The 127,096-nt window shown below is 37.5% G+C and overlaps 12 protein-coding genes and 2 pseudogenes across 16 annotated transcripts; 8 read left to right on the forward strand and 6 right to left on the reverse strand.

The window, feature by feature from the left end:
• Nucleotides 1-30,755: 30,755 nt before the first annotated feature.
• Nucleotides 30,756-34,027, forward strand: LOC137747234 (putative LRR receptor-like serine/threonine-protein kinase At4g37250). Its single transcript, XM_068487304.2, has 2 exons — nt 30,756-32,678; nt 33,199-34,027. Exons 1-2 carry the CDS (start codon nt 31,016-31,018, stop codon nt 33,882-33,884), a joined length of 2,349 nt encoding a protein of 782 aa, XP_068343405.2. The 5' UTR covers nt 30,756-31,015; the 3' UTR covers nt 33,885-34,027.
• A 3,617-nt stretch (nt 34,028-37,644) lies between these two features.
• Nucleotides 37,645-39,901, forward strand: LOC137748826 (microtubule-associated protein RP/EB family member 1C). The gene is made up of 6 exons (XM_068489016.2): nt 37,645-37,834; nt 37,921-38,076; nt 38,218-38,324; nt 38,835-39,087; nt 39,161-39,274; nt 39,394-39,901. The coding sequence occupies exons 1-6, from the start codon at nt 37,727-37,729 to the stop codon at nt 39,670-39,672; spliced, it is 1,017 nt and encodes a 338-aa protein (XP_068345117.2). The 5' UTR covers nt 37,645-37,726; the 3' UTR covers nt 39,673-39,901.
• A 1,355-nt stretch (nt 39,902-41,256) lies between these two features.
• Nucleotides 41,257-41,902, forward strand: LOC137746633 (uncharacterized). Its single transcript, XM_068486638.2, has 2 exons — nt 41,257-41,412; nt 41,497-41,902. Exons 1-2 carry the CDS (start codon nt 41,392-41,394, stop codon nt 41,719-41,721), a joined length of 246 nt encoding a protein of 81 aa, XP_068342739.1. The 5' UTR covers nt 41,257-41,391; the 3' UTR covers nt 41,722-41,902.
• A 552-nt stretch (nt 41,903-42,454) lies between these two features.
• On the forward strand, nt 42,455-44,226 carry LOC137748704 (ADP-ribosylation factor 2). Of its 2 annotated transcripts, none has more exons than XM_068488882.2 (6): nt 42,455-42,568; nt 42,686-42,845; nt 42,978-43,048; nt 43,326-43,445; nt 43,543-43,661; nt 43,858-44,226. In XM_068488882.2, the coding sequence occupies exons 2-6, from the start codon at nt 42,698-42,700 to the stop codon at nt 43,943-43,945; spliced, it is 546 nt and encodes a 181-aa protein (XP_068344983.2). In that variant the 5' UTR covers nt 42,455-42,568; nt 42,686-42,697; the 3' UTR covers nt 43,946-44,226. The 2 variants fall into 2 exon arrangements, with proteins under 2 accessions (XP_068344983.2, XP_088541319.1); XM_088685193.1 differs by having other exon boundaries at nt 42,458-42,568; nt 42,689-42,845.
• Nucleotides 44,227-47,726: 3,500 nt separating this feature from the next.
• Nucleotides 47,727-49,492, reverse strand: LOC137747231 (cyclin-D3-2). The gene is made up of 4 exons (XM_068487301.2): nt 48,774-49,492; nt 48,486-48,687; nt 48,223-48,353; nt 47,727-48,106 (listed from the first exon to the last, which is right to left on the reverse strand). Exons 1-4 carry the CDS (start codon nt 49,272-49,274, stop codon nt 47,846-47,848), a joined length of 1,095 nt encoding a protein of 364 aa, XP_068343402.2. The 5' UTR covers nt 49,275-49,492; the 3' UTR covers nt 47,727-47,845.
• A 12,497-nt stretch (nt 49,493-61,989) lies between these two features.
• Nucleotides 61,990-64,145, forward strand: SKIP2 (SKP1/ASK1-interacting protein 2). Its single transcript, XM_068487198.2, has one exon. It carries the CDS (start codon nt 62,311-62,313, stop codon nt 63,913-63,915), a length of 1,605 nt encoding a protein of 534 aa, XP_068343299.2. The 5' UTR covers nt 61,990-62,310; the 3' UTR covers nt 63,916-64,145.
• Nucleotides 64,146-66,967: 2,822 nt separating this feature from the next.
• LOC137748189 (small RNA degrading nuclease 1) lies at nt 66,968-71,371 on the forward strand. Its single transcript, XM_068488293.2, has 12 exons — nt 66,968-67,213; nt 67,486-67,668; nt 67,756-67,845; nt 67,991-68,059; nt 68,558-68,698; nt 68,800-68,916; nt 69,017-69,086; nt 69,262-69,362; nt 69,704-69,838; nt 69,927-70,034; nt 70,278-70,385; nt 70,623-71,371. Exons 1-12 carry the CDS (start codon nt 67,172-67,174, stop codon nt 71,022-71,024), a joined length of 1,566 nt encoding a protein of 521 aa, XP_068344394.2. The 5' UTR covers nt 66,968-67,171; the 3' UTR covers nt 71,025-71,371.
• On the reverse strand, nt 71,359-76,846 carry LOC137748188 (phosphatidylinositol 3,4,5-trisphosphate 3-phosphatase and protein-tyrosine-phosphatase PTEN2A). 3 transcript variants are annotated; one of them, XM_068488292.2, is made up of 13 exons: nt 76,547-76,846; nt 75,838-76,128; nt 75,036-75,137; nt 74,892-74,948; nt 74,605-74,670; nt 74,050-74,226; nt 73,835-73,921; nt 73,674-73,738; nt 73,322-73,398; nt 72,805-72,851; nt 72,567-72,697; nt 72,132-72,198; nt 71,359-71,998 (listed from the first exon to the last, which is right to left on the reverse strand). In XM_068488292.2, exons 2-13 carry the CDS (start codon nt 76,072-76,074, stop codon nt 71,522-71,524), a joined length of 1,590 nt encoding a protein of 529 aa, XP_068344393.2. In that variant the 5' UTR covers nt 76,075-76,128; nt 76,547-76,846; the 3' UTR covers nt 71,359-71,521. The 3 variants fall into 3 exon arrangements, with proteins under 3 accessions (XP_068344393.2, XP_088541322.1, XP_088541324.1); XM_088685196.1 differs by having other exon boundaries at nt 76,395-76,622; XM_088685198.1 differs by lacking the exon at nt 74,605-74,670 and having other exon boundaries at nt 76,547-76,686.
• A 457-nt stretch (nt 76,847-77,303) lies between these two features.
• LOC137748980 (transmembrane protein, putative (DUF247)) lies at nt 77,304-79,228 on the reverse strand. The gene has a single exon (XM_068489161.2). It carries the CDS (start codon nt 79,104-79,106, stop codon nt 77,508-77,510), a length of 1,599 nt encoding a protein of 532 aa, XP_068345262.2. The 5' UTR covers nt 79,107-79,228; the 3' UTR covers nt 77,304-77,507.
• A 3,483-nt stretch (nt 79,229-82,711) lies between these two features.
• LOC137748759 (cysteine proteinase COT44 pseudogene) lies at nt 82,712-86,856 on the reverse strand (annotated as a pseudogene).
• Nucleotides 86,857-90,295: 3,439 nt separating this feature from the next.
• LOC137748296 (F-box protein SKIP2 pseudogene) lies at nt 90,296-91,992 on the forward strand (annotated as a pseudogene). The gene has a single exon (XR_015956313.1). The product of XR_015956313.1 is annotated as an F-box protein SKIP2 pseudogene (transcript).
• Nucleotides 91,993-93,173: 1,181 nt separating this feature from the next.
• On the reverse strand, nt 93,174-95,955 carry LOC137748297 (cysteine proteinase mucunain). Its single transcript, XM_068488429.2, has 3 exons — nt 95,385-95,955; nt 93,923-94,158; nt 93,174-93,822 (listed from the first exon to the last, which is right to left on the reverse strand). Exons 1-3 carry the CDS (start codon nt 95,827-95,829, stop codon nt 93,403-93,405), a joined length of 1,101 nt encoding a protein of 366 aa, XP_068344530.2. The 5' UTR covers nt 95,830-95,955; the 3' UTR covers nt 93,174-93,402.
• A 4,303-nt stretch (nt 95,956-100,258) lies between these two features.
• LOC137746817 (putative beta-1,4-xylosyltransferase IRX14H) lies at nt 100,259-107,223 on the reverse strand. The gene is made up of 3 exons (XM_068486829.2): nt 104,040-107,223; nt 103,229-103,789; nt 100,259-100,955 (listed from the first exon to the last, which is right to left on the reverse strand). The coding sequence occupies exons 1-3, from the start codon at nt 104,771-104,773 to the stop codon at nt 100,718-100,720; spliced, it is 1,533 nt and encodes a 510-aa protein (XP_068342930.2). The 5' UTR covers nt 104,774-107,223; the 3' UTR covers nt 100,259-100,717.
• A 7,551-nt stretch (nt 107,224-114,774) lies between these two features.
• On the forward strand, nt 114,775-116,457 carry LOC137746816 (putative WRKY transcription factor 15). Its single transcript, XM_068486828.2, has 3 exons — nt 114,775-115,659; nt 115,780-115,905; nt 116,023-116,457. Exons 1-3 carry the CDS (start codon nt 114,947-114,949, stop codon nt 116,180-116,182), a joined length of 999 nt encoding a protein of 332 aa, XP_068342929.2. The 5' UTR covers nt 114,775-114,946; the 3' UTR covers nt 116,183-116,457.
• Nucleotides 116,458-127,096: the final 10,639 nt, after the last annotated feature.

The raw sequence follows: 127,096 nt of genomic DNA on the forward strand, positions 1-127,096 counted from the left end.
TTTCCTTTTTCATTTTCCTTTCTAGATTCTCAAGCCATGCCTTCGTGGATGGCTTGTTTCCTCGGCATTCTATCCCGCCACAAAGGGCTATCTAAATTGATTATTTTCTACCGATAAGCTCCAATTGCATCATAGGAATTACAAAAAAAAAAAAGGGTTATTTCGTATACTTGTAGTTATTATCATCAATTCTTTTATTTTGATAATTTATGCAATTACATGGATTATACCTATTTGCACAAATACCTCGACGATTTCCACCCGTTAATACATAGAGCCCAATAAGCATATCTTGAGTTGGTACGGAAATAGGATCCCCAATAGATGAAGACAAGACGTTCATATGAGAAAACATAAGTAAACAGGCATCCGCTTGAGCCTCCAAAGATAAAGGTACATGAACATCCATTTGATCACCTTCAAAGTCTGTGCATAAAGGAACAAGAGTTGTTGAGAGGTTCTATATTGTCGAGCCGAACGGCACCCTGGCCGTGCAGTCCTCGCATGCGCAAGCAAGTAGATTAGCTCCCTCATTCTCTTATTATTTTTCACGTTTATCACCGTATTTTGTCTTCAGCAAACCTAATTCCTATCCTGCAATTGTCCTTTTTCAACCCCCAGCACCCATCATTTTCCATCTCCTTCATAAGCTCCCTATTCTCATACACCACTTCCCCACGACCTTTCCTCATAGCTACGAGTAGCAACCTGATTTGGCCGCCAAATCTAAATCCTCCCCTCACTACCCCTCGCCTGACCAACATGTCGGAATATCGGGGCCAAGCGTGTTGTGGCTTAGCTTGAAGCGAGGGTGTTTTAGATGCCACTTAGCCCCATCTACTTAACTGTTTGTGCTTTTTATTCTTCTTGCAGGGGTATGTGAAGGTGGTTTTGATTTGGTGGTTCTCTTCCGGTGCAGCAATTTTGGTGAAGAAATCTAGTTAGGGTTGTTTTCTTGTTGCGAGTTGAAATTTTTTGGGCTACAATGCCTTTGTTGAAGTATTTGACGAACTGTATATTAAGCTTTCTCTCGTTCAATAAAATTTGAATAGTATTATTCACACATTTATTTTTACTTTTCGTACACTATTAATTTTATTATTGATCTTGTTCAATTCATTAAATCTGATAACCGAAAATTAAGAACTGTATGTAAAAGATAAAAATAAGTATTTAAATAGCATCATCCTAAAATTTATGTTGTTTTCGGGAAAATAAAGGCAATTTTCTTTTATGTATTTTTTTTTTTGTCGACTCTTTTATGTTCTAATAATTTGTTCAGTCAATTAAAAAATTCAAGTGGTGTTTGGTCAAATTTACTTCCAAGTATTTCTAAGAACTGGTTTACAAAGGCTACGCGTGGCAAAGACAAAGGCAAATCCAGTGCTAGCTGCCCCACCATGCATCTGAGAGTATCGTAGCGCCATACTTTATGGGTTCTGGTTTCCAATAGCTCTATATTAATTATTGTCATTGGACTGTTGTGCTGTCCAATCTTGTGATTTATCTGTCTGTCCCTCTCAATCAGTTGCCACATGCATCGTCTCATGTTTTACTGTTTTTTTTCTTTCAACCAAGTGGTAAAGTAAATTTTTAACTCTTTTGATGATTTGCAGATCATTTTTGGTGAAACAGTGGTAAGTGATAGAACTAGCATCGTAGTCTCTCTATGGAAGGTGATGTCAAAAAATATTTAACCTTTTATTTTTCTCAAAGTTTGAGAACAATTTAAAATTCTTAGCTGGTAAAATATGGACTCGGTTTCTCTCTCCTTTCAGTTTTCATATATTTTTATCCTCTTTTATTTTATGCGATCACGGTTAAATCACGTTAACATTTTATATTTATTTTTTTTATAAAAAATAATAAGACAAAAAATAATAGTGATATAAAATGTTGATGTAGCTTAACCGTAACCGCACAAATAGAAGAAGATGAGAATGTATGGGAATTGGAAGGGCAGAGAAGCCAGGTCTGTAAAATATATGACTTACATGTAGCGTTGTGTTATTCATCCTCAACATCAAAGATGTCAAGAACTCTGTAAAAACAAGTCACATGCTTCTGAGAAGACATTGTGTTGGGGAGATCTGCATCTCAAATCCACCTCTTTCTACAGTACTATTGTGCAAAGGCGAAGTTTGAGATTAGACTTTAATTAAGGATGATTTAAGGAATATTTTTGTCTATCACCCTCAAGTGATAGTGATGTTTATCATCCTATTTATCATCGTTAGATGAGTTTAAATGTCAAGATCTACGTAAAGGTAGTCACAAATCTCAAAATTTAAATTCATCTAGTCATGATAAAATAGAGTGGTGAGAAAATGCACTAATGATTTATGGGTTCTAATCCACTTGATGAAGGCTAGCTCTAATAACAATAGAACTCAATTGATACCATAGAAAGCAAGTGGCCCTTTACCATAGTAATGGTGATGAGTGTTACACTTGCACCACAACATGAGTTCGAACCCCATCGACTTTCTAATCTAACATTTTATCTAGCAAATCAATCGTTTGAAAAAAAAAAAAAAATATTTTGATACCATACAAAGACTCTTTATTGACTTGAGCACCAAAAAGCCTTTTATGGACGCTTCTATAATTATGATTATCTTTCTTTGTCTTGCAGAGTTTTGTGGCATTATGATTGCTTAACGCTCTTAACAACCTTTGATATTGATAATTAAGAATATTTATATATTGTCTTGATTATCAATATCAAAGGGTTTGAGAATGAGAAATACTTATCTGTGCTCGGGTGATGACAATTATTGTTACGTATTGAGGTTTGTAAGAATAATTTTCTCATCACTTGATTGCATGTAAATTTTTTTTCCCGAAAAACGCTCAATTATACTAAGTTTAGCATCTATTGCCTTTATCAGTGTATTATGATCATGGTTGGATGCAGATTTTCCTTTTGAAAAGGTACTTGTTTGGTATCTTTCTGAACATGCATGACCATATCTCCATCTTCAACAGTTTTTTCTACTGTCGTATAAGTTACTTGCTTTTTATCATAAAGAAAAAGATCAATACTTTGGAGCTTTTCGAATCATTTTATTCTTTGTATATACAAAGAGGTATGGATCTTAAAGTTCAAGGAGCAAAAGGAGCCTTTCCTTTTTTTTTAATACAACTGAGAGATGTAAGAAAATGGGACCATATATATAACCCTAACATGAAAGCAGGTACTTTAAGGCTGGTTTCAGATTGTGGTGTTTAAAAAAAAAAAAAAAAAAAAAAAAAAGCTTGTTAAAAAAAATGGGAAAATTTGAAATAGGTCGAATTTTTAGTGATTTTTAACTTTTGAAAAATGTCTAATTTTTAGTTACTTTGGACCCATATCAAAAGATCCCTTAAAAAATATGGAATATTAAGGGCTGGTTTGGTATTACTGTGCTTTGAAAAAAAACTGTTTTGCTGTGCTGTGAGAATAAGCTCATTTTTGCTGCTTCACGTTTTCAGCTTTTTTTCCACCCAAAACTATGAAAATAATCTGTTTTTAAGTGTTTACCAAACACCTTTTTGAACTCTATTTTTTTTTTTATACCCATTTTTTATAAAAGCATCTTAGTACCAAACCAATACTAAATGTGTTTGGTAAAATAAAATAAAAAAGTTTTTTTTTTTAATTTTTAAAATGTTGTCAATGACAGTAAAAAAATATAGAAAAGCAGAAGTATGGTCTACCATACTTCTAAAAGAAGTGTTTTTTTTTCCTCAAAGCATTGTAATTAGTGCTCATATGTTATTCATACCATGTTTTTGTACCACATTTTCATACCACCTTAGGTGGCATTTGATGTGGACAACCACATCATTTGAATTAATTAGATTTTTAAATTTAGTTTATTATTTAATAAACTAATAATTAAGAAAAACTAGTTAATTAAATGTTGATTGTGGTATACGAGAAGTCTTTCTCCTTCATTTCCTTGGGTTTTGCAAATTTTTCAAATAATATGGTTGTCCACATCAGATGTCACCTAAGGTGGTATAGAAATGTGGTATAAAAACATAGTATGAATATCATTACTCTTTAATGAAATATGATATGGATCACCTACTCTACTTTGTTGATTAATTTTTTCCATATATAAAAAGCCAAAATAGTCAGTAAATGAAGCTATCCTCGCAGTTAACAATTTTAGAAAAGAGAAAACAGGTAATAAAAATTGAATAATGCTTGGCTCCTCCACGATGAGGAGGAACTTTCTTCAAAATATATTGTCGTCGATTTATAGAATTTAGTGTTTATGATTAAAATTGTTTATGTTAAAAATCACCATCTAAAAATAATTTCGGTAAAAAATCAATTAGACCCAATGTCGTTTAATCAATCATCTGTAGCAAATAGATAGAGGGTTTATAATGCTTTTACTAATTCCAACCATCTGCTTTTATACAATTCGAAAACTAAATCATCTCATATTTTATTTATTTTTGGCAGAAATGATCTTTACATCTTATTTATATTATAAACTGTTCTGATCTATATGCATGAAGTTCTAAGAAACAACCACGAAATATTTTAAGAAGAAATTTCCCCTCATTATTTGAGGAACCAAGATAATTCTAAAAAAGATTGGATGATGATGACTGAGATTACTTAATGCATCTGCGTGGTAAAGATTAATTAGCTTTTGGATTAATACTCGATTGAAGTAGCTTCCTTAGTGCAGTGGAGGACCAAAACGCAGACCCAAGTATAGCCTGGTGCCAATATAGTTATAAATTCCATGCCAAGTTCACAGCCTTAGTTTGATATTTCAGAAAAGTAGTCCCAAAATGAGATGTGGTGGTCCGGCTGAGCCTGTTCATCATCAAAATGTGGACAACTTGGAGCTACCAGAAATGATAGCAGACTTCTTTTGCAATATTGTCATCAATTGTTCATTTTAAAGTTTGTGCCTCCAATAGCTGAATTATATGGAATCGATTTAATGTTATTATGGTGTTTTGATCTAATAATACAATATTATGTGTAAGTTTCTCTTAACTTGACTTTGCATATTGAACGTAAAATGCAGCCTGATGGATATCCCTTTTATTGCAATTCATTCTCCTCAAAGTGCCTCAATGCTTGACCATCATCAGAAAAAAAATATTATATACAACTGGGAAGAAAATTTTATCATGTGATGGAAGTTGTAGCTATAAGGTGAGATATTCTCACTGTTTTAAAAATTCCAGACTAGGGCCATCATCCCAATTAATGCCTAGGTGTTTGAAAATTAAGAAAGGGCATCTAGACCTACTGACTAGTCCATCCAGACGTGCCTAGACACCAGCCTAGGTTGCGACTCATTTAGACAGAAAATAAATAACTTTCATTTTGCATTTTATATTTTCAATAAATTGTAAGAGACTTGTTGAATACTTAAGGGAACATACATTATATGCTTGTTCCATGTTTTCATTATGGTCCAATATCTAATATATATATCATTCTATTTTATAGTTTATAATGAAATTATTTATATTTTAAGTATATACAGATACTTATTTACACAAAATATAATATATTTAATTAAATCCGTCTAAACCCCACCTAGCTACCTAAACGCTAGATTCTAACCCGTCGTTCGACTAACACTTAACGTCTTTTAGAACCTTGGATATTCTCTAAGTTAAACAACAAAATCTCCCCAGAATAACCTATATATTGTAACCATGTTAATAAATGTGGATGGTACCCTCGATAATGTTGAATTGTGAGAAAGTAAAACCTATTCACCTTGGTACCCTCCAACCGTATAGACTTGGCTACCAGTCAAAATTGGACCGGAACTTCTCAAAACCAATAATTAATGATTTTTGTGAAAGGATGTCAGTAGATATTAGAATCATTGTTCATGATGAATTTAGTACCTATATTTCAGAGCCCGACTCAATACTTTGAGGTTTTATATTAGTGAGTATGAGAATCGTTACAATGAATTTTGACATTATATTTCACAGTTCGGCTTAATACGTCAAGGTATCATATTAGTATGTATGAATTGTTACTCAAAATAGATTTTGTATATTATATTTCAGAGTACGGATCATCGAGTTTTCATATTAGTACGTATGAATGAATCTACTCAAAATGAATTGTGTGCTTTATATTTTAGATGCATTGTGATTTCATACTAGTATGTATGAGAATCGTTACTCACAATAAATTGCGTAAAATTATATTTCAGGACATGACTCAATACATAGAGTTTTCATATTAGTACATATGAGATCATCATTACTCAAGGTAAATTTTGTACTTTATATTTTAGAATTTAGCTTAATATGTCGAATTTCTATGTTTGTATGTATGAGAATCGTTACCCATAATCCCTACCTTATATCTTACAATCCAACTCAATGCAAGACAAAGTGTAGAGTAGTACTAGAAATGATGTACATATGAGATCAAAGGATGGATACACGCACGGGGGGAACCAGAACCGAAATAAGCTGCCCTTATTGGGCGTGGTAGAAGCTTACTCTATAGTTGGTCTGAAAGAGGTGTTCCACATCTCACCATATCGATTATGATTCGTATTGTCGAAAGTGTGGGCCCCTGCCATGTAACGTTGAATGAAATAGGTGGTCGGATTCCCTCTCTACAATCCTTTTAATATGAGAGGCCCGGCCACCCCATCGCTCTCTTGAGGAAAGCTAGAAAAGACCTCTAATCCTCCCTAATTTAAGCTACATGGGCCAATCACCTAACTTGAGCCGGGAAGTCGAACTGACCCAACCCTCCAAAAAAGGCCTTATCGTGAGGTAAGAAAGATCAAACTTAAGATTCTTAGCGCAATGCACAGCCGCTGAGTTCATCTTACATCTTCGCTTAGGCTATCTCGTGAAGAACGACACTCGAAGGCTTGAAGAGCATCCCATTAAAATGGAAGTCGTGGAGACGATAAACTCGCCAGTCAGGTACACCGTGAAGGTGACTATAGTAGACCGGGAGGTTACAATTCTAGTTGGCTCTATATGGTTTAGTATCAAGGTGGTTTTGTTTTCGTTCCTATATATATGGGTCCGTGCAGCATTTCCACGATATCGTTATGATCAATTAATGGGACTTTGCCGGAAAGTGTTCTTGCCTCTATCATTAGCTCGGGTAGTCTGATTTTAATAGGAACAGTTGACAATTGAATCCAATTGTGATATCCCATCCCTAAAATTATTATTTTATTTTATTTTTGATGTATTTCGAAGATTTGATTGGAATTAGATCTTTATTTCTCCAAATTTAAGAAAAACGAAGTGAGGGATACTTTAGTCATTTCTAATTTTCTCGACCTTTTCGGTCAACTCTTGAATTGGTTAGGTAGAGTTCGATTCCATGAGCGCGTAGGCATAAACGGATCTTATTTCCGAGTCAGAACAGAGAAGTTAGAGTCGTTTGAAGTTGGTGGTATTTTGGTAATTTTACCAAAATGCTATAATTGGAGTGAAACCTCCAGAAAAAGGGGGAGGTTTTCTGAAAATGGGAAGGAGGAGCTGCACTAACCCGTTTTAGAGAGACTTGGACCCATAAACCCACCAAACTTGACCCACTTGTATCTTCTTCATCCGAGCTCTGTTTTGGGTGATCTCGGTGTCTATGGAAAGCTCTTGACGAACCCTACATCTTTGTGATGTTAGATTTCCCAATTTCTTTTCCATCTTTGCAGTTCGAGGTCGCAAAGTCCACGAGTTTTCCAGCGATTCCGGCAACCCTTTCCTTCGAGTGAGGTATGAAACTTCATCTACTCTTCATAATCTTCAAGTTGGTATGCTTAGTTTGTGCTTTCGTATTCATTTTAGAGTTGGGTGTTTAGAACCCTAGAAATCCGGTTTTCTCCGGTGAATTTGAACAGTTTCCGGTTAGAATTTATCGTCGGCCTAGTTGTGAAAAGTGTTTCCCTTGTTGAGCTCTAGCTACCACATAAATTTGAGCTCATCTAGTTAATGTTGAAAATTCGGGGTTTCTAAACCCTCTATCTTGACTACCACCGCGTGGGATCGTTCACGAGTGTTGTCTAGGTTTCAAATACCTTATAGTGACCCTGTGAACCTATGTCTAGCTCGGTTTCCAAAGATTCAATTGTTTGGTGTGGTGATCAATTTGGACCGCCACTTGTTTGTATGATTGACGACAATCCGACCGTGGGATCATAAAGAAATTTTAGCATGTTATTCTAGATGCATAATGTGGACTTTGGAAAGTTATGGTTCATAAATCCGATGTGCGGATCTTCAAGATCGAATTACGTAGAGTGGTGGACCCTATCGTTGACCGAGAGTTGAATGGTGGTCAACATGTCTCGATACGTTCTAAATAATAAAATTAGTACTATGGGAGACCTAAGTGAAGTCTAATGGGCCTACATTGGTTAGAGAGTGACTTGAACATATGTGATATGTTTATTACCTTGATTTCTTATATTGGTTTCATCTGTGAATTTGACTTGGTTTTATAATGTGATTATATTGAAATATGATTATATATATATATATATATAGTCATAGACCTATGCTTATTAAACATGATTTGGCTTGTGTACTAATGATGATCGTGATATGTGATTTGACGTGCATATTCGAAAGGTGGTTGATTTACATAGATGGTATGATATGATGAAATGTGAGTGACTTTAATATATGTGAATATGAAATGGTTTTATAATCATGTTTCCTATAAATTGTTAATTTTTATATTTAGCCGATGATGTAGTTATATGAAGTGGGATTTGACGTGCATATTGGAAATATGGTTTGTTTTGTATGATTGGCTTGATTTGATGAAATGTAAGGGCTAGTGGTGGACCGTTAACCCATTGTCATGGGGTTTGTTGCTTCGAAACGTGTGTCAATGCTCATTTCATTATTTCATTTCTTGTTTCGTTGAGCCTTTATAACTTGAGTAACTTGATTCATGTGTTGTTTCATTGATCGGTGGTTATGCAATGTACTCCGTGATTCCGTTGAGTGATGGTTTGGAATCGTATCCTGGTTTGGATTCCGTTGAGTGATGATCCAGAATCGTATCTTGGTTTGGGTTCCGTTGAGTGATGGTCCGGAATCCCTCTTACTTCGCGATCTCATTGAGTGATGGTCCGGGATTGTATCCACCTTAGTTCGTTGAGTTTAGTTTGAGATAATTGCAAAGGTGTAGGCTTTGGATGAACTGTGTCGCCCTAATTCTACTTTCATTGTGTGTATACGAATATGGGTGTGAGATGTTATGGTTGTTTCAAATGAACTTTTGGATGTCTAGGTGACTCATTCAGAGTTTTCAAAAGTTTGGTATTTCTTATGAAAGATTTATATTCAAGGTTTATAAATTGTGATTGATGGCTGGTTTTATTATTGTATCACATGCTTATTTTATTGTCCCTCACCCGAGCCTCTCAACTTATCTTAGTGCCTGATTTGCCAGTGCACCAATTCCATAATATTGGCATTGACTTTACATATGACAGGTCTGGGTAGATTATGAGAAACCGCTTGATATTTTGGTTCCATTGAGTGGTCCGGAACCCAATGTTGTTGGATTCCGTTGAGTGGTCAGGAATCCTTGCTCTTGTTCATTCCGTTAGGTGATCTTAGAATCCTAAATTCGAGTAGATGAGAATTACCCACAATAGATATTGTAAAATAAATTAGAATTACCATGTTATTATTCATAACCCAAGTAGGGAATTATGTAGAGTTCTTTAATTAAATTCGTTAAATGATATGTTATCTCACTGATTGATTAACGTAATTAAATATTAATATTGTGCTTCGTGATTCCTTGATATGTTACAAGCTATGTATTGAGATATAATGTTGGAAGCATAATGATTGGTATGATGAAGTGAAATGTGATTTGACTTGTGTATTGGAAATGGTTGTGACATGTGATTGAAATGCATATTGAATTGCTTGGGAGATGTGAGGTCTAGTAATTGACCGATAACCCATTGTGATGTGGATTTGTGCTCGATATTGCTTCGTTTCGTTGAGTTTTCGTGAATTGAGTAACTTGAATCATGTCTTGTTCCTTCGAGCCGTTGTTATGCTTCTTGGACTTCCGTTCAATTCTGTTGAGTGGTCTGGAACTGAGTTCTGCTTGGATTCTGTTGAGTGATAGTCCAGAATCCTTTCTACTATGCGATTTCGTTGAGTGATGGTCCAGAATTCCCTTTGGTGCCTTGGTCCGTTGGGTGGTCCAAAATCCCTTTTTCCAAAGATGTAGTCTTCAGCCGAATTGTGTCGCTCTAGCCTTGCATTCTGACGTGTTGTATGTGTTATTGATGATGTGATGGTTGACATTATTGATTGATGTGATTATGGAATGACGTTGGATATGAGTGTGGTTATTATGAGTATTTTAGTTGATTAATATTTCTAGAGAATAATATGTACTTTGTTAATTCTTAAATATGTTACACGTTATGAAATGCGATTTTAAGTGGAAATGTAAATCGTCATGTGTGATTGTTATGTTGGATATCATTGTTATTGTTATGATTAGACTTGTTGATAAATGTGGCTAGAGAATGGTATTGTACATCGTTGGTTCTTTGAAATGATATATGTTGTGAATTGCGATATCATGTTGCGACATAATGACCTATATATTGATGGAGGGGAAACCATGATTTTCAGGTGGGTTTGTTATGTAACCCTAAGTCTAGTAATTTCGTGCTTGTCAAGTTCTATTGATTGATTGAGAAATGTTATGCCTTTGGACTTAATCGGACTGTGATCTATGTCAATTATTATGCATGACGAACTACGAATGGCTTGATCCCTGTTTAGGGTACGTAGGCAGTCTAACGGGGAGGTTAGATGCAGCCATAAAGCATACGAAAAATTACTATACGATTCGATTATTGGGTTGTGCTTTGCCCATATCCCGAAGGCGGGGTATGATAGATACGGATTTTTTGGTGACGTCACGTGTCAATTCTGGACGTATGTCGGGATTGGGGCATGACACCAATTTTTCTCATTATTTTTGTGTCCGTAATAATGCAAAAAAAAGGCTCGCCTCCAAGTTGTTCAAGAATCTTGGCGTTGAGTTTCTCGACCCTTTGCCTTAGGATTAGTGCCATTGGACACCTGTCATTTGGGAGATTTAGGTCTCTAGCTTATTTTACTCGAGCTTTAAACTGGCAGCAACAATATAATAATCCAAAAACCCTTAAAATAAATACAAATGGTTTTGCAAAGTCAATCTAAAAGGGGAAAAGCTTCGGCAACTCCCAAACCCCACCTACATTTCATGCAACAAAAGATGATATTCACTTCACCTCCATTATTATTATTTTTTTTATTATTTTGTTTGTTTGTTTCTTAAATGTTGAGCATGGCAGAGAGGTGAGGCAACCATCAAAACGGTGAAGACATTTAATCAATTTCTAGAAAATCACCGTTTTATATATCTGCAGCTGCAGAAGCAGAAGCAGATTATCATCCTGTTGAGACAAACACAGAGCATATTAGTACCAATCTTGTGAGCTGTTCATCCCAACACCGACTTTTCCTCCAAAATATTTAACAATTCCTCCATCTCACATGGCATCACTTTTCCTATAAATCTCACTCCTCTCACTCTCTCCCTCTCTTTCTAGATTTCTATCTATCTATGTTTTTCTAGAGAGAGAAATGTGGGATTCTGGTGCATAAACATCATGAGCTCCCAAAGCCTCCATTTTTTTTACATGCTTTCTTCTTCTTCTTCTTCTTCTCTCTGTCCAATCTTTTGGTGTCGACACAGATGGACTTCTGTTACTTTCTTTCAAGTTTTCTATCCTCTGTGACCCTCAATCTATTCTAAAAACAATGTAAAACCTTAAGAGCTAAGAAAAACAACAGAGAGAAAGTAAAGAGGGAAAGGTTGTTACAAATTAGAATGATTTCTTTTTATTCAACTTGTATAGAATAATTACAACTCTTGGTATTTATACACCTCTCTGCTAACTAATTAAGACCACTACCAATAATATGTAGACATTTGTCATAATCCTATGCACTCATAATATCATTAACTCTAGCATCCCCCCTCAAGCATGAGATTGGAGCAATTTCGAGTGAACTGAGGTGAACACAAGCCTTTAGTGAACATGTCTGCATATTGATCTGCAGAAGCAACAAACTGCAAAAGAATTGTCCCTTGTTGAACTCTTTCACGAACAAAGTGACAATCATTGTCCTTTGTTGAACTCTTTCACGAACAAAGTGAGAATCAATCTCAATGTGTTTGGCTTTAGAGTGCAAAACAGGATTAATGGCAAGAGCCATTGTTGAAATATTGTCACAATGAAGAACTAGAACAAAAGAACAAGCAAAATGCAAATATCTAAGAAGTTATTGCATTCAAATAACATCAACAATGGTTGTTGCCATTGCTCTATATTTAGCTTTAATGGAAGACCTACTCACTATATGTTGTTTCTTAAAACTCTAAAAGATGAGAGTATCACCCAGAAAAATAACAAAACCTGTGGTTGATCGTCGATCATTGGGATCCCCTGCCCAATCAGCATCTGTGTATGCTTTCAACTGAGATGAACCTGACTGAAAACACAATCCCAAGGTCATAGTACCTTTGTAGCAAAATGAGTAGCTAATGGTGAGTGCATAAACTGACACACTTGATTGACAGACAAAGAGATGTCTGGTTTTGTAAATATGAGGTACTGTAATGCCCCAACAATACTTCTGTAAGTGCTAGGATCAGAGAAAGGTTCACTACCACGATTCAGAAGCTTTTGATTAGGATGACAAGGTATGGAACAAGGTTTACAATCCATCATATGCATCTTTTGGAGCAATTCTTTAACATATTTAGACTGATGAATAATGAGACCCTAAGCCTGATACTCAATCTGTAAACCAAGAAAAAAATGCAAGAGACCCATGTCCTTCATTTCAAACTCACTGGTTAACTGAGTAATAACACTCTGGACTTTCACATCATCAATGCTAGTGAGAATGATATCATCAATATAGAGCAGAAGAACAATAATTGAAGAACATCACACTTGACAAATAGAGAAGGGTCTGCATATGAGGATTTGAACCCAAGCTTAAGTAAGTAACCTGAGAACCTGTCATTCCAGGCTCTGGGAGCCTGCTTAAGACCATGTAAATATTTCTCCAACTTGCACACATAATATGGACAGCTAGAATCCACAAACCCTTGTGGCTGAGACTTATATACTTCTTCCTCAAGAAAACCATGCAGAAAAGTATTCTTGACATCTAACTGTTTAAGTTTCCAATTATGAAATGTAGCCAATGATAGAACTAATCTAACTGTAGTTGGTTTAACCACAAGACTAAAAGTCTCATAGTAATCAAAACCAGTCTCTTGAGAATACCCCTTAGCTACAAGTCTAGCTTTGTACTTGGCCATTGAACCATCTGGATTTTTCTTAATCTTGTAAATCCATTTGCAACCTACAAGATTCTTTCCAGGTGGTAAAGGCACAAGCTTCCAAGTTTGTTGTTGAATTAGAGCATCCATCTCTTCTTTCATGGCAGCTTGCCACTAAACAGACTTAACTGTACTAGAAAAAGACTGAGGTTCCTTGGCTTCAGAGTCCTTATCAATTTAAGCAGAAAACACTTTCTTTTGAATAAATTCCAGACTTAAACCTAGTTTGCATAAGATGACAATTCTAGGAAGTAATACACACTGGTTGTAGATCATCAACTTGAGACACATTAGTATTTAGATGCTCTTTTGAATTCACAGAAGGAAGAACCTCCGAAGAAGACTCAACATTAGTGGATGAAGGAACAAGATCATCAAAATTAGTGTTGAGAATATGTGGACGGAGTAACATGCTGTGGTTTAGAATGAAGAGAAGTGGAATGTGGTGAACCAATAAAGGGAAATGTGGTTGGAATTGTAAGTAGATATATGAATGTATTTGCATGCGTAATAGACACTGGTAATGAAGTATGACCAGAAGCAACTTTGGGAGGAAAAGAGACATTATTAGAGAATGAATGAAACCTGGATTCATCAAATACAACATGCCTAGATACCAACAATTTTTGATTTGTGAGAGACAAACAAATTTACCCTTTGTATTGTGTAGCATACCCCAAAAAAATACACTCAGTAGTTTTAGGTCAAGTTTATTAACTCTGTAGGGTTTCAAGGAAAGATAACACAAGCACCCAAAAATTCTCAAATGATCAGTAGTTCAAAGAGAGACTTCATATGGAGGATAAGTGTAGGCATTCTGTTTATGAGAAATGAAGCAGTAGCACATGCATGAAACTAGAATTTTGAAGGTAAGGAGGCTTGTTGTAAATGTGTAATAGTTGTCTCTACAGTATGTTGATTTTTTTTCTCAACCAACCTATTTTGTTTTGGGGTATAAGGACATGATTTTTTATGAACAATGCCTTTGGTAAGAAGAAAACTTTGAAACTAAGTACTAATATACTCCCCACCCCCATCGCTTTGTAAATTTTTCACATAAGCAACAAAATGATTGGAAACAAATGCTAGAAAGGTAACAAACGCATAGAACACTGTAGCTTTATTATTCAATGGAAAAATCCATGTATATCTTGTACATTCATTAATGAAGGAAACATAATACTTGTAACCTTATATAGACATACTAGGTGAGGGACCCCACACATCAGTGTGAATTACTTCAAATGGAGTAATAGATTTTGAAGCAATTACAAGAAAATGTAGTTTGGTAAACTTGCCTTGCAAGCAAGCTTTACAATTATGAGATTGAGAATTACAAGAAAAATGTATACAAGATTTACTAAGTGCTGCAGTGACTATAGAGTGTGCAGGATGGCCTAATCGACAATGCCACAATATAGAAGAGACTTTTTGCAACTGGAGTAGAAACATAAGAAGTAGACCTTTGTGGTTTAAATATAGGAAGTGGATAGACAACATTATTACTCAGCCTTTGGAGTAGCATTCTCTCAGTGACCTTGTCCTGTATACAAAGAGAAACATCATCAACTATACATCGACACTTATTATCTTTGCACAACTGATTCATAGATAATAAATGTTGAGACAATTTTGGAACATGCAACATAGAGTTCAACTTGAAATTATGTGACATAGTGGAAAGAGAAGATGAACCAATATGTTTGATAGCTAGACCTTCACCACTAGCACTTAACACAGTGTCATTGCATGGATAAGGTGTTGCCATGTGCAACTTTGATAAATCTGAGGTCATATGGTTGGTTGTTCTAGAGTCAAGAAGCCAGAAATCCTGTTAAGGAACTGATGATGATGTACCAGTACATGCCTGCATAATAAGTGAAGTATTGGACTAAGACATAGCAGAGGGATAAATCTGAGGCATGGCAGAAGATTGAAACTGTGAACTATGAGACTATGAAATCATGTTTTGTGGAGGACAAAATGGATTCCACATAAAAGCTTGACCATATTGCCCATTATTCATTGAAGCATACATAGGTGAAGAAACACCCTGAGAAAAATGCCCTGTTAATCATGGAGAGGTCTTGTTCCGATCAAAACATGTAGCAGCAACATGACCAACTCTGTGACATATCTAATACCCATGTTGAAAACAGTTCAAGGCAGAATGACCTTTGCGATCACAAAATTGACAGATTTGATTCGGATTATAAACTTGGGACATAGACTGTTGTGTGCCATTTTGCTGAAAGAAATTGGATACATCATAAAACTAAGGCTTAGCATAACCTCCAGGACTGTTATACTGTCCTCCAGAGTTGTTACCATAAAATTTCTTCCCTTTTTCCTTTGTCTTTGCCTTTGTAATTACTGCCTCGAAAGTTGTTGTATGAGCCAAAACTCTGTTGAGTGACAAACGTCATGGGAACATTAGTCATATATGGCATAGGTAATTGTTGAAATCCTTGAGGCACTTGCTGAAAACCTTGAAGAGACATAGGTGACAATGACATAAACGTCAGTGAGGAAATAGGAGTGCCAGTAAAACCTTGATTCATTTGTGATACAAACTTTGTCCCTGATAAACCCTCATGATCAGAACTAGATCCAGAGGCTTGAGTATACATAACAGACATTAAAGGAATATGTTTAGCAACTTCATCCAGAGTTATTTCCTTTGCCTTCAATTGGGATCTCAATTCTTTTAGTGAAACAAGGTTCTCCCTTCCACGAATGATTGCCTTGATAGTATTATACTCACTTGGTAGACTTCTCAGTGCCACAATGACAATGTCTTCATCAGAAATGGTTACACCAGCAATAGCTAGTTGATCTCTAGACTCCTTGATCTTTTGAAGATATACATCAATAGATTCAGGTTCTTTCTTGATATTCTGCAAGTCAATCTTCAGTTGAGCAATACTAGTTCTAGTGACACTGGAAAAACGTTCTTGAAGATTCATCTACATCTCTTTGGAACTCTGACAACCAATAATACATGACAAAGTAGAAGGGGACAATGTAGCAGAAATCAAAGTCATTAAAGCTTTGTCATGAATTTTCCATACTTTGTATGCATCAAAGACATGGTGATTGTCATCAATTATCAATAGTTTCTTTGTTAGAATCAAAATCAACAAACTTATCAGGACAGGGGATAAAACCATTTACCAAACCAACAATTCCATTTCCTTCCAATAGTAAGGTAACATAGTTGGAATCATCAAGTTTCATAGTGACAATATTCCCAACACTCGGAATTAAAGACAAAATAGGTGATTTTGTAAAAGCTAATTGCACAAAAGTCACCATAGCTCTCAGTAAGGTGAATGTAAAGCTTCAACAATCTTGAGACAATTGTAATACTCAAGGACAACACACAACCACAATTAAATCCACTAGCAGCAACAACGACAAACCAGTAATTGCAAAAATCAACAATCTTGAGAAGACGAAACATGAAACCTCCAAATCTTAGGGTTACAGATTCTAAAAAAAACGGAGCTAATGCCCAGAGCAAATACAATGAGCAAAAAAAGGCAAAATAATCAACAACACTTGATGCACGAAGGCGATCACGAATCCAGCAAGTCAACCGACAGAAAACCAATCAAGAAGGCACAGACAACTGAAAGCGAACAACAAGCAAAAACCAAATACGCAACCAGAGAAGATGAAAAACAGATGACCGGAGGCGTCACAAAACACCGATCACTAGCAGAGAAAAGAAGCGGAAGCACGAAGGATCATCAACCAGAGGTGTGAGCCACTTCCAGCGAGGATACCATGACAACAATGTAAAACCTCAATAGAGAGAAAGTAGAGAGGGAAAGGTTGTTACAAACTGAATGATTTCTTTTGGGTAAATTACACAGAACTACCTCAACTATTGGGTTATTAACAGCTTCATACCTCGTCTTTAAAAAGTTTCAATGTCATATCTCAGTTACGAATTTGTTACAATTCCATACCTTCCGTTACTTGTCTGTCAATTCCTCTGTTAAATGCTGACGTGGCTTGAGGCGTGATCCATTTTTTATTAAAAAAATTAATTGAATATTAAAAAAAAATTAATTAAAAAATATTTTAAAAAATAAAAATAAAACCTCAACCTAAAAATAAAACCTCAACCTTCTTCTTCCCTGCTCCCATCTTCCCTTAACCAAAACCCCAGCTCACCCAAAACCAGAACACCCCCCCCCCACCCCCACCAGATCCCCAAAACCAAAAACAAATCACAAATCCCCCAAATTTTCAAATTCAAATCTCTATTCTCCTAGAAGAAGAAATTTTGTCCCTCATTTGTCGTCGCTGCCGCGCCCCATCCAGCTTTCACCCCCACGCACTCGCGATCCCCCTCCTTCCAATCGCACGCCCAGATCGTCGAGCTCGACTAGGCTATCATGAGCAGTCTGGGGTAGCCGACCTCAGCCTTCGGATCCGATTCTTCTGGACCGCATCATCAGGGTTCGGTGCTCGCCGCTTCTAGCTCGTTTTCACGACACTCTCCCTTTTCTCCCTTTGCTGCATGATTTGGGATTTGTTTTTGGGGAAGAAAATGTGTGAGAAAATTTATGAGGAAAGGGAGAGAGAAAAAGAGAGAGAGAGAGAGAGAGAGAGAGAGGTTGCGGGGGAGGTGGGGGTGGGGTTCTGGGTTTGGAAGGAAGGTTTTGGGGGGCGTGGAGGGGAGAGGGGACAAGTCGAAGGGGAATATGGGAAGGGGATGGGGATTTTTTTGGAGGGGGTAGAAGGGTGAGGAAGGGGATCTGGGTGTGGGTGTGGGTGTGGGTTTGGATTTTTTTTTATTTTATTTTTATTTTTTAATATTTAATTTTTTTAAATAAAAAATGGGTCTCGCCTCATGCCATGTTAGCATTTAACGAAGGAATTGACAGACAACTGATGGAAGGTATGAAATTGTATCAAATTCGTAGATAAGGTATGACATTGAAACTTTTTAAAGACGAGGTATGAAACTGTTAATGACCCAATAGTTGAGACAGTTTTGTGTAATTTACCCATTTCTTTTTATTCAACTTGTATAGAATAATTACAAATCTTGGTATTTATACACCTTTCTACTAACTAACTAAGACCACTACCAATAATACATAGACACTTGTCATAATCCTATGCACTCATAATATCATGAACTCTAACACATTCTTGCCACCTGGAATTCGTATGACGAGATGTCATGCTCATGGAGAGGCGTCGTTTGCGCCTCGCAGCTGACGAACTCATCAAAAAACTACCCACGAGTGGTAGGTTTGAATCTTCCCAACTCTCAGCTTCTGGGTTCGATCCCTGCCAACCTTGGAATGATCGAACACCTTCAAAGTCTCGATCTTTCCAACAATTCCCTCAACGGTCGCTCCCACAATCGCTCTTCAACGCCACAAAAGTTCGGGTTCTTGATTTTTCGTACAATTTGATCTCCGAGGAGCTGCCGAACGTGGTGTCGCAGCTAACCAACCTCCAGAGTTTCAATCTCTCCGTCAATGCCTTGGTGGGAAAATTGCCCACCAATCTGTCTTCTCTACACTCTCTAATGATAATTTATTTGAAGGATAATTACTTCTAAGGCGGTTTTCCGAGCAGGAATCCATTCACGTGTTGGATCTGTCTTCGAATCTAATCAACGGTTTTCTGCCGTATGATTTTGGCGCCAACGGTCTGAGTTAATTCAACATCTCCCACAGCAGACTTTTTGGGAAAGTCCCACCTGAATTTTTGGACAAAACTCCGCTCTTCGTGAACCTCTCTCATACTTTTGCAAAACCACTAACTTCCCTAACTTTATCAACGCACCTTCAGTTTGGATTAATAACATTGCGTTGACAATCGACGACATCTTCTGTTTGGAGTAGCAACACTGCCTCGAATTCAATTGATTACCTATCTAAGTCTCTCTCAAGGACGAGTCCTTGATTCTCTCATTGCAAAAGGTCATCTCCTTAGCCTATCGGCAAAGTGGGGTGTTACTAGGCTACTCAGTGTTCGGCATATTAAAAGTCGAAACTTTATTGAACTTGGAAGAAACCAACAACCTTATCTTCTAGGACCTAAGGCCAATACGTGCTCCTTTCTTGCCTGTAATCGTATGTATACAGAAGTTAGCAGCGCGTTTGACACCACCACCTCATTCATTTAGTTTCCAACCAAGCTCAGTGGTGAGTAATTGGCACGTCCACATTCACTAGAAGAACGTAGTTAACTCATTAGTTACTCAATTTATGCACCAAACAGAGTAAGTAGTTTTTAAGTTCAATAATTACCGAGGCCAATATTCTGGCTTAATAATTTGAGGGAAAGGAATGAAATAAAAACCGTAAGAAGTCGTTGCATGTTGACAAGCTTGACACAGTACACTAACAGATTCAATACTTTATATATGCAATCTGACTCCCAAACATATTTACCGCAAAGAGAATTTAATTAATTATATGAAAAACAAAACTGATGGTAAAATTCACATGAGATGACCAGACTCTCCCAGAGGATGACCTTATTCCCTAACAGATATGAATTTTGATTCCCAATAACAAATGACATAAGCTGCATTAACTGCGTGACATAATCCAAAACCCCATATACCAAATTTGTTAATCCCTAATATGCAAGACATGGGTTAAGACAAGAAGCAAGCAAAACCATGTTGCTTTTCATCAAAAGTCACAAAGCTGATTTATCAAGTTAAATAACATGTCGACTGCTATAATTAGAACATCTTTAACGGAGAGATGGAAATTTAAGATGTTGAGTTATAAGTATGTCGCACTTCCATCTGTATTAAAAATGCTTTTAGAATATTAAAGCAATTAATTAAATTAAGAGGTGGAGATGTTCCGAGGGGGATGAGTTGTGGTGACTTTGTGCTCACGGGGTCGACTACAATTAACGAAGCTTGACCACTTCATTTCCTCCCTCATTCACTCCGATGCTTTGATGTTCAATCTTTATTCGAAAATCTATGCGTAACTCATAAGGTACAAAGCACGTGCTGTTACAGCTTAGATTAATATTTCGATTGGATTCACATTCAACTGGGTTGGTTGTTAAACTGCCAGGTGCATGCTTGCATCTTATCCTTATCATGTAATTTGGTTTGATGATCGAAACTGCTTTCTTTGAGTCGAACTCAATGTTTTGAAACTAACTCAAGTCATTCTATGTTGAGAGAGTGAATATCACGTTAAGAGATCATGCGTGTATTTATATCGAGTTAGATTACTTTTTTTTTATTATCAATTGATTTTATGGTAAAACCTCAATTTTCTTTATAAGAGTGCTGAGAGTAGGTTACCTCACATGTCACCACGTCATTAGATATATTTGCTCACGTGCTAGGTTTAAATGATCTCACATATGAGGAGGTACATTGAGAATGTAAATCCTAGCTTAGAGAATTAAGATATTTTTCATGTAGTTGTAAGGACTTAAATTATTTCTCATATCGTTTATTAATTTTATGACAACACCTCAATTTCCTTCATTGTATTTTGAATAAATGGCTATAAACCACTTGTGATTTCGTTTTTTTGTTTGTAAAATAATCTTTGAGGAATTACACCAAAAATGAATGATTACCAAACAATGTTGTAGAATGGAAAAGAAAATGGAGAAGGCATATATATATGAGCAACCTTTTTTCTTTTTTTCTTTAAAACTTACAAACTTAAAAACCCTAGCAGCGTCGATCCCTCTCTTTCTCTCTCGAGCAAAGAACCAAAAAACAATCTCGCCCAGAAGTCCATCCTTAGGTGGGGTCGTTTGGCAACCCTTTCTTCTTTTGCAAATTTCCTTTTCCTTTTCCTATTTAGAATTTTCCATTTACTTTTCTTTTCTAGAATCTCAGGCCATGCCCTTCATGGATGGCTTGTTTTCTCGGCGTGCTTCACCATTATCCCGATGTTCTTCGTTAATTTTTCCGTGTTTATCATCGTATTTTGTCTTCGGCAAACCTAATGCCTCCCTTTTCAAATCCCAACACCCATCATCTTCCGTCTCCTTCATAAGCTCCTTCTTCTCACAGTCCTCCCCCCACCCCAACAACCTTTGCTCAAAGTTACGAGCAGCAAACCTAATTTGGCCGCCAGAACTAAATCACCCCTATCACTACCCCTCGCCTGACCGATGTCCCAAAATATCAAGGCCAACCGTGCTGCGGCTTAACCCAAAGCAATGGTGTTTTAGATGTCCCCCTTAGCCCCATCTCTTTCTCAATTATTTTTGTTTGGTTCTTCTTGCAGGGTTGTGTGAAGGTGATTTCAATCTGGTAATTCTATTTCGGTGCGGCGGTTTTGATGATGAAATTTGATTCTAGTTGGTTTTTTGTTGCGGGTTAGAAATTTTGTGCTACAATGCCTTGGTCGAATTCAACACGGAGTTGATTTTGGATTGAAGGATTAGGCTTTTCTATTTCGTTTTTTTTATTTTTTTGGTCAATCGATTGAATATGGGCTTTCTGGCTGCCCGAAAGCAATTCTGTTTTATGATTTAATAATGTGCAAAGCATCCGTCAATAGAATAATTTAAAAGAAAATTAATGAAAATAGTTTGAAAACTTTAAGTTTTAATCAAAAGGACAAAAATGTATTGTAAGTAAATAGCACGAGGAGTGACTTTTTAGAGTAAAAATATCATTTTCGTTAAAAATGAACAGTACTAGAAGTGTTTCGTTAAAACTCTCATAATTCAATGGTGTTTGGTCAAATTTACTTTTTAAGTAATGACTAAGGACAGGTTTTTAAAGGGGATCAAGATCCTCTCCTGAGCTAAGGTTGAGGATCTTCTTGAGCAAGCCCATCGGGCCGTTCAAATTTTATCAAATGGCTACAAACAGGATATCCCTCTAAAAATTATAATAATTATAACCGCTGAATAAAATTTGAACTGCCCGATGGGCTTGCTCAGGATGATCCTCACCCTTAGCTTAGGAGAGGATCCTAATCCTTATAAAGGCTATGCAAAGACGCAAGACAGAGGGAAATCCGGTGATTGCCGCCCCACCAAGCATCTGAGAGTATCGTAGCGCCATACTTTATGGGCTATGGTTTCCAAATGAGGCAGATTGTCTGCCCTCCTGTTTGGGTGCCTTTCTCATTCCCTCCTATTTTGTGCGGTCACGGTTAAGCCACGTCAACATTTTATATTGATTTTTTTTATAGAGATAATAAGACAAAAAGCAATAGGAATATAAAATGTTGACATAACTTAATCATGACCACACAAATAAAAGGAGATTAAAAGAGCACCCAAACAAGAGGACAAACAATCTGCCTCTGTTTCCAAAAGCTCTCTGCTAATTATTGTCATGGAACTGTTGTGCTATCCAATCTTATGATTTATTTGTCTGACCCTCTCAATCAGTTTCCACATGCATCATCTGAAGTTTAACTATTTTTCTTATGGAAAAGGATCATCACCGCATCATTTTCTTGAGGATTTTAGGGGTTATGTGATCGGGATCGTCTATTATATATGGTACGATCATAAATTATTTTAAAATTTTAAATTTAAATTAAATATAAATAATACCTAACGAAAACTGACCAAACAATATACGATAAATAATCGCGATCATAAAATCTATAGGATCCCAAAAAAAGACCGGCGAGGAACCTTTTCCTTTTCTTACCAAGTGGTAAAGTAAATTTTTGACTCTTTTGATAATTTGCATGTCCTGTTTGGTGAAACAGAGGTATCCGATTGAACAAGCATCGTTCTCTCTCTATGGAAGGTGATGTCAAAAAATATTTAACCTTTAATTTTTCCCAAAGTTTGAGAACAATTTAAAAGTTAAAATATATATAACTTCCATGTAGCGGTGTGTTGTATTGTTCATCCTCTTTCTACCAACCTATCGTTTGTTGTATTGTTCATCCTCTTTCTATCAACCTATCGTCTCCCATGACCTATTTACACTATTCTCCTTTATATTTTTCTCTCGTGATATCACAATTTCTTCTTTTGTAATTTTATTTATTTTGTGATATAGTTTATTACATTGCTCCTTTTTTGAAAGAGGCTGAGAGACTGGGGCAATGACACTGGTAATATGTAAGTAATTTTCTCTCTTGAGCAAGAGTGAATAGGCTTGGTAGAGAATGATTAAGGTTGACTTATTAATTAAACAAAAAAATATACATAGATAATTATAAAACACTTGAGCTAATTAAGTCTCAAGGAAATTAGACAGAGAAAATGATTCTAGGATACTCTTCTTTATTATAAACCCCGGTTTAATTAAGACTTTCGAACCAACATCCTATTAGTTTATTACAAGTGCATGCATGTGTTCAACGTACGACGTACAACTCCATAACCCTAATTGATCAGGTCGTCTTTCCAGTGGTTGTTGTACTAGACGACCAAGAACTCAACCACTTCCAACATTTCGTTGTCTTGAAAGTCTATAAACTCGGACTTTTCTTTGTTTTGCTCTTACCCACCGACTACACGTACAAGGTTAAAAACACACAAACCTTTGCTATTTCTGGGTTAAATTATAAAAACAAACATTTATATATATATATATATATAGGGATGTGATATCCACACATCCTTTTTTACTTCTCCCACACCTTTTTAGTTTTCAGCCGTCAGATCGAATGAATTGAAGAAGATCAACGGACATAAATTAACAAGGGGTGTGTGAGAAGTAAAATGGGGTATATGGATAGCACACCCCTATATATATATATATATATATTTTTTTTTTTTTTTTTTTATAGGATGTCACAATTGCGTGCATGAAGAGAAGGGACAAACATGTTCCGTTCATTGGGGCAGGAAAAGTAAACTGCTGCTGCGTTCGCTTTAAGTGTAATAAGTTCAGCTTTATATATATGGGATCCAAGGTCTAATTTATGTTTTTCTTTACCTTATAGGTAAGGTAGAAATTACTCCATTTGTGGAAGATTAATTTTGCTCACCGACTTCAAAATGGCAAGACCTTTTTCTTCTAATCAGCCACAAAATGACATAACATGATAGATCTAGAATGAGAGCGCACTTGAGGACTCAAACCCGCCTGTAGTGAAAACCCAAACACATCTAAAACGAGAATACATTACACAGACAACTCAATTGAATTTATGGAATCATTATAAGACCAACAACAAAGTAATCCTAGATCAAGAACACCTTGCTACCATGCAGCGTCAATTACCAAAACTAAGCATGAATGACCATAACCATACAACTTTACCTAGAATAGGTAGGCCTGCCTAAAATCACCTAAACATGAGACAACAAATGTCAAATATGAAGAGAAACATCAACACATCAAGCCAAAAAAATCGATTGATGTCTTGCTGACCCACTAGAAGATGAAAGTAAAAACCATAGAAAAATAAGTAAAAGTACCTGAATTTGACCCCAACACATGAAAAGCATGGTGCAAACCACAAGAGAGAATAGACAGAGAAGGTAAGGAAGTGGAGGGATCGCCACCGATTTCAGAACAAATATAGGGGTTGGCGGCTAAAGAATGACTCTTTGAGTTTCTCTTGGTTAGTTATTCACTAATTATAATAACAATTACTTGAAATATAGTTGAGATTTTTTTAGAGATAGAGGAATATTTGAGTTTATTCACTAATTATAATAACAATTGTAAGCACAATTGTGCCATCAAATATAGGACTTTACGGAGTCCATGGACTCACTTATTTTTTTACCTTATAGGTAGAAATTAATTACTTTGTGGCATGAGTATGTTTCCCCAACGACAAAGATGACGAGAACTTTGTAAAAACATGTCACATGCTTCTGAGAAGACATTGTGTTGGGGAGATTTGCATCTCAAACCCACCTACTATTGTGCAAAGTTGAAGTTTGAGATTAGACTTTAATTAAGGATTATTTAGGGAATAATTTTTTGTCTACCACGCTCAAGTGATTTTGCTCATCACCCTATTTATCATCATTAGATAAGTTTAAATTTCAAAATCTGTATAGATAATAGACATAAATCTCAAAATTTAAATTTATCAAACGATGATAAATAAAGTAGTAAGAAAAAAATGCACCGGGTGATTTATGGGCTCTAGTCCACTTGATGAAGGCTAGCTCTAATACCAACAGAACTCAATTGATACCAACAGAACTCAATTGATACCATCAAAAACACTCTTTATTGACTTGAGCACCAAAAAGCCTTTTATGGACGCTCCTATAATTATGATTATCTCTCTTTGTCTTGCAGAGTTTTGTGGCTTTATGATTGCTTAACGCTCTTAACAACCTTTGATATTGACAAGTAACTTTTATTTGTAGTCTTTATCTAAAGCGATCCTTATTTTTTTAGTAAAAAAGAGAACTAATTGTGGAGCCTAATATTTTTCGAATTTAAATGATCTGAATTGTCTATTTGTTAAGTTTTCATTCATAGATCATTCTTGCAAAAAATTAATTCAATCCAAAACTATTTACTCATCTGATTGTCATGATGAAATTTTAGTGTTTTTAGAACATATTGTTCGTCATTTTTTTTTAACTCGATTAGACGCTTCAAACATTTCTGATTTGGCTAATATTTTGCAAGCATTATCTATAAAGTGCAACTTAAAAAATAGACCGTTCAGGTCATTGAAGCTCGATGTGAAGTGGACCCACAACTAGTCTTCATTTTTACCTAAAAATGAGGATCCCTTTGAATAAAAGTCCTGCCTTTATTTATACACAGACCCTTTGTGCAAGGGGATTCCCATTTTTTTTCAAAAATGGGGATTAGTTGTGGAGCTCACTCCACATCGAATTTCAATTATCCGAACCGTCTATTTTTTAAGTCTCATTTCATAGATCATCCTTGCAAAAATTCAATTCAATCTGAAACCTGCCTATTTAATTATCAAGACAAAAATTTCATTGTTTCTTATATAACAAAGTATTCATTAATTTCTTTAAACCCAATTAGATGTCTTAAACATTTCTGATTTGGGTAATATTTTACAATGATGATCTATGAGGTGCAACTTGAAAAATAGACAGTTCAGATTGTTAAAATTTGATGTAGTGTCGACCTCACAACTAATCCCCATTTTTATAAAAAAAATGAGAATCCTTTCCCTTAAAGATTTTCTATTTATACATATGTATAGAGTATAAATGTAAAAGAGTCCATTCAACAAGAGTGAATACTAATGAAATTCCGTTTGAGAAGAATATTTATAACTAACTGTCTTGATCAATGAAACATTTCATTTTATTTAAGTGATACAACATTTGTCTTCAAAAGGGTTTGAGAAAGATAAATAGTTCTCTGTGCTCGAGCGATGACAATTATTGTTACGTATTGAGCTTTGTAAGAATAATTTTCTCTTCACTTGATTGCATGCAATTTTTTTATTTTTTATTTTTTTTTTCGAAAGACGCTTAATTGTACGAAGTTTTAGAATTTATTGTCCGTATCAGTGTATTATTATGATCATGGTTGGATCCAGATTGTCCTTTTGAAAAGATACTTGTTTGGTAGCTTTCTAAACATGCATGACCAGATCTCCACCTTCAACAGTTTTTCTACTGTAGTATAAGTTGCTTGCATTTTAACATAAAGAAAAAGCTCAATGCTTTGGAGCTTTTCTGACACATTTTATTTCGAAAAATTAATGAAGAAAGTTTGAAAATTTTGAGTTTTAACGATAAAAACAAAATAAAGGGTAAAGTGAATAGTACCAGGATTAAATTTTTAGTGTAAAAAAGTGATTTTTCGTTAAAGTAAACAGTATCAGAAGTTTTTCGTTAAAATTCCCTTTATTCTTTGTATATATAAAGAGATATGGATCTTAAAGTTTAAGGAGCAAAATGAGCTTTTCTTAATACAACAGAGATATGTAAGAAAATGGGACCATATATATAACCCTAATCTGAAAGCAGGCACTTTAGACTTTTGCATCTGGGGATAATTAATTAAATATGATACGGATCACCTACTCTAATTTGTTGAATAATTTTTTCCATAAAAAGCCAAAGTAGTCAGTGAATGAAGCTGTCCTCGCACTTAGCAATTTTAGAAAGAAGAAAACAGGTAATAAAAAATTAATAATGCTTGGCTCCTCCACGGTGAGGAGGAACTTTCTTCAAAACATTTTTTTAGCTGATTTATAGAATTTTGTTCTTATAATTAATTACAATCATTTATATTGTAAATTATTTTCTAAAGATAATTTCATTAAAAATTTAATTAGAACTAATATGATTTAATTAATCAACTGTAGCAAATAGATAGAGGGTTTATAAAAATTTTATCAATTCCTACCATCTATTTGTATATACATTTCGAAAACCAAATGATCTCATATTTTATCTACATTTTGTAGAGATGAGCTTTACATCTGATTTATATTATGAACTGTTCTAATCATAAGTATGAAGTTCTATAAAACAACTACGAATACTTTAAGAAGGAATTTCACGTCAAATGAGGAGCCAAGTTAATTCTAAAAAAAAATTAGATGGAGATGGCTGAGATTACTTAATGCATCTGCGTGGTAAAGATTAGTTAGCTTTTGGATTAATACTCGATTGAAGTAGCTTCCTTAGTGCAGTGGAGGACTAAAACGCAGACCCAAGTATAGCTTGGTGCCAATATAGTTATAAATTCCATGCCAAGTTTACAGCCTTGGTTTGGTATTTCAGAAAAGTAGTCCCACAAAGAGATGTGGGGGTCCGGTTGAGCCTGTTCATCATTAAAATGTGGACAACTTGGAGCTACCAGAAATGATAGCAAAGACTTCTTTTGCATTATCGTCATCAATTGTTCGTTGTTTGTGCCTCGAATAGCTGAATTATCTGAAATGAATTTAATGTTATTGTGGTGTTTTGAACTAATAATACAATTGTCACATCTTGATCCGGGCTTGACTCCGTCGCATCACGATATTGTCCGTTTTGGGCCCCCGACTACGCTCTCACGGTTTTGTTTTTGGAAACTCACACGAGAACTTCCCAGAAGGTAGCACGATATTGTCCGCTTTGAGTCCCGACCACGCCCTCAATGTTTTGTTTATGGGAACTCACACGAGAACTTCCCAGTAGGTCACCCATCCTGGGATTATTCTCGCGCGAACTCACTTAACTTTGGAGTTCCGATGAAATCCGAAGCTAGTGAGCTCCCAAAAGGCCTCGTGCTATATGGAGGAGGGCATGTACATATAAGGCATAGAGGATCCTTTATCCTAGACGATGTGGGATCTAACAACAGTGTTATATGTAAGTTTCTCTTCACGTGACTTTGCATATTGAACTCAGAATGCCGCTTGACGGAAAACCTTCTATTGCAATTCGCTCTCCTCATAGAGCCTCGACGCTTGAGTATCATCAGAAAAATTATTATTTATAACTGGAAAAAAAAATTTATCATGTGATGAGAGTTATAGCTATAAGGCGAGATATTCTCCGAGTTAAACAACCGAATCTCTCCCCCAGAATAACCTATATTATTGTAAGTTGTAACTACGTTAATAAATGTGGATGGTTTACTGCCCTTGATAATGTTGAATTGTGAGAAAGTAAAACCTTTTCACCCTGGCACCCTCCATCCGTATATACTTGGCTACTAGTCAAAATTGTACCAGAACTTCTCAAAACCAATAATTAATGATGTTTGTGAAGGGATGTCGGTAGATATTTGAATCAATGTTCATGCTGAATTTAGCGCCTGTATTTCAGAGGCCGACTCAATACTTTGAGGTATTATACTAGTAAGTATGAGAATTGTTATTTACAGTGAATTTCGTACATTATATTTTATAGTTCAACTTTATACGTCAAGTTTTCACATTAGTATGTATGAATCGTTACTCACAATGAATTTCTTATATTATATCTCAGAGTTCAACTCAACATGTTGACTTTTTACATTAGTACGATTGAATGAGAATCATTACTCAAAATGAATTGTGTGCTTTATATTTTAGATGCGTCGTGGTTTCATATTAGTATGTATGATAAATTGAGAATCGTTACTCACAATAAATTTCGTACATTATATTTCAGAGTAGGACACAATACACGGAGTTTTCATCTCAGTACGTATGAGATCATCGTTACTCAAAATAAATTTCATAGTTTATTAGAATTTAGCTTAAAAAATCAAGTTTTTATGTTAGTACATGTGAGAATCGTTACCCAAAATCCCTACCTTATATCTTGCAGTCCGGCTCAATGCAAGATAGAATGTAGAGTGAGAAGTGCAAAAGTTTATGAGAAGTGCAAAAGTTTATGTGCCATATTGACACCTATCATTTGGGAGATTTAGGTCCAGCGATGAGCCAGCATGGGCTTATTAGTTATCCTTGATCCCAACAACTCCAAAAACCCCACGTATATTTGTTCGTATCTTATATCCAACTCTTATAAACAGCTAAGGCAAACTAAATTACAACTTCCTCCTTCTACTTTCTTCTATCATATTTGTCTTCCTTTCTCTATTCTTGTATAAAATTCTTTAGTTGAACAAATCAAATTGGACCAAAGCCTTGGTAGCCTTTAACATTACTCCACATTGTTATGCATCCACCCTCGCCAAACCTCTACAAATAATAGTAGTTGTCAACATATGTTGACAATATTTGACATGTGCCTACTAGGTGCTAAATGAAATAACTCAATAAAACTTTTTTGGTTGATATTATGACTCTATTATTTGAAAATCATGGGAACCCCACTGTTTAGGTCACTAGCCTATTTTACTGGCAGCAGCAGTATAATAAGGAGGTGGATTGTCTGCCCTCTTATTTTCATATTTTTTTCATGCCCTCCTGTGATGTATGGTCACGGTTAAGCCACGTCAATATTTTATATTAATTTTTATAGAAATAATAAAACAAAAAATAATAGAAATATAAAATGTTAACGTGACTTAATCATAATCACACAAACAAAAGAACATGAGATGAGTATGAAAATAGAAGGGCAGACAATCCACCTTGTATAATAATCCAAAAACCTAATTAAAATAAGAACAAATAGTTCTGTAAAATCAATCTAAAAGGAGAAAAGCTTCTGCAACTGGCAAACTCCACCTATATGTCATGTAGCAAAAGATCCTATTCACTTCACCTCCATAATTTTGTTTCTCTGTTTTTTTTACTCTAAGATTTTCTTTTATTTATTTATTTCTTAAATATTGAGCATGGCAGAGAGATGAGGCAATATGTGAAGGCATTTAATCAACTTCAGAGAAGCGCTTAAATTTTAGCGAATTTTAACGAAAAGCTCACGATACTGTTTATTTTAACAAAAAATTATATTTTTATATTAAAAAATCAATCATGATACTATTCATTTTACCCTTTATTTTATCATTATTATTAAAACTCAAAATTTTCAAATCATTCTCATTAGTTTTTCTAAATTTTATATATCTGCAGATCATCAGCTGTTGCGAAAAACACAGAGCATATTGGTACCCATCTTGTGAGCTGTTCATCCCACAACACCAACTTTTCCCCATAATATTTAACAATTCCTCCCCCTCATGGGCCTCACTTTTCCCATAAATCTCACTCCTCTCTCTCTCTCTCTCTCTCTCGAGACTTCTATCTGTTGTGTTTTTCTAGATAGAGAAATGTGGGATTCCAGTGCAAAAACATCATGAGCTCCCAAAGCCTCCATTTTTTTATATGCTTTCTTCTTCTCCTCTCCGTCCAATCTTTTGGTCTCGACACAGATGGACTTCTGTTACTTTCTTTCAAGTTCTCTATCCTCCGTGACCCTCAGTCCGTTCTTGCCACCTGGAATTCGTACGACGAGACGCCATGTTCATGGAGAGGCGTCGTTTGCGCCCCGCAGCCGAGGAACTCGTCGGAAAACTACCAACGAGTGGTAAGCTTGAATCTTCCCAACTCTCAGCTTCTGGGTTCGATCCCTGCCAACCTTGGCATGATCGAACACCTTCAAAGTCTCGATCTTTCCAACAATTCCCTCAACGGTTCGCTCCCACTGTCGCTCTTCAACGCCACGGAGCTTCGGGTTCTTGATTTGTCGTACAATTTGATCTCCGGGGAGCTGTCGGACATGGTGTCTCAGCTGACCAACCTCCAGAGTCTCAACCTCTCCGACAATGCCTTGGCGGGAAAATTGCCCACCAATCTGTCTTCTCTGCACTCTCTAACGATCATTTCTTTGAAGGATAATTACTTCTCAGGCGGTCTTCCGAGCGGGTTCGAATCCGTTCAGGTTTTGGATCTGTCTTCGAATCTGATCAACGGCTCTCTGCCGTCTGATTTTGGCGGCAACAGTCTGAGTTACTTCAACGTCTCCCACAACGGACTTTCCGGGAAAATCCCGCCTGAATTTTCCGAGAAAATTCCAGGTAACGCCAAAACCGACCTATCTTTCAACAATCTTACCGGCGAAGTCCCGGAAACTCAGGTGTTCTTGAACCAAGAAACTGGGTCTTTTACCGGCAATCCTGATCTGTGTGGCCCACCGACCAAGAACCCATGCCCGATTCCTTCTTCTCCTTCCTCTTCACCCAACGCTTCGTCTCCGAAATCTCCTCCGGCATTTGCTGCAATTCCCAGGAACCCAGAGACCAGTTCGCGGAGATCGAAAAATGGGCATTCGCAACAAAGCCAGACCGGGCTCAGACCAGCCGCCATTGTCGGAATAGTCGCCGGCGACATAGCCGGAATCGGAATCCTCGCTCTCGTTTTCCTGTATATATACAGATTGAAGAAGAAGAAGAGCACCAAGGCCGAGATCACAGCAAAGCTCAAGAAAGAAGCTAATACAAATTCAACGCCGGTAGTCAACGACTGGTCGTCTTCCTCGTCGGAATCGAAAGGGTTCACCAGATGGTCGTGCCTGAGAAAGAGAGGCGAAGACGAAGACAGCTCCGACACCACAGCCTCCGATTCCGAAGAACATCAGACAGCGCAGAATCCGCAAAAGGGTAACGAAAGCAAACGGCAGCAAGAGCAGGAACAGAGCAAAGGCGGGACCTTGGTGACCGTCGACGGCGCAAAGGAGCTAGAACTCGAGACGCTGCTCAAAGCCTCGGCGTACATTCTGGGCGCCACCGGTTCGAGCATAATGTACAAGGCGGTGCTCGAAGACGGAAGCTCGTTGGCGGTTCGGAGGATCGGGGAGCAGAGTGTGGACCGGTTCAAGGATTTCGAGAACCAAATCAAGCTTGTGGCCAAACTGGTCCACCCGAACCTGGTTCGAATTCGTGGGTTCTATTGGGGAGTCGACGAGAAGCTTATCATCTATGATTTCGTTCCAAATGGCAGCCTCGCAAACGCACGTTACAGTGAGTTCTCTCTGTTTCCCTCTGTTTTTCCTCTGAGTTTTGTGCATGTGGATGTTAGTGAAATAGTATCGGGTTTCGCTAACGTGCACTGAAAACCAAACGCTACAGTGTGACAATCACACTAAAAAAATTTCTCCTCCGACGGTGAAGTAGGTATAACTTAACATTTATTTTTTAATGCATTCAAGTCAATCGTCTGTATTTCTCCTTTTGTTACCATCACTTACCCCAGAAGTCTTCCGATAGTGACGCTTCCACACAGTAATTTAACTCACATGATAATAACAGCCAATGGTTTTTGCTTGTTTAGTATAGTTAAATGTTATTTCTCGTGCTAATATTATAAAATATTGTGCTACAAACATGAGGTGGTAGAGAATCATGTTAGTCTTATTTTTGAAAGAGTCTCCCTCGTTGTCTAATAAATGACTTTGTGAATGAGATTTTTTTTTTTTTCCAAATTTGGTACTATGTATCATGATTGAAATTTGATACTAATTATGTGCCCTAAAAATTTCAGGGAAGGTGGGTTCGTCGCCTTGTCATTTACCGTGGGAAGCGAGGCTCAAGATAGCGAAAGGGGTTGCCCGTGGGCTTGCGTACCTCCACGAAAAGAAGCACGTCCACGGGAACCTCAAGCCGACCAACATTCTCTTGGACACAGACATGGAGCCCCGGATTGGTGATTTTGGACTTGAGAGACTTTTGTCCGGCGACACAAGTTACAAAATTGGAAGCTCGATAAGAAATTTCGGAAGCAAGAGATCAACGGCTTCACGGGATAGCTTTCAGGATTTTGCACTTGGGCCTAGTCCAGGCCCAAGTCCGAGCCCTAGCTCTATGGGTACATCGCCTTATCATTGCCCCGAATCGCTTCGGAGCCTGAAGCCGAACCCAAAGTGGGATGTGTACTCATTTGGGGTGATATTGCTTGAGCTACTAACCGGGAAAGTTGTGGTTGTGGATGAGGCAGTGCAGGGTCTTGGGCTTGTTGGAGTGGATGATAGTGGCAGGGCTTTCCGGATGGCGGATATGGCAATCAGAGGTGAATTGGAGGGCAAAGAGGAGGCCCTGTTGTCCTGCTTCAAGTTGGGGTACAATTGTGCGTCACCTGTCCCACAAAAGAGACCACCAATGAAAGAAGCTCTACAAGTCCTTGAGAAATTCCCATCTTCTGCTTCATCATCATATTATTATGCCCTCTAATGACATGTTTTGTACCCTTAATTTGTAGAGAGAGAGAGAGAGAGAGAGAGAGATGTATGTATGATTTATTTTATTCTCAAGTCTTTGTAGTTGGTTCATCCATCCAATTTTTTTCAGTATGAATCCATCTGTTTTTGGGATTATTAGTCCTTGTAGTAGGTTAAGTGTTGATCAACTAATAATTAATCTTTGTTAGGTCTCATTTGTTACGACAAACTAACTCGAACTAGACTAGCTGCAATGCCAGACTAGTCTTGGACTAAATACCCAAAAACCTTTTTACTATTTTTTAATGGGTTAATTACACTAACACCCCCTCAGGTTCATTGTGTTTTCACAAAACCTCTCATGTTTGAAACATAACACTAACATCATTTGAGGCTCTAATTTACTTTCACGCAACCCTTTTAGGATAAATTTGCCCTCATTATAATTATACTTTAAAAAAAAACAAAAAATCCTTTAAATAAATAGAATAAAAATCTAATTTAAAATCTTACATTAAACAATAAAAAATAAAAAATAAAAAATAAAAAATTAAAGAAATATCGTTATCTTTCTTTCTCTACCATGTACTCGGATCTTCTCCGGAATTTGGCATAAAAACGTTCGAAGTTTTCAACGACAACTTGCATTTCGTGAGGAAGATTCTTGGGAATTCGACGGTTTTCATATTTATTTTTTTTCTGACGAATAGTGAAACCAAGCTTGTGGAGAGGCTAATTGATTGAAAAACCAAGACGAATGAGTAGCTTCTTGTGAGGACGGCTAGGGAGGAGGTGAAGCATCTTAAGAATTCCAATTATGATGTGGTGAATGTGAAGGGGAGGCCCAAAACCCTGTATTGATTTTTAAAAAATTTTCATTTTTAATTTTTTAAAGTAATTAAAAATGAGGGCAACTTTATCTTTAAGAAAATATTTTAAAGTGACGTCAGCCCTAAAGGGGTTAAGTGAAAGTAAACTAGAACCTTAGGGGATATTAGTGTTATGTTTCGAATGTAAAAGGATTTTGTGAGAATACGATAAACTTAAGAGGGTGTTGATGTAATTAATCATTTTTTTAATTCACACTTTTACTTTTTTTTTAAAAAAAATTATTAAAACTAAAAAACAAAATAAACCCTTACATCACCTCCGTTTCACTCTCTCTCTTTCAAAAATGACCATTTTCTTCTGGGCAATTTTGTTAACCTAGATGAAAATTTGACAATTTGTTAGCTGATCATCGTCCTCAATTTTAATATGCGCAGTGATTCTTCACCCCCTCCCGTAGACAGATTTACCCAACCGAAATTGGACAGATTTGTGAAGCTCTTAAGGCAGAGCTTCAACAAGAACTTTGAATTTTCAATCGGAGTTTCTTGACAGCGTCGAATGACAAAAAGGGTTGAGGCATGACTAATCTTGACGGAAATTTTTTGTGGGAATTTACGGTCTTGACATAAACATTTTGATCGGAATTTTTGGTGCGCATCGTCTGTCAGGGGTGGAGCGTGAATTGACGGCGTTGAACTGAAGATACGATGAAGTTGCGGACGAGGGAAGAGGAAAGAATCTGCAGTCAAGCTAATCCCCCACTTCTACGCAGGATTGTGTAAGACCAGTCAATGAGGTCTGAAGGCCATGCGAGTCTCAGCCAAACTCATTTATTCTTAAGTCCTGGTATCGTCAAACACGAAACAACGGTAGTATCTAAGCCAGTCTTGGTTTTTTTAGTACATCGAGTTCTTTATACTTAAGGGAGAGAGAATTCGGTAAAGTCATACAATAAATAGTCCAATTTGGTATCAAATTCATCATTCACGAGATTCGAATCTTAGACCTTCATTTTCAAATAAAAATAAATATCACTAGACGTAGTACTGAATGAGAATCCAATCTTACTTAAAAGAGGTAAAACAAATGTAGCTGAATCATGCACATTAAAGTTATTGAAGTTCTTGGGTCATTGGTTAGGTATGTTGCTTTGTCAAATAATTAGGTATGTTGTTGGAATACCATTAAATATTCCCAGAATCGTGCACGACTTTATTTTTGGACCTCAAAATAATAGGAGGTAGAGGAACATAATAGTGTCCTTGTATGCCAATTGACTAAAGATTTTTATAATTTATATGCCAATTTGTCGATGATGCAGATGTTGGTCATTTCATGTCAAAGATTTAAGCTATGATGGTGACTTTAATGTTGATAAATACTTTTGTGCCATCGTTTATCTTACAAACACAATCAATTGTTACCTAGTATTACAAAAATGTATAAGATTTTGTGAGACCGTGATTTTGTAGAGCAGAGTAAGACGCATCAAAATACGAACACTTAAAAAATTCAATCACGAACTCAATAGCTCTGATTCATAAATAGACCAGCGATGCCATCATCATCTTGTATTCCTTAAAGGTAGCCGAAGTTTGCAGACTTCGCTAAGATTGATCATTTTTGTTTCGCAAAGAACAAAAACCTAATTCGATTGGAGATTAGATAAGTTTCTATATTCTTGAATATTCTTACAATCTAGGAATTGGTGTGATGAGTCACAAGTAATCACACCGCAAGTTTTCTATGTTCTTGAAGATGTCTACAACATATTGCACGTCGTCTTTACAATATTTACAGTTTGATGGACAAGTTTATGCTATCCCTTACTTCCCTATTCGTCTCTCTGCATACCGCCACGTATCCCCAGTATCAATATCATCCCCCAATACATGCATGTATCTCGCGTATCAGACTCGTATTAGTATCTGTTACGCTATATGAACCTAAATTAGAGTATTCTTGCTTCATAAGGTAGTATAATAAAAGTGATTTTTGCACCCCTTTTTTTACTTCTTGCAATGCACGACTCTCTTCTTTTTTTAGATATTGGATCGAACCAAAGTACAAAAAAAAAAAAAAAAAAAAAAAGTGCAAAAATCAATTCCCTCAATACAAAAGTGTAACTTTCCACATCATACTGGGTAGTGGATCATGTAAACCTTATATGTATATTCTCATCTCTACCTAGCACGAAGCTTTTTGGGAGCTCACTGGCTTCGGGTTCCATCGGAACTCCGAAGTTAAGTGAGTTTGCGTGAGAGCAGTCCCATGATAGGTGACACACTGGGAAGTTCTCGTGTAAGTTCTCAGAACAAAACCGTGAGGGATGTGACAAAAGTCCTTGTTAACTATTAGGGGCATGTTTGGATGTGTTTTTAAAATAAGGGATGTGCTATCCACACATCTCATTTTACTTCTCGCACACCCCTTGATAATTTCTGTCCATTGATCTTCTTCAATTCATCCGATCTGACAGCCGAAAATTAAAAAGGTGTCTGAGAAGTAAAATAAGGTGTGTGGATATCACACCCCTAAATAATTGAAAACACTTTTAGAGAAAATATTTTCAGGTTCCAAAAGCACTTAAAGTGTTTTCTACAAGAAACATCAGTTATGTGTTTTTTCATGAAGCACTTTGAAGTGCTTTTTTATAATTTACTAGCATTTTTATTAAAAATTGTTTCCAAAATATTTTCACAAAAAACGTTTGCGATCATTTTAAAGTTACATCTAAACGAACTATATCCCACCATTACGCTTTGCCATCGTTTGACAAAAACAAAAAAAAGCAAATAACACAGACGCATTTTCAAGAAGCAGCCTGAATATTGGGCTCAATGTTTGGGCTTCTGTAAAGCTGTTTAAAAGCCCAGCTGTCCAACTTTCCAGACAAACGGTTCGATCCGAAAGCCACTTTTGAATTTAAATTGAGAAGATCCCGCTCCCCAAAACGCCTCCCATTTTTAAATTCCCCTCTCTCTCTCTCTCTCTCTCGACGCAGAGACCTTACCAGAATCTCCCATGGCGACGAATATTGGTATGATGGACGGTGCTTACTTCGTAGGCAGGACAGAGATCTTGGCATGGATCAACTCCACTCTCCATCTCAATCTCAGCAAAGTCGAAGAGGTATTTTCTCCAAACCCTAACCCTAACATTTTACCTTTCGAATTACTCTTTCGGCTCATCGATTTTCTCCGACTTATGTTTTGCAGGCTTGTTCCGGTGCCGTTCACTGCCAGCTCATGGATGCCGTTCATAATGGTATTGTGCCGATGCACAAGGTCAATTTTGATGCCAAGAGTGAGTACGAGATGATTCAGAACTACAAGGTCCTTCAGGACGTTTTCAACAAACTCAAAATCACCAAGGTTCAATCTTCTTCGCTTTCTTTCTTGTAGTTTAAATCTAACCGGAGTAGATTTGATCTTCATTTTTTTCTTCAATTTCTGCGATGTGTTTACCCTTTTTGTTTTCTCTGTGTGTGTGTGTGTTTTGGGGGGTTTTTTTAGTACATTGAGGTGAGCAAGCTCGTGAAAGGAAGGCCGCTTGATAATTTGGAGTTTATGCAGTGGATGAAACGATACTGCGATTCTGTCAATGGAGGCTGTATGAGCAAGTAAGTTTGACGCCTAATTGCATTTGTTTTCTTGAAATTCCCTTTCATTTAATATCGATTTGGGGGTTTAATGATATCACTCTTATATGCTGTCTGGGTTTGCATTTTGTTGTAAATTGAACTCTTGAGTGTTTGTAAATCTGATAGGCATGCTGAAACACATCACTTCATCCATCTATGAATTTAAAACTCGTATTCTTGTGAATTTTCATTTTGATTCAATTTGTTGCCTTTGTAGGAATCGAATTTAATTTCGACATTTTATAGTTATGCTCTCTCATTTGCATTCCGTTTGGTAGCACCTTTCTGTTAGGTTAGTCATTGGAGAGTTACTGGCTCCATCATGCTCTGCAAATTCGTAACATACCCTTGAATAGGATGCTTACGGAACAGAACCGATGAAATATTTAACTCAAGACAGTTTGCTAGTTTTTTGGCCTTTCAGCTATTTCAAAGAAATTAGGGGGAAATTGTGTGTATAGATGATATACCTTTTGTTGTCTCTGTTAGTTACAATGCTCTGGAAAGAAGAGAAGCTTGCAAAGGAGGGAAAGAAGCGTGCAAGGTTGGGAAAGAAGGAAATAAGAGAGGTGCCCAATTGCAATCATCAGCTAAAGGTGCAGCAGCTACCCAAAGATCTCAGTCCTCCCACACCGCTCGAAGAAATGATGTAGCACCTTCTGTGAACTCCACAAGTCAATCAGGGAAGACCTCGAGGCCTTCTTCTAGTGGAGGCCCTACTCCCCCTGCATATGATGAACAGGTACTTTCAGAAAGTACAGGAGGGAGAATTCAGTCAACAAATTTTAGATGGTCTAATGCTAATTTGAATGCAGATCACGGAGTTGAAGCTGTCGGTGGATAGCCTTGAGAAGGAGCGGGATTTCTACTTTGGAAAGCTCAGGGATATTGAGATACTTTGCCAGAGTCCTGAGATTGAACACCTAACTGTACTGTACTTTCACTCTTCGGTTTTGGTTTTCTTTGGTGTCAGAATTACTTGAAACTTTTTTCTGTGACCACTACAAATAGGCAAACTGCAAGCTGATGGTCTTTATTCTTCATACAGGTTGTTGCTGCTGTACAGAAAATTCTATATGCAACTGATGATAATGCATCGGTGGTGGCAGAAGCTCAAGCCATGCTGTCTGGCCCCACAAAGGAAGCGGAGCCCTTGAGTCCAATCGCTGAAGCTTCAGACGAGAAGGCAAGTTCAGAGACGCAAAAGAGGAAAACTTACCTGAATCTCGACGTTGACGCTGCTGCCATGACGACATTATCTCCAAAACAAAGGATCTCCGACGCTTCTGATGTCCATTGTAGTGGGTCACCCCTTATGACTTACTGATCTCCTCAGTTCCATCTCTGCATAAAACAGTCATCCATTAAACTTCTTAGTCTTACCTTTATATTTTCGGTTCCGTTTGATATAATTGTCGAAATGTAGTTCAACAAAGTAATTGGCATGGGACATGGGATTTTATGCCTTGTTGGATTGAGAGCAGTCTCATGCTTTTCTGTTGTAAGGTAGAAGAAGCAGGTACAATATGAATGAAAATATCTTAATTTCTGCTACAGGATTTATGCCCTTTACGCCGACCCCGTTTAGTGGGAAAAAGCTTTGTTGTTGTTGATGTGTGTTTTTGTTCCTTATTAAAAGAAGCGTTATTATACAAAATGGTCCCTGAGATTTGCATGATCAATAGAAATGGTTCCTGAGATTGAAAATCAATAGAAATGGTCGTTGAGGTTGTTTACCATTCATGATTTTTGTCCTTTCATTAAAAACTCTTTGGGCAATTTTCAAAGCTTTGTAACTCAATCGATTCTTAATCAAATTCGATCCATAATATATCAAAATGGAGATAAGAAAGTGTAGAACAAGATTATACCTATTTGGAAGCCCAATAATTGCCGGAGATGGTCGGAAAATAGCCTGAAAGGTGACTGGTCGACGGGAAAACTCGCCGGAAACTGGGTAAACTTTAAACGTTCATAACTTCTTCAATACTCAACAAAATTGAGTGATTCAAAAACAAAAATCATATTTCGAGATGAGACAAAGAGAATGGTATCTTTTTTAACTACTAACTCGCCGTAGTTTGGCCGGAAAACTGCTCGAAAGTGGCTAACTTAAAAATAGTTAGCCACTTTCAAGCCGTTGTCCTACCAACCCACGGCGAGTTAGCCTTCGAAAAAGGTAACATTCTCTACATCTCGTCAAGAAGTATTATTTTCATTTTTGAATCAATCAATTTGGTTGAGTATTAAAGAAGTTATGAACGTTTAAAGTTTACCCAATTTCCGGCTAGTTTTCCAGTAAGAAGTTATGAACGTTTAAGGTTTACCCAGTTTCCGGCTAGTTTCCCAGTTTTCCCACAGACCAGTCACATTTCAGGCTATTTGCTGGCCATATCCAGCAACCATTGGGCTTCCAAATGGTATAATCTTATTCTACACTTTCCTATCTTCATTTTGATATATTATGGGTCGAATTTAGTTAAGAAACGATTGAGTTACAAAACTTTGACAATTGCCCAAAATCGTTTTTAACGGAATGACCAAAATCATGGATGGTGGACAATCTCAAGGACCATTGCTATTGATTTTCAATCTCAGACACCATTTCTATTGATCATACAAATCTCAGGGATCATTTTGTATAATAACCCTTAAAAGAAAAATATGTTTCGGATATTCGCACAAACACCACCTAGACTATTAGGAATGCGTGTAAATACAACGCCTACAAACTTTTGAAATTTTTTCATCCAAACTCTACGATTGAACAAAATTATTAATGAAAAGTGTGGTACGCGTTCTTGAATATGAGTCTGGTTGATAAATTAACAAGATTTTTGAAGCCAATGTTGTAGGATTTTGTAATAAAAGTAAATGAAAAAGGTCCTAAAATCTAAATGGTTAACTTGTGGATGTTTGGCATTGACCATTCGAGCTCCTCTTCCTTCGGCTGAGAAATCGTCCCATCAAACACTATGCAGTGATAAATACCTCCATTTTTCCCTAAAGAAGCTGACAGAGTTAATTATTTACCATCACTTACAAAATGAATGCACAAGCCATCAAGGTATGATCACTCCCAAATTTTAATCTGTTTACTTTTTACATTTTTCTTGTAGTTTCTTCGTTTTCTGAATCGAATTTCATGCAGGAAATTAAGGAGATAAATGCACAGCATGCCAAGGAGGCGAAGGTGAACACAGTAGACATCCGTTCATCTGCGGGGCAAGGCCAAGAACAAAGGAATGTGCAGGTGGTTCATCAGCCACATCCCTCCGCCAAGACAAATACCAGTGGCGGAGTCCTGACTACTGCTGCTGCTGCGGTGGCAAACACCCTTCAATCCGCCAAGGATGCCATCTCCAAAAATGACTAGCGCACTACATTTCGGATATCAAGACGTATATGATCCCAGATTTTGTCATGAATTGTCTATGAGTATTACTAAAAATTGTAAAAATAGTTCGTCCTTTTTTTAATTGGCAATTTTGATTTGTCATCTGTACAATGAAAATGTTATGATATGCATGTATGATATTGTTTTGGATTAGATTTCATGGTTTCCCACAATACTTTAATCAGTTTCAGGCAATGCTAACAAATTTGTTACTCTCCTTGGAAGCTTTCACATTCCGTCGAGAACACGTTTTCAATAATTTGTTGTCCGGAATTGTGAATCAAATACAATCGGATCCCGCTACTCAAAACACGAGCACTTCGGGGTAGAATATCTTGTCATATGGCAGATACTGTCCGGTAAAAATCTGTCGTATGGACGATATTTGATCAACCCTAAATTCTACTAAGCCATGCATGTAACACCAGCCTGTTATTTTCTTACGACGTTCCCCATGATGGACGATATTCGATCAACAAATCCTATGTACATTCTTTTTCCCGCCAACTTGCGACGTGAATGTATATATATCACAGCCATCCCCATCCCGGCACAGTTGCAGCATGAAATTATTCCCAAACGATTAAAAGCAATCGTTCTTTTAATTATATTATTCTCCTCCAATCTTCATCAGAATCCAGTTCTCTTGCTCCTTTATTCCTTTGCTGCCACTATCATATATACAAAAAAACAAATATAATGTAACAGAATCCTTATTTATTATAATTTATATAACACACGATTGTCTATTTCTTTTACTTCCCTGTGCTTCTGATCAGCCCTTGAACTATCATATCATTTCTCGGCCGCCTGATTTTCCGCTCCGGTAACTCGCTCCTTCAGTTTATTCTTCCTGTAAATGATATAGGAAAAAGGATTTTCTTTTCTTTAGGGTTTTCGTTTTCTTGGTCTCATGTTGTTTTAACTACCTGTTTGGTTAAAGAAGTTGGAAGCAATGGGCATGGCAATCTCAAGGCTGGTGAAGATCCTCTTTGCAAGGAAAGAGATGAGAATACTAATGGTGGGTCTCGACGCTGCCGGAAAAACCACCATCCTCTACAAGCTCAAACTTGGCGAGGTTGTCACTACCATACCCACAATTGGTATATACTACTGATTATTGATTACCCCAACTTTTGCTTGTTATTTTTTCTTCAACTTACTATATGTAAGTATATATACCTATTCGAATTCGGATGAAGGAAATTGTTTTCGATTGATTTTTCTGTGACCAGGGTTTAATGTGGAAACTGTTGAATACAAAAATGTGAGCTTCACTGTTTGGGATGTCGGAGGACAAGACAAGGTACTAGCTAATTCTTGTTTTTTTTTTTCTTTTTTTTTTTTAGACTAATTTTTCTGGCGTAGTGCTATGTCGGTTTCACAAACAATCTGGTAGAGAGTGCAGATGTGTATGTTTTGTGTATCTAATAATATGTCGTAGTACTGATCTTTGTGACTGCAACATAGATTATTTTGAATCCTTTTCTGAGAGAGATTTTGTTATGCTAGAGAAGCTAGAAATTAAAGGAAGGGTTAAGCTAATGGGAATTTGTTCTTGATTAACTATATGTTATATGTAGATTCGACCGCTATGGAGACATTATTTTCAGAACACTCAAGGTCTTATCTTTGTGCTGGATAGCAATGACAGAGACAGAGTTTTGGAAGCAAGAGATGAGCTCCATCGAATGCTCAGTGAGGTCAGTTTCCTTGTTCCTTGTATAAATTGCTATCAAAACAATTTAATTTTTGTACCATACAAATATCAATTAATCCTTTTTTCTTTTGTTGTTGCAGGATGAACTCCGTGACGCAACACTGCTTGTATTTGCCAACAAGCAAGATCTTCCGAATGCCATGAATGTCTCTGAGATCACTGATAAGCTTGGCCTGCATTCACTCCGGCAACGCAGATGGTAACAACTAAAACGTGCTACATACATATATTATAGCATCTACATGATAAGGAATGCTGTCTTAGATAGTCCGACATGTTATATACGTTGTCAAACTTGAAGATTCAAACGTGACTCGGCCTTACCGAAGGGGTCTTGATTTATGATCTGACATGACTTGACTTAGCCTCACCATGGTTTTAACATATCTGTACAGGTACATTCAGGCTGCTAGTGCCACCTCCGGCCAAGGACTCTACGAGGGCCTCGATTGGCTATCCAGCAACTTCTCAAACAAGCCATGATAGATAAGCCTGTCTCCTTTAATGTCTTGTTTCTTATTTACCAGATGTTGGATTGTATTTTTACTGGATGTAGTACTTCATTACTTATATATTTTTACTGCATAATGTATTTTTACTGGATGATGTCTTTGCATAAATACAGACATAACCCATCCAGTCTAGCAAGCTTTGGCTTTCTAATTATGTTTAGAATGACCCAAAGGGGCAAGACTTTATGTTGTAATAATATTATTAAACATATTGGTATATAATATATGTAGTCGTCGGCTTGTTTATAACTATTCACACGAGAGTAAAAACCCGGCATCTTCAGCTATGTCGTATGTCACTTCATTTGGTAAATCAAGAATACTCGAACCAAAAAGGAGAGCAAAGGGTGTAAACTCACATACCTTAAATCTCTATATACTTCCAATTGTGCAATCTTTCTTGAGTAATATTTCTGACTTGATCATGAAGAGTCCTTCACGTACATCACACCGATGTTTCATTCGCTCCCGTTAGATTTAGATAAGTGTCTTTTATCTTTTTAGGGTATAACTTGACCCAGCATTTCCAAGCAGAACACAAACAAAATCAAGACTAAGACAAAGCACCAACCAACATGACATTTCTCTTGAACTCCTATAACTTTGTCTCTTGGGCATACCAAAAGAAAAAGGAAACATGATGTTGAAAGATTAGATAGTTTGATAAATTAAATTTATTTAAGAAAAAACGCAAAGTTACAAAAGGAATAGGTGGAATATGAAGGGCTCTCTGAAATTTTTTTTAGTGAATTAACACTGAGGACTTGCCATTTCAGCAGCTTGATAGGAACAATTGATACACTTTTGACAATATCTCCAAAAAGATACAGAAACAAAACTTTCTAGCTGTTCTCAACAACTCTTCACTTCTGTTCTCTCACATGTCTTGTGTACTATTTCCTCTATATAATTTCTTATTAACCACAATACATATGTTCATATTTTACCTTGTGATTTACTCTTTTTTATATGCTAAACCAGATTAATTATTTGGAAAATGGTTAATGACGCAGCTTCTGCTCCCGCCTTTTGTTTCGCACACATGCAAGGTTTGGAGTTTAACGTTTAGGGTCAATTATGTCTTCGACACTGTCGTTTAGGATTAAGCGAGATTACCTTCCTCTGCAAAGGTGTTTATCCAAACACAATGAATAGAGGAAGGTAAAGCTGCAAGAAATGAGCTGCTCTACGATTTATGTTCATGAGAAGCTCATCAATAAAATGGATGACAGATAACAAACAGGAGCCATTTTCTTCCTGGTGAGTAAATTTGGTGGATGCACATCATTTATGCATGATAATTGCAAACCAGTGAAGCCACTTTTCCTTTAATTTTTGCTCATTCGGAGAGGACCCCACTCTCGTACTCCTAGTCCTAGTCTGAGTTGGATGCAGGAGTAGTTTCTTGTCTCTGCCTCTGCAGTGTTCCCTACTTAATCCACTTTATCTAATATGCTAAACGCCTTTCAACTTTCTTATTAGTTATTGCTACAATTATGCACTGGAAGATTACGAGGAGTGAGAAGATTGCCAGCATTTTTTAATCTCTCTTTCTTTTGTATCAAGGATAAAACCCTCCCTCCGACCCCGCACCCACGGGCAATCTTAGAAGTTGTGTATCCCATAAAAGACATAAAGCATACCCCGGTCACACGAACCACTACCACAACTCGGGTGACGGTCAAATCGAGACTCGCAGAATCAATTGAGAATTGACCGACTAATGTCTAGATTTACAATTCATCCTATTGTCGTCCTACCAACCAATTTCCACTCGATCGCTAAGCGCCAGGTATTAGGTGGTAATCGCCAAACAAAACTAGTACTTCATCTGACCTTAGCATTAATTTTGTCATTTAAAACCCAAATCAATTTCCAACCAACATGACCGTGCCCGTCCATCAGCTTTGAACTGGTCAGCCCTCTTCGTCATCAAAAACATAATAATGTTTGGTGAGACAGACAGATACATCATATGCAATTTTCGTTTTGACAACGTGGTGCTTGACATCTGGCTGGAAGAATAACATGGGAAACAAAACAACATAAGTAGTTGTTTCTTGTTGGTCATACGTTTTAAGTTAAAATTTCTGACCCTTGACTCTTCAAATTTCACAGTACGAACGACTATGGCACGCCTAATGTTAAGGACAGGAGGAAAAAGGAGATGGAGAAAAATAGATGCAAACAAGTTCTGCTTTGTTTGCTCTAATTTTTTGAAGAATCTTATACTGTCATGAATCATCATCTTCTTCTTTCTCTGCATGCGACTTATGATACGAAAGGGATGTAGCTAAAACTTTAACCAACCTAAAGAAAAAAAAGGCAGGGGAGGACCACAGACAACAAGAACAAAGACATCTCCTCACAAATTCCCATATCCTGCAAAAACCCAATTTCAAACCTTTCCTTACAGAAATTTATGGATGATAATTCATGAACACAAAGCGTCGTTACTAAACATAAGACGCTTGTTACTATAAACATTGACTCTACTTGCTGATTGCATTTGCAATCAACAGATGGAGTCTGGCTTACAAATGTAACTGGGCATTCAGATGCATAAATGTACAAACAAGGTGCTTAAACTTGCAGACTACGGACTTCTACAAACATATGAAGACAACGCTACTAAATTGCTCATTGCCTGCTTGCAAAAGTTACATTGCTCACTCTCTTAGCAATTGACTATTTGCAGATTTGAAATTAGGTGTTGGATCAAAATCAAAACAAAGAAGGGAGTAGGTGTTGACAGGGGACCTAAAAAGACCGACAGAGAAACAAATCAATGTGGCTAAATAACCTTACCATAAGTTGTTTAGATGCATTGTTTGAACATGTACTAAGATCAAGCTACACCAATCAGACTAGTTACTCAGCCACAACAATCATTTGTATAAGTGAAAAGAATAGATAAACGTATTAGTCGGATTGTTCTAGTTTGGGACTATGTATATCATTTCAATTAGCATAATACAAATATGAGACTACTTTATGAGACTACTTTATGAGTACTGTACTGGTTTTGGACATGTGCACAGGCACAAACACAAAGTTAAGCGCCTCTAAGGCAGGACAAAATGTTGGCAAGAAAATATTCGGTCGTTTGGAACCTTGCAAATGTCTAATGATGAATTTGATCATGTTGTAAGAGCAACCCAATCAAATCACCTAATCATAGGGCTTTGAACATTTAAACTTCTCTCTAATGTAGTTCAACAAACCAACTAACAAGCACACTGCTCATTTCTCACCTCTCTATAATTAGAAAATTCCAAAGTCATTGTTATGTTCAATCATGCTGAACAATCAAAGACTTTCAGTGCCCAACATTTACTTCTTTTTGTTTGGTATGAAGTACTAGCGTTGCCAGTCTCCATATCTGGCGTTTTTATTGTTCCATTTCCCTTTTGCTTGGAGGAACTGAACTTACACTTCTACATCTACCCTCATCCCACCCATTGCGGTGCTCATGGACGCCTTAGGTTTAGTTTCAAGCTAAGTCAAGGTAGATAAAGGGCATAAAGAGGATTTTCTTGACAACCACTACATATAACAAAATGAATAAGTGATAATATATAATTGTGTCAATTGTGGGTGTATGCATGATATAAGTACTTAAACACTATCATATGGCAGATCAATCATGATGGATTTCTTCAACTCATCCGTAAACCATCACCCCCAAACCACATCTCCAGAAAGAGGTAAGAGAGGTGGAGTTTTAATCTCACAGCGTTTCATTTTCACAGTTTGGCCACAAAAGGAATGATGATAATATTAGAGAATGTTCTCAAAGTAGATACTGCCAATAATATAATATGCAAAAGAGGGATTTTATGTTTAATAGTAGACAAAAGACAATTAGAGACTAACGAGAGCTGCTCAGCACGTCCACAGACGCACGATTTAAAGAGGGCAACCTCATCTGCTGGTCCTCCAGTCTGCTCCTTTTAAATCGAGGATCCGGTGATGCTACAGCCCACGAATCACTTGACGTATCACAGCTGAAAGATGCATCAATAACTCCATTTGGGCTGCTGGGTACCGATAAATGCTTGCGTTTGTGGCCTTGGTTTTCGATGCTGCCTGCTAGTTCCTGGATGAGCTTGTAGCACTCATTTACTCTGTCCTGTAAAGGACATAATAATATTCTACTATTTAAGACATCAAGCTTGAATTGAATTACATTTACAGAAGCAGGAGATGAAATTACACAAGTGAGAAATCGATGTATTAAGTACAAACCTTACTGACTTTAAGTACATTCATAAGCTGATTTTGGTATTCCACAGGATTAAATGCCTCAATCTCATCAATTACATACAGCATTGTCGCAGTGGCTAATACGGAAGGCAAATAACATGTAAATCTCAAATCTGCAATAAAAACACCGTATCAAATGTAAGATTCAGTACCAACTGGTGTCATTATGAATACATTTATGCCTTCTTGATACATGTTTGATACTAATAAACTCATCGAAATGAAGGCTTATTTAGATTGCTCACCCGCTATGACTGATAGAAGTAGGCGCTCACACCTCCACAGAAACTCCCAATGCAGGTGGCTCTTCAAACCAAACCTCCTGATAATGTGATCAAAGTACGAATTTGGGGTCACTGGATTCATCCGCCACCCGAGAGTCGATAGCACCAAAAGCTCCATTCTTTGAATGGTCTTCGCTTCGAAAACATACTTTGTTTCCTCCACCTAATCACAATCATGAGAAATCCAATAAACACAACAGTCCAGCAATTTCACAAACACTCAAATTACAAATGGAAATTTACACGTACTTGCAAATCTAAGAGAAGGGGCACATGGGTCTCCTCCACTTTGGCGGCCAACGAGACGCAGGCGACGGCGGCGAGCTGACTCATCCACGGCTTGTCCCTCTGAAACGGCCGGCTGGCAATGAACCTATCAAAGTAGTTCACAGCCAGAATGGCGGTCAAAGAGGAGAAGCCATAGTGTGCCTTTACACTCAGAATCCACTCAACCACCTCCTTCCGAGCCGCCATCAAAGAGCCATCTGAGATTTCTCCACTGATACACACATGGGTTTGTTCCTCTTTGGAGATTAGAGAGGAAAGTTCATCATTTTCCCAGAACATATCACTTTCTAGGAAAATCAAAGGGAAAGATGATTGCTTTTTTGAAAACCCATCACAGTTCTCGCTCTCCTCCTCACTACCATTGTCTCCCAAATCTTCCTCAAATCCTTCTTCGCAGAATAATGAAGGATCGAACGCCATTGGAGGGTTTTGGAGCTCTTGGGGTTCTTCTTGCAGAGCCATCTTCTTCGGAGAAGAAGAGAAGAAAAGCTTTGGTCATTACACAAAAAAAACAAGGGAGAGAGAAAGGGTTGAGTTCATGCCCATATCCATCTCTGAGTCTGTTCCTTTCTCTCTCTTTACTTTTTTAGGAGAGAGAGCGCCAAACGCAAAGCATGCGAAGGGGTTTTATCTCAGAACCCTTCACGCCTGTCCCTTTTTTCTTTTCTTTTTTTTCCTTCGCATTCAGCCATTACTTTATATTATTAGAGGAAATCAGATTTTATTGAAAAATAAATAAATGTGGCCTAAAGTTGTGAACATTTCTACTTCCAGTGCTTTTAATGGCTTGTTTGACAAGTATTTTAAATAACTAAAAACGATTTTAAGAAATATATTTATAAAATTAATTTTTAATAAAAATGCGAATTGATTCTGAAAAGACATTTAAAATACTTTCGGTAAGTTGATGCTTCTTAAGAAAACATTTCAAATGTTTTTAAAATAAAAAATATTTTATCTAAAAATATCTTCAATTATTAAAAACAATTATCAGACGAGACCTAATTTTATTTGGTCACTGATTTAAGTTAAAAAAGCGAATGATTTTCCTTAGAATCACGTGAAGCACAGTTTAGATCTTGGGAGTTTCAACACCGTCAGATGGGATATTTTGATGGTTGAGATGGAAACGTGACTGGTCACGCGGTCAAAAATTAAGGAAGGTCTTTGTTGTAGTGGGAAAAGCGTTGACTGCGTATAACTGGAACGCCGTTAGAAAATTACCGGGGGATGTAATACAGACCGACACGTGTACCAATAGAAAGTAAAAGATGGTCAACCCGGTAACAGAAACAGTGCAATTTTGGAATAACGAAGAGTCATTTTTCGGATTCATCAGAGATGCTCAACTGACAACTCCTCTTTTTTCTTCTTTTGGTCTTTCGGTTTCTTGCTCTCGAATTCAAACAAGAACTTATTATTTACCTTTTACAGCTTACTTTACTTTACTACTGGATTATAAGCAGCTTTTAGGTCATTTACGCTACTGTCAGTGAAAAATATATTACCAGTTCTTTTTCACGTGGAAGAAAAATTAAAATCGCAAGTACATGTTCTCGGGGAATCGGTGTTGATTTTTTGAGACGATGATGGTAGTTATGCTGGAGGTTTTGCTCGGAAAATCTCGCACGAGATTCTAGCTGCTCGTAAGGGTCTTCGGCTGGCATCTCAAAGAAATTGATTGCAAGTTATACCGGAGTGTAATGCGCTTCAAGTTGTTCAAGCTATTGGCAATGTTGCCAAACCTTCGCTGATGGATCGTTAATTGAGGATATTAAGCCTAGTTTACGGGTTTTGAATCCGTTAGAATTCACTATGTTCGTCGAACCGCTAATTATGCGACGCATAGAATGACCAACTTGACCTTATTTTCTAATTCTTCTAGTTTTTTATTTAAGGAAATCTTCTCCAAGATGTCTTCCTCCAAAATTATATCCTTTCTTAAACTTATGAACAAAATCAACTATCGTTTCCTCTTAAAAAAAAAAAAATAATAACCCAAGTACAAAATCACTTCATCAAAACTAATAAAATTCATCCAAATGACTCAACTTATATTTTATGAAGATTATATTGTTTAGGGCTTAAGAATGAGACAATCAAATTCGAACTACTATCATGTGGCAGTAATTTATTATCATGTTACTGTAGTAGATAAGAACTTAAGTATCACATATTTATAAAATCCGTTTCATGTAAATGTTTCGAGTCATTATAAACAGAAAGTTAAATCCTACCATAAAATTTCCAATAAAAAAGCAAAGGGAAATTTCCTAGTGTATGGAAAGTTCATAATTTTTTTTCTTTAAGCATGTTGTGGGGATTGATTAAGAATATAGGAAGGGGATATTGTCCATGTGCATCAAAACTGAAGCTTCCTAGTTCCTACCGAGACATTGTTAAGTGAGGCCCAACAACACTTTTGGTCCGTTTGAAAGAACGCTACACGGCTTTCATTTCATTTTCTCATTTTTTGGAAAGTAGCTTTCACTTCAAAACTGGATAATTTCGTGCATTTAAAAGAGTGGAGAGGAGAGAGGCCATAGGATACAATTTGATTAATGATTCTTTACATGTAAAATGTTAATTGTGTTCCTACTTTTAGTTGCACTGCTAATATTTTAATCGACACTCACATATAACCAAAACAACCTCGCTAAAGTTGTTCTCAAATGATAAAAACCATATTTTATAACCGGACAAACTCATACGAGTTGATTGACCACATAAGTTCATAACATCTAATGCAATAAGTATACATCAATTGCTAAAATGGTCAACTAATCTCATGATTTTGATTAAGTTGTAAAAATAAGAAATATGAATTCATCGCATAAAGGGGACATCTCATGCCCCATGACAAATAATAACAAGAGAAGACGAAACTTGCTAATGGAAATTAAATGGGAAGGGGAGACAGCGACAGAGTGACACAATTTCCTTAACATTTGTTGCCGTATTGTCTGTCCGAAACGGCATGCCCTACGCCACATTTGATGTCCGCCCATTCTGCGCCGTATAAAATATAGATTTACCATTTACTTTGGCATTTATTTATAAACCATTGCAAACAATACACTCGATTTACCTCACCTGCTCCCTGCATGCTTTCTGCTGCTGCTGCTGCGACCTGTTTCATTACAATTACTCAAAGACCGAATCAGACTCTCTTTTTACTGCTTTCTCACTTGGCATTCATATAGACAAAGAAGGAACAAGATTCTCTTCCATCTTATTACCATTTCTTTTCTTCCTTTCTTTTTAGCAAAAAATAGATCTACCTGTTACTAGAATTGTTGTTTTTTCGACAGACATATAGATGACTAAACAGCCTCCACATTTAATAATTTATTGAAGAGATGGTATTTACATGATGTTAAGAGAATTTGACAATACCAATATATTTATATGCTAGTATAATATCACATTAGGGTACGTAGAAGGAGGACTTTCCTCCCTTTTGAGAGAGGTTTTGCTTTTGCTAGATACGTAGACGGAATTAAATTTGAATTGCAATATGTATTATAATTAATTTCCTTTTGTTTATTAGAAGAAAAAGACTCTTGACAAAGGTTACACGATGATGATATTCTCTTATGCATGCTTTTTCCATCGTTTCCAACATCTTTTAATAAGTTTAAGATATACGTATGCATGCAGCATGCACTGACCAGATCTCTTTTTGCTCAGAGCAGCTACACTGATCCTCTTTTAAGTTTTTCAACTTGGTAATATTAGCTACTTTTGTATATATGGCAGCTTGGCTAGGGCAAATGTCTTTGTGTTTTCACGATAAAGGTATACTGTTGTTGCTATCAACCAAAGTTGTGATAAAAATAATCTGTTATTTGCTCAAAGAGATAAAGTTAAAGAGAAGAGAGTAATTAAACAAGTTGGTTTTTGTTTTTCTTTCTGCATGAGTACTCGCTATCATACAGGATAGCTCTAACATTTTCTTATGACAAAGAGTGACTGTTACAGTCTAAACTACAGCACTACCGACATCAATTTGGTCCATTTTCTGTTGGTATTTAGTACGTGATACTGACATAATACGGATTATCCATTAAGTAATGTGGTTCAACACTTGCATGGTGCTTGAATCAATATATATTTGTATGTATGTTTTTTTTTTATATAAGCGATATTAAAACAGAAGGGAGTTGAATATAAGATTTTGTAAACGCTCTTATCCGAGCTACGAATCTCTTGCCATACTCAACCGTAATTAGATTTACAACAGTAAGTAGAATCTGGCGTGCATGCTAAAGCTTTTCCTTTTTAAATAGTATCCTTTCCCCCTCCATGCTGAAGTTACAAAAATGCTTTTGGGCCGAAGACCCCAAAGCGCCGAAGGAAATTAAAGCCCATAAACAATATCCAGGCAAGTTTTACGAGTTGTTGTTGCTAAAGTATTGAAGATGTTCTACGTACCACAGATTAATGATGCAATGATCCTCTTTTTCATGTAACGTCGTATAACATGAGCCGTCCGTTAACAAACTTTTGGCCTCCAAGTCAAATGGTGCCCAAAACAGAGATAATGGCCCCAAGAAATGCATTTATGGGTGTTTTGAACTTGAGTTGGGAATTTCATATCTTTACTCGCTTTTCACTGACCAATCATTTGAAGTTAGTTCTAGGAGATTTAGAGCTCGTTTTAATGTGTTTTTAAAATGACTGAAAACGATTTTGATAAAAATGTTTTTAGAATTAATCCTTAGTAAAAATGCAAGTAAATCCTAGAAGCGCATAACTAGTGCTTCTTGCAGAAATCACTTCAAGTGCTTTTGGAACCCAAAAATATTTTCTCTAAAAACGCTTTCAGTTATTTTAAAAGCACATTCAAACAAGCTCTTATTCACCAAACAAAGAGTAAAAAAAAAAATTTTGACAATTTTCGATACGATATACAACTCCGAACTTGTAGGACAAAAAATCCTAATTAGGTATCTCATTCGGAGTAGTATTCAACTAGGTATATGACGATAAAATATAAAATAAAAAACTATACAAGTATAAATTATAAATAAATAAGCAAAAAATACTACTATAACTCAAAATGATTACTTAATTACTATTAAATCCTACCACATTTTCCAACCAGCCAGTCAAATTTTGGTCTCAAGGTTGACCGTTGATGTCCAAGAGTGGCTTTAAAAAAAATACATGTCAATAGATGAATTTTCTTATAAATTCTCTAATTTTGTTGTGTATACATATAAAAACAATAAAACCACACAACAAACATAATTTAAGATGATAAATTTGCTAAATTTTAGGTCATCGTTGAACAATAAGGTTGAAAATTTTCGGCACCAATAACGGCGAACGACGACAATTTTCAGCACTTACGCATGTGGCTTGTGGCTTGCGTGATTTTGGGGGGGGAGGGGGGGGGTGGGGGGGGGGGGGGGGGGGGGGTGGTGGGGTGTTTCACAACCAGAATCAACAGAATAGTTAACCTGGGTTGGTATGGCCCGGTTATTCTTTTAGAAGTTTGCATTCTATTTAAGGGATTTAGATCCCATCCGGATCTAAATTGTGAGGATTTTAAGGATTTTCATATCTTAGTCATTCATCGTGTATCGTACGGTCAAAAATTATTTGATTTTTTTATTTAAAATTAAACACAAATAGTACTTGACGAAACTGACCACAAGATATACAATGAATGATTAGGATGTGGAGATCCATAGGATCGCCACAAAGTGGATCCGGAGAGGATCATCTTCCCTATTAAGGGTCTGGCTTCAATACTGCATATTTTTAGAAAAAAAAACTAATGAAAAAAACTTGAAAACTTTAAGTTTTAATGATAAGGACAAAATAAAGGGTAAAATGAATAGTACCATGACTGACTTTTTAGTATAAAATATAATTTTTTGTTAAAATGAATAATATCGTGAATTTTTTGTTAAAACTCCTTATTTTTTGTAGTATTTTTCTATTTTTAAGCTTCTCAAATGAGCATGTATACGGAAGGGGAGCAACAAGCATTATTCTATTAATAATTCTTTATAGGTTGAGAGCTTGAAATGATGAATGCACATCTTTTAATTGTTAAGTTGGAAAAAATTAAATATTAACTACAAATCAATCTAATGATGACAACATATCGATCAAACATTGAATAAATTTGTTTGTACGGTCCAGTTTCCATCAAAAAGAAGTTTGCCTAACATATAGACTTGGGTTCTTCACAACTAATTATAAATTTATAATATTCAGGCGAGACTTGAGAAGTTTTTTATACAATCTGATTCTTTAAGTATTTTTCGCTAACATTATTAACTGTTTAGAGTTCATGAATTTGCACACACCAGTTTAAAATATTTCAAAAGAAAAAAAGATTTGCCATTCAGAATTAAAAACAACCAAATATTGGAATATATGTATTTGTATTGAGCTAGCAATTCAAACACTTCCAAAATAACAATCCAAAGCTCCAAACACATGAATATTTGTTTGACGAACAAGGAAACACTGATAATATATAAACATTATTAGAAAATGGTTTCATGAAATCAAAACCATAAACTAACAAGGCTTGAAATGAAAGTCAGATTGATGGTTGTATCGTAGCAAAATCAAAAAGACAAAACCCAAGACCAAGAACTGTAGTCTATACAAGATTTGGTATTAAGATTTTCTTAAAATTAGGCTGCCCGTTAGAGATTTCGACAAAAAGTAAGAAAAAAAAAAGACATAATAAAATAACATAAGAGTAGGAGATATTCATGTGACATCCCACATCGCCCGGGGGAGTGATCCTTAAATCTATATTCTCATTCCTACTTAGCACGAGATTTTTTGGGAGCTCACTAGCTTCAGGTTCCGTAGGAACTCCAAAGTTAAGCGAGTAGTGCGCGAGAGCAATCCCATGATAGGTGACCCACTAGGAAGTTGCTCGTGAGTTCCCAAAAACAAAACCGTGAGGGAATGGTAAGCCCAAAACGGACAATATCGTGCTACGATGGTGAAGCGAGCCCGGGATGTGATCCGCCCCGGGACGGGATATGACAATTGATCCACCCCGGGCCCGACTCTACCGTAGCACGATATTGTCCGCTTTGGGCTTACCATTCCCTCAAGGTTTTATTTTTGGGAACTCACGAGCAACTTCTCAGTGGGTCACCCATCATGGGATTGCTCTAGCCCCCTTCTCGCTTAACTTCGGAGTTCCTACGAAACCCGAAGCCAGTGAGCTCTCAAAAGGCCTCGTGCTAGGTAGGGATGGGAATATACATTTAAGGATCACTCCCCTGGGCAATGTGCGATGTCACAATCCACCCCCCTTAGGGGCCCAACATCCTCGTCGGCACACACACGGCCAGGGTTAGGCTCTGATACCAAATGTCACATCCCGGCCCGGGACGGATCACTTCCCGGCCCCGACTCTACCGTAGCACGATATTGTCCGTTTTGGGCTTACCATTCCCTCACGGTTTTGTTTTTAGGAACTCACGAGCAACTTCCCAATGGGTCACCCATCATGGGATTGCTCTAGTCCCATTCTCGCTTAACTTCGGAGTTCCTACGAAACCCGAAGCCAGTGAGCTCCCAAAAGGCCTTGTGCTAGGTAGGGATGGGAATATACATTTAAGGATCACTCCCCTGGGCGATGTGCGATGTCACAATCCACCCCCCTTAGGGGCCCAACGTCCTTGTCGGCACACACGCGGCCAGGGTTAGGCTCTGATACTAAATGTCACATCCCGGCCCGGGACGGATCACTTCTCGGCCCCGACTCTACCGTAGCACGATATTGTCCGCTTTGGACTTACCATTCCCTCACGGTTTTGTTTTTAGGAACTCACGAGCAACTTCCCAATGGGTCACCCATCATGGGATTGCTCTAGCCCCCTTCTCGCTTAATTTCGGAGTTCCTACGAAACCCGAAGCCAGTGAACTCCCAAAAGGCCTCGTGCTAGGTAAGGATGAGAATATACATTTAAGGATCACTCCCCTGGGCGATGTGGGATGTCACATTCAACTCATCACGACCAACAAATAAATAAAGGAAAATTTTATTTGAACCCATGTAACATCTTTTTACACCCCAACTTACTTTTTTCACCCATATTGTTTTTTTATTAAAGAATTAATCTCTCTTTAAATCCAAATTTATTACCAAAACTATCCTCTCAAACCCAATTCAAAATGTTAAATTGTCTTTACACTCATTCTCTTTATAAAATAACATCTGTAATTGATTTTTTTTTTTTAAAAAAAGAAAAAAAAAAGGCGTCCTTGCTCCACCCCTCTTTCCAATAGTCTTTCCATGGCTACTTTTTTTTTTTTTTTTTTTTTTTTCTTTCTGCTATCAAACTCAAACATTTGCCTTTTTTATTTATATTGATGTGCATAAGCAACAAATCAAACAATTCATCCCCTTATATTTATCAACAAGTAAGAAAGTTTATAATCTAAGAATATTTGTAAGAAGTTTTTCCTTAGAATTTTCCAATTGCAGAAAATTTAACAAATCATTCAGGATATTGATGAAAAAAATTGAAACTCAAATAGTCATCTTCTAAACTTTAAAAAAAATTGAAATCAAAAGAACAAAATATTCATAAATTGAGTCATATCTTAGTTGAAGGATTCAAAACTTCAAAATCACCATCCATTAATTAAAAAGTTTGTTTTTCTCTACAAGATCTATTAGGATTTTAGTTAGAATGAACGTATGATAAACAAAAAATGATGGTAGAGTTTAATGAGTTTATTGATAAATTTGAATTTTATTATTAATTTCATTTTGTACTTAATTGTCACATTCCGTCCCGAGCCCTCACCACATCCCAAGCTCGACTCCACCGTAGCACGATATTGTCTGCTTTAGGCCCCTACCACACCCTCACAGTTTTGTTTCTAGAAACTCACACGAGAACTTCCCAGTGGATCACCCATCCTAGGATTGCTCTTGCGCGAACTCGCTTAACTTCGGAGTTCCAATGGAACCCAAAGCCAGTGAGCTCCCAAAAAACCTCGTACTAAGTAGAGATGTGAATATACATATAAGGTTTACATGATCCACTCATCTGGACGATGTGGGATGTTACAATCCACCCCTCCTTAGGGGCCCGATGTCCTCGTCAACACACTAGGCCAGGAATTGACTCTGATATCAAATCGTCACATCTCGACCCAGGCCCTCACCATATCCTAAGCTTGACTCTACCATAGCACGGGATTGTTTGCTTTGGACCCCTACCACACCCTCACGATTTTGTTCCTGGGAACTCACAAGAGAACTTCACAATGAGTCACCCATTCTAGGATTGCTCTCGCACGAACTCACTTAACTTCGGAGTTCCAATGGAACCCGAAGCCAATGAGCTCCCAAAAGGCCCCGTGCTAGGTAGAGATGAAAATATACATATAAGGCTTACAAGATCCACTCCCCTAGACGTTGTGGGATGTTACATTAATAGTAATTATGCAATAAGGTAAAATAGACAATTAACAATTTAAATTTAAGTTGGTGTAGAAAAAGGTTTCATAGGTTCAAATAAAATTTCTTTTAAATAAACATTTTATGCAAGTTGCTCTTATGTTTTTAGACGTCTCAACCTAAAATTCTTGTTGCGATCATCCTATCATTTGAATATTTTTTCAACAAGTTGAAGGCTAGTCACTGATTGAGTTGTTGATTTGGTAGGATTTTAATCAGAAAAAGGGCCTCCTGTTTGAATAATGGTGGGCACGATGGTACTAAATATTAATATTTGTTTTTTGACCCACTTTACTTGAAAACGATCGTTCCCGAATTGGACGTTTCAAAATGAAGTTGATAGAGCAGTTATAATTGATCACAAACGTATGTGACCATTCGTTGAAATGAACCCTTGGATCTTGACCGTTGATAGATGCCATTTTTCTTCATGAAATCCAAGTTTTACATTTTCTTTTTGTTCATGAAGAAAATCAATATTATATTTATTGAAAAGAAAAAAAAAATAATACAAAGATGAAAACAAACAAAAAGGGGATGTTGAAGAATTAGGTGGATCAAACTACTCACGAAGTTTGGTTGTTGGACTACTATTGTACCCTTACCCTTACAAAATGGGGAGGAAAACCTAATATTCTTGGATTTATGGCTCGTTTGAAAGTGCTTTTAGAATGATTGAAAGCGATTTTTGGTGAAAATGTTTTTGAAACCAATCCCTAGTAAACATTCAAGTGGATCTTGTAAAAACACTATACGTGCTTCCTGTAAGAATCACATATCTGGTGCTTCTTCCAAAAAACAGTTAAAGTGATTTTGGATCCAAAAGTGTTTTCAATTATGTTAAAAGTACTTTCAAACTAGTCCTTAGTCATTAATTACAATATTAGGTAACTTCTTTCTGCTCAAAGCGAGTAAAAAAAAAAAAAAACTCCCATACATAGTGACTCATTGTCACCCCAAGCTGCTTCCCAAGTTGTACATTTTCACGAAACCAATTAATCAACTAATTGCAATGAGTTAGTCATGATAATTAAGTAATGAGCTCGTCATACAAGTGAATCAAACTTTTTTTTTTTGAAATGACAAGTGAATCAAACTTGAGTGAAGGATATTGTTAGACTATAGTCCTAGTTATATTTTTTTGTACCTTATATTAGAAAAAAAATCAAACCTTAAACGTATCATAATCTTAATTTATTATCGTATTCTTATTCGCTAGTTGAATTTACCCCAAGAGTTAAGGTCGATCCAAAACATATTGAATTAGATTGAATTATTTTGAGAAAATGCTAAGGAGGCTACATCTTTATACTACAAGGTATATTATATGATGTGACAAGTAATTTGTACATGCTACATTAATTAATGAATATCTTATCAGATGTTGATTTATGCATCAGTTGCCACATGAAATGGTACACTAATATAAATTCAAAACTGGGATCTCTTTAGTATTACTCTTTATTTTGATTTGCTTAAAAAAAAATTAAATACCAAATACGATTTTATACAAAAATAGAAGTATTGTGACTCATGAGTCATGAGTGTGGCAGTGTCACATCCCGGCCCGGGCTAGACCACTTCCCGAGCCCGACTCCATCGTAGCACGATATTGTCCGCTTTGGGCCCCTAGCACACCCTCATGGTTTTGTTTCTGGGAACTCACACAAGAACTTCTTGATGGGTCACCCATCCTGGGAATGCTTTCGCGCGCTACTCGCTAAACTTCGGAATTCCCATGGAACCCGAATCCAGTGAGCTCCCAAAAAGCCTCGTGCTAGGTAAGGATGAGAATATACATTTAAGGATCACTCCCCTGGGCGATGTGGGATGTCACAATCCACCCCCCTTAGGGGCCCGACATCCTTGTCAGCACACCACGACCAGGGTTAGGCTTTGATACCAAATGTCACATCCCGACCCAGGGTGGATCACTTCTCAGGCCCACTCCACCACCGTAGCATGATATTGTCTGCTTTGGGCTTACCATTCCAAGCTATACACAGAGTAAATAACATACATGTGCAAGCGTAAGGAGTCGGGCCCGGGAAGTGGTCCCGCCCGGGCCGGGATGTGATAATTTGTGATCCACTGGGAAGTTGCTCGTGAGTTCCCAAAAACAAAACTATGAGGGAATGGTAAGCGGACAATATCGTGCTACGGTGGTGGAGCGGGCCCGGGAAGTGATCCGTCACGGATGGGGATGTGACAGGTAGGGTCTCAAAATAATTTCCAAATATAGAATGAGTCATGGCATGGCTTTTAAATAAAGGGATAAGGAAAAAGAAAGAAAATTGGTGGAGATAGCACTTGAGAGTTTATTCTGTTCCCTTTTTTTTCCTTTCTCCATTTCCATTCATTACTTATTCCCTTTTCAGAAACAAAAAAGCAAAAGAAAAATGTTCATCCACCCACAACAATACTCATTCATGCATGACTCACCAACTAAAAATTTCGTTATAGTAGTCGTATAGTAATACAGCCTAGTGATATTTCTCTTTATTTAGAGGGGGGTTTTAGGTTCGAATTTTGTGAACAACGAATTCGATATCAATTTAAATAGCTGACCTATTGTGTGGTTCATTCTCGTCTCTCATCCCTTTAGTGTAAATAACATCTAGAATATATTTCTTATTAGTAATTGAATTACTTAGGGAGCAAGTTTTTTTTACCTTAAATATTCATCACGAGATACATCAAAAAACAAATTGATCACGAAATTTCTTAAGCCTCTTTTTTGTTTTGTTTTTTCCTTCTTCTTTTTGTATCGCACCTCTCCCTCTCTCCCCTTTAAAATAGACTACAGTAAGTTGTGACAACAAATCTAAATTAAAGCTGGGGTTAATTGTAGACCAAGTCCTAGTCAAGGAGTACATAAACTTGTTTACTAATATTCTGAAAATCACATAAATCAAAAGTAGCATACAAATTCGGACGGCAAATCAGAAGACGAAGTCGAACAACCGACTACTGACCCAAAAGAAGGAAAAGTAACAAGAAAGCACGATGTGGGGTATCAAAAAACACAATCACTGAATCACATAATCCTAATAATAATCCACATGCTTAATAATTCCACGCACAACTAGGCTAAAGCTGTGTACTTGAAAATTTTAACAGAAATGGTTAATTGCAAAATTCGCCCTTTAAATATTTGGGTTTTCTTCATTTTGGTGCTTTCAAAATCATCTTAGTTGAATTTTTCCATCTGGTTTATTGTAAATTGTATATCTACAATAAACGTGACATAATCAATAAAAAATCATGATCATGTTAAGAAAATTGACGAAAACTGACAGGACTAGACAATATGATTTAAATTATTTATCTACATGTGTCGCAATCTAAGTAATGCTTTCAATACCATTGTTTGCAAAAATACTCTAACGTGGAGTCCTAATCTCGATTAGTTCTACATGTATTGCAATTGTTCTTGCTCTATATGAGATGTTTCTTTAACGACATAGATCATATAATGGCTTGTTCTGTCCAAAAAATCGATCAAACTGAATTTCATCCGTCATTAACTTTGTAAACTGTTATAACGAAGCCAATCTACGGGGTAGACCCTTGTTAAGCACACTTGGGAAGGAAAAACAATGAAGGACCAAGTTGCAATAATCCATAATGTTCAGGCGACAAATCTAAATTTGACCGTAAAAAATTGAAAGTAAAAACAATAAAATAGGCGCGTATCTGACGGCCAAGGTTGAATAACGATGGTCGGCCGTGGCCCGTGTAGATTGCGAGGACGCCACGGAGCATCGCATTTGACGGGTCACATAAAACACACTCAACGCCGTCGCCCACTGTCTACGCGCCTATTTCTCAGAGAGTTATTTTATATGCTCACAAGAAGAACTCACACACACACAAATTCACTTTTTCAGATAACTTTGAGAAAACCAACCACCATCTCCACACCCCCCCCCCCCCCCCCCCTTCCTCTCTCTCTCCCCCCCCTCTCTCCCTCTCCCTCTCTCCCTCTCCCTCTCTCTCACCTTCTGGCGGCGCGTTCAGTTCACTCGCAGCTGCGCCATGGGACAGTCCTATTCGTTTCCTGAGTCTCCGGCGGAGCACAGTCCAAGAGAAATATCAACGAGCCGCCGTTTCAGCTTCAACCCGGTGGCGATTGTTTCATCCTTGAACGACGAAGACTCCGAGTTTCACGGGGAAGTCACCCAGGGCCGTGACTACACCTCCGATCTTCCGGACGAGTTGTTGGCGAGTATTTTTCACTTCCTCGGTGCCGGAGACCGGAAACGAAGCTCGCTCGTCTGCCACCGGTGGCTGAGAGTCGACGGCCAAAGCCGGCACCGCCTCTCTTTCAACGCCCAGGCCGGGCTTCTCCCTTTCCTGCCTGCTCTCTTCGCCCGCTTCGACTCGGTCACGAAGCTCGCTCTTCGATGCGATCGCAAATCGATTAGCCTGGACGACGACGCTTTGGTCCTGATCTCGATTCGCTGCAGAAACCTCACGCGCCTCAAGCTCCGCTCCTGCCGGGAAATCACCGACCTCGGAATGACCGCGTTCGCGCAAAACTGTAAGGGCCTGAAGAAGCTCTCCTGCGGCTCCTGCCTGTTCGGCGCCAAAGCCATGAACGCCGTCTTCGAGCACTGCCCGGCGCTCGAGGAGCTCTCCGTGAAGCGGCTCCGCGGTGTCCACGACGGCTCGGAGCCGATCGGCGACAAAATTGCGTCGTCGTCGCTGAAATCGATAACCTTGAGGGAGATACTGAACGGACAGTGCTTCGGGCCGCTTATCGTCGGCTCCAAGAATCTCAAGACCCTGAAGCTAATCCGCTGTTTGGGGGATTGGGATACGGTTCTGGAAAAGCTTGAAAATGGAAACCGGAGTTTGATTGAAGTTCACCTGGAGAGGTTGCAGGTGACCGATTTGGGGCTTTCGGCAATTTCGAAATGCTCGAATTTGGAGATTTTGCACATTGTTAAGGCTCCTGAGTGTTCAAATTTCGGGCTTATCTGTGTTGCCGAAAACTGCAAGATGCTGAGGAAGCTTCACATTGATGGATGGAGGACGAATAGGATTGGGGACGAAGGTTTGATTGCCATAGCCAAAGAGTGCCCAAACATACAGGAGCTTGTTCTGATTGGTGTGAATCCTACCTCTTCGAGTCTAACTGCAATTGCCTCCAATTGCCAAAAATTGGAGAGGTTGGCGCTCTGCGGTAGCGGAACATTTGGAGATGCAGAGTTCGCTTGCATTGCTGCGAAATGTGTGGCGTTGAAGAAACTGTGTATTAAGGGGTGCCCAATTTCCGATGCCGGGCTCGAAATGCTTGCTTGGGGTTGTCCCAGTTTGGCCAAGATTAAGGTCAAGAAGTGCAGAGGAGTGAGTGGCGAGGTGGCGGAGTGGTTGAGGGAACGAAGAGGATCATTGACTGTGAATTGGGATGCTGGTGAGATTGGATCAATGGATGCTAGTGGCTATGCAGGTGGAGCTGTACAAAGCGCTGTGGAGTTTCCGGTTGATCATGTAGCGGTTGCCATTGCTCCAGCAAGTAGCAATACTCCAATGGCATTGTTTAGAACAAAGTTTGGTTTTTTTTCAGGTAGGAGTTTTGTTCCATGCACATTCAGAAGGTGGTCGGTTAGTCAGAGTAGTTCCAGTGCAAACTTGTAGGTGAAGTTTTTGTGGGCTGCAAAAGTTGCCGTCGGGGCCTCAGCTCACTTTGGTACGTTGTTTACCGTGTATTCGTCAAATGAACATTCTTCTGTATTCATGGCCTGTTTTGGGCCTTTTCGTGATGTCCTTTTGAATTTTTTGGTAATTTGTTCGTTACATAACTTGTTTACTCTTTCCATGATATCAACATTTATGCGAGAATTCGAAACCACATTCGTTTTGATTAAGTTTAGGATGCCTGTTCGGTTTAATCTGAGCTCAATCTAGTTATGTCTCGCGTACAATGCAAGTAATAGTGCTCAGCCTAATGTGGCGATGTTTCGTGCAATTGCTTTCCCAATATGCCGAAGGTTCTAACCATTCGAACAGAATTCGAAACTGCTTGTGTTTGTATTTACTCTTCTGTGTGGAAACGTTGGTGAATGTACTTGAATTGATGCTGCATTTAACTTTTGTAATCTGACTGATATTGTTTAATCGGGAGGCCATCCGTTCAAGGGTTCATTAAAAGCGCTTTTAATCATTCTAAAAGTGCTTTCAAATACTCTTAATTATGAATTTCTTGAAACATTTTAATTAAGCACATGGTTAATGCTTTTGAATTGGCAGCAGTAGTATTGCTTTGGGCGACGAGAATATTTGTTTTGCTTTGACTAATCTGTACGCGTTTGTTGCCATCGGGTTGACATGTTCCTCTGAATAGTAGTACTAATAGGTAATCGGCGACGCGTATAGATTAGTCAAATCAGCTGATTATGCAGCACTAATTGCGCTTATGTTCCATATGAAGTATGTTAATACGGCGGTAGACAGTCGTTTGCACCCACACCACAATATGATTTTGAAGGTCACGCTTACAGGTATTTGATTATGGATTTTTAAAAGAAAATTTACTCTTTTCCGATTCCCGTAGACGTATGGAAAAGTTATGTGGTGAAATGATTCATTTTTTTATATTGTAGTAAATACATAGAACTCAAGAATTAATATGATTTGAATTCTACATAGAACTCAAGAATTAATATAATTTGAATTCATATATTTTGTAAGTAGACATGCTCTAAGAGTAATTTAGTAATCAAACTAGTTTTTATTCCGTTAGTAAACACTTTGTTGGGATTTAACTTAATTTTCTTTGTGATTCCTAACTGTTAGTGAACACTTTAATCGGTAGGTCTTTCCATATCATGCTCACTTTGATTACTTCTTGTTTTGATTTCATGTATGTAAACGTACCCTAAAGTGTTTCATAGTAACATTAGTTTTTAGGAAATTTACAAAAATAAACCTCATTAGGCCCATGGAACAAAAGTACTAAAGTGAGTTTCTATTGTTTTTTATTTGAAAAAAAAAAAAAAAAAAACTAGCTTCAGATTTAGCTATATTTTTTAAAGTTGGTAATCATCTTTTAAGATGTTAAGTTATGAATTATCCTGATTTATTTGTATAAATTAGTCTCGTAAAATTTTGCCGCCGCCATCACCTCCGCCACAATCATTGGTTCCACAACTTCCACCACAACCACAATTGCTACCACCACCACCACCGCCACCATTGCCACCACTGCTGCCACAACAGACACCACTGCCACCACAACCCCCAACCATAGTTGCTACCGCTACCCCTATGATCATTGTTACCTTTGCATCCCAACCACCAACCCACTATTGACACCACCTTCATACCCATGACCATTGTCGCTACCATCACCATCACTTCCCCCACCTCTGTTGTCGTCGCCACGCACTACCATGTCTATTTTTGTCATTATATACAATTTTATCATTTTTACATTGAAATTTACCAAACCCTTTTACACTACTTTTCATACTTACAATACTTTTAAAAATACAGTTTATCAAATACTCATCTACTTCATTTATATCTGATTATTATTAAAGCACAACAGACACAATTTTTTTTAAACACAACAAAATCTAGTTGGCCCTTAAGAGTGGCTTGCATCTTGGCTCATAGCATTCTAACGTAATTTTGTATTCTTTCGGGCCATTGTCAACCATAAAATAATAATTAAAAAAAAAATGCTAGTCAATTGATTTTCCCTATTAAACTGTCATTTAGTCTCATTTTACTTTTTAAAATTAGTTTTGTCTCACTTTGTCCTCCTGAAATTGCTATTTCGTCTCATTTAGTTTAAATTCACATTCACCCTATATTATGTATTTCGTCAAATAAATGTTAAATTAAAGGGTAGTATGAACATTCTATATTTGACACAACTCTTTGCCTTAAACATGGCCTCTAGAACAATCCTAATTCTATTTTTACAACTCTAATTAAAACCCACGTTCGTCTCTCTTGCGAATTGCTATGGAGTTGTAGCTGCATCCATTAGCAAAAGAAATAATTGGTCGTGTTTCAAAATGTAATCCAAGTCACTCATTGAATCCAATGGTTGCAACTACATTTCTGCACAAATCTGCAAAAAAAACTAATCCATGCGGAGTTTGAATTAGAGTAATAAAAAATGGAGTTGGGATTGTTTTAGTAGGCAAGTTGGGACAAATAGTTGTGTAAAAAGAAGTGTTCATACTGTCAATTAATAATACAGTCTAATGGTTTCATCTTCATTTGTAAGTGAAAGATCTTAGGTTCGATCTGTGCTAAAGATGAAGTTGAACCATATTATTATGTTAAGCTCATTGTAAGACTTAGCCCACTCTCCCACCCTCTTAGTGTAGATACTATTGTTTGTTCATAAAAAAAAAAATGTTCATACTAACCTTTAAGTTAATGTTTATTTGACGGAATTGAGGAAAACAAAGTCAACTGAGACTAATGATACTAAAATAACAATTTTAAAGAGCAAGACAATACTAGTTTTTAAAGGTAAAATGAGATTAGATAGCTTAATGGAGCCAATAAATTAATAAATGACCACCTAATTCTACGGTCTAGTGATATTCATTTTTACTTGTAAGTGAGAGATATTCGGTTGAATTCTTGTAAAAAAAAAAAAGAAGTCCCATGTTCTGTTTTACTTGCTAGTGAGAGATATTTAATTTGATTTTTGTCAAAAACGAACTCCATTGTCAGGCGTAAGCCACTCTCCACGAACACCTGAAAATATCAAAAACACCCTTGAGGTGAGGATCCTTCTTTGGAACATAGGCTAAACCCTATATACGAAAAACTAAAAACCCTCCCACTACCCTTTGTTTTTTTCACCAGCCGCCCGCCACACGAACTTTGCGCCGTTGCTCTCCGCCTTGAATTTGGTCGTCACCGGAAAATGCCTCCAATGGATGATTTATTCGCCACCGCAGAGAAAAAGGTTCCTTGTCTCTCTATATCACAGCTTCATACTTTTAGTCTCTCAGCTGAGTTTTCACCTTGCATTTTATATTACTCAATTCGAATAATTCGCCTGTTCTACTTTCTGGGATGCCGATAAAGCTGATTAAAAGGCAAATTAAGCTAACAAATTAACAAATTTTAAGTTTAAGCATTATTGGGTTGTAACTTTTTTGGGTTAATTGTGGGAAAAGTTGGATGCTTTTGTTTTTTGTGAATTTTGTTGATTTTTCTGAAATTTGTGGTCGATAGGTTCTTGTGGAAATTGTGAAATTGGCCCAAAAGAGAGGAATGAAGGGTGATAAAGGAGACTGGAAGCAGTTTTTAAGTAGTTATGATAAGAAGTTTGGGGCTAGCTTGAGTGATCCCGGGAGGCGGTCTAATGACGTGTTGACTGCATTTTTAAAGACATTGAACAATGAGGATGATTTGATGGTAATCAGCTGTGTCCAGTTTGTATGTTAATTTGATAGAACAGTTGTTTAGCTCCAATGATTATTGTCTTCCCTTTCGTGTTTTCAGGTTTTGGCTAAAGTTGTCCAATGCCATACAAATCGCCAAGCTGTTGAGCAATTGTTAAAGAATTTTCCGGAAAATGAATCCCCAGAGCAGGTATGTTTTTTTTGTTGCAGTTCAGTTATTGGTTTGGATGGGCCTGTAATTTAAAGGGGCAGGCTTTCCTAGTTGTTAATTGCCTTTTTATTCTCAATATGCACAATTTGTTAGTATTAATTTTGTTATGATGGTGGCCATGCAGAAGCTTGTCCGTGCAACTCTGGAACACCCACAATATCCATTGGATTACTCGTTCGTATCAAATGATCAGGTTATCTGGCAGTATCTCTGCTTGCATTTTTGTTTTAAAGTTGCATTAATTGTGAATGTCTTAACATCCATATGAATCCTTGTGGTGAAATTGCTTCTTGCTTTCTGCATTGCTTCAGATTTCTTTATTACATATACAGGATATGCATTTTCCTACTTGCCTATGATCCATTTTAAGGTTAAGGTATTTTACGGTGTTGTTTGTCCACCTTTATCTTTTCTGGTTGGAAAAGGATAACTTGTGATATTTTGTTTAGCAAACTGTTTGTCGCTGTACACTGAATGGCAAATAGCAATAGAATTTTATTTCCATTTATATGTAGCTATCATACTTTTCATGGCCCTGATTTTGTAAAACTGATTACAAAAACTTTTGGGATTTCTACTTTGACTAAATTATAAGCGATATGCTGTTGAAATCATAGCTTTTCAAATGGCTGTAAGTTTTACCTGGTCACATGGTTTGTTTCCCTGTTAACTTGTATAAATGGCGAAGCAGGATTGGGTAGCTACAAAGCTAGGTAAAAAGTCTAAGGTGATGACCTCAAGTGCAATGGTTGCTGTTGATTGTGAGATGGTTCTATGTGAAGATGGCTCTGAAGCTTTAGTAAAGGTGTGCGTTGTGGATGCAGATTTACAGGTATAGCTGCTCTACAACTTAGACTAGTTATCTGATTAGTGCCTAGACCTTTTTGAACTCCCCCTTCTATAACCGTATGAATTTGGACTTTGGCTTTTCAGGTCAAACTGAATGAATTTGTAAACCCTTGCAAAGAAGTTGCTGACTACAGATCTGAGATTACAGGAGTTCAAGTAGCCGATTTGGATGGAGTTACATGCACATTGAAGGATATACAGGTATTAAGGTTATTTATACGTTTCAAGGGGATTTTTTTCAATCTGATTTCAAGGGATTATGCACGACTCTTTTTTCCTGACTTGTTGGTTTAAATTGTAGAAACGCTTGAAGAAGTTGTTGTCAGATGGTACTATTTTAGTGGGGCATAGCTTATGCAATGACCTGCAAGGTAAGTTCTGTTGTTCTATAAGTAGATGTTTGGGCCTTTTTGATGTCTCAAACAACTCATTGTATCTTCTTGTTATCCTTTTCAGTTTCTGCAATTTAAGTATGGCGTTGTCTTTCTTTTTTTATTTCTGTTGTATTGTTCATTGTTCTTAATATTGCTCTTTTTTTGCTCACAGCATTGAAGTTGGAACATGTCAGAGTGATTGATACTGCATATATCTTCCAATACTCTGATGGCCCTATCCATAGAAAACCTTCCTTAAATAATTTGTGTAAGGTAAGTTATAAGAAGCTGGTTTATCGCTGTTATATATCAGTCGAATTTTCACATACCTCTTGCTCTGGAATCTGGTAATTAGTCTATTGCATGATTCTGCAATTCAGTGTCAGTTTTTTTTTGTCCATTTTAATTAGGAATGACTTGGAATTTTTTGACCTTTAAGTTCTTGATTGTTGCAATGTGGGCAATTATTTATTAACTTAGGCAATTTAGGATGGTGGTCTGCATATTGTTATTTGTTTTTTGGCATTGCATAAATCACAAGAATGAAAGCAAAGAAATCATGGGTTGGAATTTTTTGAGATAGTTGACTTATATTTCCATATTATCTTTTCCAGTCTGTATTGGGTTCTGAAGTCCGGAAGCAAGGTTCTCCACACAATTGTCTAGATGATGCTCGTGCTGCAATGAAACTTGTTCTTGCTAAGATAAAGGGCGAAGTTGGCTTTATTGCTCCCCCAGCTCAGGAGGATGTGAGTTTTTAGTTTTTCATCATTTTTTAAACTTCAAGACAGGATTCCAGGTACATCATCATTGTCTTAATAACTCTTTCAATTGTAGGTACGGGAAGTTAATATGGCAAGGCTACTTCTCCACAGGATACCAATAACAGTGCCCAGTGAAGAACTGCACAATGTCATTCCCGGGAACTATACGATACAAGTCAAGGTTCAATATATATCCCTTAATTGTTTAATTTTTTTTTTTTTTAATAGAATACATGTTCTGTGTGCTTTAGAGGTATAATGTTATGGTTTTACTTCCGAAAGACCTTCACACATCATATCATAGATACTGAGGTTGGGCTTTCATTTTGGGTAAAATAGTCTCGGTCTCATATTTTTCTCTCCCCCCTTCCCACTTTCTTCCCTGCTTGTTACTGTGAAGTTAATATAGTTAAAACATTTCCAGCAACCATCTGTGAAAGCGCAAGGAGATAAATATTCTGCCTTTGCTATCTTTACGAGTCCACAAGAAGCACATCAGGCATATGAAAAAGTCCAAGGCAGCCAGGAGAAGGTACATATGACAGATATTTCTTTATACCATTAACAATGTTGAACACATATATACGGTATCTTAGTTTGTACGTGCCGTTCTTTTCACATGAGTATATTTTTATACCCTTTGATTTTCATTTGTGTGCTTTCATGTGATGAGGTTAATTTTCATTACAAGGTATTTTTGTAGTCTACAAGGCACTTGGATTTGTTTGGTTATAAAGAAACATAACGTTGTTAATCTATGTTATTATAGGACTCATGTGGACGGCCCCAGAAACTTATTGCATTTAAGCTCAGCACTGGTGTAACTGCTGATTTATTCGTTCGTAAAATGGCAAACATTGATTCCTCTGCCCTAGTCTCATCTAAGAGAGCTTTAGAAGTTGAAGAGAACTCAGGGGTACATAAGAAACAAAAGACAGGTCAAAAAATAGAAGACAAGACGGGGACAGAGCTAAATCAGTGCTGCGATCACCTTAAAGAGATGGAAAGGTTGAAGCAAGAACAGCAGAAGGCCACAGAGAAGTGTTCTGATCAATTAAAAGAGATCGAAGGACTGAAGCAGCAACTCCAAAATAAAGAGTTTGAAATTTCTACGCTGAATAAGATTGTTTCCAAACTCCAAGGGGGCAAGAAAAAGGGAAGTAGACTTTAGTATGGCCCCGAGAATTATCTCAGCTCTGGAAGGCATGTCAGTGCTCACCGCGTTGGAATAGCTTATAGCTCTTTGAATGTGATGGACAGATAACATTAGGCCTCGCGAAGGAAAGGTTGAAGGCCTCATTCTCGGAAATTATGGCTTCCCCGTGGCTCCCGTCGAGAAGTACATCAGTTTTGCTGCTGATCAATTTTGACTGGTGGGATTTCTTTTTCCCAATGATACAGATTTTTAATGTGCAATGTAATATTTATATGCAACTGTTAGTGGTGATACAATATTCGATTCTTTTTTATCGTTAAACGATTGAGAAAAATGACGGGATAACGCCTTTTCAATCACCATTTGAATCTCTGATAGCTCTATTGAAAACAATGAGGTCAATCAACCAATATCTGATTCCTATGTTCGTCCCGGAACTCTGCGTTATCTATTGTTTGGAATAGTGAATACACTGGTGTTTCTTGTACAATTTCAAGCAAAACTCAACTGCTTCATTCGCTATCTAAATCGTCATCCCCAAAAGAGAAAACTGAAGCATCCGCGGCCATTGCCCTAATATCATCTCCCCCAGATGAGCTCAACTTGCGGGAGTGGCCCGGGTGAGATTTTCCGGCCCCGTCGGTAGTTGGTTTTCTGGAATTACTCCGCGGGCTATCCACACTTCTGGTGTTAGATGGATGATTAGATGCAGAAAGTCCAGCTATAGAATTCGCTTCTGCTTGCCTGCTCATTTTATCCTCGGTCTCATCTCCATCACTATCCGAAAATACATCATCACCATCTTCACGCTGAGAGATTTTACTTTGGTTGGGATTTCCAGCAACACCATGGCTTGAAGCATTGGCATCACTTGCGCTACCCTCAGGTGTTCTACCGGAAGAATCTGCTTTAGCTTTTGTAGGTAAAGTAATACCATCATAGTCTATCATCACAACTTCAACCTGGAATCCGGGACAAGGTAATTTTCTCTGCAAATGACAACCAACGGTGTTTCACAAGCAAGCACCGCGAAGAAATAGAAATGTAGGATAGAGAAACAGAGAGATGATCAAACATTTGACGTATATCATATTCATAAGTAATTAGAGTCAAACCATTTACCTTCTCATAACCATCGAGGTCATCTGCAGTTAGGATTTTTCTGTTTTCCGTCATTGTATTTAACCAGCTGAAAAAGGGGTAAGAATATAAAGGAATTCAATCATTCAATCTGGCAGTCTAGTCTCTTGCTACATAGCACTAAATGCTATGAGCATTGGATGGCCTGGATTCATGGGACTACAATAAAAGCAATAATTCAAACCAATCCAGGCCATCCAATGCTCATTGCATTTAAGGCTTTGTAGCATGGAATAATTTTCCTATTTCTTGTACCGCAATTGCTGAAAGTAAAATTTTGGGTAGGAAAATAGCAATATTACGGAGCAGGTTCCGTGAAACAAATGCATGACAGAATCAACATTCGTCATTAAATTAGTGAAGGAAAGTTACATCATAACATAAACAAGAGTAAGATAGGGGAACCGATGTACATACCAATAGAAATCTCCATGGCTATCTTGGAATTGGATTTTGAAATCCCCCACTAACTCAGCCAGACCAGGTTCCCCTGGAAGAGCGAAAACCACAAACCCTTTCTTCCGTGCATTGATCCAAAAATCTTCTGGCTAAAAGAATGAGTTGGTGGGCTTAAATTAGAAATTCAATGGATTTCTACATGTGTATATAATAAATATAATTAGTATGAAACTGTTTTACTTTGGCAAGCGCTTACCATTAGATCTTTCGTTTTTGGATGCTTCCTTGATGAGAACAAAATTCCTGTGCATTGGGATAAACATCTTGATAAGTGACATAAAACAGCTTCTGAACGTGGAAAGAGTGAAGGCATTTTTAGGAATGGACATGTATGCACGGCTCTAAAAATACGCACATGCAAGAACATTGACACAATGAATCATATCGATCGGTATGAAACTGTATTATCATCACAACTTCAAGTATTGTCCTAGTACTCAACGGCAACTCTGTGAAGCATTATCTGTAACCCAGTACTAGATTCCCTAATCACAAGTGCTCGTTTCTACCCAAACAAACTCAAGGTTCGACAAGTAACTAGTTCAGGAAGTGAACAATATTAGAAAAAGGATCACTATTTATAAACAAAAATGCCACTTGGGAATCAAGAACAGTACACCAACTTATATTCTGTTATTAATTATCTATCATAAAAAGTGTAATGGTTCAAAACATCACAGAATATTGCAAGGATGATAGTGTCAAAGCTTTACCTTTATGATCCGAGATTGTAATGGAGGGCCTAATCCAATAAGGGCAATTGTGAAGCCGAAATCCCCTGAGCATGCACCTAAAATATCGCAACTTTAGTACCTTATAAAATGGAGTCTTACGGACACACATGTAGACAAACAGACACACACAGAGGCAGGCAATCTATTTTCAGAACTTTAGATATGGACGATTTAAATGCATCTCACCCACTGTGCACCTTAATCACTTATATCTTATTCAATAGCTCAAATCTTCAACTTAATTCCTCAAACTAGGTCCTCATTATTAGATACATATATACAAGTGAAAGGTCAGACTGCTACATTTTGGAGAAGTGTATCAGACGTGTACCTTCGAGCTGGAGGAGTTTCTCCATTGAAGTGCTTTAAGATATGCTCAAAGTATTTGACGTATCTCTGGGAAAATCATACAAAAAATTGTTAATCAAAATGATGTAGATAGATAAGGAACATCAAGCTTAAACGGGAAATCCAAAAATTTAACTGACTCACAATCTGACTTGGGAGAACCAGAGCTTTTCCATCTATACACCTTTTATGGTTATAGTAATTCATGGCCTCCTCAGCCGTAGGGAAGAACTGCAGATACATGGAAAAACAAACAAGAAAAAGTTATAGTCATTAGTGCAAGAAATATAAAACCAAAAGAACCACCAACATTTCCACCATACAACCCCAGGTCTTAAGGTGCTGATTATTGATCTTACCTTAAGAAATAAGAGAAGGCTACAAATCATTACTCCTGTCCTTGCCATACCAGCTTTACAATGAACCACCACAACATTTTCGATGCCCTCCTTTAACCATGAATGAGCACTTCGACAGAAAGATTCTATGAGTTCGATTGGGGGGCAATTATGATCATCAAATGGGAAACTTGCAGCCTTAAAACATTCAGAGAAGCCAAATATAGAAGAAGCTGTTATTCAACATGACTGAAAAACAGAATTAAGCAACGAAAAAGTTAAACTTTTTAATCTATTTGACTATACTTTCAACTTTCTTCTTTCCCAATATATTAACACATACAAGATAGCCCTCATTAAGTCATCACATCATTCACAAATATCTTATGATTTCATCAACGGCCATTTTGTTATTTAATCAAGATTTTAAAGTGAAGAACTTTAATAGCTCCATCAATGACACAGAATTCTCTTTTTTTTTTTTTTTTTTTTTTTTTTGCATATAAAAAAGTGCCAAGCACTTCACCTAGCAGCAATAAGCTTTCAACACAAAGCAAGTGAAGACAAAAAATACACCTTCCCCTCAAATCGCGATGCATCATACAACCTCTCTGAACAAAGATTGTACACTTTATATTTTCCCTGCAAAACAAATGTTAAATTGACAGAAACTTTTTAACTAGTTATTGGCCGAAATACAAAGCTTTAATTATAAAAGAGGAACAGAACCGGAACTGGAGATAAGCTAGAAAAATGTAAAAACATGTTCTTAAGCCCACCATATATTTCCTGAATTGTAAACAGATTTTCATGTTCCATAAAGTAAAAAATTTATGCCTTCAGATTTGAAAACCGTTTCTCACCTTGTGAGTAGTTTCAAGAAAGCTGATGACTTCTTCCATATGATTTCGATAAAAACCCTGCATCACATGTTTTAGTTACGTTAAAAATGATACAACCAAACTTAGCCTACTGAATTTCAAACATAAACCACGTAAGATTATTACCTCAACATATCCAAATAGGCCGGAACTTATATCTCCAGCTGGGAAACCCATCGCAATTATATTCTCAGTAATGTATGTCAGATCCAAATCAAAACCTCCCTCCTGCAAATTTAGTGCAGAATAAGTGTCATGGGAAACATTCTTTGTAGAAGAATCACCATTTTATTGAAGGTGAAGACAAAGGTAGTAGTAAGTCACAGGAAGAAAAATGCAAGCAGTTGCAATCAAATGAACTGAATGTAACTAACTGCAATAATTAAGAGTTTGAGAAAATAAATAAAAGGGGAAATCATACACATATGCACATACACCATAATAATTCGTGAATGTTTATGTGAAGACATGATTAGTAGAGTTTCTCACACAATTGTTTGGAAGGTCAGCATGACCAAGTAATACAAGGAAATAAGAAATGGACTTTCAATGCCATTGAAGTTTCTATTCACCAAGTACCTTATTATCACAAAAAACAGGTCTGGTGTATATACTCTGGGTATCAGTGGCCTCATTTCATATATCTCATGGTTAGTTGAATAGTAAGATGGGTTGACTATGAAGGAAAAGTTTGTCATCACCTAGTCACTGCATGACTAAACACTCATTCCAATCTATCACCTGTATGTAATATTGTTGAAATTCTTGTCTGTAGAGAATAGATATAAGCTAGCAATCTACATCCATTACCCCCATTCACATTCTATCAGAATTTGAAATGCAAATAAAGTAGTTGAATTTGTGAAAGGCTCGGCATTATTAATCAAGAAACAAAACCGAGGCACACTCTTTAATTCTGGTAAGGTACCTGGTATCTTCGTTTGTTTTGGGAGACCAAATGGCGCGCCTTGACCTGCACAGCCTTCACTGCACTCTGAGACGTGTTAACCAAACCCTTTGTAAATGACAGAAAAACCCCAGATACCGCTTTTGCATATTGAGTGCTATTATTATCTTGACCAGAGGCAGCAGCAGCAGTAGCATTTTCAACCCCAGAATCTTTAGCAGGAGGTTGAGTTGACGGGTCAGTAGCTTTCGACTCCATTCAGGGAAATCAATGGAGATCCTAACACTACCCAGGTAGAACTCAATGGAGATCCTACAACAGCACATCAACAGGAACAAATAACCAAATGAAGTGATTGCATTACAACATAAAGAAATGAATCAAAACTTGGGCAAAAGGATTTCGTGCTTGGAATATAAGCTGAATCGCAAAAACCCAATTGAAAACGAAGATTAACGGTTAGAATAATACATTTCAACATACAAAACCAACAAGCAGTCAATCAGAAACATGGGTTTTAACCTAAATTTGTAGCATTCAAGTTCTTGATGAACAACAGTGCACCGTAAGATTCATACCTCACAAATAAACGTAGGAAGATGTGCCAAGATTCATCTTTACAATGGCAAATGTGAAAATTTCATGGGCTATCACCAATCGAAATGACAAATTCAAAACATTTGGTGCCAAATTGTGTAAATATGCGTATACAGTGGGCAACGTGGCTTACCGGGAGTCTAGGTTTGAATCGGAGGATTTGGGCCTGTATAGAGGCGGAGATCCTTTCAGGCTTTTGAAATTTTATTGAAATGTTGAATTGAAAGCTGCCCAAGATATGAAATGTTGACATTTACCATTTACCATTTACCAGGCAGGAAGATTCAATTACTGGCCGTTGTTCGTTAATCGTTGGTTCATTATATACTTTCGCATGCTTCCAAGAGTAAAATACTTTTTGGAAGCTTTAAGGAAGGGATTCCATTTTTCTAAAAAAAATAATAGCGATTAGTTGTAAGATCCATATCACATCAAACTTTAACGATTCGAGCCGATTATTTTTTAAATTGCACTACATAGATCATTCTTGCAATATGTTCGATGTGAAGTAGGTGCCACAACTAATTCTTTTTTTTTTTATTTTTAAATGAGGATTCCTTCCCTTAAACTTAAAGGGCCTTACCTTAGTTAGGCAAAAGTGTATTCTCAATTTACACACCTAATGCTTCAAGAACATACTTCTCATGCACTTATTATATTGAAGATTCGTTTATGTTGTAATTGTGGTATGGTCATTCGCTTATGGCGAGCATAATGGTTTAGCTTACTAGTTTTTTCCTAACGCTTGTGTCGGTAATAGCGTTGTCATTCCGAGAATTGCAATGAGACTTTTCTGGTGTAGTTATGATGACATTGATTGGGACCTTGGAGGACGTTGTTTTGCCGATGATCGAGGGTTGCTTTGGGTTAAAAAAAGTTGTCATGCTCGATTGCTTTAATCACGAGATCATAGAAATTATATGCATTAGGTACAAATACAATGTGTTTCCAAAGAATCTACAAACTTGTACGTTTAGCATGCCGACTTGTAAAAAAGGATGAAACCAGAATATGACATGAAATTTTGTGTCACAAAACAAAACACTCACTCTGCAACCCAAAACTCAGAGAGGAAAGGCATCGGCATGTTGAACTTAGTTCGGCGGCCTGTAATAGCCGTAGACTCCATAGAAGGTCTGTGCGAAAGTGAGAAACAACAACACGACAGCGGCGATGAAGGAGAGGATGGCCCAGGGATTGCTGAAGTAGTTGTGTTTTAAGCTGGCACGCCAAGCGTTCCACCTGTGGTCGTAGTAGCGGTTCACATCCGCTGACAGTCGGGAGAGATAACTGTCGTTGATATCGAAAACCACCTCTTGACAGAGGCGGTTAAAGAGGTCAGCAACCTCATCGTCGCTGCCAAGCCAGTGCTCAATTATTCCACAATAATGGAGGTACCCTACATCATGTGGAGAGTTGATCAAGTTGTCCATGAAGATCACGTAGGATGTTATGTCATTGCTGCAATCCAGATGACACTGCTCGAACGCAATCAGATTGAGGAAGAGAGACTTGGTACCATCATGGATCAAGAGCCTGGGAATTTTAAGAATCCCATTCTCGAATTTCACGTCCCAAAACCTATCCGTCTTCCTTTTCTTGAACTTGATCCCAGCCTCCCGTAGCTCCGTAACGCAATGAATCAACTGCTGCCTCCGTTTATCTGCAACCCGATTCGAGTGTGACCATCTCTTGATCCAAACTCTCGGCACAGCCTGAAGCCCCGTGCGCAATAGACTTCGCCTGAACACGTCAAGACAATGAAGGCCACCTTGTTCAGACAGCGGATCAAAGGTGGTTGCGTATGCAAGTGATGACTCGAGTTTGTTCCTATCGCTCTTTGTCAATGGCTCGTCAGTTGGCATCAATGGATCGAAAAACCGAAGTGCTAGCTTAGCTACAAGTCCTTTCTGCTCAGGATCTCCCAACTGCAGCCCTAATAACCGATCAAGAATGAAAAGCGGAAGCTGATTCTCAAGCATGATCATGTCCCTCTGAATCGAATGCATTGTGCCACGCATTGCAAATATGGGATCATTTCGAGGGTAACCTAGTTGCTTAAATCCCTCACCAACGCCGCGAAACAGCTCGAGCACAAAGCAACCGTCAAGCACCATCATTTCGACGAACTCATTGCTGCTGAGCCCCATTGCAGCTGGCCCTTCATAGCAAGCTCGAGCCTTTTCTTCAACTTCTTTTAGAGAATTAAGATACAGCGCTATGCACTGGTTTGTCCGCTTCAGCATCCGATGAAGCGACCGCCATTTGTGGCGGTCCATTTGGCGAAGACGCCTCTTGCCGTGATGGTAAGGCCCCAAGGACACAATCTGAGGCACAATGGCTTTATCATCACCTTCTCTCAAGTAATGTGGGACTTTGTAAATGCAGTGCTTTGCCCACGAACTCGCCGCGTCGTCCTGGCCGGCCTGATCAAGTTTGTCTTTGATGTTGATCATCCACTCGGATTCCGGCGACTTGGGTCCCTCTTCAAATTTCTGCTCACAACCATTTTGGATCACAATTTGGAGTGGCTCAGATGGTTGCTGCTGTTGATGGTGAACATGTTGCTGTGGCAGTTCAATTGATCTGTTTGTGGAAGTAGAAGTCTTCGCAATTCCGGATTCCACTGTTTCTCGGAGTTTGACTGTAATGAGGTACCAGCTCAGGAGCTCCTTGTTGAACACAGCAACCATTACTTTTTTTCCCTCAAAAATGCTGTCCTAAGCTTGGTTTTTGCTTGAATCCAAGCAATAAAAAGCAGAGATTGCAAAGCAATTTTTTCTTGAATACGCGCATCACTTAGTGCGGATACATATTTGAGCGTTGGATTTGATCTAGCAACGTAAATTTAGTGACATAGGACCGTTGGATTTTGCTTGTAAAGGGTCAACTGTCAAGGGTTCAAAGATGATGGGGTGGTTGCTAACAACACGATATAAGGTGGATTAGATGGTTGTTTAATAATTTAATAGATGTAGACCAATGGTGCAGTTGTCGTGGAACCTTTTTAATGTGACTTTTAGGTGCAAAGTTTTATTCTTGCGTCTCTTTAACCTAGTGGGGGTATGCATGTTGTTCCATCATCACATTGTCACACAGTTGTTTAAAAATTCCCACTGCACCTGTCGAACTCGAAGACTTGGAGAATATCAACTTGGGAGCCATCTCACAAAGTTAACAACTCTATATAGACTGATTTAGAGAAAGGAGAAAACTAACGAAAAGTTAAAAAAAAATTTTAGTTTTAATGAAAAATGATAAATAAAGGTGTAGTGAATAATACCAGAGAAAGGTAAAAATATGATTTTTCGTTAAAAGTGAACAGTACCTAGAGTGTTTTGTTAAAATTCCCTTTTTTTTCTGCATTTATATGTCCGTTTTGTCCTTTAATGTTAGTTGAAGATGATGTTACAAGGCATTCAGAACCAGTCTTGAAGTGAATGAATTAGAAAGAACGAAGAAGTAAGGAAATGAGACGACTCTTTCCTGAACTATATCATAAACAGATCCTCCCCTCCACACCAATCACGAGTTTTTCTCCATTCCTCTCGTATATCGTTGTAACGCCCTTACTGGTACGTATTGAAAAAGTCTTTTCATGTCATTCCCATTTAGGTTCGATTCAGATCCATCTGTTGTTTCCTTTTCCTCCCGCACGTTTTTCTTGAAATGAGAAAGAACACGGTACACTCAAATTGAACTATTTAAGTGCTTATTGCTTGCCAAAGATCCTACTTCTACAATTGGTTGGTCACCGAGTTATTCAAATAAGTTATATTTTCTATGGTTTTCCCATGTTACAACTTCCGCACCAATTCAGTCGATCTGAAATGGATCAGTTAAACGTTCTCTTTTATGTGGTATTCATTCTCGTTCAACTCTTGAAATCACATTCAACAGTGGTTGGAACAACTCACAAAATCCAACCACTTCAATTAAAAGTTAAAAAAAAATTGAGCTGGGAAGAAAAATTGTATTCGAAAATCACTTTAGCAATATGATCATCTATGAATTGCAAGCATTATAACTATGCCAACTTACTTGTCACATTTTCTCATTCATGTTATAACTCAAATATATATGACAAATCAAAATAAAATAGACGAGTGTACATAATAATATTTTGACATTTTTAACGTTAAAACTTCAAAAAAGTGAAGATTGACATGGAAAAATTTGTTTTAGACATAACACAACACTCGAATACAAAATGAATTGTCAAGATAACTCGTAATACATTTTTGAGAAGTACCACTAAACTCGTAGTTAGTTATTCACTTATAATTTTCTCAAAGGATTTCATATATACATAGGCATTTTAATTGAAGCAAACAAGGTCCTACAGCCTTTAATTGCACGTGGTAGCAAAGGTGGGAAGAACCAACACTCAAACAAAACCAGGCCTACCTTCTCTGTTCCATCATCATCAATTCATCGTGGCTCTCAATTTCCACATTGTTGGCAAATGCAGCAAGAAAATTATTTCTGTTTTTATAAAAAAAATTGACATTTTTGTTTTATTTTTAATTAACGAATATAAATGTAGGAATATAATTGTAGGCCTTAATTTTTAAACTAAATATTGGATTCAATATTCTATTATTCCGTCTAACAAGGGCCAAAAAGTCATAGACCTTAATATGAAGGTGAAGTAATTAAGGAACCTCCAAATTGACCTAATAACACAATTTTCTCGTTAATCATATGTCACATTTTGATTAATCAATTGATTCTCTGAAGTTACTCTTGTAAATAATACAGGTTCCTAAATCCTAGTGATGGATTTTTTAAGTTGATCGTGCCATTTTTATTCGCTTTTAGTTTTGAATTTTAGAACAATTGTTTTTGCAATCATATTACTTGTGTGTTTTGATTCACGAATAACAAAAAAAATAAAAAGTAGGCAAACAATAGTAAAACAAGTAACGTGCACATAAAAGTAACTTTTGATTTAAAATAAGAATGTAATTGCGCAAATTATCAGTTTTGCTAGGTGCAATTTAAACATAATTTAAATCTAGGGTAAAGTACAAAAAACTACCTTAACTATTGGGGTTACGACAGTTTCATACTTCATCTTTTAAAATTGACAATGTCATACCGCATCTTACGAATTTGTGACAATGTCATACCTCCGTCAATTTTTCTGTTAAGTGTTGATGTGGCAAGAGACAGGGACCACTCACTAATCCAGCTGGATTAAAAAATAATTAAATATTAAAAAAATTAAGAATAAAAAAAACAAAACAAAAAAAATTCCCTAGGGGTGCGGCATCCCCTTTCCCCTCTCCTTCTTCTCCTTCTTCTTTCTTCTTCTGGGTTTATTTATTTATTCTGGGTTGCAGTATCCATTTTTTTTTCCTCCTCCTCTTCTTCCTCCTTCTTCTTCTTCGGTTCTTCCTCCTTCTCCTCTTTTTTTTTTTTTTTTTGGGGGGGGGGGGGGTGGTGGTGGGGGTGGGGTTGGGTTTTCAATTTTTTTTTTTTTTTCCTCCTCTTCTTCCTTCTTCTTCTTCGGTTCTTCCTCCTTCTATTGGGGGGGGGGGGGGCGGGTGCGATTGGGTTTTCCAATTTATTTATTTATTTTTTTTTCCTCTTTTTTTCCTCCTCTTCTTCCTTCTTCTTCTTCGGTTCTTCCTCCTTCTATTGGGGGGGGCGGGTGCGGTTGGGTTTTCCAATTTATTTATTTATTTTTTTTCCTCCTCTTCTTCCTCCTTCTTTTTCAGTTCTTCCTCCTTCTCCTGGGGGGCGGGTGGGGATGGGTTTTCAATTTTTTTTTTTTTTTTTTTTTTTTGTGTGTGTGTGTTAAAGATTAAGTAGAAGAAGATGAAGATGGGGAAGAGAGAGAGGGGGAGGGAAGGGACAACTAAGGGTTTTTTTTTTTTTTTTTTTTAAATTTTTAATTTTACTTTTATTTATTATTTTAATATTTAAAAAATATTAAATTTTTTTTTTTAGTTTTTAATAATATTTTATTAATTTTTTAATAGAAAGTGGTCCCAGTCTCTTGCCACGTCAGCACTTAACAGAAAAATTGACGGAGGTATGACATTGTCACAAATTCGTAAGATACGGTATGACATTGTCAATTTTAAAAGATGAGGTATGAAACTGTCGTGACCCCAATAGTTGAAGTAGTTTTTTGTATTTTACCCTTAAATCTATTTACAAACAATGATTTCATCCCAAATCTATGATACCAATAATAGCCCCCATCCATTTTCGTAAACTTAGACAACAAAAGCGAACACATTGGGCATTTTGTACCGCAATTAACGAAAAGGCCCCCATCATTTCAACTTCAAGCACTTGTGACCATCTTGATGTCTTGCTCAGCAGAGAAGGAGCTTGATGGGTATTTTTGGTCCTTCTTTGTTGGGTAAGAAGACTCTATTGCAATGCCACACTTGCCTGTGTACGTGCTTGCAACATTTCTCTCTATCTTAAAATATCCACACTCTCCCCAGTTGGTTCCCCATGAGTTCCTCACCAACCAATAGTCTATGCTGTTTTCAGTGCCATACCCGACAGCAACAACACCCTGGTCCAATGCTGATCTGCACTCACCAGTCAAAACACCCGACTGGTAGAGTTGTAAGGCCATGCCGCCAGCTTTAATGGCCACGCTAATGGGTTGGTGTGCAACGGCTTTCTTCAAAGCGTTCTCGTCGTAGAACGGAACATCTTTGTACCCGTCGATGCTAACAACCGTGTTTTCCTCCTGCAAAATTATAGTGCAACAAAGCAAGACGTTAGAAAAAATGAAATATTACCCTACAAGAGTATAAATAGGGGATTCGCATTGAAAACTTTGGACTGACCAGAGCAACGTTGCATTTTTGGTCATATGCTTTGTAAGGGTAGTCGGATTCAGTGTCAATGCAGCCATTTAGGATAATGAACTCGAAGGCGTAGTCCATGAGACCACCATCGCATCCGGAGTTGTAAGTCCTGTCATAGTCGACGAGCTCTTGCTCTGAGAGAGACACCAATTCTCCGATCACTATTTGGTTTGTGCCTTCCACTGCTGCCACTGTTGAAAAAGCCCAGCAACTCCCTGCAACCAAGAAATGGAAAGGTTTCCGTGAGCACGAATTAGATCCAGTGAGCCTAACCCGAACTTATGTAACCATGTTTGGGTTTGGGTGAGCTTGGAGAAACATTTTAGTACTTAATAAACATAACTATATGAATTTATTAGAACATATATTATTATAAGATATAGTATTAATAAATAAATAATAAATATTATAAAACGCAAAAGAGTTAATAACACCATGTAACAGTGAGCAGACTTAACTTGGTCATAAAAAGTTGAATGTTACACTATTGAAGAGATATATTGTAGTGAATTAATGACACATAAGAAAATATGTAAAACCATAAGTGTACCGAAAAATCCGTATCTAACTATATGATACTAAACTAGTGTACCGAAATGTCGGTACCTAAATATATTATACTAAACTAGTGTACCGAAATGTATGTACCTAAACATATTATACTAACTCAGTGTACCAAAATGTTCGTTACTAAATATATTGTAATGAATTAGTGACAAATAAGAAAATATGTAAAAACATAAGTGTCACATCCTGGCCCGAGACAGATCACTTCTCGGGTCCGCTCCACCACCGTAGCACGATATTGTCCGCTTTGGGCTTACCATTCCCTCATGGTTTTGTTTTTGGGAACTCACGAGCAACTTTCCAGCGGGTCATCCATCATGGGATTGCTCTAGCCCCCTTCTCGCTTAACTTCAGAGTTCCTACAGAACCCGAAGCCAATGAGCTCTCAAAATGCCTCGTGCTAGGTAAGGATATGAATATACATTTAAGGATCACTCCTCTAGGTGATGTGGGATGTTACAATCCACCCCCCTTAGGGGCCCGACGTCCTCGTTGGCACACACGTGGCCAGGGTTAGGCTCTGATACCAAATTGTCACATCCCGACCCGGGACAGATCACTTCCCGGGCCCGCTCCACCACTGTAGCACGATATTGTCCACTTTGGGCTTACCATTCTCTCACGGTTTTATTTTTGGGAACTCATTAGCAACTTCCCAGTGGGTCACTTATCATGGGATTGCTCTAACCCCTTTCTCGCTTAACTTCGGAGTTCCTACGGAACCCGAAGCCAGTGAGCTCCCAAAAGGTCTCATGCTAGGTAGAGATGGGAATATACATATAAGGATCACTCCCCTGGGCGATGTGGGATGTCATAATCCACCCCCCTTAGGGGCCCGACGTCCTCGTCGGCACACCACGACCAGGGTTAGGCTCTGATACCAAACTGTCACATCTCGGCCCAGGGCGGATCACTTCCCGGGCCCGCTCCACCACCGTAGCACGATATTGTCCTCTTTGGGCTTACCATTCCTTCACGGTTTTGTTTTTGGGAACTCACGAGCAACTTCCCAGTGGGTCATCCATCATGGGATTGCTCTCGCGCGCTACTCACTTAACTTTGGAGTTCCCATGAAACCCGAAGCCAGTGAGCTCCCAAAAGGTCTCGTACTAGGTAGGGATGAGAATATAAATATAAGGATAACTCCCCTGGGCGATGTGGGATGTCACAATCCACCCCCCTTAGATCATCTCCAACAATGGCTTATAACCTAAAATTCCCTTTTTTTTTCCCCTCAAAACCCACTCCAACCCATGTGCTAAATAAAACCTAAAACCCAAAACTTAAAAGAAGGTCAAATACCAGCCCGTTTTTAGGCCAAAAGTCATTATGGGCCCTACCTGTTGTGAGTGAAACGCAGGCTGTGAAGCCCACTTTCCCTTCCGCCAGACGCGCACGCGCCTTTTTTTGCACTCAGCCGACAGCCCCACGTGGGGCTGTTCCCTCAGCTTTCAAAGCAAAAGTAGCCGTTAGGTTAATCCAATGGTGACTTTAAACGGGCCGTTGGTTAATCCAACGGTCCAGGTTCAAATTTTTTTTTTTTAGTTTTATATTTATGTATTTATTGAATCCAACGGCTTAGATCAAATATAATTAAATATAACGGTAAAAAAAAAGATCTAACAGTCCAAATTTAAATCCAACGGCTAGAATAATTTTAAAAAATACCCAAGTCCATCACCAAGTCAAGATGGTGAATATCATTATTAAGTTTATGTAGTTTATGAGTTTTCGATTGTATTAAGTTTATGTAGTTTATTATTTGTTTTTTTTATTTTTTAAGTTTATGTGGTTTATTAATTGTCTTTTTTATTTTTTAAGTTTATGTGGTTTATTAAATGTCGTTGGTATTAAGTTTATGTGGTTTATCTTGATTTTCATGTATTGATTTAGTGATTTTTCAAAATTTATCGGAATTTAAATATTTTTAAGTTAAAATGTTCATAAAATTAATTTAGGATAGTCTACATAAATTTTTTTTTTTTAAAAAAAGTTAATTTAAAAAAAATAGCCTTAATTCATTCTTTGATAATCTGGGGCTAAAATTTTAAGCCAGAAGGGTTGGAGTAGAAAAGCTGTTTCTGGGCTAAAACCTAAATTTTCTGGGCTAAATATTTTTAGGTTTTAGGTCACCATTGGAGATGGTCTTAGGGGCCTGACGTCCTCGTCGGTACACCACGGCCAAGGTTAGGCTCTGATACCAATTGTCATATCCCGGCCAGGGGTAGATCACTTCTCATGCCCGACTCCACCGCCGTAGCACGATATTGTCCATTTTGGGCTTACCTTTCCCTCATGGTTTTGTTTTTGGGAACTTACGAGCAACTTCCCAGTGGGTCACCCACCCATCATGGGATTGCTTTAGCCCCCTTCTTGCTTAACTTCGGACTTCCTACGGAACCCGAAGCCAATGACCTCCCAAAAGGCCTCGTGCTACGTAGGGATATGAATATACATTTAAGGATCACTCCCCTGAGCAATGTGGGATGTTACAATAAGTGCATTGAAAAATCTCTACAAAAATATTCTCTTATATAAGATGCTTACTATAATGAGAATTAAAACTTATAATATTTTCCTAAAATTTAAATTCATAAAATTATAAATAAAAATAAGAGACATTGAATACATATGGTGGCATTAAATAGAGTCTTGGGACTAAAATCAATTTTTAATCTTGTATAAGACATTTTTCTGAATTTCATCTTATTTAAGAATTAAAATCTAGTTTTCTATATTTTATATGAAGTATTTATCAAATATAGCCAAAAATTAAATTTTAATTTCAAAAATGTCACTTTTATAAAAAAAAAAATTCAAATATATCCAAAATTTTACTTAAATAGACACAAATACCCTCAAATTTAACAATTAAATAAATTAAAGGCTTTTTAGCTGTTGTTGCCTCAAGCTCCGGTCCAACTTCACATTTGCTTTTAAACTCCACCACCACAACCCTATCCCCTTCGACCTCCTCATCACCGACATTGAGCGACGCTGCGGTTACCACAAGTGGAAGCGGCAGAATTTCAGTCATGCCTTCAACACCTTTTTTCTTACTAATATCATTTTTAGTTTTAAATATAAAAATAGTTTTTAAAGTTAATCCACATGTTGTTATATGATTGTATTTGTGAGACCCATGTGGCGCCACATCATCACACTAACAGAGCAATTGTGACAGCCCGTCCCAAATTATTTGTACCGTAGGTGTGAAAAGACTAAATTGCCCTTGGATGTTAGTTGGTGTTGTGGGGTGTTGTTTAATTGTTTTTGGTTGTTAACTCAACAGGACCACACACACACACACACCCATACCACATCTCTCGGATTTCTTCCATTCCTTTACAATTGTATGAACGAACTTCAAAACCAACCTTACACGCACGAATCGACGTCTAGAAGGTAAGATTCGAACTCCTTGTAAGTTTCTGAGTTCTTATATACCATTTGTGAGACTTGAAACCTTCGAAAACCTCCAGAACCTTAACCTCAGAGCTTATGCACTATTTAATGTCAGGTTTTTAGGAATTTTTAAGGTCATAGGGAGCTTTAGAACACTCTCACGAAGCTCAGAGAAGAAAGTTGAAGTGTTTTGGACGTCAGGAAGCTCGAGTTGCAGATTTGGCCGATCTTCTCGAATTTCTCCAGCAAGTTTCAGTTTGTTCCAGGGCTTGAAAGTGGTAAGAACTTGTTCCTTATGTCGTGGGCTTCATTTTTGTACAAAATTCATGAATTTTGGTTGAGAAACGAGTGAGATTTGACGAATGGAAGTTTTTCTTAGTTTCCGGTGACGGCGACGGAGTCCAGCAACTAGCCGGAGAAGAAAGGAGAATATTCCGTTAATTTTAATGGAATATTCATAACGACAGTAACAGCGTCAGGTTAGTTTTAACGAAATATGCTTGCTTTTGGACGAAATATTTCTGACGACGTTAACTACCGCCGTCAGTGTGCCAGACACGTGCTTGCGCGTGACGAAGCGTGGGTGGTCAGAAAATTATTTTAAAATTATGGGGATGTTCGTGAGGTTGAGTAGATCACGTTGGTATATTCAAACACCTCATTTGAGCATTCAAACACCTCATTTGAGCATTGTATGAGAAGTTGTTACCTAGTTTTGGTTATGTGCTTTTAATTGACGTTTTTATAGTTATTTCGCATATAAGTGAGACCTATCCTAAGGACGAGCACAGTCACTCAAGGCTCGAGGGCTACGGCCCTTCCACATACCAGTGAATGGGCTTTTGGCTTTCCGTATATACCTATATACTTGAGAGTTTTCCCAGAAAATGAAATTGAATGTTTATATGTTTTAAAATGTCATGCAAAGTGTCTGCCTATTTATTTATGCATTAGTAGTTGCATATATGTATGTTTAGTGTTGCGGACGCACAGGTAAGTGCCAGGTAAGTTTATAGTTTATGGTTGTGAATTGGTGGTTATGTGAGATGCATTGAGAGCTCATAAACCTGCACCTCGGTGTTAGTGCTCCCGCCCAGAGTTAGAGCACAGTCATTCACGTGATATTCACCTCCCACACCATACGCTCACCTTGGATCCAAGTTAGGTGCACAGTACTGTCATACATACCACTTTAGGGGGTTCCGACTAGTAGGTGACCCGCGATTATTTGCACAGTCTTCACGGAATCGTAGCACTTGAGCGTATTTATTTACATCCAGTCCTGTTGTACAGACCACTCTAGGTGGTTCCGACTCGTGTGCATGTATAGTTGTCGAGATGTGGATTTGAGCTCTAGATTCAGCCGTACAAGTCACGTTAGGTGACTCCGATTGACATATCATTTGCATTGATTGATATCACTTGGGTTACTTACATCTTATGATGAGATATTTGACATGGCATATTTGTGGATTTTGCTATTTCGAGTATGGTTTCGATATATTCATATATTCTATTTTCTGGGAAATTATAAAGGTTTTACGACGAGGGTTTAGAACTTTTGAGAAATGAAATAATTTTGAAAAACTTTGTTTTTGCTCACTCACACTTTCTGTTTTGCGCCCCTCCAGGTTCTAGTTTGATTTGTAGTGGCTTACGAGGAATTCTCAGCATCCCTGACAGATTATTACCAGTGTAGGATCACCTTTGGTTGTTGTGTAATTAGTATTCGTCCCACTAGACTTCCCTTAGGCTATTTATACTATGATTATGTTTATCACACTTAGTCTTGCACTTGCGTGTTACTTTAACTAATTTATCTAGTAGTTTGGTTTTTATTTATTCATAATTGTATTATTTTTGCTTCCATACTGTGCACATGGCTACGTTACCCTCACGTGACGCCTAACACGCCTTGATTTCGGTCGAGGTGTGTCAGCAATTGATAGATTTTTCACGAAAAAACTAAAATGATCACGATGGACAAATTCAAAGAAAGACTAAAATGATTCACAATAGATAAATTCAAGAACACTACTATTAATTATCATTAATTGTTAAGGATCAGATTAAGGAGCTATGTCAATGTCACGAATCATTTTGGATAAACAGTCTTTAATTAATTTGATTGTTAAATTTGAGAATATTTGTGACATCCCACATCGCCCAGGGGAGTGATCCTTAAATGTATATTCCCATCCCTACCTAGCACGAGGCCTTTTGGGAGCTCACTGGCTTCGGGTTCCGTAGGAACTCCGAAGTTAAGCGAGAAGAGGGCTAGAGCAATCCCATGATGGGTGACACACTGGGAAGTTGCTCGTGAGTTCCCAAAAACAAAACCGTGAGGGAATGGTTAGCCCAAAGCGGACAATATCGTGCTACGATGGTGGAGCGGGCCCGGGAAGTGATCCGCCCCGGGCCGGGATGTGACAATTGGTATTAGAGCCAATCCCTGGCCGGAAATGTGCCGACGAGGACGTCGGGCCCCTAAGGGGGATGGATTGTGACATCCCACATCGCCCAGGGGAGTGATCCTTAAATGTATATTCCCATCCCTACCTAGCACGAGGCCTTTTGGGAGCTCACTGGCTTCGGGTTCCGTAGGAACTCCGAAGTTAAGCGAGAAGAGGGCTAGAGCAATCCCATGATGGGTGACCTACTGGGAAGTTGCTCGTGAGTTCCCAAAAACAAAACCGTGAGGGAATGGTAAGCCCAAAGCGGACAATATTGTGCTACGGTGGTGGAGCGGGCCCGGGAAGTGATCCGTCCCGGGCCGGGATGTGACAATATTTGTATCTATTTAGATGGAATTTTGGATATACTTGAGGGATTTTATAAAAAATGATATTTTTGAAATTGAGGATTAATTTTTTGCTATATTTGATAGGGTGTACTATTCACACACCTCATTTTACTTCTCACACATCCCTTGATAATTTATGTCCATTGATCTTCTTTAATTCATCATATCCAACGGCCGAAAATTAAAAAAATGTGTGAGAAGTAAAACGAAATATGTGGATATTACACCCCATTTGATAAATACTCATTTTATATGCTCACAAGAAGAACTCACACACGGAAGAACTCACATTTTTAGATAACTTTGAGAAAACCAACCACCATCTCGCTCTCCCCTTTGGCGGCGCGTTCAGTTCACTCGTAGCTGCGCTATGGGACAGTCCTATTCGTTTCCTGAGTCTCCGGCGGAGCACAGTCCAAGTGAAATATCAACGAGCCGCCGTTTCAGCTTCAACCCGGTGGCGATTGTTTCATCCTTGAACGACAAAGACTCCGAGTTTCACGGGGAAGTCACCCAGGGCCGTGACTACACCTCCGATCTGCCCAACGAGTTGTTGGCGAGTATTTTTCACTTCCTCGGTGCCGGAGACCGGAAACGAAGCTCGCTCGTTTGCCACCGTTGGCTGAGAGTTGACGGCCAGAGCCGGCACCGCCTCTCTCTCAACGCCCATGCCGGGCTCCTCCCTTTCCTGCCTGCTGTCTTCGCCCGCTTCGACTCGGTCACGAAGCTCGCGCTTCGATGCGATCGCAAATCGATCAGCCTGGACGACGACGCTTTGTTCCTGATCTCGATTCGCTGCAGAAACCTCACGCGCCTCAAGCTTCGCGGCTGCCGGGAAATCACCGACCTCGGAATGACTGCGTTCGCGCAGAACTGTAAGGGCCTGAAGAAGCTCTCCTGTGGCTCCTGCCTGTTCGGCGCCAAAGCCATGAACGCCGTCTTCGAGCACTGCCTGGCGCTCGAGGAGCTCTCCGTGAAGCGGCTCCGCGGTGTCCACAACAGCTCAGAGCCGATCGGCGACAAAATTGCGTCGTCGTCGCTGAAATCGATAACCTTGAGGCAGATACTGAACGGTCAGTGCTTCGGGCCGCTTATCGTCGGCTCTAAGAATCTCAAGACACTGAAGCTAATCCGCTGTCTGGGGGATTGGGATACGGTTCTGGAAAAGCTTGAAAATGGAAACCGGAGTTTGATTGAAGTTCACCTGGAGAGGTTGCAGGTGACCGATTTGGGGCTTTCGGCAATTTCGAAATGCTCGAATTTGGAGGTTTTGCACATTGTTAAGGCTCTTGAGTGTTCAAATTTCGGGCTTATCTGTGTTGCCGAAAACTGCAAGATGCTTAGGAAGCTTCACATTGATGGATGGAGTACGAATAGGATTGGGGACGAAGGTTTGATTGCCATAGCCAAAGAGTGCCCAAACATACAGGAGCTTGTTCTGATTGGTGTGAATCCTACCTCTTTGAGTCTAACTGCAATTGCCTCCAATTGCCAAAAATTGGAGAGGTTGGCGCTTTGCGGTAGCGGATCATTTGGTCCTTTAATGTTAGTTGAAGATGATGTTACACGGCATTCAGAACGAGCCTTGAGGTGAATGAATCAGAAAGAACAAAATGAATTAGAAAGAACAAAGAAGTAAGTAAATGAGACGATTCTTTCTTGAATTATATCATAAACAGATCCTCCCCTCCATACCAATCACGAGTTTTTCTCCATTCCTCTCGTATATCGTCGTAACGCCCTTACTGCTATGTTTTGAAAAAGACTTTTCATGTCATTCCTATTTAGGTTCGATTCAGATCCCTCTGTTGTTTCCTTTTCCTTCCGTACGTTTTTCTCGAAATGAGAAAGAAGACGGTACACTTAATTGTACTATTTAAGTGCTTATTGCTTGCCAAAGATCCTACTTCTACAATTGGTAGGTCATCAAGTTATTCAAATAAGTTGTATTTTCGATGGTTTTCCATTGTTACAACTTCCGTACCAATTCAATAGATCCGAAATGGATCAGTTAAACATTCTCTTTTATGGGTTGTTCTGCTCTTGGAATCACATTCAGCAGTGGTTGGAACATCTCACAAAATCCAACCCACTTGAATTAAAAGTTAAAAAATTGTGCTGGGAAGAAAAATTGTATTCGAAAATCACTTTAGCATTATGATCATCTATCAATTGTAAGCATTATAACTATGCCAACTTACTTGTCACGTTTTCTCATTCATGTTATAACTAAAATATATATGACACATCAAAATAAAACAGACGGGTGAACATAATAATATTTTGACATTTTTAATGTTAAAACTTGAAAAAAGTGAAGATTGATATGGAAAAATTTCTTTTAGGCGCATAACACAATACTCGAATACAAAATGAAATGCCAAAATAACTCGTAATGTTTTTTTGAGAAGTACCACTAAACTTGTAGTTAGTTATTCACTTACAATTTTGTCAAAGTATTTCATATACACATAGGAATTTTAATTGAAGCAAACAAGGTCCTACGACCTTTTATTGCACGTGGTAGCAAGGTGGGAAGAGCCAACACTTAAACAAAACCATGCCTACCTTCTCTGATCAATCATCATCAATTCATCTTGGCCTCAATTTCCACGTCGTTGGCAAACTGTTTTTATAAATATTTATGCAGCAAGCAAATTATTTCTGTTTTTATAAATATTTCTGAAAATTTTGTTTTATTTTTAATTAACCAATATAAATGTAGGAATATAATTGTAGGCCTTAATTTCTAAACTAAATATTTGATTCAATATTCTATTATTCCGTCTAACAAGGACCAAAAAGTCATAGACCTTAATATGAAGGTGAAGTAATTAAGGAACCTCCAAATTGACCTAATAACACAATTTTCTCGTTAATCATATGTCACATTTTGATTAATCAATTGATTCTCTGAAGTTACTCTTGTAAATAATACAGGTTCCTAAATTCCGATGATGGATTTTTTAAGTTGATCGTGCCATTTTTATTCGCTTTTAGTTTTGAATTTTAGAACAATTGTTTTTGCAATCATATTACGTGTGTGTTTTGATTCACGGTCGAAAAAAAATTTCATGATGGATACCATTGATTTACGAATACCCAAAAAAATAAAAAGTAGGCAAACAACAGTAAATCAAGTAATGTGCACATAAAAGTAACTTTTGATTGAAACTTGGAATGTGATTGCACAAATTATCAGTTTTGCTAGGTGCAATTTAAACATAATTTAAATCTATTTACAAACAATGATTTCATCCCAAATCTATAATACCAATAATAGCCCACATCCATTTTCGTAAACTTAGATAACAAAAGGGAACACATTGGGCATTTTGTACCGCAATTGACGAAAAGGCCCCCATCATTTCAACTTCAAGCACTTGTGACCATCTTGATGTCTTGCTCAGCAGAGAAGGAGCTTGATGGGTATTTTTGGTCCTTCTTTGTTGGGTAAGAAGACTCTATTGCAATGCCACACTTGCCTGTGTACGTGCTTGCAACATTTCTCTCTATCTTAAAATATCCACTCTCTCCCCAGTTGGTTCCCCATGAATTCCTCACCAACCAATAGTCTGTGCCGTTTTCAGTGCCATACCCGATAGCAACGACACCATGGTCCAATGCTGATCCGCACTCACCAGTGAAAACACCTGACTGGTAGAGTTGTAAGGCCATGCCGCCGGCTTCAATGGCCACGCTAACGGGTTGGTGTGCAACTGCTTTCTTCAAAGCGTTCTCGTCGTAGGACGGAACATCTTCGTACCCGTCGATGCTAACAACCGTATTTTTCTCCTGCAAAATTATAGTGCAACAAAGCAAGACGTTAGAAAAAATGAAATATTACCCTACAAGAGTATAAATAGGGGATTGGCATTAAAAATTTTGGACTGACCAGAGCAACGTTGCATTTTTGGTCATATGCTTTGTAAGGGTAGTCGGATTCAGTGTCAATGCCGCCGTTTAGGATAATGAACTCGAAGGCGTAGTCCATGAGACCACCATCGCATCCGGCGTTGTAAGTCCTGTCACAGTCGACGAGCTCTTGCTCTGAGAGAGACACCAATTCTCCGGTCACTATTTGGTTTATGCCCTCCACTGCTGCCACTGTTGAAAAAGCCCAGCAACTCCCTGCAACCAAGAAATATAAAGGTTTTTGTGAGCACGAATTAGATCCAGTGGGCCTAACCCGACCTTTTGTAGCCATGTTCGGGTTTGGGTGAGCTTGGAGAAACATTTTAGTACTTAATAAACATTACTATTTGAATTTATTAGAACATATGTTACGTTATTAAAAAGCAAGTGTTTGAAGGATAATGTCACCTAAATCAATATTACGAGAAGGATTTCATGACACAAACACACTAACACCATTATATCCAATTTCAATGATATAATATTATATATAAAGTCGTCGTACGTGATATTATATAGTAGTACAAATTGTCACGATATTACCACCATAAGAGCTGTTTCCCAATAAATATAACTTGCTTGGGAAGGTCGAAATAAATATACTTTTAAGAATTAATCGTCGATGATTAGTTTAACATCTAATTTAATAAAATTTATCATTTGAAAAAAAAAAAATAATCATAAAATATTATAAAAGACTTTAAGAAAACATTTTCAATTTTTTTTCCACAAAGAAAAGTGATATTCCAATTTTATATTGACGTGAGGGGTAAGGAATCCCAACTTCCAACTGAAAGTCCAAACCACCAGCAAGCCTCTGCCACCTTATCTAACATTCCACTAACACTTTTGTCGCCTTCGTGCATGACTAAAATTCAACAGTGGTGGAGCGCATAGCAGGGCATCCCACCATTCAAAGACTTCACCTTTTCCCACGGACCAAAACACCTTTTTTTTTCTTTTTCTTTTTCTTTTTGAAAAAAATAATAATAAATATCACGAGGCCTTTTCTCCTGCCCATGGAGATGTGCCTGGTCTCTTCTGAGAAGATAAAGGCTACTCGAATTATTGAAAAAAAAAAAAAAAAAAAATACTAAAACTAGTAGAGATTTTGGTTATGGATTTGCTTATTGAGTCACGTTAAGAATCAATCATAACATGACACCGGAATAATTAGTTAGACTCATCGTTGTAAACGTGACACGATTAATCAAATTAATCAAATAGTTAATCATGAATAACTAGCGAGGTTAGTTCTAAATTCAAAGATTCTGACTTTAGTTACGTGTTTAATTTGTGTTACGCCGAGAATCAATTTGAACATGACGTGGTTAATTCAGAATCAATTTGAACGTGACACGATTAATCAATCAACATGTTAGGTACCAACATAAAGAAACTTGACAAAAAGTCGCAGTACAAGAAAAAAAATAATTACTCACCGCAACTTCCTTGATTTTTGATGGGATTGACGGCACCCTTGACTCTCCAATCCACAGATTCCGGCAACGTCTCGCCGGCGCGAAAAGCGTACCTCAGGCTCGGCTTCTTGGCCTTCATGACCCTGCGCTTAGGGTCACTCCTGGTGCCCAAAAACTTGGCACGGTACTCCTGGTTGGTCAGGTCAGCGAAAGCATTCAGACCGACCTTGTACGGACGGTCCAGTGCGTTATGCTCGTCGATGAACTTCAAGTTGTCCTTGAAGATCTCGAACCTCCTCTCCTCCTCCCCGATGCCGTTGTATGTTTTCTGGTGCTTCACGAGCCACTCTTGGTAGATGGCTCTGACGTCGGCCTCGCTCCGAGAGCCGACAATCGGGGAGGCCTGTGAGAGGGTGAAGGAGAGGAAGAGGATGGTGAACATGGCGAGAGACATGGTTGATGCCATGGATTTTGGGAGAGAGGGTGGTGTTTGTGGTTTCTCCAAGGAGAGAGGTGTGCAAAAAGGGTGGAGAGTTTGGGTTTATAAAGGAAAAACAAGGGAGTTTAATATTCAAGAATATTGGTGTCCCATAAGTTTCTTGTCCGATTTGTATTTGTATATACAGATATTTACGGATTTGGATTATCTCCTGAGCCCATAGAGCGTGGGCCGTTAGATGAAAATTCAGCGGTTATAATTATTATAATTTTAAAGGTACCTCCTGTTTGTAGCCGTTGGATTTTCATCCAACGGCTCACACTCCTGGTCAGAAGGATCCTCTCGTTGGGCTCAATAAAGAATCCAAATCCAATATTTACTATGTTAGACTTTGAATCTAAATTATAATTATTTTAACGTGAAACACGTTAATAATATTAGGCCTTAAAGTCTAATTTCACCTACTTATGAAATTATAATTTCAACCGTTTATATTATAGCAGGTAGATTAGTTATAAGATGATCAGTAAATACATGATCACTTTTTGTTGAATTTGATATTAAGAGTTAAATTTGACATTAAGAATATAGAATCAGTGTATGTGTATTTGAAAGCTATAACCTAGAACTGTTATTTTCATCTTTACTTCGTTGTTTGGGACTACTAAGGTTCGATGCCAGGCTTTTGGTGTTGTGACTATGTTGTTTAATATAAAATCAAATACTCACTAACACATAACGATATATAGTCAATCATATAAATTTTAGCAACAAAATACTAAGTACAAGTTATTTGGAACATTTTTACAAAAATTAACCTAGTAAGAGCATCTTCAAATGAGATGTCAAAATTAGATTTGGATCCTCTCCGGATCCCCTCCATGGGGATCCCAGGGATCAAGGCACGAGGACCGTTCATCAAAGATCGTGCGGCCACAATTAAATGTTTTTTACGTAAAACAAGATTTCTTTACTTTTAAAAATATAAAAAGCATTTAATTGTGGCCGCACGATCTTTGATGAACGGTCCTCGTGCCTTGATCCCCAGGATCCGCAGGGAGGGGATCCGGAGAGGATCCAAATCCGTCAAAATCATAGGTGGAATGCCATTATACATGTTTGACATCAAAAGACCTTCCAACCAAAATGTTATTTGCTGTATGGATTTGAAAACTTTGTGATTTTGAGTCAATATTTTTAATTCATTTTAGCGATGGGTTCCTTATTCCACTAACATTTCAAACAATAAAATTTTGTTTCAACATTTATTTAAGAATAACAACTATTTAAATAATAAAATAACATTTGATAATTCAGTTAGAAAATCACAAAATTTAACATAAGACTTCAAATTACTATATCAACCATTAATTATAATTTAACATTTCTTTTGGAGATGATCTAAGCAATTCAGATCCACAATCAATAACCTCTTTTTGTTCACACAGCTCTAGTAATTTATGTTTCCATTGACAACAAAAAGATCTTTTGTGTCATTAATCCAAAAATCAATATAAATTAAGGGCAAGTTCATGGGAAAAGGGGAAAAAGGATCCTTTCCAGATTCATTCTTCCTAATTTACCAAATCAGAAAATTCATATTGTTGAAATTTGATCAAACGGCTAAAGTTATTATAACTTTTAAAGTGATCTTTTGTTTGTAACCTTTGGATTAATTTTTAACAGTACAATTCTCTGATTTGATGAATTAGTAAGAAGGGAGATGATCCCTTTCCGGAAAAGGGGATCACGTAGGGTTGGGATTAAAACGTGTTCATACTTCAAACATACCATGTGGTGTGGGTGGTGAGCAGAAGTCCAGAAAGGAGGGCTAAATCGTATCCGTCTGGGACTTGGGTAAATTAATTAATCACTAGATATTTTCCAACCGTGTGTGGAGTATGGACGACAGACGAAGCACGCAAGCTGCAACCAATAATTGTGGGATTGGAACTTGGAATTTGCCAACTTGAAGGAACTGCTCTCTCTTTCTTGCCAACTTGAAGGAACTGCTCTCTCTCTCTCTCTCTCTCTCTCTCTCTCTCTCTCTCTCTCCCCCTCCTTGTGTTTACTGGTTAAGTTGGAGGTAAAGTGCTCACTATCCTTATCTCGAGAGATTTTTCAATGTAATCAGAACACGAAATAATATATCACGTGTTACTATAAAATAATGAGATATGTGTTAAAAAGTTAATAAATTATAAATTACAATTTTTCACCACTTATATAAAAACACGTGATTTACCACCCGTATTCCAATCATAATAAAAAATTTCTCCCTCCTCTCTTCCATCTAACAGTCAAAGCATATCCAAGAACTAGCTTGGTAGATGAAGGTACAAAACCAAACAAAAAGATTAATGTGCTCATCGATGACATCTACTATTTGAATATTGAATCTATATAAAATGGTTTTCATTTTATTGTTTCTATTTTTTTTATTTTATATTTATTTTTAGTAACAACTTGAGGCGCATGAGACTGCAAATGTAGTTAGATTCATTGCCCAAAGAAATGCTAACTATTTTTAGTTCGACGTGATTTTATGATCGGAATTGTTTATTTTTATTGTCATACTTTATATAATAAAAATTCAATCAAAATGAAAATCCGTATATTACTCAATGATTTTGATCACTTAATTTTTAACAGAGAACTTTTTTAGGTTGACCTAGCATTTGGACGGCTGCAATCATGAGAGCTTTATTAGTTGAATATTTTGTTGTTTCTTCAATTATCTCGTGCATGTCATTATGGTGGAGCATAATAGAATATAGACAAAATAATATATGGAAATTGAAAACATAGCTAATTTGAGAGTTTTGAATCCTACAAATTGTGAAAAATCTTCTTCATACTCAATCACTCATTTCATAATAAATAAAATAAATAAAATAAATAAATAAAGTATTTGCCTTCACGGACAAGAGAAGTTGAAGAAGAAGATAATAGCATGTTCCTCCCCAATCACATAAAGATCAAAGCATGTGCAAAAGAATTGGGCTTGCTTTTCCACAAGCCACACGCTTTGTTTATCCATCCATCCATCCAATATATCACACAGGGATGTACCATCCATATATCTTTTTTTAATTTCGACCGTCGAATCTAATGAGCTAAAGAAGATTAACGGATAAAAATTAATTAAAGTGTGTGTAGAAAGTAAGAATGAGTGTACGGATAACATCATCCTATATCGTCCATCTATTGATAAAAATGAGATATGGCATGGGTGATGGGTCAACTTACACTATCTTTCACTTGGAATGTTAGGTCACGCTTATATTATACGAATCGATATCCAACTAACAATCGATGTGTGATGGAACTCAGACCTCACAGGCACCCATACCCAATCTCCCTCCCTCACTCTCTTTCCATCGCTCCATCCCACACTCTAGTCCTTAAATGTGTAGCAGAGGCCATATATTAGACCCATATCGCAAGTTATGGAGTTTGTGAAAACCCTAGGTAGCTACAAGAAGCATATAAACTTCCAAAACCAAATCCTACATACATTTAACTCACCCATCCTCTAAACGGGGCGTGATGGGGAGTGTTAAATTGTGAAGTAGACTTGTATTCTATCTAATCAAACAAGAAAGAACACGTGTTCGACTTCCATATATGTATATATACAACATTTATTTAGAGGGATCTTCATTTTTTGGAGTAAAAAGATCTTCATTTTATACATCGAACTTCAGCAATCTAAACCGTCTATCTTTAAATTTTCATTGAGCAAATCAAAAGAATTAATGTCCATAAAGTGAAAAGGTCATATAGAAAACGCTCCCATTTTAAATTTCTTATGTAAATTTGTAAAATGATATCGTTGGTCCAAGAGCAACATGGCACCCCTTAGTTGTGGGGAAGTCTCCTCAGCTAAAGAGATTTTTCAGTGTGTTGAGAACACGATGCAGTACATCAAGTATCATGATACAACTGGTTTGAATTTTTTTTTTTTAACTATTTAAATTATAACACTTAATATACCAAACCGTATTTCTGATACATTGAAAAGTTTTTCCCTGAACTGCCCTCACCAGCTACCTTCTCCTTTTAAGAGCTACAGTTTTTTATCCAGTAAATGGGCCCGAGACTCAAGTTTTTGCTAGCCTTGTCTTTGAGCCATTCATCTATTCTGGAATCTTAGGATTGTCTTGCTGGAGCCAAGATGCTCCTTCAAATTTGAAATTTCTGCATGCACATTTTCTCCGACCCCACATCCTTACTTCGTCCTTTTTAATTTTTCTTTGATTTATTCAATTCAAAAACCATAAATAAACAGGAGCATGCACAGATTAACGGGGCCTGCAAATGACATTTCTTCGGTTCCAAATTACATCGACCCGAAATCTCACCTTTTTTTTTTTTTGTTTTCCATAAATTTATGATGGCCAGTTAGTGCAATTGCTCAGTAAGTAAGGCTTCAACTAGAATTAAAAAGGGACTGTTGTGAAATGAATGGGGAAATTTTAATACATTTGGAATCGTTTCATTTCTACGAAATTCAACTGAACACAAACTCTATAATTCCTATTTAGCAAAATATGTATAACATTTTGGAGCATATCAAATACAACTTCCTGCAAGGCAGCAGGTGCAGCAAGACTCCATCGGTCGATCACGACGACGAACCTTTTGCATGAGGCCAGAAAATTAAGCACCCAAAAAAAAAAAAGGAAAAAATTTGTGAAACTAATGTAAGAATCAAACTCGAATGCACATATAAACTAGCCCCCCTTCCCCCTATTACAGGTGCCTTACTGTACGTACCCGCTGACAGCATACGCTTCTCGGCCTCTTCAACTAAATTTTCCTGATGCATCTTCACACAAATTTTCTCCACGCTGAAGACCGAAGTCTCAAATTCAAACAGCAGTATATGTTTTGAGCGTCGATGGCAAATGTTTCAGTTTTGTTCCGTATGCCTTGCAGAAGCCTGCATGTCAATCGTTTTTGTCTCGTGCTTTCTCTTGTTCCGAGAACTTCTCTTTGTTCTGGGTGCACGAATTTTTATAGGACGCTTCACTGTGTGCTCTTCAACTCCAGTTTCTGTTTTTTCATTAGCTGGGAGTTCAGGAGGAGCATCAGGCCATGGTGTACGTTTCGATGGTACGGTGATTTCCAAAGGAGGATCTATAGTCCATCTGTACAAGACAAATTCAAACTAATGATCAAATTGAGTGCAGAGAAATCATGCTAGCATGACAAAAGGCTGACTACATGGACAACCAAATGTAACCATACATTAAACTCCGATGGTTCACGTCTCAAACAAGAAGAACAATATGACGCCTCATGGATCAAATATATTACGCATTTCTTGTGAGGTAATATTTCACTATTGACTATCAGATCACAAAGGATAAATAATGTTGAAATGTTCCACGGGAGCATAAAAACTCAAAAGTAAAATACTAGGTGCGGTTGTATATGTTCATACAGGCAGGTCAAGTTTTCAATCAGAATTGCCCTCATGAGGATATAATGGAATCAAGTCTTCGCACACAAGTAACTGGTGACTTGGATTACTTCTTGTGGGTGAACCTAGAAGAACCTTTAGCCCAAGGAGAAAAAAAAACAGAGGAGACCTTTAACGATGCAATAAACTGGGAAATTAGAAATTAAAAAACCTGCTCTATTAAGAAAAGAAAAGATGGAACTAATATACTTGTGACTAGAAACAATACTCTAAGCAACATCAATAAAATATGAAGACATCATGATAACATGAAATAGAATGCGACTTCACAAAGGCCAGTTTATGTCTCGAACAATCAAAAGATATTTTTCAACTTTTAGGATGTGAGGGAACAATTACATACAGTACAGAAAAAAAATAGCTTGTACATGTGAAGGCCGCTACATTTTAGGACTTGACTAAAAATAGCTTCCCCCCTACTCACCAGTCATATTGTATCTAGAAATCAATTCAAGTATTACCAAAATGCCTTACTACAAAATAATCGCTTACTGACGTATAAACATTTCAAATGCCAAAATATTTTTCTAGTTTCTACTGATAATAAGATTATCGCAATACCTAGAAGAATAAAATGATAATTATCATATCTTTTTATTATCTACATACATTTCAGTTCAAAATGCCAGAAAATTTATTAATTAGAAAATATTTTCTCCAAAACAATTTACATTTTCAAAATCATTTTGCAATTTTTCTTCAACTGTAGCAAATTTTTTACTAGACTCTGAAAAAAATATGCTAAAGGGTAGTTGTGATATTATGACAAAAAGACATGTTTATACCTAGTGATATTAAATAAAGTCCCAGGTCCATTCTTTACCAAAAAAAAACGCAAATGATATTGCCAATTTTATATTTAGAGCCTACATGGTCCTACTTTCTCTGGCATAGGTAAAGGCTGGAACGGGGAGTAATGAGAAAGAGAATCAAGTAGGTAAATATGTTGATTACATAAAGAGGTGTTCAATAGGGACCATATAAATCAAATCCACGAAATTCGACCACTTTTTTTTTTTTTTTTTTTGGTCGATAGAAATTCTATCATGTGGTTATTGAAAAGTAAGCAACTTATTTCAACTTAGGTCACTTCAAGTCCAATACTAGCATCTCTTTTCAGATTGTGAGATGAGAACTTGCATCCGAATGCAATGCAGAAGGCTAATCAAATACTGCTCTAAATTCTCATATCAACCAACATAAGACACTAAACAAAAATGGCTATGCCTACGTGCCTTGAATCTGAATGTTGTAATGGACTGGACCAGTTGGGATATATCGCCCATGTTGCTAATACTTGAATTGATTTCTAGATACAATACAACTGATGAGTGGGGCAGTTTTTGGGTGGGGGGCGGGGTGGGGAGCTATTTTTAGTCAAGTCCTAAAATGTAGTGGCCTTCATATTTGCAAGCACATATAGCCACTTAGCCAGTATTTGGAAGCAGGTAGTAGGAAAAGGGCTAAATGGTAAAGTCTCCCATTAATACATTGGACAAAGAAAAATTGTAGCATTTGTGGACATTTTAGGTGGAAACGGGTCAGGATATTGGGATATAGAGACTCCACATCACCATAGCACCAATAATCCTGAGATATGCTACACAGATCATGCTGAATGCGCTGTAAAGGAAAAGTTCCCAAAATCTAGGCAAAGGACATTGAGTGTTGGGCACAAGAAATCTCCTAAATTGGCTGGCAAATATCTACCTATGTTCACACAAAAATTCTATAAGTATCAAGTAGTTTGCCAGTATTGTACATGATAACATATGCAAACATACATCACCCGCTGGGGTTCATAAGATACAAAAAGAAAATAGGGAAGCACCCCCATACCTAGCTTGCGGATCACCATCAGGTCAAAATGAACAACCAAACTGTATTGAATCAATAGGAAAAATGGATATTACAATGAACAAAATATGAAGGACTAACCTGGGAGGAAATTTACTATCGAAACGAGCTTCAACGCGGAGCCACCAGAGCAACACTTGGCGCCCACAATTTCCCAGTGGTTCAACCATGGACAGGTCCTTCAACAAGAATAGAGGGGTCACTATCTCCTCATCAGCCCCACCAATACTATCTAGATCATTAACCCACTCTGGTTTATCTTCAGCTTCACTCCAAAGCAACCGTGAATTCAACACAAACCCAGCCCACTCCAGCTTCCTGGGTAGTACAGGTGCTCGATCATCAATGTAATTTGCCCTCTTTCCCACATACGGCAAGGTGTTAAAGGTGTGCCAACCAATCAACTTATTGGATGAGTTACAAGCAGGACCTTGAATTGGCATTGACTGGTTCTCCCCTTCCTCATTTTTCTCGACTGCGGACTCTGACAATTCATCTGTATTCTCCGAATGAGCAAGTATTCCCACCGAAACAGCACCAAACCATTTCACATTCTGCAGCTCATCGAAAAGCTCCATACTGTGCATATTACTATCGTCTGCAAACATAACAATCCCGTCCAGGTTTTGCTCTCTCACAATTCTGCTCCATCACACACAAAATCAAAATCGTAAACTAAATGGAACCCGCATTTCATAATCTAAAGATATCTTCAATTGCTTTAATTCTCACGAATAATAACTACAGATTATCAGTCCAATAATAATATCCACAATCATTTGGTTAAGCTTCAATCTTTCTTCTTTCATGATATTTAACTGCAATTTTCGGAGAATAATTAATTAACAGAAGTAAATAAACGAAAATAAAACTGTAAAAATTGAGAATTCACCTCAAAGCACGAAGCCGCATCCGAGCCTCCAGCAGGTGGCGGCCATCCCAAGTATTAGGTATCCGCTGATCAAACCCCTCGTGGATGATCCGGAGCCCGGACTTGGAAACGATCGACGCCGTCTCATTGGTAACCCCGCCCGCCTCAACGACGATCCAGACGACGTTGTACGGGACCAGCATTAGCGAGTGCATAACGCCAGTCAAATGTAGCGCCTGGAAAGTCCGAGCATAGGTGGGCGTGACGGCGATGACCGTTTTGGGGTTGGTGACTCCGAACTGCCTCCTCTGCTCCCTCTGAACCGTCTCAATTATGCGGTGCGCCTTCATGGTCTCGGTCGGGTTCGGGTGCGGCCACGGCCGGATTCGGATCCCGTGCCGCCCGACCACGACCCGGCTGCTGGAGCTCGCGGTGGTGGCGTTCCTGTTGAGATTAAACTCGAGATTCGCGATCGGGTTCGCGGGGAGCTCTAGGTTTCTAACGGTGAGATCAGCAACTGTCCGAAACGGCGCCGGATAGAGATTGGACGAGGAGGTGGAGAAGAGGAAGAAGAAGACGAGGCGAGAGAAGCGGAAGCCGAGGACGAGGCTGATGAGGCAGCAGAGGCCATGGAGTACGAGCCAGAACACCGTCGCCGGCGACTTGCCGTCTGATGTGGAGTCCAACGGCGCCGATCCCCTGAAGCTGTTGCTCCGTCGGGTGAGGTAGCTCTGGTGCAAAGCCGAGAGCTTCATACTCTCTCTCTGTGTCTCTCTCAAATCTTAGAGAGGGAAAGCCGAGCTAAGAATTGGAGAGGTGGGCTTGTTTGTTGTGTGGTCTCTGGAGCACTATATCCCTTGAGTTCCTTTGACGTTAGTTGAGCTCTCTGTAGAGAGAGAACGAGAGAGGAGAGAGAAAGAGAGAGAGGGAGAGGTTGGGGATGGTGTCGATGATTAAGACGTAATTAAGCTGTGATTTGTTCATTTTAATCGGAGATTCCTTCGAAATTACGAATGAACTTTCAAAGTTGTTAGATTTGCTTTGCCTTTCAGCTTCTTTCTCAGTATTTTCCTTGTCCGCTTTCAGACAGTGAGAGAGTGGGAGAGGGAAGGGGGGGGGGGGGAGAGAGAGAGAGAGCGCTCGGCCCATTAGCTGCGGGCCCAGATGGGCTTCTTGTGATTTCGGACAGGGAGGCTTTGGTTTTAATGCACGCAACGATTTTCTATGTTAATATTCTAAATTAATTAAATTATTAGTTAATTATGGGAGTTGATGAGTGACGTTTAATTATGTAGGTCAACTTAATCGTTGATAGAGCGAGACCTAAATAAGGAGAGAGCGATGTCGACGGACCAACCCGATTAATTTTTTGCGGGTGGGAAAAATTTGGAAATTATTTATGTGGGGTCTGCAATTTCAACAAATTATATTGCTTGCTTATTTAGGAAGTTAATTAATGGAAATTTCCCCCTAAACCCAAACGAAATCTTGATTATTCACCCGTTTTGGAAAACAGTTTGCGGGAAATTTGATTTTTGGGGCTAATTGAATAGTAACCAATTGTGTAAATATATGAATTTTATTAGGGTGCCTAGTTTGCACGATTAGCCATAAAAAGGCAGGATTTTGTAACATGAACCAGAGGGCCCAGTAAACGACCAGACTAAGAAGGAGGCCCAGTAATTGACATCCAAGAACGAATCATTTCATTCAGTGACACATTTTGTCTACAGCGATTAGATTTGAACACGATACGTCATATTGAACGATGAACGTTTTTAGAGTTTGTTTGGATATCTTATATAATGATTGAAAATGTTTTTTGTGAAAATATTTTTAGAACTAATTTTTAGTAAAAACGCAAGTAAATCCTGAAAATATATTCTCTAAAAAACTTATTTTAAAAGCACATTCAAACGACCCCTTAATCGCTTAGTCTATGAATCATTTGCAGTTATACATCATTTTAGCACCGCCGCAACAGGTCGAGGACACTTCAACGGTCGAAATGAGGTTGGTGGGTGGTTAATATTTAAGTAAGTTTGTTTTGCTTCAGACGGAGGTAAGCAATCTCTCTCATCCTTAAAACAATTAATGGAAAGTTTGGTAACAAAGAAAAAGCAATTAAGAGAGAGACACAATGCGCATTATGCCATTTTAGTACAAAAGCACTTCAACCAAAAGCTTCACTTCCAAATTAAGCTTACAGAAACATTTTGTGGACTCTAACTATAATCCCATTTAACTTGCACCACTTTTTGCAAAATCCAAACACAAGTAAACAATACTTGGTTACGAAAGGTTTTGAAGAAAGTCCGTCTCAAAATATATCATGGCTCATTTCATATACTTGGTTGCGCGAACAAATAATCAATTTTTATATAATGGTTTATAATACGAGAGATTTTAATCATAAGTATAAAATTATGTGAGTCGTTCGACACCCACAAAGTATTTTGAGAATTACTTCATTTAAAACCTCGAGGACTCAAGTATTATTCAACAATCAACACGGAAAATTCTTTGTTGGGTATCACATCAATCATTCATGACCTTAATTTCGAAAATTTATTTTGATAACGAATTAATTAGTAAATATTGACCGGGATGCGTGTCATACTAATGATATAATCATGCAAAAACACCAACTTCACAACAACATGTATTTTATTTAAGATTAAATATCATTGTTAAACCTTAAAATGAAACATTCTTTTTTTAATTATCACATGTTGCTTAAGTTTATAGGAACAAAGAGTCGGTGAGGATAGCGAAAAAGAAATAATTTGATGTCCGTGAAAGTTTTATACGTGAATTCAACTTTAGAGGTTGTCTTGGTCGTAACTAAGAAATACTCAATCACTTACACTTAAATTTGATATCAATAATGGAAAGTAATTTAAACAATTTTATTGTTTTAATTTCGACGCCTCACATCAAATTCAAAAGTGTCTGACAACAAATTGTTAGTCATCAAGTGATCACAAGAACGCAATTGTAGATCCAATAGTCTTTTTTTTTTTTTTTTTTTTTTTTTTGATTCATAGTTTGAGGATTTTAATTCATGTTATAAAAGAAAACATATGTTTGAGCAGATTAAGATCCTTTCTGAACCCTTTTCTTAAAATCTGTTGGGATCAATCAATCCTCACCGTTCACACCGGATCCTGCGGTTAGAATCTTAAAAAAAAAAATTAAAAAAAAAAAAAAATCCTTTTCTGCAAAAACTGTTCATCATTGTTTTGCAGGAAACTGGATCCTCTCCTGAGCTCAAGATGAGGATCCTTATGAGTAGCTCATCCGGGGCATTCAAACTTGATCCAACAACTACAATTATTATAACTTTTAGAGGGCCCCATGTTTGGACCGTTGGATCAAAATTCAACGCCCTAGATGGGCTGCTTAGGAGGATCCCCATCCTGAGCTCAGGAGAGGATCCAGTTCCGTTTTGCAGGACCCCTCTCTTCATCGTTTCGTTAACAATAGTTAAGATTTTAGAGTTAAGGGTTGCAGCGGTGCAGGTGCTGATTTTGGGAAGGTAAGGTGAAGGACTTGCAATTCGGGGTTGTGGGTTGTGGTGGTATTAGGGTTGATTTTGGAGTGGGGTTGAATTTAACCTGGAATTTGGGTGGTTGGTAGTTCAAGGTTGGGAACTTTGAAGTGAGAGAAAGAGAGAAGAGTTGAAGGGGAAGAGGTAGCAACTATTTTGGCTGTTGGATTCTTATCAACGGATGAGATCCATCGGCTCGGAAAATCCCCTCAAAACTGATTCGAAGAGGATATGAATCCTGTTTGAGCATGCCCGAAATGTTGGGCCATATCTCACATTAAGCCTAACATAATGAGTAACCCAGACGAAGATAGAATAATTGGGCTTGGTGTTTGAGTCTTGAACTGGCATCACATTTGATGACACCAAGTTTGCATTCAAACTGACCGAAAGGGTCCAATTACTGGGCCAGATCAAAGACCCAAAAGAATGGAAAGACACTCGAATGCTGCCCGGTGAAAGTACGAGCGAAGAATCGCACATTAATCAACAACTGCTAATGTCATGTCATCTTAATCATAATATCAATGTGGAGTTTGAATACAAATAAAACACAACAATCTCATGTGGACCAAGGGAGCTATGTTAATGTCATCTTAACATATGTTTTATGTTAAGCATATTACTTAATTGAATAAGGATTGGACTGATCGGATGGGACTTGTGTCTATATCATATATGTTTAGATTATATAATCAAGAGAACTGGCAGTAAATAACTGTTCCCAAAGGTTATCTGTTAAAAAAGTGTCAATAAATATATACACACCAGACAAGACTGTAGTAAAAATCAATTTATTTTTCACGACAAATCTTTTACTTACAAAAAGAGAGAAGCACATAAAAGTTCGTCAAAGACTAAAGATTCGGTGTTGGATCCTTGGTTTATAAATGGTTTAATCAAAAGAGATAGACATCCATTGAACTTCTAGAACAGAAAATAAGTGAAATTCTGTCTTTAGGTCATTGTCAATACGCAAACTTCAATCCACACAACAAGTCAGTTTAGTTTGATTCATTTCATTTTCTTGATCCAGTGATTTTGTTGTTATAACGTATTGTATCTACACAACAATTATGAAATTTGTGCTGGTATGAAAAAGTCATTTTGGAATTAAAATGTTTGTATTAAAATTATACCATTAATTAGTTTATTCATATTAAAAGTATGCGGATCACAATCACATCACAGTCTGCCAATGTAAAATTTGAACCACAAATTAGTCTACTAAAAAACCATTACTCATAGTCGAGCCCTCGCAACGTGTCCACTCCTCTTAATTAATGAAGAATAAAACATAATCTAAGGAAATGGGGTGGGTGGATAAATCCATGAGTCGAATTCAAATGCATACATCGAAGGTTTGTCCAGATGCATTTGAAATAGGGTTGGGACGATGGAATATATCCAGAAACATGCATGTGAGTTCTGACTGGTTTACGTCGTCACATAGTGGTTATGTATGAAATTCTTCTTCCCTACCTGATCACGATCAACTCTCTATTATTTTTTTAAGAAAAACACGTGCATGCATCTTCCTCGTTCTTCAATGGAAATGGGAAAAAAACAAAAACATACTGTTGATTGGGATTTTTCAAGGAAATTTCTTCAATGATACATAATGTTGAATAATACGTAAAATGAATGACTGATTGTGTACGAGTGTCGTATGCAGTGGCAAATACAACAAATGAGAACGGTTTTTTGAATGGGTGGAGAGACAATATAGCGAGTTTTGTTTGTGTGGGTGAGCCGGACAACATGAATCATGGGTCCGGGTTGATATAAAAATTCATCCCCCCTTGCAAGGAGTGTTTAATATATTGTTCGTGTTAACTTTGTGAGTATAACACTTGTCACATATCATGATCATGCGATAATTTATAAAATGTAAATAAGCACAATTTGTCAAGTGATGCAAAGATTATATTCTTAGAAGACTCCCAACTACCATGCTTGATATTGTCTCCTTGAATTACTTAATTTTATCAAAAAGAATCATTAACAACTAGATCCTCTTTGTTAAATTTGATTAAGAAACTCATAACACAAGTTTGTCCATCTGAAAGCTTCTGAAACTACTTGCTAATATAGAATCCATAGACTAATGTTTAGTGATACTTTTATTCCCACCACATATTGAATAGCATGCAAAGCAATTGAACATTAGTTGATATTACTATTGTTCCATCTGTGTTCGATCCAATTTATTTATGCATCCCTCAACGTAAATATAATATTGTATTAGAAAAAAAATGAAGATTTGAACTCAAATGCGGCTGGTAGAATAGTAAACACTTTACCGCAGTGATGAAAAGTAATTATACGTATGCACTCTAGCGCATCTTTATTCCTCACGAATTCATTTTTTCCTTAACAACTAACTATTTAACCAACTATCAAAATCGCTCTACTAAACAAATGCATCTTATCGAATAAAAATATTTTATCCAGGAAAGACAATCCATGCTTAATATTTTATTTTATTTTTTCAAAAGATAACATTAATGAATTAAATTGATTTTTTTTTTTTGGCAAAAGATAAATTTTTTAGTTTAAATACTAGATTACAAAATCAACGGAGTTCAAATTCACGTCGTGATACAAGAGCCAGAACTCTCTCTCTTATAATATGTTTTCTATTCCTATTGGCCGCCCCGTAAATTACTGACATTTGGGTGTGAAGTCAAAACTTAGGCACCCAATTCAACTCCATCACGTTTCGTTGCACAAATGGTCAATTTTCTCCTGCTTTCCGGCTATTGACTTTGGTGCCAACGCAGTCAATTCATGAACATTGTGGACAATCAGTCCCAATCCCCCCACGCGTGCCCATTGCACCTGTCCAAATACAAATTAACAAAAATGATTTTGTTTTTACTTGTTTTGTTTTGGTCCCCCATAGTCGTTAATGAATTAAAATGGCCTTTAGCTACGGTGGAATCATCCTACGATTATGCTAATTAAATTGCTAATAATATTGCTACGTCTTTACTAATTGATTGATTACAAAAATTTCAATGTCTAGGAAAAAAAAAACAACTAAATATAGGCAGGCACTAGCCTACAACTACAAGCAACATTTTTTTTTTGTCAATCAACTAGAAGCAACATATTTCTTAACCACTTGCTGATATTGTTCCCAAAATTTTAAGGTGCGCATTGACTGCGTCAGATACTAACAAATATAAGTATAATCCTACGATAATACAAAACTCGTTCAGTACTACTAAAATTATATAAAACTCATTATATTTTAAAGCTGAAAGACCTTTAAAGATAATATATTAATAAGTGACGCGTGTACGAAGCTTGTTCATCTTATAATGTATTGTTATCTCACTCCATATTACCACTTAAAAACATTCTCACGCATTATTAAGCGCTGCCCAAAATTGCTTGCTGAAATGGGTGCACCACCTTTTTTAAGTTTTGTCAACAAAGCTTATCGATCGTATAGGTTGCTCATCACATCGGCAGCCTCCCTAAACCATTTGTATCCATTACTTTTGTGTGTACTGATGATTTTTGCACATGAACCTACTTTCTAATATCATGCATAAAATTACATATGCATTAACATCTTTTCCTTTAGAATTTGTTTATACAAAACTCTAATGTGTTAATTAATTAATTTGCATGGACCATTTCTTTTGTGATGGTTTTGGAGTGTTGTAGAAGCCTGCAAGCCTGTACAAATGGCAGCGGCAGGTACACAATGCACATGAAGTCATGAACCAAGTTTTTAATAGGAGCCAAAAGTAAAAGGTGGCGTGCACAAATAGGGACAGAACCCAGCTATACAAATCAGAAGAAAGCGGATTTGATGGCCAATCTCTGCAATAGAGTCGGCAACAAAGTTGGCCTCACGAAAAATTTGGTGACAATAAATACAATCAAAAGCATGCAAATGATCGGAGAATATCTTCAAAAAAGAACGAAGTCTCCAAGGGGTAAAAGCATTTGCGAAGAATGTAGTCAGTCAAAAGCTTAGGATCTCCTTCAAAAACGGCCTTCTTGGATCCAGCACGTTTAGCATGAACTAAACCAAAATGAAGAGCAGCGGCTTCAACAAGAATCATCGAGGAATTACCAACCTCTTTTGCACGAGCCAATTTAGGAGAGTTAGAAAATTCTCTAGCTATAAAACCAGCAGGTGCAGAACCATCAAAGTTGAGTGTTAACGTTGGACAATTTTAGGTCTACATAATAGTGCAAGTCGGGAGAACAGTTCAAGGGAGGTTGAGAAGCCCAAGGCCCAAGGTGCTTAGAAGAGGATACATGTGAACGCTATAGTCGACCGCCTACGAGCTAAGCTCGACCAAAGTATGTAATGAGCTTACCGACCGTCAGGAGCACGGGGGTAGGTTAATAGCTTTATGACACAAATCAAGCTAGATGTCAATCAATTCATGTGGCAGCCCACAGTCAGTGGTAGAGATCTAGAAGGGGACGTAAAGGTGGTCAGAACAGCGCTAGGAGAGGCAGGGTTGGCTAACCAAAGCCGAACCGGACGCTCCGCCTGCATCACTCTGATAGAACGCGTTATTTCGACTAAACACATGTTACTTCACACTCGAATGTTTGGTTGATAGGTGGAAAGGTGTCAACAAGTTAGTCATCATAGATGGCGCATTAAATGTCAAGTTGGAAAGACACAAGGCTGATGAGTTTATTGGGAGCCTAGATAAAGGGGTGGAAACCTTTTGTATTAGGATCGGACAATTGAAAGGAGAGAGAGTTCATGTATTGGCCGAGCATTTTTTTTAGTCTTGAAATCAATATAATCGGAGTAACATAGTGGATGTTGCCAATTTTTTAGGGGTAAGCCACTTAAACATTTAAGTCCATTTCATTTCAGTCTATTTCATAAGCCCATCAAGAGTTTAGTATTTTAATTTGCTAACTTGCAAATTTTGAGTATTAACATTGAGCATCAAGAAACCATTAGAAGGAGAGGTTCATTTTATTTCACTTCTATGAACAACTGACGCACGAGGGAGAAGGAGTAAGTCTAAAAAAAAAGATCCCTCAAAACCTTTAGAAACAATTGTAGAAACTTTGATAGGGTGGTGAACTATATTCCGGAATAACCAATGGTCTCTAGAAGTCCAAATTTGCCAACAAAGAATCAGAATTTTTTCTAGAAAGGAATAACATGAGGAGATGGTAGTTAGAAAGTTTCCAAACTCATTGTGATGATGCAGTTGATCCCTAGTTTTAATCTATTTCTAATGAAGATTCAAGAGAAAACTTTAACTGTAGTAGGAATATTTCATGACCATATCTTATTGAGAATAACGGTTTCAAATGACTAGCAGACTTAGTTGAGATCACTTTGCTTATCTTCTCTCTCAAATATTGACTTAATCGTCTGAGAACCTACGCCAGAACCACTTCCGACGCTTGATTTCAAGATCTTTTGCTTGTCTTTGTTCTTGCAGACCACTCCGACTACTGAAATCATCCACTCTGCCCACAAAGACAATCAGCGCAATGGTGTTGATGGTGGTCAACGACGAGATCGCCCACCGTCGTCCAAAATTAACAAAAAAAATTTATTGGCTAACTATGCAAATTTAAACTTTAACTAACTAACCAACAAATTAAAATTAACAAAATAAAAATAAATTCATGAAAATTGAATAGTGAAATACCCACGGATTTCAAGGAACAACTTACGCTAAAATAATCTACATAAACATGTTGTTGGACTTCTTTGAAAGCACAAAAACAACAAAAACTTCCCTTCAATAAAAATTAACTACTATATAGTTCACACTAAATGGGAAGATTTAAGTTGCGCTACAATAACAATTTAGATAACAAGAGTATACCGTTATTTAGTGGCGATGGTGCCAATGAAACAAGGAATTTTGGACAAAAAATTATACATGTTTTATTTTATTAGCACGAAAATTCACTATAACGGTGTATTCATATTATAAAAGTTGTTTTGAACTACACATAAGTTAGCATTTAATAATTAATATCAAACTCGTTATACACGATCATCGAACTTAAAACTTGTATCTCTAAAAAAAAAAAGAGATTTATTACTAAATTGTAGAAGTTGCGACAAAACTTAACCCGTTCAAGAATAAAAATACAGCTCAACCGCCTTGGCCCCATTCACCCAACACCAAGCCAGTAAGCCTCTGTCGGATGACACAATTGAAAGAAAAATGTGGACGTTTTGAATGAAAGTTACCGTGAGACAAAGTCAACTGTATCATGCTGCCACGCACCTACTCTGTCTCTTTCCCCTCTCTCTTAAATTATTTTTGTTTCCCATTTACTTGGTCCACACTCACACTCTCACACATCAATCCATCGTCCACGTCAATCTCCAATCCAACGGCTCCGGCGCCACCTTTGACCAAATTGAAATTTGATAAGACTAAAGAGGACCCAAATCAAAAGTAAGGTCAAGATTCATCCGACACCAAGCATCAAAATTCTATCAGTCTAATCATTTAAACATCAAAGCAGAGGAAAAAGCAACATAATTCACTAACCAGCCTTTAGTTTAGCAATTTTAGTTTGTAATTAAAGTGTTAAATTAGGCTCATATGATATATATTTTTTAAATAAAGAAAATTTAAGCTGTACGATAAAATTAATTAATAATATAAAAATAATTTTACTTACTTATAAATTTATGCTAAATTTTTCTTTTTATTATTGAGGAATTTATTTTCAAATAAAAATTGATGATACATTTTAGAAAATTTAAATCAAAAATTTATGATACTGTTTATTTTAAAGAAAAATTATATTTTTACATTAAAAAGTTAATTTTGGTACTATTCACTTTACTCTTTATTTTGTTTTTATCATTAAAACTCAAAATTTTTAAACTTTTTTTTATTAGTTTTCTGCCACATTTTATTTATATTCGAGTAGCACTGACAATAGCAAGTTGATGTTTTATTTTTTTCGAGCAAACGATATTATTTACATTAAAAGAATATAAAAATAGATTAAACTTTACAATAAATTAGTAATAATATTATTCAAATTTAATTTTAATGATAATTAAACTTACAAAACTCTCATGTACAATAAAAAAAAATACCACTAGTCGTTCGAAAACCTCTCTTTTGCAATTTCGTGTGGTGTGGTTGGATCTTATTCGCACCTACATCATGAGGCAAATGGTAGTGGGCCACCAGATAATTAGATGCCGTGGTTTTGACCACAGACGCATTTCAACAAACACCTCATACGCTCATCGGCATCCTAAACCCCTCTTTATCAACACCCCTTCCCCTGTCTCCCGTACGCTTTTCCTCCTTTTCTCTCTCTCCCCCACTCTCTCTGCTTTCTCTGTTCTTCTCGCTTTTCCTTTTCCTTGTTATGCTCGAGAGGGTCAGATATGGCCGTTGATTTCATGGGTTACAGAAACACCATCACCAGCAGCAGCACCAGCAGCTTCTCCGCCAAGTCGGAAGAGAACGCCGTGCAGGAAGCAGCTTCCGGCCTCGAGAGCGTCGAGAAGCTTATTCGCTTGCTGTCCCAGGCACAGCAGAACCAGCACCAAGGGAAATATCCGTCGACGGCTATGGACATGGACTGCAGAGCCGTCGCGGACGTCGCTGTTTCCAAGTTCAAGAAGGTCATTTCTCTTCTTGGTCGGACCCGGACCGGTCACGCCCGGTTCCGGCGAGCCCCTTTGACTTTGAGCTCCGGATCGTCTTCTCAAACCCAAAACCAGAGCCAAGAGATCCTCGTCAAGCATGTTCCGTTACCGGAGTCCACTAAGGTTTACCATGCGACGCCGATCCAGCAGATCCCGCCACCTCACCACCACCACCACGGTACGGTGCTTGAGAGCACTAAGGACTCATCTACCACTATAAATTTCTCGTATCCACCTACGACGTCGTTTATGTCGTCTTTAACCGGAGACTCCGATAGCAAGCAGCCAATGTCGTCATCGTCTTTTCAAATTACCAATATGTCACAGGTTTCCTCAGCCGGAAAGCCGCCGCTTTCCTCCGCCTCGTTGAAGCGGAAGTGCAGCTCCGAGAACTTGGGGTCTGGGAAGTGCGGTGCTGGGTCCTCCGGCCGCTGCCATTGCAAGAAGAGGTGGGTCTATTTCAAACTCTAAATCTCTCTTAATTATCGTCTAGCTTCTGATTAACTTAATCAATCTCTCTCTCAATCTGTTGACTAAATTGAAATTCTGGGTTGTGGGTTTTGTTACAGAAAGCTGAGACAGAAGAGGGTCGTGAGAGTCCCGGCTATAAGTTTGAAGTTGGCCGATATCCCACCTGACGATTACTCCTGGAGAAAGTACGGACAAAAACCCATCAAAGGATCTCCACATCCAAGGTATAATTTCGATTCAAAGCTTCGATCTTTCGAGCTAAATCGCTTGAGTTGGACGTTGTCTGGCCCCAAAACTCTGAATTATTGGGGAGTTATGTTCTGATTTGTGTGAATTTTCAGGGGATACTACAAATGCAGCAGTGTAAGAGGATGCCCGGCTCGAAAACACGTAGAGAGAGCTCTGGACGATGCGGCAATGCTAGTGGTTACCTACGAAGGCGAGCACAATCACTCTCTCTCAGTTGCAGAAACCTCCAATCTTATTCTAGAATCTTCTTAGATCATCAAAATTGAAGCTTTTGCGTTTCAGTTTCTTTTTTTTATTTTATGGAGGGATATTAATGGTAGCAGGCAGTACTGGTAGTGGTAGTGCTGGTAGTTTTTACAGTTCCGACTCTGTTTGACTCGGTTGGACTCAGTTCCATCTCGAAGGAGATGAGGAGTTGAGTCAAATTAGTTAATTGTCCTGTACAATATGGGGATTTCCTTTTTCTGTTTAAACAATGAATTACATCTTTATTTAAAAAAAAAATGAAGATGGTGGATTTGGTACTACTAGTGATTTATTCTTCTTTTAAGTTTTAACAAAATAGTAGTTTAAATTATTTTAATTTCTAGAGACGGAAAATATGTTGTTATATTTCATCGATCCAACTCACGTTTCCGTGAATCGGTGTAATTGCTAAGATGTTGATAATTTAGTACGTGGATTGATTGCTTTTACTTTGGTTCTTGTATTGGATGGATGCCTACTTTTTTCTCCATCACCCAAAGTTTTGAGTTTTTTTTTTGCTTTTCGTTTGAATAAGATCGTGGGGAAAGGAGAAAATTCAAAGAAATGAAAGGGACTGGGTCAAAGAAATGTAAAGAAGTGGACCAACATGTCGTATTTGTGACGGTTGACCAAAGGCAACTTGTTGGGTACGGCTAGTTAAGTGAAGGTGGTGGGTATCGGTTGGAGTGGTACTATTTAGAGAGAGAGAGAGAGAGATTTGTGTTTGGTTCGTGAGAAAATGGTTGGATGAATTTGGAGGGAATTGGAGAGAAAATAGTTGGCCTACAAAAAGGGGCTGTGACCGTAAAGTCTTTCAAAGAGACAAAGATGGTGTTGGAGTTGAAGCTTTTGATGTGGGGAGGAAAATTAAAGCTCAAGTCAAAGTTTGTGGGTGAGCAATTATTATTATTATTTTTTATTGTTATGCCTTTGCCTCAAAGTAGTAAATAGTAGTAGGAAAATTAATGTTCAAGTCAAAATTTGTGGGTGCGCAATTCATACTTTTGACCAATTATGGGGGCCCAATTGGTGTCGATTTGGATTTGCACTAATTTGTTCTTTATTTGCATTTGGGTTTGCCTGAAAAATGAAACCTTGCTATGTAAGTATATATGGTCCCAAGGGAAGAGATTCCGATCTCTCTCACCAAATTTTAGGGATTTGAAGATTCGGATATTTGAAATTTAATCTAACGGTTACAATTATTATAATTTTTAAAAGGGTTTCCTGTTTATAGCCGTTTGATCAAATTTCAAAAGCCTGGATCTTCGGATCGCTAAGATTTGGTGGGACAGATCCGAAGAGGATCTCTTTCAGGTCCCCAAGGTGCTCCATCGTTATCAACTCCACATCATTTACACGGTCTAACTCAAATACACAAACCCTCATGAAATGCTAAGTAGACTATCTTAAGGGGAGTCATATTTTTTAGCAAGTCTCCTGAACATTTCCGATGCCATAAACTTAAAATACAAATTTGTTGATGATATGACAAAATTATTGCATTCTATAGTGATATTGTCACGTGAGGTAATAATTCCTTCTAATTGCTCTACGCAAGAAAAATCTATAATACACTAGTAGTTGATGACCAAACTACGAGGCCTTGATTTTTCTGATGACCTTGTGTAGAGCAAGAGGAAACAATAATAAGAGTTTAATGACAAGCCTTTTAAGTAGTTTAACTTGCCTAATCTTTATCACTCGCTAGTTTTGTTTTACTTCCACTTTCTTCCTTGCTTATGCACTACAATGGGTAGTTTCTTCAATAATCAAATATCGATTTTCTTTAGAAAAATAAAATAAAACACGTTATGTACACATAAATGAATTGTCAATGTAAATGTAGCAAAATGTTCCTATTAAGACAATTTTTTAGAGAAAGACAATGACTTTTTGTTCCACTTATAAATAAGGTCTTGCCTTAGTTTTTCACTTTTAACTCGTTGTGTTTCAAGTTTAAACTTTGTAATTTTTTTTAATGTAGTTTAGAATCGCTCGAAAAAAAGAGAGAAATGTTTAGGAGATTCTTTTAAAGTGAAACTATAAGTGGACTCTCTGCCACCTCATAATTTAACATCAATTCTTGTGTCAACATTACAAGTATTTGTGCGAAAAACATGAGTTGGCAAAGAGTACGGAGAGGTAAGGAGACTTTCTTAAAAGTGGGACTCTCCATGAACTCTCTGCTACCTCATGTTTGATAGAATATTTTATAATATTGATACGGAAATTAACGTTAAAATATGAGAGCACATGAAAAGTCTAACTTTTGATAGGAGCCTTCTTGGTTTTTTCAAAGAAAAATACGAAAAAAAGTCTTGCACCCGACATGGGGCATTTATTCACTTGAAGAATCAAAGGTTAAGGAAAGTAATGCGGAACTTGTACACCAATCGAATACTTCATAATAATTTTATCTTTGAACAAATGATATTTTTTACACTAAGGATGTGGAGGTAGACTTAGCCTCGTAATGGGCTTAGAATCGCTTGAAAAAAAAGAGAAATGTTAAGGAGATTCTTTTAAAGTGGAACTATTTGTGGATCTCTGCCACCTCACAATTTAACGTCAATTCTCATGTCATCATTATAAGTATTTGTGCGAAAAACATGAGTTGGCAAAGAGTCTATGGAGAGGTAAGGAAACTCTTAAAAGTGGGACTCTCCATGGACTCTCTGCCACCTCATGTTTGTCAGAATATTTTATAATATTGATACGGGAATTAACATTAAAATATGAGAGCACATGAAAAGTCTAACTTTTGATAGGAGTCTTCTTAGTCTTTTTCAAAGAAAAATACGAAAAAAAGTCTTGCACCCGACATGGGGCATTTATCCACTTAAAGAATCAAAGATTCAGGAAAGTAATGCGGAACTTGTACACAAATCAAATACTTCATAGTAATTTTATTTTTGAACAAACAATATTTTTTACACTAAGGATGTGGAGGTAGACTTAGCCTCATAATGAGCTTAGAATCGCTCGATAAAAAAAAAGAGAAATGCTAAGGAGATTCTTTTAAAGTGGAATTATCTGTGGACTCTTTGCCACCTCACAATTTAACGTCAATTCTCGTGCCAACATTATAAGTATTTGTGTGAAAAACATGAGTTGGTAGAGAGTCTATGGAGAGGTAAAGAGACTTTCAAAAGTGGGACTCTCCATGGACTCTCTGCTACCTCATGTTTGGCAGAATATTTTGTAACATCCCACACCGTCCAGGAGAGTGGATCATGTAAGCCTTATATGTATATTCCTATCTCTACCTAGCACGAGGCCTTTTGGGAGCCCATTGGCTTTGGAGTTCATTGGAACTCCGAAGTTAAGCGAGTTTGGGCGAGAGAATTCCTAGGATGGATGACCCACTGAGAAGTTCTCGTGTGAGTTCCCAGAAACAAAACCGTGAGGGTGTGGTCGAGGCCCAAAACGGATAATATCATGCTGTCTAGCCGGTTCGGGATGTGACAATTTGGTATCAGAGCCACTATGTCGTGTGGTGCGAGTGTGTCGACGAGGACGTCGGGTCCTAAGGAGGGTGGATTGTAACATCCCACATTGCCCAAGGAAGTGGATCCTATAAACCTTATATGTATATTCCCATCTCTACCTAGCATGAGGCCTTTTGGGAGTTCACTGGTTTCGGAGTTCATTGGAACTCTGAAGTTAAGCGAGTTTGGGCAAGAGCATTCCCAGGATGGATGACCCATTGGAAAGTTCTTGTGTGAGTTCCCAGAAACAAAACCATGAGACGTGGCCGAGGCCCAAAGCGGACAATATCATGCTACGGTGGAGTCGAGTGGGGATTTGGTAAAGCTCGGGTCGGGATGTGACATATTTTATAATATTAATACTGGAATTAACGTTAAAATATGAGAGCACATGAAAAGTCTAACTTTTGATAAGAGCCTTCTTAGTCTTTTTCAAAGAAAAATATGAAAAAAAGTCTTGCACCCGACATGGGGCATTTATCCACTTGAAGAATCAAAGATTAAGGAAAGTAATGCGGAACTTGTACACAAATCGAATACTTTATAGTAATTTTATTTTTGAACAAACGATATTATCTACACTAAGGATGTGGAGGTGAACTTAGCCTCATAATGGGCTAGCAATAATGTGGTTCAAACTCACATTTGGCGAGATTCGAATCTAAGACCTCTCACTTACAAGTGAAAAATAGATACCACTATATCGTAGTAGTACTAAGTGGCAATACTCCCAAGTAATTAGATTATAACCTGTTTGCGGAAGTCAAACCTCTTACTTTTTCAATCATTACTCATTTAATCTCTCAACAGTTTATTAGTCCATCTTAATCTTTTCCTTAATCCTGATGGTTCATTAAGTCAAGTTTCTGTATTGCAAAAAAGAAATGCTAAGAAGACTATCTCAAAAGTATGATTCTCCATAGATTCTTTGTTACCTCTTATTTTTGGTATAATTCTCATACTAATATTATAAAATATTGTGTTAAAACATGAGATGATGAAGAGTACGAAAAATTCCATTTTAAAAGAATCTCCGCAACATTTCTCTTACGAAAACAATTCATTTCCTTAATCCCGGCATTCGTATTTCCACAATTGGATTTAGCGTAAAGCAAAATAAGACCCCGGAGAGGGAAGTTTTCTTAATGATCACATTTTGACTAGTTTATTATGTGAATCCCCCACACCCTACTCCATCTTATAAAAAGAATTAAAACGACCCACTATTTTAAGACTTTAATGTTAGATATATTCTTAAATATGGAGAAATTACGGTACCTTCAAATTTCTTAAAATTATGAACTACGGTAAGGGGCAAGAGGTGGCCAGCAAGAGATTAGTGTCGAGTCAGCTACGAAATAGTAGGCAGAAGTTTGAGGCGGGCGATGGGAGGAATTTGATCAAAATCACGATCTGCATTTTGAGTGGCAAATACCAATGTTCCAATACTTCAATACTTTTCGTAGAAGCGATCAGATAACCATGAATCCTGCATCAATAATAAAAAAAAACAAAATAATTAAAGAAATAAACATATACCGGTTAAAGGAAAACAAAAGTAAAAGAGATAATACTTAAACAAATAACTAGAATAACAGAAATACCATTAAACCGAAACAAAAAAAATGAAGTCAGACAAAATTCAAAAACGGAAAGTCTATTTGACTATAAATAAAATAAAATAAACACTAAATAATAATAATAATAAAGAGTTAAATAAGCAACCTTTTGAAGGCCCAATTTGGTTACTTCAACGGGCTTTTTATGTATAACGTGAAGCCTTCCAACTTCGTGAGTACTGGCACGTTTGTTTGCTATCACTAAATTTTACTGGAGTGGATTGGCATAATTAGAATTACTACTTTACTAAACTGTGTTTAGTACGAGTAAGAACTAACTTTAATGAGACTAAGTTGGACTTGTGTGAACTAGGTGGACGTAGTGAGAGCTTTTGAAAGGAAAGGGATCCGGAGAGGATCCCTTCCACCAAATCCATCAAATCCTCCAATCTGGGTCCTTGAAATTTGATCTAACGGCTAAAGTTATTATAACTTTTAAAGGAGGCTCCTGTTTGTAGTCATTAGATCAAATTTCAAAGGCCCGTATTTGTGAATTTGGTGGATTTGATGGAAGGGATCTGGAGAGGATCCCTTTCCCTCTCGAAAAGTATGAGATTGCTTATCCTGTCTCCAAACCTGCGTCATTGCACACTTGCGTATCGTCATGTGCAACAACAACTCCTAGCTATGCGCATATCTAATACCACCCACCCACAGCCTCAATCACAAAATTCAAACCCCAGAATATTAAACGAAAAAGCAAAACGCCCTCTCTCGTATATAAACTTACATTTCCCTGTGATTTGCGAGAAAACAACAAAACAATAACAGCAACAATCCCAATAGAAAAGTTCTCCCTTTTCCTAGAAAATTATGAGATTTTTCGAAAAAATCAGAGGAGGCGCTAGAAACAAAGAGAGAGAGAGAGAGAGAGAGAGAGCCATGATCAAGAGTGGGCGACGAAATCTCTGCACAATCTCAAAAGGGGCTGGATGAAGTCTCTGCACAATTTCAACCTGCAATGGGATTTTAAGTAGGAAACTAGAAGCACCTGCGATGCCAAAGAGAGCTCTGACGTCGACGAGAGTAGTGGGGAAGGGTCGGGGGTTAATCGGCGATTGTTAGCTCAGTAGAGGACGGAGAGCTCGACAACAGTGATGAAAGACACAATTTTGACAAAGGAGACAATGGAAAGGAAAATAAGTGAAAAGAAAAGGAAAGGTAAAGAGAGTGAATTAAAAAATGACAAAACAACATTTGAATTCTAATATTGTAATAATTGTAAGAATGATTGAATGCCCACATAGGAATAGTAGTGAATATTAGGGAGTTTGTTGTGTGGTACATTTTCAAAGGAGAAAAATCACGGATGTTGTTGGATTTGTCATGGGTGTGACTTTCCATTCATTGTAAACCTACGGATATAGTTCTATAAATAGATCACTCCGTGGGTGATCAACACACATCAACTGAAAGAGAAAATTACTTAAAGCAATAATATTAGTATCCACCCCTTCATCTTTTATCTGCAATCTTTTTGTGTTAGAGCTACTAAACAAAACAATGTGATATTTCACACCCATTTTGTTTCTGTCCTTAGCAAAGGTTATCTCTCTAACTTTTGCCTATTTATAACACATTATCAGCACGACTCTCTAATGTTAAATAGTTCACATCGGCGAAAAAGGCTTCCTCCAAGGATTTTACTGTTCTTCTTCCTCATTTGCATCACCAACTGGATGTACCTTCGCAAAGAACTACTAGCACCATGCTTGCTTCTAGTTCTCAATATGACAATTACTTATATCTTTGATTTCTTGTTTGGTGTAGTTTCTGATTACTAACCCAATGTTTATTTATTTTTGCTGCGATCGAAGATGGTGCAGTATCATTGCCTATCTAGAACACATATTATTGCAAGTTCTTACACATCTTATTTTTCTTTCAGAAAAGAAAATGGCGAACTTGGCAAAACTTGATTTTGTTACCCTAGATATTACTAGGAAGAACTTCCTGACTTGGGTAGTGGATGCCAAGATCCATCTAAAGGCAGGGGATCTTGGAGTAACCATCAAGGAGGAGAACAGTGCATCATCTCAAGATTGGACGAAGGCCATGATTTTTATCCGTTGCCACCTTGATGAAGGACTAAAGAACGAGTAAATGGTGAGAAATAGATACAATCACTAGAAAATGGTGATTCTTCAAATGGCTCGTTATGAGTGAACTCACCTAAGGATTCAGGATTTTAAGACGGTGGTTGAGTACAATTATGCAATGTTCAGAATTAGCTCCCAAATGAAGCTTTGTGGGGAAACCATCACCGAGGAAGATATGCTGGAAAAGACTTTCAGCACATTTCATGCCTCCAACGTGCTCCTGCAGTAGCAGTATAGAGAGCGAGCCTTTATTGAGTACAACCAGTTGATATCTATGCTCTTTGTAGCTGAACAAAACAATGAGCTTTTAATAAAGAATCGTCAGTCCCAACCTACTGGATCGGCACTATTCCCCGAAGTGAATGTTATTTCCCTTGAAGTAAATACCACATCCTCTCGTGGCAATAATTACAAACGAGGACGTGGCCACAAGCGAGGCCGGTGGAACGGGAAAGGCAAGAATCGTGGTGTCTAGTTTCACGACTAGGTTCTAAGGCATAATTTAGGCATGAGCTTCAAGAATGTAAATAGCCAGAAAGGCAAAACTCATATGAATAACACTCTTAGAAATCCTGAAGGAGTTTGCCATACGTTGGTGGTAATGGACATTGGGTACGTACTTGTCGTACCCCAAAACATCTGGTGAATCTGTATTAAGCCTCCCTCAAGGAGAAGGGTGTCAAAACTAATTTTATCAACCAGGCTAAACCAATGGATATACCTGATCCAGTGTTCGATTTATCAGGGCAATTGAACATAACCCACCTAGATGTCTCAAACTTCATTGTGGAAAATGTATTGGTCCGATTGAATCACTTCTGTTTGATGTATTCTTATTATCTGAATTTGTAGTTTAAAGCTCGCATTTCAATTCAATAAAAGTGGCATTTCAGTTTCCTTTTATTATAAATTAACTATTTGTTTAACTTTGATTTCCTTACTCAGAGAGCATGGATAAAAATTATGGTTGTTCTCAAAACAAAAGCAATGACAGAGATATTTGTCTTGCAGACAGCGCAACCACGCATACAATACTTCGAGATAAAAAATATTTCTCAAGCTTGATGCTTACAAAAGTAAACGTAACAACAATATCAAGCCAATCAGACGTAATTAAAGGCTCAGGAAAAGCCCAGATCATGTTACCAAATGGAACAATATTGTCCATACAAAATGCGTTGTACGCTACTCGATCTACTCAAAATTTGTTGAGTTTTAAAGACACATGTTTAAATAGATACCACATTGAAACGAAAAGTGCAGAAAATGTGGACTATCTATGCATTACCTCCAATGATACCCAGAAGCGTATATTGGAGAGGTTGTGTGGTTTATCGAGTGGATTGTATTATACATACATAGAAACAGTTGAAGTACATACTGTCATGAACCAGAAGTTCATTGATTCAAAAATTTATATGCTTTTACATGACCGTCTGGGTCAACAGGATCCACCATGATGCGTAGGATCATTACCAATTCTCATAGACATCTATTATTAAGTAGACACATTGTTATCCCAAATGATAACCCTTGCAAAGCTTGTTCTCAAGGGAAGTTGGTAATTAGACCATCACAACTAAAGATTGATGTTGAATTCCCATCATTTTTGCAAAGAATTCAAGGGGATATTTGTGGGTCTATTCAACCATCATGTGGACCATTTTGATATTTTATGGTTTTGGTTGATGCATTTACCCAATGGTCACATGTTTGCCTATTATCTACTCGAAATGTAGCTTTTGCGCGACTTCTTGCTCAGATAATTAAGTTGTGGGCACAGTTCCCGAATCACCCCATTAAGTTAATCCGACTTGATAACGTTGGTGAATTTACTCTCATACCTTTGATGATTACTGTATGACACTCGGCATTGATGTTGAACACCCTGTTTTTAATGTTCATACTCAAAATGGTTTAGCAAAAGCAAAATTGCCAGTCTCTGCATAGGGACATGCCATCTTACATGCTGCATCATTGGTTCGATTGAAACCCATAGCCAACCACCAATACTCATCAATAGAACTCATGTTTGGGCATTAGCCAAACATTTCACATTTACAAGGTTTTTGGTTGTGCTGTTTATGTGCCTATTGCACCGCTACAATGCACTAAAATGGGACCTCAACGCAGACTACGAATTTATGTGGGTTTTGATTCACCATGTATCATTAGATATTTGGAACCCTTGACAGGTGACATGTTTACAGCTCATTTTACTAATTGTCACTTTGATGAGACAGTCTTCTCGTCGTTAAGGGGAGAAAAGACCGTTCTAGAAGAACGGCAAAAGCTGACGTCGGTTGTACCTACCTTATCTCATTTTGATTCACGAAGCACTCAATGTGAAAATGAAGTGAAAATGATCGTTCATTTTCAAAGTATTGCTAATCAAATGCTAGATGAATTAAATGATGCTTCAAAAATGACAAAATCACATATATCAGCTGCAAATGCGCCTGCAAGAATTGATATCCCAGTTGGTGAATTGATGTCCCTGTTGGACAAAATAAAGTGGCAGCAAATAATTCATCTAGTGCACGCCTGAAGCGTGGTAGACCCCTAGGTTCAAAAGATTCAGCCACTTGAAAGAGAAAGATTAGGGCATAACTGAATCAAAATGAAATCATTCAAGAAAAGAAAATGAATGATAAATCCACAATTCATGATTCTGAACTTTAAAAAAAAAACAAAAAAAAAATTGTCCATGATGAGACATATGTCCCTGAAGAGATAGAAGTACATGAAAGCAAAGAAATCTCCATAAATTATGCATGTACAAATGAATTGTGGGATTGAAATGAAATAATCATTGACGACATGTTCGCATTCGCATTAGCCAATGAAATCTTATTAAGCGATGATATTGAGCCCCGCTCTGTTGATGAATGCGAACATAGACAAGATTAGCCTAAGTGGAAAGATGAAATCCATGCAGAATTAAATTCCTTGGAAAGGTGAAGTGTTTTTGGATTGGTAACCCAAACCCCGCTTGGTGTGAACGCTGTGGGTTACAAATGGGTATTCACAAGAAAGCGAAATGAGAAAAACAAGATTGCAAGATATAAAGCACGACTAGTTGCACAAGGTTTTTCACAAAGACCTGTAATTGATTATGAAAAGACATACTCTCCTGTAATGAACGCAATTACGTTCTGTTACTTAATAAGTTTGGTGGTTTCAGAAAAACTTAACATGCGACTTATGGATGTCATCACCGCGTATCTATATGGATAATTAGATACTGACGTATATATAAAAGTCTCAGAAGGACTTAAGTTGCCTGAAATGATTAACAAACCACGAGGTATGCTCTCAATTAAATTAAGGCGATCATGATATGGGCTGAAACAATCTGGACGAATACGGTATAATCGTCTCAGTGAGTATTTAATCAAAGAAGGATATACCAATAGTGTCATATGCCCTTGTGTGTTCATTACGAAATCAAATTCTGGATTTGCTATAGTAACAGTATATGTCAATGATATAAACCTAGTTGAAACCTTTGAAGAGCTCAATAAAACTGCTGAATATCTGAAAAGCGAATTTAAAATGAAAGACCTTGGAAAAACAAAATATTGTCTCAACCTGCAGATTGAGCATTGTGCTAATGGAATTTTGGTCCATTAACCAACTTACATTGAAAAAATCATGAAATGATTTGGCATGGACAAGCCTTATCCAGCGATTTGGCATGGACAAAGCTTA

This window comes from Pyrus communis, chromosome 2 (assembly GCF_041283825.1).
Source record: "Pyrus communis isolate YQ-2024b chromosome 2, ASM4128382v1, whole genome shotgun sequence".
NCBI lineage: Eukaryota > Viridiplantae > Streptophyta > Magnoliopsida > Rosales > Rosaceae > Pyrus > Pyrus communis.

Coding starts and splice junctions, on each gene's coding strand:
- LOC137746633 (XM_068486638.2), top strand. CDS start 41,392: ATGAATGCACAAGCCATCAAG. Junction 41,413..41,496: donor TGAATGCACAAGCCATCAAG/GTATGATCACTC, acceptor AATTTCATGCAG/GAAATTAAGGAGATAAATGC.
- LOC137748297 (XM_068488429.2), bottom strand. CDS start 95,829: ATGGCATCAACCATGTCTCTCGCCATGTTCACCATCCTCTTCCTCTCC. Junction 94,159..95,384: donor CAAAAATCAAGGAAGTTGCG/GTGAGTAATTAT, acceptor TCTTGGTTGCAG/GGAGTTGCTGGGCTTTTTCA. Junction 93,823..93,922: donor AAAAATGCAACGTTGCTCTG/GTCAGTCCAAAA, acceptor ATAATTTTGCAG/GAGAAAAATACGGTTGTTAG.
- LOC137748826 (XM_068489016.2), top strand. CDS start 37,727: ATGGCGACGAATATTGGTATGATGGACGGTGCTTACTTCGTAGGCAGG. Junction 39,088..39,160: donor CCCCTGCATATGATGAACAG/GTACTTTCAGAA, acceptor ATTTGAATGCAG/ATCACGGAGTTGAAGCTGTC. Junction 39,275..39,393: donor CTGAGATTGAACACCTAACT/GTACTGTACTTT, acceptor TTCTTCATACAG/GTTGTTGCTGCTGTACAGAA.
- LOC137747231 (XM_068487301.2), bottom strand. CDS start 49,274: ATGGCTCTGCAAGAAGAACCCCAAGAGCTCCAAAACCCTCCAATGGCG. Junction 48,354..48,485: donor ACTTCTATCAGTCATAGCGG/GTGAGCAATCTA, acceptor TTTTTATTGCAG/ATTTGAGATTTACATGTTAT. Junction 48,107..48,222: donor ATGTACTTAAAGTCAGTAAG/GTTTGTACTTAA, acceptor TGTCCTTTACAG/GACAGAGTAAATGAGTGCTA.
- SKIP2 (XM_068487198.2), top strand. CDS start 62,311: ATGGGACAGTCCTATTCGTTTCCTGAGTCTCCGGCGGAGCACAGTCCA.
- LOC137748980 (XM_068489161.2), bottom strand. CDS start 79,106: ATGGTTGCTGTGTTCAACAAGGAGCTCCTGAGCTGGTACCTCATTACA.
- LOC137746816 (XM_068486828.2), top strand. CDS start 114,947: ATGGCCGTTGATTTCATGGGTTACAGAAACACCATCACCAGCAGCAGC. Junction 115,660..115,779: donor CGCTGCCATTGCAAGAAGAG/GTGGGTCTATTT, acceptor GTTTTGTTACAG/AAAGCTGAGACAGAAGAGGG. Junction 115,906..116,022: donor AAAGGATCTCCACATCCAAG/GTATAATTTCGA, acceptor GTGAATTTTCAG/GGGATACTACAAATGCAGCA.
- LOC137748189 (XM_068488293.2), top strand. CDS start 67,172: ATGCCTCCAATGGATGATTTATTCGCCACCGCAGAGAAAAAG. Junction 67,214..67,485: donor TCGCCACCGCAGAGAAAAAG/GTTCCTTGTCTC, acceptor TGTGGTCGATAG/GTTCTTGTGGAAATTGTGAA. Junction 70,035..70,277: donor ACTATACGATACAAGTCAAG/GTTCAATATATA, acceptor AAACATTTCCAG/CAACCATCTGTGAAAGCGCA.
- LOC137746817 (XM_068486829.2), bottom strand. CDS start 104,773: ATGAAGCTCTCGGCTTTGCACCAGAGCTACCTCACCCGACGGAGCAAC. Junction 103,790..104,039: donor ATGCGGCTTCGTGCTTTGAG/GTGAATTCTCAA, acceptor GTGATGGAGCAG/AATTGTGAGAGAGCAAAACC. Junction 100,956..103,228: donor GATAGTAAATTTCCTCCCAG/GTTAGTCCTTCA, acceptor TGTCTTGTACAG/ATGGACTATAGATCCTCCTT.
- LOC137747234 (XM_068487304.2), top strand. CDS start 31,016: ATGAGCTCCCAAAGCCTCCATTTTTTTATATGCTTTCTTCTTCTCCTC. Junction 32,679..33,198: donor CCTCGCAAACGCACGTTACA/GTGAGTTCTCTC, acceptor TAAAAATTTCAG/GGAAGGTGGGTTCGTCGCCT.
- LOC137748704 (XM_068488882.2), top strand. CDS start 42,698: ATGGGCATGGCAATCTCAAGGCTGGTGAAGATCCTCTTTGCAAGGAAA. Junction 42,846..42,977: donor CACTACCATACCCACAATTG/GTATATACTACT, acceptor TTCTGTGACCAG/GGTTTAATGTGGAAACTGTT. Junction 43,049..43,325: donor ATGTCGGAGGACAAGACAAG/GTACTAGCTAAT, acceptor TGTTATATGTAG/ATTCGACCGCTATGGAGACA.
- LOC137748188 (XM_068488292.2), bottom strand. CDS start 76,074: ATGGAGTCGAAAGCTACTGACCCGTCAACTCAACCTCCTGCTAAAGAT. Junction 73,399..73,673: donor GAAACTCCTCCAGCTCGAAG/GTACACGTCTGA, acceptor GCGATATTTTAG/GTGCATGCTCAGGGGATTTC. Junction 72,852..73,321: donor TACAATCTCGGATCATAAAG/GTAAAGCTTTGA, acceptor CCCAATGCACAG/GAATTTTGTTCTCATCAAGG.